At 48.6% G+C, this 144179-nt stretch overlaps 1 protein-coding gene across 1 annotated transcript; it reads right to left on the bottom strand.

The window, feature by feature from the left end:
• Positions 1-33965: 33965 nt before the first annotated feature.
• Positions 33966-103673, bottom strand: CNPY3 (canopy FGF signaling regulator 3). Its single transcript, XM_086925818.1, has 6 exons — positions 103407-103673; positions 71573-71696; positions 68855-68951; positions 59971-60093; positions 37460-37577; positions 33966-35078 (listed from the first exon to the last, which is right to left on the bottom strand). Exons 1-6 carry the CDS (start codon positions 103507-103509, stop codon positions 34831-34833), a joined length of 813 nt encoding a protein of 270 aa, XP_086781944.1. The 5' UTR covers positions 103510-103673; the 3' UTR covers positions 33966-34830.
• Positions 103674-144179: the final 40506 nt, after the last annotated feature.

The following is a 144179-nucleotide window of genomic DNA, read 5'->3' as shown; positions in this document are numbered from 1 at the left end:
CATCACACCACGTGCAAAAGAGGAATAATTCGATGCCAGTCTGATTCCCGCCCAACTGCGACCCACAGTTTTTGCCGCCTTCCCCCACAGATGTGTCTCCTGAAGGAAGGCAACATGTGCACCATGCCTATTAAGGAATGCCAACATTTGCCTAGTCTTTTGTGGGCGGTTCAACCCTCTCACATTCCAAGTAATGCATATTATTTTGCCCCCCCTAGCCATCCATCCAGTTCCAACATATGTCCCAAAGGCAGCAGAACCATCCCAAAAGGCCACATCCAGCACAACGCACACAGCTATGCATTCTTTGATGTCCAGCGAGCAGTGCCACTCCTAGCAGGCAATACAATGCCCAGCATCCCCCCAACCCCTGTAGAAGCCTCACACACCTCACATCATACTGAAGGAAACACTGCAACCATACCCAGGAAAGCCAAAAACTCCCCATCCCCCCTCTTCAGCATCCCCAACCTGCCAAACTGACCCCATCCCCCCTCCCCCAACAACCCCAACAGTGCATACATAAGTGTGTGGGGATCTCCCATATGCGGGGACACAGTGGCGCACAACTCCCGCCAGATAACTGACGGGAGAGCGGACCGCACAAGCGATTAGAACATCCCGCCCCCCCCCCCCCAACCCCCATGGCGTCTAGGATCGCTGCAAGTCATAGCCGCCCAGTGTCAGCAGCAAAGTAAGTGGCTCCTCCAACATCACCCCATGAAATCCATCATTACACCAGTAGCAAAGGGCAGTCAAGCTACTACATATAATGCTCCCATCTCACATGTGCAGGTGCAACTATGCACAACCCAATAGAAACCTGAGCATACTAGCCCCATGTTAGAAGTAACTCATCCACAAGCTGCCCCGTGGATGAACCACAATGCACCATAGTAATGACCACAAAGAAGTCTGAACCAGCATTCCGCAAAATAAGGGTAAGACAAGTTAGCAGGGCACTAAGCCACGCAGTGCCAAGCGGCAACGCTCCTCACAGGGTCAACACTCCAACAATAATCAACCAGCAATGAGACAGCCGCCTAAGCCACATCGTCCAGTAGATCCCCCTCCCCTTCCTGCTGCACATTTGAGTCTCTTTTGTGTTTCTTCTGTTTTTTCGCATAGTCCATAGCAGCCTTAGGGGTAGCAAAGATTTTTTTGTCAGACGGGGGCCCTATCCGTAGACGCGCCGGATACAACATGGCGTATGGAATGTTCTCGTCTCGAAGCAGTTGTTTCACCGAGGCAAACTCCTTGCGCGCTGTCTGTACTGCCACAGTGAAGTCTGGGTAGAACTCAAGTTTACTCCCTTGGTATTCAATGGTGCCTTTCTCCCTGGCGAGTCGAAGTATAACATCCCGGTCCTTGTAATTAAGTATGCGAGCGATGATAGGACATGGTTGAGCCCCAGGCACCGGCCTCTTTGCCAGAGTACGGTGCGCCCGTTCCACGATGAAGACCCGTGATAGCTGATCCGAACCAAAAATTTCCACCAGCATGCGTTCCATGAAGTCTTCCATCCGACCCACATTCGTGGATTCCGGCAGGCCTGTAACGCGAATGTTGTTGCGCCTGGACCTTCTCTCCAACTCCTCGTTCTTCGCCTGAATCACCGCTAGCACCCTCTCCATATTGAATACCTTAGTGGTCACCGTGGCCAACCCATCCTCCGTAGCAGACACCCTCTGTTCCACCTCGCCCATTCTTTCATTCTGCCGGTCGAACTGCGTCGCCATATGGTCGAGCCTGTGATTGACCGCCTCCATGGTGCATTCAATGGACTGCAGCGTTTTCTGCATCGCCACCAACGTGGACTCTAGGTTCGGAGCACCACCAACTGCTCCCGCAGTCTCAGTGTCCGGTGGCGGCTGTGAGGAGGACAACGCAGACTTCTTTGCCTCAAAGTTGATTTTGGGCTGATTGCGCTCCGGCCTGCCCATGGCGCCCTTTCAATATGTGTCTCAGCCCAGTGATAACAGACCGTGGGGCTGCTCGATGATCCGCGCAGTGCCGGCCAAGGCGAACCCCCAGTAGATGCAGGGGGCGAACGCTATATCTCTTAAGGCAGAGGTCTTCAAACTTTTGTAGGTTGAGCCCCCCCTCCCCCCCCAGCTGATTTTTTCTAGATGTTGGGCCCCCCCACCACCTGACAAAAATGTTTGGACTTGACCGCCACACGCACATTCCGGGCATATTCAGCACATCACTCAGGGACACCACCACATCACTCAGGCGCACCACCACATCACTCGGGGACACCACCACATCACTCGGGGACACCACCGCATCACTCGGGGACACAACCACATCATTCGGGGACACCACCACATCACTCGGGGACACCACCACATCACTCGGGGACGCCACCACATCACTCGGGGACGCCACCACATCACTCGGGGACGCCACCACATCACTCGGGGACGCCACCACATCACTCAGGAACACAACCACATCACTCAGGAACACAACCACATCACTCAGCCCAACCACATCATCACTCAGCACCACAACAGCATTGTCCTTGCTTACTACCAACAAGCATTGCCAGAGCCAATAGGACTCACATTAGGAAAGTGTAAGCTATTGGCTTTGTGAATAACGATGCTATTAATTTATATATTTTCAAAGCCAACACATAATAAAAAGTGTGTCATTTACAATACCAATAGCTCATATGTTCCTAATGCGAGGCCTATTGCATTGCAAATGCTTGTTTTATTTTTTATTTTTTTATTTTACTGAGTTTTATATAGCGCAATCTTGACCTGAATCAGGTATCAGAGCGCTTTACATAGCACCAGTTGCATTACATGAGGACATATTCATTTTTTATGTTAGGCATGGGGAGATTAAGTGATTTGCCCAGAATCACAAGATGTTCAGCTTCATTGCTGAGACTCGTACTCTAGAAACTTTGTCTGTTATGGGAAGAGCTAACTCTCCCAGGAGGGGGTTATTTCATAGAGCTGAAATGTTTCAGCTGCAGTTGGAGGTGAGGGGTCTCCTCTGCTAAAACCGAAAGCGAGTCTGTTTGTTTGCTTTCGGTTTTAGCAGAGGAGACTCCTTGCCTCCCACTGCAGCTGAAGCTGTCAGCTCTCTGAATTAACCCCCTCCAGGGAGAGTTAGCATGACAAAAGAACGGGCACCTCCTGCCCCATCGATCTCCCCTCCCACCCCCTTCCACATACCAGAATCCTCCAAGAAGACTTGCAGGGACAGAGGGACGCAGGGAACAAAGGTTAGATTAAAGTGGAGTGCGGGCCCCCCCCGGGAAGGTGTCGCGCCCCCCCAGGGGGGCGCGCCCCACAGATTGAATAACACTGTCTTAAGGCACCCGGCCGTCCCCCGCTCCAGCAGCCACAGCACAGGGAGCAACAGCGTGTCCAGGGCGGTAGGCCAGGGGCTCCGGACCAAACAGCTACCTGGTCCCCCCACGTGGTCCTGCAGCAGCAAAGGTCTCTCCACGCACGTGGGGTGGCAGCTCTCCCCCAGCACCCCTCCGCTGCGCCACAACTTCGTCCCGCACCCCAGCCAGCTGCAGCTCGCGCAGTGCGGCCCAGCGCCGCCTCCGCAGCCCCGGCCCCGCGTAGGCCCTCGCCCCACTCACCACCACCAGCGGGGCCGGACTCCAGTGCGCGCGAGCTCCGGGCACTCTCTCGGCGTCCACAAGGCTCCGCCGCCGTCCGCAACGCAGCTTTCAGTTCTCCCGGCTGAGCACCAGTCAGGGAGAGCAGCCTCCGAGCTCCGGTCCGTTGGGCGGCGCACGCTGCTGATCCGCGCGCCTCGGCCGTTACACAGGCAAAGCACGGCACCTCGGGCAACACTGGTCAAACGTCCCCCTCAACGACGGGAGAGCACCACACTCGAGTCCCAGGCACTTCAGATAAGTGTCGCCATAGAGTCGGGGGGTAAAAGCAGCAGGATGTGCAGGATTTTAAGGCAAATTACGAACGGTCCCGGCAGAGCCTCACATACGTGCGGCCATCTTGCTCGGCGCTCTCTAGCGCCCCCAACAAATCGTTTTTCTTGAAAAAAAAACTGTTTTTTGACACATAACCTTTTCAGGTAGCTAGCTCTTGTTGATTAATATATATCCCCTGGGGAAACGAACTAGCTACTCTAGTTCCTCACTCTCTTGTTGATTACAAGCATTATTCTTGACGTCACAAGCACTGTGCAAAGGCATCCATGGTTGTGGCTTTCCAGCAGGTAAACAGCCATTTCAATGAGTGTTTTACTTCGCGATACCATTTCAATGCATGCATTACCACGCATGCATTGTACATCGCGAAGTAATTACAACACATTTTTTTAGAACGTATGCTCATTTACCACGCATGCCTTTACAACGAATTTCGTTGTAAAGGTATGTATAGTAAATGACCATGCATTCTAAAAAAATTTAGACGATCCATGTTGTTGTAAGGAAACGGAGGCACCGCCCCTCAGAGACGACATGAAGCAGAAACCATGAGGAGAGAGGAACCATGAGGAGTGAGAGGTAAGGGGGATTGGGCATCGGTGAGGGTTACTTTTTTAGGGTTTAGGGGGTAGGATGGTCGTGCTGGGGTAGTGTTTTAGGGTTCAGGGTAGTGTAGGTAGGTCCTGCTGATGGTAGTGTTTTAGGGTAGTGCAGTGGTGTTTGTGTAGTGTAGGGGGTTGTGCTGGGGTAGTGTTTTAGGGTTTAGGGTAGTGTTGTGGTGTTTGTGTAGTGTAGGGTAGTGTTTTAGGGTAGTGTAGGCGGGTCGTGCTGGGTAGTGTAAATGTAGTGAGAGGACTGTCACTTACCTTAGAAACTTTTACCACGACTATACCTTTCCACACATGTTTTTGCATTGTAATGGCATGCATGGTAAAGGCATAGTTGTTGTAAAAGTTTGTGTTGTAATGATATCTCGTTGTAATTGACAATGTGTACTAATGCCCGCATTGTAATGGTACGCGTTGTATTAGTACACGTTCTAACGAGTGCTATTCTTTCCAGCAACCTGAACGGTAACAAACAAGACAGGATTGCACAGCTTCCTTTTTAGCAATAGTTTAGCCATAATCTTGTGGAACATTGCTGGAGCGGACTCAAAAAAACTATCCTGTCTTCTGAGAAACCATCCCGCAATAGTAGGCCTCCAAGAGACATGGACATTGAGAAAATTTGACGCAAAAAACTATTTAGTCTTCAATATCTCGGCCACAAGAGTGAGACAACACCAGGCAAAGGGAGGCTTGCCTGTTCTACTACTGGAGGAGTGGAGGCGGGATTAAGAAATAATCCATCTGTCCAGTACCAATGTGTAATGCCTCAAGTTAAAATACCTGGACGAAAGAGCCCGTGCAGTCAAATCACTATTTCTGTTTAATATTTATGTTCCACCCGGCCTTGAGCACAATTTATTGCTCATAAATATATTTGAACAAACAGAAACTATACTAGGAACTAGCAGTAATGTGCAAGTGCTTTGATGGGAGATTTTAATACGAAAATCTCCAATGCCCTGTTGAAAGTATTACGGAACTTAGAGCTTGAAGAATCTTGCTCCATACCAACTTCTTTTCTGCCAGTTTCTATCAAGTCCGACAAGCGAGGGAAGATGCTGCTGGAACCAACCAATGGAATAATCTTGAATGGGAGAATGGAAGGAGATGTGCCAAGTCTTACACAAGGAAAGGGCTTACTGGGTTTTCCATACTTGACCATGTTATCAGCAGCTATGACTTCTACAATACGTTTCGTCACTTTTCTACACAATTTGTACAAAGCAGTGATCATGCAATGCTTCTTCTTGAGCTAGAACTCAGTTTACAAGTTATATCCTCAGGGTCTTTATCAAAAGGAAAAGGGGACGTATTAATACAACAAAAACAAGGTTGAATTATCTGGAATATTGAGCATCAGAACTTAATCAATAAAGAAATCCACAGAACCATAGAGTCTCAACTGTCTCAACAAGTTAATAAAGGAGGCAACCCAGTTCTCCATTGTGAAAGTACCCGTACCTCTGTACTTCATACCTTGCAGAGGAAGGCAGCCATCTAAAAAATAGTCCTTTAAGGAAGAAGGAAACGTCAGCGAACCCGCTCTCAAGTAACCTGAACAAGCTGATTAGACTCCAGTACATTGAATTCTCACAGACCAGGAGGTTAGAAATCTCTGTCCTGAAGAAGAAACGGGAAAAGACTCCTCTTGAAAGATAAAGCTGTAATGGACAGGAATTGGGTGGACCTATAAGAGGAAGTTTTGCAAAAAAACAGTAAGGCCTTCTGGGGTAGAATTGCAAAAGCAAGTGGAAGCAAATTACCACCAATTGTGTCACCCGTCCCAGAAAAGGAACGGGTAGATTACTTAACGGAATGGTACAGAACTAACTCGGTGATTGCTGGTAATATAAAATCCTATATTTCCTGGGCCAGCCACAAGTTCGACCAGCAGGTAACTTCTGCTACAGAAAAGCAAATTGACTGTTATATAAGGAAGGTGAGAACTACTGCAGCAATGGGCCCAGACAGGACTCCCGTAAAGGTCTTGAGGAGGAATGTAGAAGGACGGAGTACGTTTTTGGCCCCCCTATTTGCCTATTGCTATAAACTGGCCATATTCCAAGTTCTTGGTTAGGATGCATTGTTGTCCTTCTGAAAAAGTCTGCTGCCTCTCTCCATGTCACTATCGTCAAATTGTCCTCATGGACGCTACAGGGAAGATTTTTGTGGACAGTCTTAGGCCATCTAAATGATTGGGCCGCGTCCAGCAGAGCGATCCCCACGGTCCAAGCAGGTTTTCGACAAAACCATTCTGTGACTAGCAACATTGCAATTCTGCAAACTATAATCGATAAATATGTGATCAGAAATTCTCAGGTAGTCTATTTGTTGACTTCTCTACAGCTTTTGATGAGGTGGATAGGCCCACCCTGTGGAAAGAATTAGCCAATATAGGAGTCCCAGCCTTGCTGAAAGCGAATAGTAGCCCTCCACACATCAACATGGTGTAGAGTCCAGATGGGAGGGGACAAGGGACTCTCACAGGAAAGGTCTTAAGCAGGGATGCCTTCTTGATCCCCCTTCTGTTCTCACTATTCCTTAGTGACTTACCCGATTACTTTCTTGAGGAGAATAATTTCCCACCAAAATTAGCATCACAAAAAATCCATTTATTAATGTATGCTGATGATGTGGCCATTTTTAACTTCACACCAATTGGCCTTAAGCGCAGCATGTAAGCTCTTTTTAGATATTTAGAAGCCAACTTTTTAAAAGTAAACATTTCAAAAACGAAAATATTATTGTTTAGGGGAAGGAGAAATGCCAGCTACTTCGCTTGGAAGTTTGGCGGAAAACCAGTTGAGGAAGCACTAACATACACCTACCTGGGGGGGGGGGAGTATTTTCTCAATCACTCGGAACTGCGCCTCACTTCCAAGGTATCGAATTAAAAGCTGTAGCTCACCTTAGTGCAATAAAGAGATTCACAATATCACCTCGGAAGTTAGCACTACACTGACCTCCTTAAACTTTATCGCACTAATATTACCCCTACCTTAATCTATGCGTTAGAGCACATTCCTATAAACAGGTGGTGTATTTTAAATCTTAGTGAAGGGAAATTACTACGCAAGATCACTTCCACAGGACAAGCTATACCTGTTCACGCATTACGACTAGAATTAGCAATAGTCAGTGCATATTCAAGAGCCTTGCCAAATGTTATGTTACTTTAGTTTGTATAGCGCCAACTCACCCACAGGTCTCAAGACGCTTTAGACCAAGGAAAACACAACAATTCTACCAACCAGAAAGGGAATAGAATAACATGTAATTAGATGGGGCCAAGGGCTTCCCTAAACAAAATTGTTTTCAGCTGCTTTCTGAAGCGTAGAAGATTGGCCTCTTTACGAAGAATGTCTGGCAACTTGTTCCACAGGTGTGGAATCTGTATAGAAAAGGATCTTCCGTCCTTTGTTGTCATTTTAAAGCGAGAGCAGGCCAGCAGCTGAACATCAGAGGATCTGAGCGATCGTTTAGGGTTATAGGGCATCAAACGATCCTTTATATAGACAGGTGCTTGTCCATATATTGCTTTATGTGCTATACACAAGCTCTTGCACTCCACCCTCTGTTTCACGGGAAGGCATGAGTTCTTCTGGGGAGCTTGAAAATTAAACGTGCCGCGTCGTTCAGGACAACCTGCAATCTATTGATCAGATTATTTGGCAGGCCTAAGTAGAGGACGTTACCATAATCCAGTCGTGATATAATTGTGGCTGAAACCACAGTGCGGAGCATAGACTGGGAGAGAAGAGGAACTAACCTACGCAGCTGCCGAATTAGGCCAATGCAGGTTCCAACTACCGTAGAAATCTGGGCAGACATTGACAGTTTGCAGTCAATTTTTATGCCAAGGCTTTTAACATTTGCTGCTGGTGCTGGAGTAGGACCAAGCTCTTGTGGCCAGTACAGATCACCCCAAGGTGATGTACCAGTAGACACCACCAAAACGTCCGTCTTTTCGGGGTTAATTTTCAGTAAGTTGGCAGTCATCCAGCTGACTGTGTACCTGAGGACCTCTTACACATGGGCCTGGGCCACAGTAGAGTTCTCGATACTAAATAACAACTGAGTGTCGTCTGCGTAGTTAAACACTCGACAACCCATGTGCACTAAGGACTCAAAGTTTGTAGGTAAAGATTAAAAAGTAGTGGGGATAGTGCCGAGCCCTGCGGGACCCCGCACTCCACCATACCTACATCGGTGATACCATCTCCCTGCTGAATCCTCTGTCGCCTCCCTGTGAGGAAGGATTCTAACCACTTATATGCCGCGCCCTCTATTCCAAATCTGGCCAATCTGTCCAAGAGCAGGTCATGGCTGACAGTATCAAATGCCGCTGATAGATCTAAAAGTATCAGGGCACTTGGTTTCCTACTGTCAGCCATGCCTCTAAGCTCATCCAGCACCGAGAGCATCACTAACTCGGTGCTGTGGTGTGCCCGAAAACCTGTCTGACGCCCATGGAGGAGGTTGTGATACTCCAGAAAAGAAGAGAGGTCTTGCAGCACATGTTGTTCCAAGATTTTGGAAACAAATGGTAATTGGGAGATCGGACGGTAGTTTTTTTAGATTTGCTGAATCCGCTCCCGTTTTTTTTTATCAGAGGTCTAACCCGAGCCTCCTTAAGACTAGCTGGAAGATAGCCCTTCGACAATGACATATTGAGAAAGGAGACAATGTGATTTTCCAGAATGGGGCGCGCTATCCGGAAGACCCTGGGGGGACAGGGGTCAGCTGGTGACCCTGATTTGATGCTATTCATCAGTCGCTCAAGCTTTGTGGAATCGATCTCAGGAAAGCTTGAGATGATACAGTCTTCAGGAATTTCAACATTCTGCGACTGGATAAACCCACTTACTGTGTTGTTTTTGATTTCAGAGAGAATAATTTCCACTCTCTTTCAGAAGTACTGTTGGAAAGTGTTACAATCTATCTTTGTATCAGTATTGACCTTTTTTTTGTCAATTCTGTCAAGATGTTAAAAGTTTCTTTCTGAACATTATGCGCCTGCTTTATACGGGTGTCAAAGTGTAGTGTAGTTCCTATTTTCCCAATAGGCCCTGCGCATTGGAATAACAAACAGCAGTGTAGACGTAGGACTGCGGTCTTCTAGGTCTATACTGACTATGTTAAACTTAATTTAGGTTTGCGCCAGCTAGCTCAAAGGTCACTGGAAACTTTGACTGAATAGGAAGTGATCAGCTTCCCTGGCTCAGACAAGAAGGGATTCAGCTTCCGACAACCGCATAAACATGACAACTTTGCTCCTCAGAATAAGAGTCAATCTCTAGAGTCGTGTGAAACAATAGACAGCTATTTCACTCAGTCAGTTGTGCAGATTTACTTTCACCAGAATGCAGAGAATAGAGAGACAGGCATTTTCAATAAAAGATATTATTTATTGAGCAGTCTTCCTTCTCATGCAAGAGAAATTAATTGCCACAATTGCAAGACTTGTTATAACGTAAAGTACGTACAGTAAAAGTAGTATTACGAAATAATACTTTAAAAGCATTGATATGGTTTCTTAGCCATAAGATTGTTAAAAGGAATAAAATATATACATTCATATATACATTGGCTAACGACCTCAACTGGTGCTTCTAGCTACGTCTACCCCAGTGTACCTGACCTAAGCCTAATACATGGGAGGGAGTAAGTAGCAATTTAAGTTAAGTTGGTTTTGCCAAGAGTTTGTGTTAAGAATTCTCTCTAAGGGTTTAGTCAGCACCGTACCTCTGGAATAGAATGTAGGAGGTCTGGTATCTCCTCTCAGGACCCGATATCCCAGTCACCCGCAAGGGTAGGCTGGAAACGCAGGAGCTGGATTTTCTCGGCAGGAGAAAAGACAGCCTCTTTCTCAGCGCGTCAAGGAGGAGGGGCAGCGTCCGTGGGCTTCTCGCATCTGCCTGGCTCTCTGCAAGGGGACAGCTGTTCTGCTCCAGTATTCACCACCACCATGTGCTTGCTTAAGGCAACGCTGGTATATTTATACCTGAAAGGTGCAGAGTTTGACGTATGTTTTTGGACATAAGACGTCAATAAAGATGTCACTAAGAACTGGTCGTTCTTACAGTGCTCGCAGGAGTTCTATTACTAATCAAAACAAAGCAAGCGGGGCTTTCCCAGGTTGCTGGGGGTTTGGTATGTCGAAAGAACTCGGTGTGCTATCTAGGAATCTAAGGAAGTAGCTTCTGCTGTGTCATGGACTGTCATGAGCTGCAGAGACGAGTTACTGAAATATGGCTCTGATTTTTATGCCGTTATAGGGATATGTATTGATTATAGCCGTATAGGGGCATGAGGTCACAATATTGATCGGGGTCCTAGATAAAACACATCAAAAGTATTCTGCTTTAGCTGCCAGAATAAGTTTCTTGTAAGCGTTTAATGTGGTTTTATACTGTTCACGATCAGTTTCCTCCTTTGTCTTCCTCCAACTCCTTTCCATACGACGAAGCTCTCTTTTATGTTCTCTCAAAGGAGTGGTAAACCACGGCGCACCTTTCCCCAGCCCTTTTACTTTTAGTAACTTCTCCGTAGCTATCTGATCGATCGCTTGAGTTAGGTACTGAGTTAAATTCATATAGTCCTGATCTAGATTGCCGCTGACAGGGTGAATGCAATGTGGAAGAGTGTCTGTCAAGGTTTGTAAATCAACCTTCCATTGGCGAACTTTCTTCATTTCCGGGGCTTGGGTTAAAGGTTTCCCATTGATAGGGATAACGTAATTGATCAGATAATGGTCCGGCCAAACGCAGGGTAGGACATCTTGAATGATCACTTCAGGGTCCGAGGTCCACACGAGGTCAAGCGTGTGTCCCCTGTTATGCGTGGGACCTTCTATCAACTGCTTCAAGCCAATTGAGGACATAAAGAACTCCCAATTATTAGATGAGCTTATAATATGCTTAATGCACCTGAAGGCTCACGGAGATGCTTTTAAGGCAGCAAACTTTTAAGGCTGGTTCAGGGAAAATCACTTTTAAAGAAAATCTTGAGACTGCTATGGAGTTTTTTCAATGCTCCATTACACTCCTACCGTTGGGTCACCAGCACTTTTGAAGTTTTTCCCGAAAAATCTACCCAGAGATTGAGTTTGGACTCTGATAAGACACATTGCTCGCAGCTATCCCATTACAGGCCGTATATGGCTAGTATGGACAATAAAGCGAGTCCAAAATATTTTAGATTTATATTAGATCATAAAGTCAGGCGTTGCATTTTAATGCTGCGATTAAGGACTCTATTAAAAGCCTTAACCAAAACCGGGAGCGGCACAGTCGATAAATCAGGCTCTTGTGATCTGTGTAGCGGAGGCGTTCAAGATATGGCGCAGGTCTTGTACGTCTGTTCAAATAAAATCCCGGTCAAAGCTCGTAGCAGTTTTATAAAACCTATATGTATTACATCTAATATTTCTAAAACTAAAGATCTGATTGAGCTAATAAGAATCCCACCAGATGAATTTGTAGTTACAATTTGTTTACATTGTTAAAAACTTTAGCACTGTTTTAAAGATGTCAAATTTATGAATGATTGTATCATCTGTATACACTGTAATTTTATATTGTGGATCTCAGAGGTCTAAAACAATCAAATTTGATTGGAGCAAAGGCTGTATTACTGATACCTGCCGCGGACATCTGGCTGTACAATGAACGGTAGATTTATCCCCAACCAGCTGGGCTAGTCAGTTGCATTGGTGGTGCATTGGTGCTGCATTGCTCGTGTTTCGTTTCAGTGAGGACCTGGCCTAGTGGTTTGGGCTGGACTGTTCCTATTGGAGCAGGGTCAAGACTGATTTGAATATGGCTGGGTCCAAATGAGGTGGCATGATGGGTAAAAGAACGATGGGTTGGAGTGCTACCCTGCGGGTCTGCTAGAGATTAGACTTACTGCAAGCGTTCCTCCGGTCAGCCTTCATGTGTTTTACGCTCTGCGATTCCACACCTTCCACCTTTGCTGCGTATAATACTCTGTCCGCTCTCCTGCACATGAGAACTGATCATTTGCCCCAATCGGATCTGAAGTCAAAATTAGCTGAAAAAAAATTGACAAATGGACAAAAAACACTAAAAAGAACAATTCCGCATGTGGACTAGATCTTGGGTGTACAACGAGAAGGGGTCGAGAGGGGGAAAGTATATCTTAATATCTGGGTTGGCTTGATAGCAAAGAGAAATAGATTATCTTTATCCTATCTACCCTAGATGTACCTACTCATGACCAGGACACGGGGCAAGCTGAACTAAATTTTAAATACCAGGGGAGGAAGCCCAAGGTCTTTAGGGCCTTCCAAGCACTATGTAATACACATGGGCTCTCCGACTGTTGGCAATCTAAATACCACCATAAATCAGTGTTTATGCTTGTTTTCCACTCCCTTCTTACCAAATGCCACATCGAGAAATTACCTAGGGTCCTGTCAGACCACAATCCATTAATCTTAAGCATTGACATCGACAAAATTCAAACAAATCAAAACAATTAGACATTTGAAAGGACTCTATTAATGAATGAGAAATTCTGGCAACATATTGAGAAATGGATACCTGAATTTCTGGAAGATAACTTGGGTAGCGCACCTCTAGACGTAGTGTGGGACACATTAAAAGTTGGAATCAGGGGTGAAACGTTGCGTTTTTCAATACGGAATAACAAAGCGGCAAAACAAAAGATAACCGAATTGCAGGGGACATTGACAGATGCTGAGGAAGATCTTGCAAGAGCATTTGAAGGGTGTATAAATATAGAAACAGCATCACGAAAGGTGGCCATTGCAAAAAAATAGATCAACTGAAATATGTGCGGAAAAAGCAATATGTAAAGCCACAATCCAAAAAGAGAAAGTATATGAACTAAGCGAGCAAACAGGGCATCACCCTGCCATCCGCACGAGACAAGAAAACACTGCAAATACAATCAAAGAGATTAAAGACCCTAACAATGTTCTCAAGCAAGATCCAGAAGAGATTAGGTCAGAATTTCAAAAATATGACCAAGAGCTATATAAAGAAACCAATAAGGACCAAGAACTTATCAAAGCTTATTTAGAGCAGTTCACTACACCTCAACTGTCACAAACTGACCAAGATAATTTAGCAACCACACCACAGTGGATCAAAACTGTCCATCAACAGCTTAACCCCAGGGAAGGCAGCCGGACTGGATGGAATACCCGCCGAATTCTATGTCAGATTTCATAAGTCACTAAAAAATGTTTTAACCCATTCCAAGGGGGGAAATCACCAAAATCATGGGCACGGGCCAAAATCGTGGTCTTTCCAAAAAAAGAAACAAAGATCCAACAGAACTGGGATCCTATTGCCCGATAACGTTAATCAATTGCGATTCTAAAATCTACGCAAAATTATTAGCCAGTCGACTTGCTCCAATTATCCACAAAATCATATCGGTCCGACAACACGGATTTGTCCCGGGGAGATCCATGACTAATCATGTACAAAGGGTCATAACACTCTTTGACATAGCGGAAGTTGCAGGAGACCCTATGGCGCTTATACATTTGGACGCAGAAAAGGCTTTCGATAGGGTCTCCTGGCAATATTTATTTATTTATTTATTCATTTATTTAAACTTGTAAAGCGCGCAGCTACCCACAGTGGGTTTCCCGGTGGTCAGGGACAGACTAAAGAAGAAGAACTTGCATGCTAACATTACTAAAGGGAACCACAAATCACTGCTGAAAAAGCCAAGTTTTAAGTCCCTTGCGGAAATGAAAAAGATTGGTTTCTGTCTTCAGGGTCACAGGAAGGGCATTCCAAAATTTAGGACCCAAATGGGTCAAGTCAAGTCAAGTCAGCAAATTTGTATAGCGCACTACATACCCAGAGGGTTTCAAGGCGCTTTAGGAAGGGGAGGAGGATTATTTGTCAAATATCCACGTTTTAAGCTGCTTTCTGAACGCTAGGTGGTTCTGGGTGAGGCGAAGGTAAGCGGGGAGTGAGTTCCATGTTTTAGCAGCCAGGTATGAAAAGGATCTGCCTCCCATGGTGGTCTTGTTGATGCGGGGTACAGTGGCGAGGGCTTGGCTGGAAGAACGAAGTTGGCGGGAGGGGGTGTAGAAGGACAGTCGAGAGTTGAGGCAATCTGGTCCGATATCGTAGAGTGATTTGTGTGCGTGGGTAAGCAGTCGGAAAGTGATTCTCTTATTGACGGGTAGCCAGTGGAGGTCTTTAAGGTGACCAGAGATGTGTTCGTTGCGTGGGATGTCTAATATGAGCCTGGCTGAGGCGTTTTGGATTCGTTGGAGTTTCTTCTGGAGTTTAGCGGTGGTACCTGCGTAGAGGGTGTTTCCGTAGTCCAGTCGGCTCGTGACCAGAGCGTGGGTGACTGTTTTCCTTGTTTCGGAGGGGATCCAGCGAAATGTTTTTCTGAGCATGCGAAGAATGTTGAAGCAGGAAGAGGATACGGCGCTGACTTGTCTGTTCATTGAGAGTGAAGAATCCAGGATGACTCCAAGGTTCCGTGCGTGGTCTGTCGGGATGGGTGCTTTTCCAAGGGCTTCCGGCCACCAGGAGTCGTCCCAAGCGGAGGGGGATGTACCTAAGATGAGGACTTCTGTTTTGTCTGAGTTCAGTTTCAGACGGCTTTGTTTCATCCATTCGGCAACTTCTTTCATTCCTTCGTGTAGGTTAGTTTTGGCGGTGCTGGGATCATTGGTGAGGGAAAGGATCAGTTGAGTGTCGTCCGCGTAAGAGATGATGTTGAGGTTGTGTTGGCGTGCGATGGCCGCGAGGGGGCTCATGTATACGTTGAAGAGGGTGGGACTGAGTGAGGATCCTTGAGGTACGCCGCAGATGACTTCAGAGGCCTCGGACTTGAATGGAGGAAGGCGGACTCTCTGGGTTCTTCCGGTGAGGAACGAGGTGATCCATTCAAGTGCTTTTCCTTGAATTCCGATGTTATTGAGGCGTTGTAAAAGGGTGCTGTGGCAGACTGTATCGAATGCTGCAGAGAGGTCGAGGAGGATGAGGGCGACTGTGTCTCCATTGTCCAGTAGAGTTCGAATGTCGTCTGTTGCTGCGATGAGGGCGGTCTCAGTGCTGTGTTTTGCTCGGAAGCCAGATTGTGAGGGGTCGAGGGATTTGTTGGCTTCGAGGAAGGCGGCGAGCTGGTTGTTGACGGCTTTCTCGATGACTTTGGCCGGGAATGGAAGAAGTGAGATGGGGCGGTAATTTTTGAGTTCGGTGGGGTCCGCTGTTGGTTTTTTCAGAAGGGCGGTGAGTTCAGCGTGTTTCCAGTCTTCTGGGAAGGTAGCGGAGTTGAAGGAGAAGTTGATGACGTCTCGGAGGTGCGGTGCTATGACGGAGTCTGCTTTGTTGAAGATGTGGTGAGGACATGGGTCTGTGGGGGATCCTGAGTGGATGGAATTCATCAGGCGGGTGGTGTCTTCAGTGGAGATTGGGTTCCAGGCGTTAAGGGTGTTCACAGGGGGAAGATGATCAGCAGATGGTGGGGTGGGTTGGATTCCGGGTTGGTTGTCAAAGCTGTTGTGGATGTCTGCAATCTTGTTGTGGAAAAAAGAGGCTAGGGAGTCGCAGAGGGTTTGAGAGGGGGTGATGTCGTTGGAGTTGGCCGAGGGATTGGAAAATTCCTTGACGATGTTGAAAAGTTCCTTGCTGTTGTGGGCGTTGTTGTCAAGTCGATCCTTGAATGCTGTTTTCTTGGCTTTTCGGATCAGTTGGTGGTGTATGCGGGTGGCGCTTTTGAAGGCGTCCTTGGTGCTGGTGGTTGGGTCTTTTTTCCAGGCCTTTTCAAGGGAGCGGCAGATTTTCTTGGACTTCTTGAGATCATCGTTGAACCATGAGGCTTTCTTGCTGCCAGGTTTGCTTTGACGTTTTTTCAGTGGAGCTAAGGTGTCGGCGGTGTTGGATAACCATAGGGTGAGGTTGGCGGCGGCTTCGTTGACGTTAGAAGGGAGGGCTGGGGAGTTTCGAAGGAGCGATGCGGAGATTTGGTCCGTGGTGATTTTGTTCCAGTTTCTTTGCAGGGTAGTTTGGGAGTGGTTGATGGGTTTCGGCTTGTTGTAGGTGAAGTGAACGCAGCTGTGGTCGGTCAATAGGAGCTCCGTAGTGTGGCTGAAGGAGACGTGATTGCTGGATGTGAAGATGGGGTCGAGTGTGTGACCTGCGATGTGGGTGGGGGAAGTGACTAGTTGTTTAAGTCCGAGGTTGGCGAGGTTGTCCACGAGGGTGGCGGTGTTGCGGTCGTTGATCTTTTCAAGGTGAAAGTTGAGGTCTCCTAGAAGAATATAGTCTTTGGAGGGGAGCGCGTGTGGGGAGATGAAGTCTGTGATGTCTTCACTGAATTTTGCGCGGGGTCCTGGTGGTCTGTAGAGGAGAGTGCCCCTGAGTGTTGTTTTGGGGTCGATGTGGATCTGGAAGTGAAGGTGTTCGGAGTTGGCGAGGTTGGCGTCAGAGCTGGTTGAGATGCGGATGGATTTCTTATGGACGATAGCGATTCCTCCTCCTGTGTGGCTGGTACGGTCTTTGCGAGTGATCTTATAGTCTTCAGGGATGGCAATGGTGATGTCTGGTGCGGAGGAAGCATTCATCCATGTTTCCGTGAGGAAGGCGACGTCTGGAGAGATGGTGTCTAGTAGGTTCCATAGGTCAATGGCGTGCTTGTGCACCGATCGGGTGTTGAGAAGGATGCATTGTAGGTGGTTGGGGTCGGGAATCTGTGGTGTGGTTGTAGCGGAGATGTTGTCGGTGCCGCTGTATTTGCAGGAGTAGCAGGAGAAAGGTCCATGGGTGTGTCCAGGAGCGGCTTGGACGCAGTTGGGGGCGCGACCGGGGTTAAGGGCTAGGAGGGAGGCGGCGTCGTAGGTGAGGCGGGAGGGCTGGGCAGCGCGAGGGGCAGGGGGTCTGGCGCTGGGCGCGGTCCAGGCACGGACGGGCGTAGACGGGCTTACCTTTGGCGCACCTTCGGCGCGAATTGGGCGCGGTCGCTGCGCGTGAACGCTGCGCGCGGGAACAACTGTCATATATGGATGGTGGGGGGGGGGAGGGGCGAGGGCGTCTCAGCTGGGAGGCGGGGCGGGTGCACGAGGACGACGAGGACAACAAACAAAATGGAGGCGGAGGGGGGAGGCACAGCGGAGCGCTACAGGTAAACGCGCTGAAAACGTTGGGGAAGCAGTTATAGTAACACAGAGCGCAAATGAAGCACAAAGCAAGCGAAATGAAATTAAAGCGGCACAATTCGAGCAAAAACACAGAGCGCCAATGCAGTTCACAATTCTGGCAAATAAACAGCGCAGATGAAGCAAAGCGCTACTTTACTATACAGCAGGCGAAATGAAACAAGTGGATATTTCAGGCAAACGAGGCAATGCAGCGCGGAGATACCAGCTGTCTGCAGGGACAGTGGGAGCGACCCCTCAGCCCGTGAGAGAGGAGCGAGTCACGGCGCTTGCAGGGGAGAGATCTATTTGTGGACAGTGGGAGGGCGTCTCAGCTGGGAGGCGGGGCGGGTGCACGAGGACGACGAGGACAACAAACAAAATGGAGGCGGAGGGGGGAGGCACAGCGGAGCGCTACAGGTAAACGCGCTGAAAACGTTGGGGAAGCAGTTATAGTAACACAGAGCGCAAATGAAGCACAAAGCAAGCGAAATGAAATTAAAGCGGCACAATTCGAGCAAAAACACAGAGCGCCAATGCAGTTCACAATTCTGGCAAATAAACAGCGCAGATGAAGCAAAGCGCTACTTTACTATACAGCAGGCGAAATGAAACAAGTGGATATTTCAGGCAAACGAGGCAATGCAGCGCGGAGATACCAGCTGTCTGCAGGGACAGTGGGAGCGACCCCTCAGCCCGTGAGAGAGGAGCGAGTCACGGCGCTTGCAGGGGGAGAGATCTATTTGTGGACAGTGGGAGGGCGTCTCAGCTGGGAGGCGGGGCGGGTGCACGAGGACGACGAGGACAACAAACAAAATGGAGGCGGAGGGGGGAGGCACAGCGGAGCGCTACAGGTAAACGCGCTGAAAACGTTGGGGAAGCAGTTATAGTAACACAGAGCGCAAATGAAGCACAAAGCAAGCGAAATGAAATTAAAGCGGCACAATTCGAGCAAAAACACAGAGCGCCAATGCAGTTCACAATTCTGGCAAATAAACAGCGCAGATGAAGCAAAGCGCTACTTTACTATACAGCAGGCGAAATGAAACAAGTGGATATTTCAGGCAAACGAGGCAATGCAGCGCGGAGATACCAGCTGTCTGCAGGGACAGAGGGAGCGACCCCTCAGCCCGTGAGAGAGGAGCGAGTCACGGCGCTTGCAGGGGGAGAGATCTATTTGTGGACAGTGGGAGGGCGTCTCAGCTGGGAGGTGGGGCGGGTGCACGAGGACGACGAGGACAACAAACAAAATGGAGGCGGAGGGGGGAGGCACAGCGGAGCGCTACAGGTAAACGCGCTGAAAACGTTGGGGAAGCAGTTATAGTAACACAGAGCGCAAATGAAGCACAAAGCAAGCGAAATGAAATTAAAGCGGCACAATTCGAGCAAAAACACAGAGCGCCAATGCAGTTCACAATTCTGGCAAATAAACAGCGCAGATGAAGCAAAGCGCTACTTTACTATACAGCAGGCGAAATGAAACAAGTGGATATTTCAGGCAAACGAGGCAATGCAGCGCGGAGATACCAGCTGTCTGCAGGGACAGTGGGAGCGACCCCTCAGCCCGTGAGGCAAAAGAGCGGCCTCCCATCTTTGCTAGCCTAAATCTGGGAACGGAAAAAATCGCCATTCCCTGATGATCGAAGAGTTCGGCTTGGCTTATAGGCCTGGATGAGGCCCTGAAGATATTTGGGGGCTATGCCTTGTTTAATTTTGAAGACGTGACAGAGGGCTTTGAATTTAATTCGGCTCGGGATTTTGAGCCAGTGAAGGTCACAAAGTGCGGGAGAGGCAGATGTTCTCCTGGGAACATTGCAGAGAAGCCGGGCAGCCGCATTCTGGACTACCTGGAGTTTTTTATGGTTGTCAGGTCGGCTCCTGTTGGACAGGCCACAGGAAGGGCCCGCTCCCCCTCTGCCCGACCAGGCCCGAGCCCGGTCCCTCAAGTGTCACACACCACCACTTCACGTTTTCCGTCCCCTCCGGGACCCCTGCCTCTGAACATATCCACCTCGTGGGCCTGATCCACTACTGGCCCGCGCGCCCAACCTGGGCGCCATCTTGGACACTACGCCACGAGGCCGCGTGGCCTCCGATCGACCCTAACCCTGGGCCTGGCCAGGCCTCAGACATCCCGGCACCACCATCCACCCAGGAGGTGAGCGGACTACTTGGCAGGTCAATGGGAGAAAGAGGTGTCGATGGCTCTCCCCCGCCAGGTACCGCTCGCCCCCGACCTCCCCGGGCGCTGGCTCCACCCCCCTGCTGGGTGTCTGGACTCTCCCATCCCTGACCTCCCGACCTCCAAGTGCGAGGGTCCGGACATCAAGGGGCAGCAGCCCTATAACTGGGGCAGCTCCAGAGCAGGAAGGCAGTTGTATCTTGGAGTCGAGAGACGCAGAGAAGAACTCATCCTTGACGGGCTACTGGCGCTGCCGTAGCTCTGCCTTGCGAACTATCGTCCTACCTGCTGGCGCTGCCGCAACCTTCGTAACCTTCATCGTCGTCGGGACCTGCTGGCGTGGCCGCGGACCGTTTGTAACTACCATCTTCATCGGGACCTGCAGGCTCCGCCGCGGACCGTCGCTTCCTTCTTCCATCTCGGGACCTGCTGGCTCCGCCGCGGCCCGTCCATCTAGAACGCCGAGCTCGAGGATTGAGAGCTATTCCACCTATTGGTAACAAGACTGTCCCGCTACCCTTTTCCCAATCCAGAGACCAGAATCGAGGGGACCCCGGAGTCCAGACCTCCTTGTATTATCTGACCGTACTTGAAGAATTGCCTATAAAGTATCGTTGAACCTTAACCTTGTGTGGTGTACGTCTGTGGGGGGGAAGTTACTTGTCTGTACGATTCGCTGGAGGCGGCTCTCCCCGGAGACCTCTCCCCTTATCCTCGGCCGACCCTCCCGGTCCGTCTAACATTGGTGGCCAGCGGCGCGATCCGAATCACCGCATAATCGTACAGAGAGTAGCTCACCCCACGACGAAATCACAATGACAACCAAAGAAAGCGGATCCACCGAGAAATTTCAGATGGAGAAATTGGAAGAATACAGCCATCGTGAATTAAAACAGTTCTGCATCGAACTAGGTATCGCTACCACCGGTCTAAGTACCAAAGATGATTTCAAACATGCCCTGGAGTCCTGGGCAGAAACCGGGACCGTCAGACCCCCGGACCAAAATATCGCAGCCGTAGAAAAAGACACCACGGCCCCCGAGGAGCGAGGAACGGGTCTCTCGCAAAACGAGATCCAGGAACGAGAAAGAACACGACTACATGAACTAGAAATGGCCCGGCTCAAAATGGATGGTGAACTCAAGTTGGCCGAACAGAAACTGAGCTTAGAGCATCTGCGTCTCCGAGAAGAAAGAGAGGAAAAACAGAGACAAAGGGAGCTGGAAGAAAAAAGACTGGCGTATGAACACGAGCGCAAATTGGCTGAGATAGACTTACGCAAACAGAACAAAGAATTAGGGGTGCCCGAGCAACCCCGCACCCCAGGGACAACAGATAAGAAGGTACACATCCCCAAGGATGTCGTTCGAGAATACTTCTGAGAGGACGACATCCAGCAATGGTTCAAGGCCTACGAAATCGCTATGACCGCTCACCGGATCGATCGAAGCGACTGGGGAGCCGGTCTATGGGGGAGATTCCTCAATGAGGGCCGCGATGCCCTGCTACAGCTCCCGGACCATCTGATGACCTCCTATGACCACATGAAAGCTGCCCTCCTCACCCGCTATGGGCTCACACCCGAGATGTACCGTCAGAGGTTCCGAGACTGCACCCGCATCCCGGGTACAACTTGGGTGGATTACGTGAACTATTTTAGCCGAGCCTTCGAAGGCTGGATCAAAGGAAGCAATGTCACAACTTACGAACAACTCTTCAATCTCATGGTGTGGGAGCATCTATCAAACAATTGCTTCATTGAGCTCCGGCAGCACCTCCTCGACAGCAAAATGACTGATCCGCGGCAGCTCGCAGCCGAGGCTGACCGATGGGAAATCACCAGAGTGGGTCGAAATGGATCCTATGAACAGAACCGGAACAACCACGGTCAGCACCGTCCCCGAGGAGGAGGAGGGGGCCAAGGGCGAGGAAGAGACAACGCCCCGGCCGCCCCCGCTACCAGCACCACCCCCCCGGCCAACCGGGGCAGCACCCCGGCACGACCGGGATACAGAGCCAATGTCACGTGTCACCGATGCCAACGAGTCGGCCACTATGCAAACGACCCAAATTGCCCACAGTACCAAAGCCCAAGACCCCGCCAGGTGGCTGCTGCTGCCCTGGGGGAGGAACAGATCTCCGAGGAGCAGGAAGAATATGAGCAAGAGCATCAAGAATGGGAGCCAGCCGCCATGGCTCTAGCATGCTTAGGGGGGAAAGACATGGTCCCGCGGGTCCCCCTACCCGCTAACACCCGGAAGTACAGCCAATGGGTGAGCATCAATGGACGCCAGGCCGAAGCCCTCCGTGACACCGGGGCCAGTGTAACAGCCGCCCGCTGTCACCTGGTGACCCCAGAACAGTTCCTACCAAACATTCTCTGCCCTGTCCGTTCAGCCGATAACTCGGAGAGTCGGTGTCGGATGGCCTGCGTCCCTTTTGAATGGGGAGGGGTCTCCGGCATGTTGAAGGTGACGGTCCGAGATGATGCCCCCGTAGACTGCCTCCTGGGAAATGACCTTGAAAGCTCTCCGTGGGCAGCCGTAGAACGAAGAGAACACCTGGGGATGTTAGGCATCCCGGACTGGGCGTGCGTCACCACCCGGTCCATGGCCGCCCGTGCCAATCCCCGACCCGAGGAACCCGAATGGCCGGCACCCCCTCCCCCGGTCGCTCCAGTCGAAGAGACCGACCGTGCCGTCCCCCCAGAACCAGCTCAACCTCCGGACCTCGCTGGCCTCGACCAGTGGCATCAAGAGGGGGGGCCCACACAGGAACAGTTTCGCCAAGAGCAGAAGACCTGTCCCTCCCTCGAGGGACTCCGCCAACAAGCCCTCGCCCAGAGCGCAGGGGATACCTCCGGAACACATTGGATCTATTGGGACAATGATCTGCTATACAGTGAACAAAGAATCGCGGAGCTGGGGGCCAGCCGAGTGCTAGTGGTGCCCCTCCGTTTTAGAGACTTCTTGCTAAATCTGGCCCACGATGTCCCCCTGGCTGGACACCTGGGTCAGGATAAAACGTACAGCCGCCTAGTGACCCACTTCTTCTGGCCGAAAATGAGGAATGATGTACTCCAGCATTGCCGATCTTGCCCCACGTGCCAAGCCAGTGGAAAGAGCGGCCGCAAACTAAAACCCCCCCTGCAACCATTTCCAGTGGTCACCACCCCGTTCGAGAGGGTCGGGATAGACATTGTGGGGCCCCTGGACCCCCGTACAGCCCAAGGACATCGGTTCATCCTGGTACTGGTGGACCACGCCACCCGCTACCCCGAGGCTGTGCCCCTGCGAACTGTGACAGCCCCGGTAGTCGGCCGGGCCCTGATGGGGATCTTCTCCCGGGTGGGCTTCCCCCGAGAAGTCGTCAGCGACAGAGGCACGAACTTTATTTCCAAATATATGAAGTCCCTCTGGCAACAGTGTGGGGTCACCTACCGATTCACAACCCCCTATCACCCTCAAGGAAACGGACTCGTTGAGCGGTTCAACCGCACGCTCAAAGGGATGATTGGGGGGTTGGAAGAGCCCCTCCGTCGCCAGTGGGATGTGCTGCTGCCGTGCCTCCTCTTCGCGTATCGAGAGGTCCCCCAGAAGTCCCTCGGCTTCAGCCCGTTTGAACTATTGTATGGACACCCCGTACGGGGGCCGCTCAGTCTAGTCAAAGAAGGCTGGGAAATGCCCCCTCTAAAGAACCCTCCAGATGTCTTCAAATACCTCCTAACCCTCCGCAACCAGACCCGACGGTTCAGAGAGCTGGCAAAAGCAAACTTGGAGGCCAGTCAGGAGGACATGAAAAAGTGGTATGACCAAAATGCCTCCTCCATCGAATTTGAACCCGGCTAACAAGTATGGGTGATGTCTCCCACCGAACCCTGCGCCCTGCAAGACAAGTGGACGGGGCCCTTCAAAGTAGTCGAGCGCAAGAGCCCTGTCACCTATCTCATCGACATGGAGTCCTCACGGAACCCCCTCCGGGTCCTCCACGCTAATAGACTGAAACCCCACTTTGTGCGTTCAGAACTCAGCCTCCTGATGGCAACAGACAATGGAGCCGAGGAGGACTCCGAACCCCTCCCTGACCTCCTACGGACTCGGGAGAAGGACGGCTCCGTGGACGGGGTCCGACTCTCGGAGGCCCTCACCCTGGAACAACGCCAAGAATGTCGTGACCTTCTGTTGCAGTTCGCCAGCCTGTTTTCACTCACCCCAGGTGTCACCTCCTGGTGTGTGCACGACGTGGACACGGGGGACAGCCCCCCTATCCGCCACCGGCCCTACCGCGTACCAGATCGGGTACGGGCCTGCATCCAGGAAGAAGTAACCAAAATGCTCACGCTCGGGGTCATTGAACACTCAGACAGCCCCTGGGCCAGCCCAGTAGTCCTGGTCCCCAAAGCAGCCACTCCCGGCACCACACCGGAACTCCGGTTCTGCGTCGACTGCCGGGGCTTGAATGCGGTCACCAGGACAGACGCGCACCCCATCCCCCGGGCAGACGAGCTAATCGACCGCATGGGAGCTGCCCGCTACCTCAGCATTTTCGACCTGACGGCGGGCTACTGGCAGATCGGCCTCACATCCCGGGCCCAAGAACGGTCTGCATTTTCCACTCCTGACGGCCACTATCATTTCAAGGTCATGCCCTTCGGCATGAAGAATGCCCCAGCAACGTTTCAGCGACTCGTTAATCAGGTCTTGGCCGGGCTCGAAGGATTCAGCGCCGCCTACCTAGACGACATCGCTGTATACAGCCACCACTGGTCCGACCACCTCCATCACCTCCGAGCGGTGCTACAAGCCCTTCAGCGAGCTGGCCTCACGATCAAGGCCAGCAAATGCCAGATTGGGCAGGGGTCCGTAACCTACCTCGGACACCAGGTGGGAAGCGGCCTGGTGGCCCCTCTGCAGCTCAAGATCGCCGCCATCCAGTCCTGGCAGCCCCCCATCACCCAGACCGAGGTAAGCGCCTTTCTGGGACTCACGGGCTATTACCGACGGTTCGTGAAGGACTATGGTACCATAGTGGGGCCCCTCACAGAACTCACGTCCAAAAATCAACCAAAGAAGGTCAACTGGACCCCAGAGTGTCAAACAGCCTTCGAACAACTGAAGGCCGCCATGTGCTCCGCTCCTGTGCTCCAGGCCCCCGACTACAGCCGGGAATTCGTCGTCCAGACGGATGCCTCCGACCACGGCATTGGAGCGGTCTTGTCCCAATTGAACCCCGAAGGCCTTGATCAGCCAGTGGCCTTCATCAGCAGACGGCTCCTACCTCGAGAACAACGCTGGAGCACCATCGAGAGGGAGGCCTTCGCCGTGGTATGGGCCCTAAAAAAACTCCGGCCCTACCTCTTTGGCACACACTTCCGGGTACAGACCGATCATCGACCCCTGCAGTGGCTGATGCAGATGCGGGGGGAGAACCCAAAACTACTACGTTGGTCCATCTCCCTACAAGGGATGGACTTCACTGTGGAACATCGGCCTGGACCAGACCACGCCAACGCGGATGGCCTGTCTCGCTTTTTCCGCCTCGACGAGGAGAGTCCCCAAGAGGATGGGTGACTCTCCCCGCCTTCAGCTGGGGGGGGACGCATGTTGGACAGGCCACAGGAAGGGCCCGCTCCCCCTCTGCCCGACCAGGCCCGAGCCCGGTCCCTCAAGTGTCACACACCACCACTTCACGTTTTCCGTCCCCTCCGGGACCCCTGCCTCTGAACATATCCACCTCGTGGGCCTGATCCACTACTGGCCCGCGCGCCCAACCTGGGCGCCATCTTGGACACTACGCCACGAGGCCGCGTGGCCTCCGATCGACCCTAACCCTGGGCCTGGCCAGGCCTCAGACATCCCGGCACCACCATCCACCCAGGAGGTGAGCGGACTACTTGGCAGGTCAATGGGAGAAAGAGGTGTCGATGGCTCTCCCCCGCCAGGTACCGCTCGCCCCCGACCTCCCCGGGCGCTGGCTCCACCCCCCTGCTGGGTGTCTGGACTCTCCCATCCCGGACCTCCCGACCTCCAAGTGCGAGGGTCCGGACATCAAGGGGCAGCAGCCCTATAACTGGGGCAGCTCCAGAGCAGGAAGGCAGTTGTATCTTGGAGTCGAGAGACGCAGAGAAGAACTCATCCTTGACGGGCTACTGGCGCTGCCGTAGCTCTGCCTTGCGAACTATCGTCCTACCTGCTGGCGCTGCCGCAACCTTCGTAACCTTCATCGTCGTCAGGACCTGCTGGCGTGGCCGCGGACCGTTTGTAACTACCATCTTCATCGGGACCTGCAGGCTCCGCCGCGGACCGTCGCTTCCTTCTTCCATCTCGGGACCTGCTGGCTCCGCCGCGGCCCGTCCATCTAGAACGCCGAGCTCGAGGATTGAGAGCTATTCCACCTATTGGTAACAAGACTGTCCCGCTACCCTTTTCCCAATCCAGAGACCAGAATCGAGGGGACCCCGGAGTCCAGACCTCCTTGTATTATCTGACCGTACTTGAAGAATTGCCTATAAAGTATCGTTGAACCTTAACCTTGTGTGGTGTACGTCTGTGGGGGGGAAGTTACTTGTCTGTACGATTCGCTGGAGGCGGCTCTCCCCGGAGACCTCTCCCCTTATCCTCGGCCGACCCTCCCGGTCCGTCTAACAGCTCCTAGATAGAGGACGTTGCCGTAATCCAGGCGGGACACAACCAACGCCTGGACTACAGTTCTTTGAGTGGAGGAGGACAACATCCAAAGGATTTTTTGAAGCCATCTTAAGGTGGCAAAACAAATGGAGGCCACCTTCACGGCCTGCGGTCTCATTGTGAGTTTCTCATCGATGAGAAACCCGAGATTGCGTACTACGGTAGTGGGCTGAGGGGTGGGTCCCATATCCTCGGGCCAATGGTGGGGGCCCCAAAGATCCTTACCCTTGCCCAATATCACAACCTCTATCTTTTCACCGTTTAATTTCAGAAAGTTGCACTTCATCTAATCGGATACTCAAGTCAAACCTTCTTTTAAAGCGGAGACATCATTGCACTCTTTATTAGAGAGAGAAAAGATCATTTGTGCGTCATCGGCGTAAGAGTATAAAACAAGACCGGCTTTCTCCACAATGGTGGCCAGGGGTCTCACATAGATATTAAATAATAAAGGACTAAGTATGGACCCCTGTGGAACGCCGTACGCCAATGAACAAATTGTAGAGGAGGCAGAGGCAGAGAAAACCTGGAAAGTGCGACCTCTTAAAAAAGAAGCTATCCAGGCTAGTGCAGCACCCTCCACTCCCAGGGACCGAAGAGTCGCAAGAAGGGTGAAATGAGACACAGTGTCGAACACCGCGCTCAGATCGAGAAGAATGAGAGCGGATGTCTCTCTGCGATCGACACTGTGTCGCAAACTCTCTGTAACTCCTAGGAGTGTGGTTTCAGTCGAATGATGTGCTCTAAAGCCTGACTGGGACGGATGTAAAAATCCTGAGTGTTAGACCTGTCAGCCCTAGGGTGGTCTTTCCCTATTTTTTCGCCCTTGCCTCATTTTTCCCACCTACTTTTTGTTGGCCTTAGGACTCTGGGCACCCTCCCATTGCTAATCAATGCTAGGGTGCAGGTGCTCTCTTCCCCTAACATGGCTGCCACTGACCCCTGCTATTGCAGCGTAGTCTCTTTAGGCGCACTCTAGTAGCCAGGAGATGGCTGGAACCCTTAAACAATGTTGCAATACCAGCCTGCCAGCCTGCCCATAGCTAGAATGAGGGAAGCTCCTGGAACCTTCCAGAACAGGGGAGGTGACACCAACTGCCACCTGACGCTATATAAGGAAAGGGAGGGAAACTTTCTAGTCAGTTGGGGCATCACAGAACTGGGGAACCCACGCAGGAGTTTTAGGCGGGAGGGCCTAGTTAGGAACCTATGCTACTGGAAGTGACAGGATTTAGGTGCTGCCTCTTAAGCTGGGTGAGGTGTCCTAGACTAGCCCCCTGATCTGGCTCAGTGGTAGGGAACCCCAGGGTCCATCTGCAGTGACTGAGGAAAACTCACCAAACCTTCAACTCAACCCCCCCCCCCCCTTTTTCAAGAAACAAACCTCTAAGGGCGCAGAACTATCCGAGCGCCAAGAAGACTGCTTCCTTTTGACCAGAGACTGCTGGGGGATCGACCAGGTATTGGACTGTGCTGCCCTGCGCACCCCCCTGCCTGCCGTGGGCCCTCCTGGCTCCACTGGTCTACCCTTGACTGAACTACTCTGCTCCCTATTCTGTCAGCAGTCCCTGCGGAACTGAGTATCTAGCGCTACGAACTGCTCCTTCCGTACCCCAGCGCTGTTCTGACTGAGCAAGTGGCATTCCTGACTGGAATTCGGTACCTTTACTAAAGGACAAGGGAACCCACTAGGTAAGCAAGGACCTGGGGTATTAGTTAAGCTAGAGACAACGGTCCTTGACAGGGAAGATCAACGTATCAGTAATTATAGGCCACAATAAGCGCTATAATGAAAAAAAGTCCAGCCGGACTTTGAATTTTATTCAATGTTTGAATATATTAAATTAGACGAACCAACAATGAAACAGTGGGACACAATCCTGCATCCACAATGCTACACATACAAACAAACAATACAAATATTTGGGGTATTTCAGGCATATAAGAGTTGGGAGCAAAGAGAAAATTTAAAGTGCATTTGCTTCACATATGGACCACTGTGGAACGGCGAAGCCTGTAACAGGAGTCCTATTACAGGCTTCGCCGTTTCGCAGTAGGAGCCATTATTGTTAATCAGCAGGTAGTTTTGTGTACTACCCTACGCCGAACCCTCTCCGGAAGCGCGCCTTATTGCAACAACCTTGCTCCGTAACCGGAGCCTGTATTATCAATCCGCAGGTACCCTCCAGTACGTCTTCCGGACACCAACCTCTTCGACTCCTAATTGAGACCCCTTGAGGTTAATGTCACACATTGGACCAACCTTAACTTGATGCAAGTGGACACCGTACCGGGTGGCTATACCCTCAGCTTCTCCACCCGCGTTGCAGTATTACCTCATCAATCTATGGCAATCCCTAGCCGTAATCTATGAGGCACTACTTGAATGAATTGCTCCATCCGTTCCACTGGTCCGAGGTTCCAGTACTACACGCTGGTTCATGCCCCAACTGGGCTTCTGGAGCTCATGCTTTTTGCATTCAGGCAAGCAATGAATGTCCTGATGATGATCCTTTAATGCTAGTAGGATCGAAACGCCGTCGACATGATATGTGGTTTAAACAATAGTGTACTATTGTGTGCCTAAATTCTTTTGTTTTCCACATATGTCCTGCCGCGCGGCTGCCAGCCGTCGCGTGGTGACCTGCGCCAGCTTCGATCTCCCCCTCAGCGTCCCCCATATGTGAGGAGAGGGCCGCCGCATCCCGTAAATCAGGCCGCGGTAGGATGGAAGCCAGAGCGGGCCCCACGTGACCAGGGAGCTCCTCCGCCCCGCCCCCCGGGCGCCGCGCTGCCATTGGCTAGGGCAGGCGCGCCTTCGAGGCGGGCGACGCGATTGGCTGGAGCAGCCCCGGTCCTGATAGGCCTCAGCCCGGAGTTTTGCCGGAGGGCCCGGATCCATCGCGGAGGGGGCCGTGGAGCCCAGAAGCCCCCTCCATTCAGCCTCACCTGTTGGTCTCGCCCCGGCGCTGGTGCCAAGAAGCCGCACCTGCACTGCGCCGGGCCGAGTGAGGCCCCGGGAGGGTCAGAAACCCCTCCCCTCTGCCAGCGTCTGCGCAAGGGCCCTGGAGGGCCAAAAACTCAAGGTAACCCCCGGGGAGGAGGGCGGTAGGCCGGGTAAGGCCCCGAGGTAGCCCCTCCCCTGGGGAGAACTGAGACTGGGCCCCGTTGGCCCCCCCTTTAATGTGCCTCGAGTGTTGGGAGGCTGGGGACAGACACTTTCCTTACTGCATTGTTCTACCTGCCAGTTTTAGGCCTGAAGCCTGTCAAAGGAACTGTGGGTTTACACTTGGCTATCGTATAATCCACTTCATTGACTGTTGGGGGTTTGATGGCCGTCTTAGGTGGCCTGCATTGTTCATGCCTGCATCGTACATGCCTGCTAATAGCATGGTGATCTTTTTCACTGTGATGAATTTCTTGCAGGGGCGGGTTTCTACAGTTCCTGATGGGGCCGAACTGTGATACTTATTGATTCATTCCAGTATTATTTTGATGGTCTGATCTTGGTTGCAAGACTGTTGATATTTGCTAGAGGAAATGCTTACGATTGCTTCCTACAGGTTAATCCATGGTTCATGAAACTACCTTTTAGCCTGCTGAAGAGTATAACGCGAGAGGCTGTGTTCTTTTGAGTTTTCGGCTGTACCGAAAGTACTTAATGAAATGTTTTACCATTTTACCAGAATTGCATTTTAAAAGGTGTTCCTGAAATGTTTTAATGAGGTGCTGAACTGAAATGCTAATGATTTGCTAATGCATGATTTGCTCTGATCTAAAGCCTATATAAAAGATCTTGATTTACCAACACAACTACTGGTGTGGTCTCCATTATTGCGCCCACTTCGTGTCTCAGTGGATGCGTGTGTTGAGTAGCTGCTTTATACGTAAGCCCCTGGCTGCCTTCCTGCTCGAGCCATGCTACCCCCCGGAGAACTGGTGGTCCCAGTTCTTGCACCGAGCTCTCGACAAGTTGACTTAATTGTATATTGATATGCCTTTCCAGGATCTTTGAGAGAACCGGAAGCAATGAGATTGGTCTGAAGTTGGATAAGTTAGTAACATCAGCTCCAGCCTTTTTCAGTAATGGGACAATCATAGCATGCTTCCACTCCTGTGGGACATGTGACTCAGACAATGAGGAGTTGAGAAGTTGCATTAGTACACGACGTGGACCAAGATCAAGCAGTTTTAAAAATGTGGCCGTTATCGGATCACGTGGAGAGCCATATTTGATGCTGTTTAGGCAGGAAGAAAAGGAGGCATCATCAAAGAGTGACCAATTAGTGAATTTAGCAGTTGGAAAGGGCAAATAGTCGAGGGTCAATGCTGGCTCTGGCAACAGCGCATCATCAAAGATAGGAGAACTCAATGAGTCGTAGATACGTTCTACTTTTGTTATAAAAAAATTGGCAATTGAATTACATTGAGTCTCATCTAGGGCAGGGGGAGCCGGTACCAAGTCTGCTCCTGCTAATTTTTTCACAATAGAAAAAAAGGTACGAGGACAATTTTGAGCATTGGTAACCGTATTGGTAACATAGGCAGCTCTGGGCATTTTACACTGGTTATGGTAATCTCTAAGGGCCTCCTTGTAGGCCACTTTACGAGAGGCGGAGTAAGAACGTCTCCATTTCCTTTCAAAGGCCTTACAGTTGGATCTCATACGCTTTAAATCGTCCGAGAACCAAGGTGCAGGAGGTCGGTGAGATGTGGAGTGCTTAGAAGTTAAAGGGAGGAGTTCGTCGACGGCAGAGCTCAACCATTTGGATACTTCAGTATTCAACACAGAAAAAGACATGTCCGTGTTTGGAAGCGTATCCATCAGATGCGTATTAAAATCGGTTACATCGAACTTACTCCACCGGCATATAAGCACATCTTTACTGCTATTGTCATTAGTCAGGATTTTAGCCCGGGGTAGGGCAAAATATACGGCATAATGGTCCGACCATTCCAGGGGACGGGCGGAAGGATAGCATTCAAATAGGAGATTAGAAGGAACGGGGTCCAATAAATGCCCTGCAGAGTGTGTAGGCCCTGAATTGCGTAGCAGAATATTAAGAGCTTCTAGTTCGGATAAAAACAGTTTACTGACATTACATAGGACATCATCCAAATGAAGGTTAAGATCGCCAAGGATGGTAAAATTGGCAGCCTTCAAGGATAGAGGAGCAATGGTGTCTACAAAAGACGTCGTCCAACAGCTATGTCAGAGTGGGATCGGCGAAAGATTCATTAATGCTACACGCAGCCTGTATCATAACCCAGAAGCAGTCGTTATGATAAATGGGGGACTGTCAAACAGGATAGATGTGACCAGAGGTACAAGGCAGGAATGCCTGTGCTCAGAGTTATTGTTTGCGATGTTTATCGATCCATTTATCCGTAAACTAGAGACTAATCAGGCTATATTGCCCATGAAGACACCAAATGGATCAACCAAGACTCTAGCATACGCGGATATCACATCACGACAGTCACCACTGATCCGCGTGTGGCTGTCAAAATGATGGAAAAAGAGGCTTGCCTCTTAGGGGAAATCTCCGGGTATAAACTAAATCAGGGCAAGACGCAAATTAGAGACAAAAGGATTGTTGGGAACGCTGTATATCTAGGCGTTAAAATGACGTTGAATCTAGATCAATTAGTCAAAATCAATATAGACCCACTCCTGAAAGAAACTACAAGGAATCTTAGCAAACTAGACAATTTACACCAAACCTTTATAGGCAGATGCAATGTCATCAAAATGATTTATTTCCCAAAATCTTTGTATTTTTATCTCACTATTTGCCTAAATTTTGACCAACATATATTCAAAACAATAGACAATATATTTTCTCGGTATATATGGGGTTATACAAAATCACGCAGAGCTTACAGATATATATCGCTCCCGAGGAAAAGAGGGGGTCTTGCTGTCCCTACCCTCAAGGTTTACTGGTGGGCCACACTCCTGAAATATAGTAAGATCCTATTAACCCCAAATCGGAATACTATACAAGCAGGGGAGGTTCTGACTCCACAAGAACTCATCCTTGGAACTGAAGCGGGCGAACATCTGTGGCGACTTACCTTTGACTTCCACTACAAAAAGGTCCGCTTCAAAACATTAGCCGGCATATATAACGCATGGAGAGGTATACTCAAGCTTCTCTGAATCGGCAGATATTCCTATTATACGAGCCTCTCTCAGAACTATAATCTACCAAATATTTTTTCTGATAATTATATGAAAAGATGGGCGAATATTGAGAATACTCGATGTGGGTGTTTTTTTCTATCAGTCAGCTTTAAATCATTCGAAGCATTAAAGAACGAGTTTGGCTTAGAACACAGAGATTTCTTTAAATAAGAGACTTTTTAATTAAAAAAAAGGTGGTGGAAGCGCGGAGTTCCACAAAATTCAGACAATAGAAATTCTCAAAAGAAACACCACAACAAAAATAGGAGAAATATAGAATAACTTCGTTTCCCTACTGCCAGACGATATGGATAAACATACTATGAAATGGCAAAGTAAGCAAGATATGGATGAGGACTCAGTACAGCGGGCATTCCTACTCTATCATTCACTTCTAATGTCATCTAAATTGCAAGTACAATAATATAAAACATTTTTCCAATTATATCATACACCATACAAAATAGCCAAATGGAGCACAGGCAAAGGCACCAGTGCCCCAGATGCTCGACACCAGCGGCTGATATAGCCCATATATTTGCCACTTGTGACACATTAGGACTCCTTAGACGCGAAATATCAACATTCTTATCCGAAATCTGGAACTCAAACATAGAAATATCAGCAGCTGAAATTATGCTAGGAATGGACGGGGATATCAGGCCAAAAAGAATACAGGGGCTCATATTCGTCTCCATGGCTGTTTACAGAATCTGCTTAGCATCCAGTTGGCTGGATACAAATCCACCGACCTTTTCACAGTGGCGGGCAAGACTTCTAGCCTCACACAGTCTAGAGATAGCGATATATCGGAGGAAAGGTGTAAAAAGGAAAAAAAAGGACTAGAAATCTGGGATCCCCTTACACAGTGGATACAACACCAAGAATTATGAAATAGAATATTATACTTAAGAAATTAGGCTAATGTCACCATACCTAATGTTTAATGTTGATGCCAATGACTTATGTAGGTGTTTGTTTGAAATGTTTTCCTGTTTTCTCGAATTGATTTCATCTTCGTTTTTCTCTCTCTTTCTTCTTCTTATTTTTTCTCTTTCTTAATTTTCTTTTAGTCTGTGACATGTAAACAGATGACGGGTTCGGAGGGCGGGGCTCCGGGGTGGGGGGTTCAAGTCGTAAAAATATCAAAGAAATGTTTAAAAAAAAAAAAAAATTAGCTGAAAAAATCAAAACAAACAGCCACACCGCAGCTTTCCTGACGATAGGTTTATTATAAATTTTTGCAATATGCAATCATCTTAAAAATCCAAACTACAGATTTCACATTTTCAAAAAGTACAAATAGCGCACACAGCGACAACAAGGGCGCTACAAATTAATAAGCAAGTTTAAGTTAAGCTCTGAAGATTGGGAGGCCAGGGGAATTAAAGGAGCAGAAACAGGTCAATGAACACTGCTTAGCATGAGAAAATAAAAGGACAAAACTGCAGAGTCAAAGGAGTATTGATAGGAAAACATGTCCATACTCAGATTGCCCACGCGTGTGCTTCACCAAAGCCTCCTTCCATGGAACAGGGTGTGGAGACAATAGAAAACATTGAAAGGCTGTTCAGTAACTTCAAGCCAAAAATCGTTTGTCTACATGTAGAGCTGGGATGCCAAGGAGTGAGGAAATGTTCGGGGAGCCCCCTTCAGTGTAGGCTGCAGCACCTCACTTCAGACATACCTGCAAGCTTCATCAGGAAAGAGCTCAGAATCACCTGGCGGGCTCAGAGGAGGCCACTGTGGTCCCGAGAAACCTTCCTGAACCCGGGCAAACCCTGGGGTCACATGGCAAAGATACCTCATATCAAGAACAGAGGAACTGCTCGGCTCTTATCGTCTGCTTCCTGGTCAAATACAGATACGTGAAGAGTTTGTGGTGCAGGCATGAACATGGCGCTGCAGGAACCAGACCGAAGGGCCAGGCTCGCCTCGCTTAGCACTCAGGCGTTTCAGCTTTACCAACAAAGAAGCGCGCAGCGGAGACCTCTGCCAGCTCCGCCGGAGCCACCGAGGTGGCGAAAGAGACCTTGCAGAGTGGGCTTGGCTGAGGATTCAGTGAGCCCTGGTGCTCTCAGAGCTCATCGCCTGGAATGTGGGGCAGGGCCACCTTCTGTTGAACCCCTTCCTTCCCCTCATCATCGGAGGTCGCAGACACATCTTCTTGGTCTAGGCTGCTGACGGCTTTTCCGCGCTTACTCTTCTTGTCCTTTTGCTCCACTTCTTTCTCCTCCTTCTCTCTTTTCTTTTTCTTTTTCTTCTTCTTTTCTCCCACTGCAGCTGTGTCTCCTTTCTTACTGCTCCATTTCTCATCCAGACACTCTGGCAAAGAGGGAAAAATCAAAGATAAGGTGTATAAACAAGGAAATGCAAGCGTTTAAGATATAAGAAAACAAGATGTACATATTTATACTAAAAAAATGGAGAAAGGAAAATCAAGTAGCAGTTTAAAATAGTGTTGAGTGCACAGTGATCACACAGCGAGTAGAAAGTGACAAATCTTTGCGTTTATCCATTAATCAAATACTTTATTCTGCTCAATAGAGCCATAAAAGTTCATAGTAAAAGGACATATAATTAATTATATACATACATATGTACATATACATACATGCATATATACATACATATACACATATACATATATACATACATGCATATATACATACATATGTGGTCTTGTAAAGCGCACTGCTGCCCTGAGACGTCGTGGCGCTGTAGACCGCTGGGGAACCCGTCCTGGCTATCCCTGTGAGATGGTCCCTCCTGGGTATCTCCAAGGTGAAACCAGGCATCCCCGGCGTATGTGGGGGGCCGTTGTGGAGATGAGGCTAGCTAATGCCCAGAGTTGCCGAGTGTGATCCCTGGTTAGAGTAGGCACCGAGGTGAGAATTATCGAGTCCGCTGACCCTGGTCCACGACCCTGCCGCGTCGGGAATCGAACCCTGGTCCCGGGCCGTTCTCTGCTTCCGGGTCTGCCGCCTCTAACCAGTGAGCCACACCACTCCAATATACATACATACATATACATGTATACATACATACATATATATATATATATATATATACATACATATATATATATATATATATATATATACACACAGAGAATAAAATATACATCAGAATAGTAAGTTTGACCAAATATAAAATACTAACGACCAGTTCAGTATTACAAACATTAAAAGAAAACTTGGAGCAATGTCTCAATATTTGCACTTATGAAATTTAGCTCAGCATGACAAATCTCTAATCTTTCCAAACACATTCATGAGACCGAACCTCGGATTTTCTCAGTGCTCAAAATAGAGTAAAGTGCATTGTGCTGCGACACCATCACACGGCAATGTGGAAGTGAGTGAAACCACGTACTTAAGTAGGAAAAGTCATCAAAAAATTAAGAGAATCGAGTCTAATCTAGTTAGCAGAAATGTGCGGTGTTCTTTAAAAATACTTGAAGATACAGCGCAGGTGACAGACTCACATTAAAATTTAATTGGAGAGGTCGTTCGACCCTTGCATTCAGATTCGCCCTACATAAAGATTGATTGTGTCTGATAAATAGCTCTTTCACTTTTTGAGGTGACCAGTTGAAGAAAACAGTAGACAAACTTCAGGGGGGAGCAACTGCCGAAAATCAGCAATTCCATTTATTAAATGGACACAAAACAGTTGTTTTTAAGGTTGTTTCCAATGCCATTTGCCCATTACTGACTACTACTCTGCTTTCACATTGTGTTTACTCACCCTCTGGGGTGCTATAATCTTACCCGATTAGACATTGTACTGCTTCCATATTATTGTTTTTTGATTGTTATTAGTCTGCATACTCTTGTGTGTTTGCTACCCTATTTTGCAACTCACTGACTACTGAATTTTATATTGTTTCAAGAGTTTTGTTTACCCTACCTACTGTTTCTGTAAAGCGCTCTGATATCTGCAAAGATCTTGTTTGCGCTATATAAAACCTTAAATAAATAAATAAATAAATTGTTGACGTTTCGATCCCACCAAAAGTCAGGATCATCATCAGGACCCGTGGGAATAGCAGGCCTGGAGGCACCCAGAGAAAATGGGCTGTGGTCAGTCCAGGGTGAGTACAGAGGAACCAGGGGACCCAGGGTGCAATGTGCTGAGTTGTTCTCTCATCCCCCTTTGCTGTTTAATCTGTGTAAGCTTCTAATGCACTGTCTTCTTGTGTACTTGCTTTCTTTTGCACAACCTGTTCTCGAACCTCACACCCCATTAGTCTCACAGAAACTCTCGCAGGGACTTCTGTGCATTTTTCTCAAGCACCCTCTTCTCCCTTAATTTCACAAACACACTCTTCCTGTGTAAGACTTGTTAATCTACAGCTTAAATCCAAAGAAACACAGACTGGTCACATGTAGGTGAGTGAGGAGTAAGAAAGAGAGGAATGGAGGTACAATGACCCTAAAGTGGGAGGCTTATGTAAGGGAAGATAGGAAGAGATAGAAAGAATGTGCAAAGAGGGTTTCATGTGCCCTCCCCATGTGAAAAAAGATAAGTGAAAGCAAGATCACCTGGGCTGTCAGACTAAAAGGAACATTTACAATTCTGCATGTCCTCGCTTTGATTTAATTCCACCTTGCATTGTGAATGACCTAATGCTCACCAGTCCAACTGGTGCCCTAGTGCATTCACTTCTCCTGCCCTTTACATGCAGAATTCTCAGTTCTTACCTCTATCTTTCTCTTTCAGCACATGATTTGCGCATAGAAACTGGGTGAGATCCTTCTCCTGGTGGTTTCTATACCAGTCTTCAATCACGTCTTCATACTCCTCCACCAGGACGTCACACTGTATGGGGAAAACAGATAGCAGTTCAGGGAATATCCTTCAACGTGACGAAACATAACCGACAGTCGCGTGCATTATCTACTGCGCATCCCTACCAATCCTTCGGTTTAGGAAGCGTCAACAAGACCCTCACTATCTATGTCCTGCTGAAGATCAGGGAATGTCCTTCAACGTGGCGAAACGTAACAGACAGTCACGTGCATCATCTACCGCATCCCTACCAATCCTTCGGTTTAGGAAGTATCGACTAGACACTCCGTATCTATGTTCTGCGGAAGATAGCCCAAAGCGAGGAAGGGACATTTTAGGGGTATGTCACATGTTACTGCTTTCTGTCTGGCCCACCGAAGCATTCAATACCCAAAAGACCACCACGATCCTAGACAGGCTATTCACATTTACAATTTTGATTTGGGAAAGTAGGGTCGTGGCACCGATCAGACTCCAACTTTGAAAATAGATGCTTAACATGGATCTTTCAAGACGACAATCCTCAAGCATCGCACTGCCACCGAAAAGCAGTCGTTAACCAACTAAGTGTCTGCGCAATCTTTGTAGGGCTTCTACGGTTGGCTGCTGAAGTTTCACAGATCATACAGAGGGACCCCGAAAAAGAACGCAGTCAATTTAAATACATTGTCTTGATAATATTCAATGCAGTCCTAAAATGCTATAGTTTTCACCTATAGGTAACTAAACATTCATGCAGCAAACTTAAAGAAACCCTCTACAGCAGCTGAATGTCAGTTGAATACTATAAAGAAAACCCTCTTTTTGTATGGTCACCCCCACTTTTTATCGACTAATGCTGCTGGTTTTACGACAGAGTGCATGGAGGCCTCTAACCAGACCTCAGTGCCCAGACCCTACAGATTATGTTGCATTGGCAATACCCAACTGGAAATGGTTAACTTACCTGCAAGTCCCTAGTAAATGTTACCCTGGCATCCAGAGCAAGTAAGTTAGGAGGGTGTTCAGCCATGATTGTGCCACCCTGGTGGTCCTCCAAGTAAAACAAGGCCTCCAGTCCACCACTGTGGACTGGTAAAGCAGTTGTGCACTGATAGCATGACTGCCATTGAAGGCAATGGCAAAACCAACATGTGTGCAAGTCACCACTACGGCAGATCTACAGAGCCCTAAAAAGCAGGGTGCAACATACGACAGACAGGACATGTACTTTCAGTGTCCTGACAGTAAATCACCTGAAATGGCCATTTTTACTGTGGAAAGTCTTGGTTGCCCAGTTGGCGAGAAGAGGGTTAGACGCTGACCCCTCAGCTGCTTTAACTCCTGAAAAGTGCAATCAAAGGTATCAAATGATACTCAAGTCAAAATTAATTTACCATGTAGCAGTGTACAGCTTTTGCAAAGCTGCCACTTTGTTGCCTTTAAAACTCCTGTGCGTTATTAGTGGTGTGGATTGGAAGGTTACAAATATAAACATTATGTAGGGGTGTTAGGATGTAATGGTCCTATGACCCCGGATCACAAAAATGTTTCACCCCTATACTCGCATCCTAAAAAGGTCCTGGGCTTTCATCAGGGTGGGTTAGTAAATATGTCACTCTCCCAATGACGGGTCTAACGTGACTTATTTGTGTTGATGGAACGAGTGAATATGATGTCAATGATTACCATGAGATGTGCAGTTCCAAAAACTGAAATACCAATAAATTCAATATCAATGTATGCCATAACCTGTGTTCACATGACCACGCCAATACCGGTCAATGTATGCCATAACCTGTGCTCACATGACCACGCCAATACCGGTCAATATATGCCATAACCTGTGCTCACATGACCACGCCAATACCGGTCAATGTATGCCATAACCTGTGCTCACATGACCACGCCAATACCAGTCAATGTATGCCATAACCTGTGCTATCATGACCACGCCAATACCGGTCAATGTATGCCATAACCTGTGCTCACATGACCACGCCAATACCAGTCAATGTATGCCATAACCTGTGCTCTCATGACCACGATAATACCAGTCAATGTATGCCATAACCTGTGCTTACATGACCACGCCAATACCAGTCAATGTATGCCATAACCTGTGCTCACATGACCACGCCAATACCAGTCAATGTATGCCATAACCTGTGCTCACATGACCACGCCAATATCAGTCAATGTATGCCATAACCTGTGCTCACATGACCACGCCAATACCAGTCAATGTATGCCATAACCTGTGCTCACATGACCACGCCAATACCGGTCAATGTATGCATTAACCTGTGCTCACATGACCATGCCAATACCGGTCAATGTATGCATTAACCTGTGCTCACATGACCACGCCAATACCGGTCAATGTATGCCTTAACCTGTGCTCACATGACCACGCCAATACCGGTCAATGCATGCCATAACCTGTGCTCACATGACCACGCCAATATCTGTCAATGTATGCCATAACCTGTGCTCACATGACCACGCCAATACCGGTCAATGTATGCCATAACCTGTGCTCACATGACCACGCCAATACCGGTCAATGTATGCCATAAACTGTGCTCTCATGACCACGCCAATACCAGTCAATGTATGCCATAACCTGTGCTCACATGACCACGCCAATACCGGTCAATATATGCCATAACCTGTGCTCACATGACCACGCCAATACCGGTCAATGTATGCATTAACCTGTGCTCACATGACCACACCAATACCGGTCAATGTATGCATTAACCTGTGCTCTCATGACCACGCCAATACCAGTCAATGTATGCCATAACCTGTGCTTACATGACCACGCCAATACCAGTCAATGTATGCCATAACCTGTGCTCACATGACCACGCCAATACCAGTCAATGTATGCCATAACCTGTGCTCACATGACCACGCCAATATCAGTCAATGTATGCCATAACCTGTGCTCACATGACCACGCCAATACCAGTCAATGTATGCCATAACCTGTGCTCACATGACCACGCCAATACCGGTCAATGTATGCATTAACCTGTGCTCACATGACCATGCCAATACCGGTCAATGTATGCATTAACCTGTGCTCACATGACCACGCCAATACCGGTCAATGTATGCCTTAACCTGTGCTCACATGACCACGCTAATACCGGTCAATGCATGCCATAACCTGTGCTCACATGACCACGCCAATATCTGTCAATGTATGCCATAACCTGTGCTCACATGACCACGCCAATACCGGGCAATGTATGCCATAACCTGTGCTCACATGACCACGCCAATACCGGTCAATGTATGTCATAACCTGTGCTCACATGACCATGCCAATACCGGTCAATGTATGCATTAACCTGTGCTCACATGACCACGCCAATATCTGTCAATGTATGCCATAACCTGTGCTCACATGACCACGCCAATACCAGTCAATGTATGCCATAACCTGTGCTCACATGACCACGCCAATACCGGTCAATGCATGCCATAACCTGTGCTCACATGACCACGCCAATATCTGTCAATGTATGCCATAACCTGTGCTCACATGACCACGCCAATACCGGTCAATGTATGCCATAACCTGTGCTCACATGACCACGCCAATACCAGTCAATGTATGCCATAACCTGTGCTCTCATGACCACGCCAATACCGGTCAATGTATGCCATAAACTGTGCTCTCATGACCACGCCAATACCGGTCAATGTATGCCATAACCTGTGCTCACATGACCACGCCAATACCGGTCATGTATGTCCTAACCTGTACCTGCACAGTAGCGCCAACATCAGCAATGACGATATCAAGGTATGTCATAATCCATGCGGACGATACTGTTACTCGTTTGCTTAGGTCATAACGTACATGGACATTGTTCAAACTTAACTGGGTCAATACCAGTAAGAACAATGTCAATGTATGCGATGGCAACTGTACGCACAATGTTAAGGATGTCGATAAAAATGATACCAGTGACTACCATATTAACTTCAGGAGTTCTAATTAATGAATTCACATCAATGCTGTTGGATTCACCCAAGGTGACCTCGACATCAACCCTGAGTCTGAGATACGTGCTTAGATAGGTCCTACAGCCCACACACATGCCTATCAAATATGAGGTCACAGGTGGGGTCACTCTTAACTTAAAGACAAACGCGTGCCCACGGAAAACACTGATCGAACCCCCAGATAGATAGCTGTACCACAAACTGGTCCGAGGAAACTGTCCCAATAAAACCTATTTGGCCAAAGGCTTCCTTCCATTCCCCAAAAATATCACCAAGCTAGATGCCAGCTGTAGATAGAAACACTCAACCAATCAGAACACAACCTGCACACCACATGTAGTGATCTTGCCCTCCTCATGCCGGACATCTGGACACATGCACACTGGCCCACACTAGCTCTATCAGAGATTGAGAGCCATATGAGTCCTTACCAGATGCCCACACATTTTGATTCAGAACTGAGATGCTTTAGTGGAATGTAGAAAGTGCTTTATTGTACCTCAGGAACTGTACAGAACAGCAGCCAAAACTTTGTACACCGAGGGACTTTGAGCAGACGCAATTTGTCTAGACTCTCCCATACGTGGCACTTGATTAAACCACCTTGTTCCCGTTTTGCCTCTTCTCCTTTCACTTATTTAAGGCAAATTCATATCCGAGCAACATTTGGCGAGCCAGATAGGCGAGATTGGTTCATCGAGCCCGACTGCTGTCAAAGGAAGGACGCCAGCCCAAACGGATTCACATCTACACAAAAAGATGGGCGAGCAGACGCCATAATTGACGAGAAGTTCTCCAGAATCCATGGGGCGGAGATTCATCGGGAGACAGCCGTCCTAGGTTAAGAGACTACATCTGATCTTTAGAGCCAGCATTTGGCGTATAGCAAACTAGGACAAGCGTGTAGATGACTTGTGGTTTTCCCTTAGTCGGCACGCTTGAAGGCAAAGGTAGCTACGCTTTTGTACAGGACCCTGGGCGTGAGGCATAGGGTACACCTCATCCCTGGGTGTTGATAAGGAATCGCTTGTACCACTGGGTATGGAATAGAGTGAGCGTCGTCCCTTGGTGTTAGTAAGGGATCGCTAGAAGGCAAAGGTAGCTACGCTTTTGTACAGGACCCTGGGCGTGAGGCATAGGGTACACCTCATCCCTGGGTGTTGATAAGGAATCGCTTGTACCACTGGGTATGGAATAGAGTGAGCGTCGTCCCTTGGTGTTAGTAAGGGATCGCTTGTACACTGGACCTGGAACAAACAACTCTCCTCCTCCCTGGGTGACTGTAAGAGATAGCTTGTACCGCTGGACGTGGAGGCAAGTCAGTATGCATAGGCTCTGGCTGTGATATAGAGCTAACATCTCAAACTTATTTCTTTATTGACAAAAGTTTTCATAGTGCTGTTGATTCCGCACTGGTAGCATCTAAAAAGAGGGCGCAGTGTTCCCCTCTTTCTCTTGTATGTATGTATGTATGTATGTATAAACCATTTTATAGCGCGCTCCGTTACTGGAGAGTATCCTGGCGCGGGTAAAGGAGAGGCAGACAGTGAAACATACAAGAAAAAACTTAACTTACACTCTTAAACAGATGTGTTTTCAGGTGCTTTTTTTTTCTCTTAGCTCAGCTTTGATTGCTGGGCGTTAGGCAGCGATACGCACAACCCCTGGGTGTCATATAGGGTGTAATTTGGAAAATAGGGAAATTTGGACCTTGGTAAATCAGGTGTAGCATGTGTCACTCCACAGGGGGCAATAGCTATCAAGTTTAGTCTGCTGAAAGTGACTGACTATCGTACTCAAATAGCTCCACGTACTATCAAGAATCCCCTCTCCACAGAGGAAGGCACAAGGAGAGAATCCAGGGGTTTGGAGAAAATAACTTATTTCTGTCAACCTTTTTAGTCTCTCTTAGATTTTTTCGATTTTATGCATTTATTGATGTGATGCTGTTGAAATTTTGCAAATCCAGCTGCATGTTTAAATGTCACGACAAGTTAGTAAGTCTATGCTTTAGCGAATAATAACCCCTTTTTCAAATCAGACATTCATGATTGCTAGTTTACTACTACACTTTAACTCTTACTGCTCTGAACTAACAACTGCACCTTTGTTATAGGCTGTAGTTATTTAATTGCATTTTTGTCTCCATTTAAAATTAATCGATCCTTTTGATGCATCAATATTTTTTGAGGCGAACTTATGGCCAGGTGGATTGGTTTTTCGGTACCACCCTGTGTACATGGATCCCGAAATTAACCTCATAGATGCTCGTAAACATCCCTCCCCAGTGCTGCGCTGTCCATTGGAACTAGTGCTGAATGGACGTCCAATGGTCGTGCGCAGCACTGGGAAGGTAGTGCTGCCATCGGCCAACGCCCCGACGCAGCACTTAAGGGGTTAAGAGTAGAATTTGTTATTTAAAAATCTCAAGACAATCAACATTATGCAAACAAACAAGCTTCCCAAATCCATCATGGAGACTCCACTCAAGGTTCCCCAATCCATCATGGACACTCCACTCGACCACATGCAAGGGAGGTTCCCCAATCCATCATGGAGACTCCACTCGACCACATGCAAGGGAGGTTCCACAATCCATCATGGAGACTCCACTCGACCACATGCAAGGGAGGTTCCACAATCCATCATGGAGACTCCACTCGACCACATGCAAGCGAGGTTCCTTAATCCATCATGGAGACTTCACTCTACCACATGCAAGCGAGGTTCCTTAATACATCATGGAGACTCCACTCGACCACATGCAAGCAAGGTTACTTAATCCATCATGCAGACTTCACTCTACCACATGCAAGCAAGGTTACTTAATCCATCATGGAGACTCCCCTCGACCACATGCAAGCAAGGTTCCTTAATCCATCATGGAGACTCCACTCAACCACATGCAAGCAAGGTTACTTAATCCATCATGGAGACTCCACTCGACCACATGCAAGCGAGGTTCCTTAATCCATCATGGAGACTCCACTCGACCACATGCAAGCAAGGTTACTTAATCCATCATGGAGACTCCATTCGACTACATGCAAGCAAGGTTACTTAATCCATCATGGAGACTTCACTCTACCACATGCAAGCGAGGTTCCTTAATCCATCATGGAGACTCTACCCGCCCACATGCAAGCAAGGTTACTTAATCCATCATGGAGACTTCACTCTACCACATGCAAGCGAGGTTCCTTAATCCATCATGGAGACTTCACTCTACCACATGCAAGCGAGGTTCCTTAATCCATCATGAAGACTCCACTCGACCACATGCAAGCAAGATTACTTAATCCATCATTGAGACTCCACTCGACCACATGCAAGCGAGGTTCCTTAATCCATCATGGAGACTTCACTCGACCACATGCAAGCAAGGTTCCTTAATCCATCATGGAGACTTCACTCTACCACTCTACCACATGCAAGCGAGGTTCCTTAATCCATCATGGAGACTTCACTCTACCACATGCAAGCGAGGTTCCTTAATCCATCATGGAGACTTCACTCTACCACATGAAAGCGAGGTTCCTTAATCCATCATGGAGACTCCACTCGACCACATGCAAGCGAGGTTCCTTAATCCGTCATGGAGACTTCACTCGACCACATGCAAGCGAGGTTCCTTAATCTATCATGGAGACTTCACTCGACCACATGCAAGCGAGGTTCCATAATCCATCATGGAGACTCCACTCGACCACATGCAAGGGAGGTTCCACAATCCATCATAGAGACTCCACTCGACCACATGCAAGCGAGGTTCCTTAATCCATCATGGAGACTTCACTCTACCACATGCAAGCGAGGTTCCTTAATACATCATGGAGACTCCACTCGACCACATGCAAGCAAGGTTACTTAATCCATCATGGAGACTCCACTCTACCACATGCAAGCGAGGTTCCTAAATCCATCATGGAGACTCCACTCGACCACATGCAAGCAAGGTTACTTAATCCATCATGGAGACTTCAGCCCAGCCATGGCCACGACTGCAGCAGTATCCCATAGAGCAAATCCGTTGAATTCTATAGCACCACCTCCATCAGGCCGAACACAAGCCCCAACGATACCCCCGACCTTTGCCGAGAAAACACTGCAGAGCAACATAGTTCAAGTCTTTTTCCCCTGCAGGTTCAAACGGGGGGTCCACACGCAACCGCCAGTCTCCCTTGTTGAGGTAAGCAACAATCAAAACCATAGGGACCCCCACAAAAGCCTGATAACAGCCCAAATATTATTGACCCGTCTAGAAGGAGGGCGTAACCCAGTAACTCTGTTGTAGATGATTCTAGGACTCTAGTAAATATTCCCAATTTCATGCCCTTATGTGGTTATATCAAATACAATCAACCTCTGGTGGAAAATTCCACTAGTTTACCAAGCGCACTCCTATATGTTTAAAGTATAACCAATGTGAACAATTGATAACCTATAATATTTCAATGTTATCACTTGAAGAGAAAATTCAAAGAAAGAAATTCTTTTTCAAAACGTAGCTTTATATAATCTTTTGCTTGTAAATCTTGTTCATTTCAACATATTCATTTTGAAATCAATACACAATCTGAAAATTAACAAGTAAATGTCATCACATTATAAATTTGTTGTAATAACTGATGTTGAAAAACTTTTTGATGAAGGTGAAGACATAGTTGAGAAATAGGCCCAATGCATTTCGGGGGTTCCCTTCTTCAGGGGCACTGTAAGAATGAGACAACGTATCCATAATCCGTGTTAACTTTTCATTTGTTTACAAAGAACTTCAACTAACATCTCATTAAATAATTTGCGAAGGCAGTTCATGAAAAACGCTGAAACTAGATATATGTGTTCTGGCATCTAATTTGAACAGTTGATTACATGAGTGATATAAACATCGGACAATTGATCCAGGTCAAAAAATAGAAAGAGAAAAGAGGTAAAAACTAAACTGGAGAAAACTTCTCTACCGCTATCAATGTGTCTTGCGTTGCAGTGTTAATTTACAAAATTCAGGGCGCAACAAGGGATAAACTCGATATTGATGGTAAGTGTGCCACCATACTGCGTATGTTGTAGGGGCAAAAATAGTAACGAAGGTACTCACATCTCAACTCCTCAATGTCATTTATCAGAATTCAAGTGCTCCAACATGTAAAGTTGATAAATCTCAATCTCTCAGCTGAGAACGAAAACGACAAGATATATATGTATCACAACCTAGACATCAATTTGTTCAGAAGCCTGATGGGGAATCTATTCCTCTAAGTGTTCACTTACTTGATACTAAGTAGCTGTGACTGAAAGAAATAAGTCTAAGTGGAAAGACAATCACTCGTGTGTGAGCACCGAAGCCATCTGTGCTCGAGCACGTACCGGCACCTGCGGGGAATGCTTCTTGATATTTCACTATCTAAGATGCAAAAAAGCAAGGGTATATTAGAAAATTCCTGTCTTGCCAGCAAAATTGATATTCTCAAAAAATTCATGACTCAGTAAAGGACTAGAAAATTACTACACCACACGTATCAACAACAGCGTTCTTGAATACTGTTTGAACTTAACCAATACAATAACACATCTTAATTGCATGCATTAACACTAGCCACTGCCCAAAATAAACTGAGCCACCTTCTTATGCTACTAAGAGAATCTGATCTCCACATATCTCGGTGACCAATGGAACTGCTCTTCCCTCTTTGCACACTAAATCTGTCAAACTTAAACACTGGCACTGTATCGAGTGCTGTAACCCCCTTTCTGTATGTAAGCTCACCAAAGTTGCGTTATCCTCTCCATTAAGAATCTGGGCTTCTTAGTTACTATCTGCAAAGAAAGCAAGTCTACTAGTAAAATTCTAAGATTACACGCGCTCTATGCCTATACTAGCTCAACCAGACATAGACTCACCTCTAACTGTTCAAAATGACGCCGTTGTGCTTCCAAACTCTACCACGAACTAAACTTCTGACAGCATGTTGCGGTGTTATATACCCACATTTGTTTGGTCGACAGTGAAACAGGACTGCTAGAGTTGTATACTCGTGACCTCCCACCTTGGAGCCATGGACAGAGTAATAGGACTAGAAAACATCATCCATCCCACCTAAGAGCCATAGACAGAAGAATAGGACTGGAAAACATCATCCATCTTGGAATGGTAAAACGTCGGCTAACTTGTGCCCATAGTGGTTAAATATACATTGCAACTAAACTATGTGCTATGATACGTTGGTTCGCGGAAACAGTATGAGGAACAAAAATTTCTCATATCAAAGTGGTGAGCGTTTAAATCTCATTACGTTAACCCTAAACTGCAGCTCAGATCGTTTTTTGTTAGTTCCATAAGCTGAGAAGCAAGATCCAACAAGAAAGTTATGGTGAGAAATGAACAAAAAAAAAGAGAAAATGAGAGAAAATTCGCTAATTACAAGAATTGTAATTGCAAAGAAAAGCTTGGTAACTATTGTTTGACCTGTGTAAGAGTCCGTTGCAAAAAACTAAGTAAACAACATGCTAGGTATTGTACACACAGAACGAATGGCATTGCAAATATCATGTCAGTCATTGCCAGGGCGCCAGGATGCCCGTAGGGTTGCAGAAGCGCTCTACAAATGCTATAAATAAAATATAAATAAATTGGCATAATTCAAGTATATTGCAGTTATAAAAAACACTGTAGTTCAATCCCAAGCAATTCAACATATCATTAAATCAAGATGGGAATTGCTGAAACAAGAGCCGGATTTCAAGGGGTTGTATGATGAAGAGCCCTTATTTGCGTACACAAGGAGCAAGAATCTAAAAGAAATTTTGACCACCACAGTTTCTGCAGATCAACCATTATTTAACGGAATGCGAAAGTGTTACAATTGTGTTCATTGTAACAATGTCATAACAGGGAATGTCATTCACCACCCACAATCTGGGAAAAGCATTTCATTAAGATATAATGGAGACTGTAACAGTATGAACGTCATTTATACTATCAGATGCCCATGTGGTCTTCTTTATGTAGGCAAAACTTCAAGAAAAATCAAGGTACGCATTTCTGAGCACAAAAGCACATTCAGAACGAAATCTACTAAATCTTTCTTTGCCACACATTGGTTAGAACACCAACACACCAATGCACAGCTCAGGTTTACAATCTTAGAAATAGTCACAGTGAAACCAGACAAAAACCACCCAATACAATTAGCTCAAAGGGAAGCTTGGTGGACAAAACTTTTACAGACCATGGTGCCGAGTGGTCTTAATGACAGGATTGAACTACAGTGTTTTTTATAACTGCAATATACTTGAATTATGCCAATGACTGACATGATATTTGCAATGCCATTCGTTCTGTGTGTACAATACCTAGCATGTTGTTTACTTAGTTTTTTGCAACGGACTCTTACACAGGTCAAACAATAGTTACCAAGCTTTTCTTTGCAATTACAATTCTTGTAATTAGCGAATTTTCTCTCATTTTCTCTTTTTTTGTTCATTTCTCACCATAACTTTCTTGTTGGATCTTGCTTCTCAGCTTATGGAACTAACAAAAAACGATCTGAGCTGCAGTTTAGGGTTAACGTAATGAGATTTAAACGCTCACCACTTTGATATGAGAAATTTCTGTTCCTCATACTGTTTCCGCGAACCAACGTATCATAGCACATAGTTTAGTTGCAATGTATATTTAACCACTATGGGCACAAGTTAGCCGACGTTTTACCATTCCAAGATGGATTATGTTTTCCAGTCCTATTACTCTGTCTATGGCTCTTAGGTGGGATGGATGATGTTTTCTAGTCCTATTACTCTGTCCATGGCTCCAAGGTGGGAGGTCACGAGTATACAACTCTAGCAGTCCTGTTTCACTGTCGACCAAACAAATGTGGGTATATAACAACGCAACATGCTGTCAGAAGTTTAGTTCGTGGTAGAGTTTGGAAGCACAACGGCGTCATTTTGAACAGTTAGAGGCGAGTCTATGTCTGGTTGAGCTAGTATAGGCATAGAGCGCGTGTAATCTTAGAATTTTACTAGTAGACTTGCTTTCTTTGCAGATAGTAACTAAGAAGCCCAGATTCTTAATGGAGTGGATAACGCAACTTTGGTGAGCTTATATATATAAAGGGGGTTACAGCACTCGATACAGTGCCAGTGTTTAAGTTTGACAGATTTAGTGTGCAAAGAGGGATGAGCAGTTCCATTGGTCACCGAGATATGTGGAGATCAGATTCTCTTAGTAGCATAAGAAGGTGGCTCAGTTTATTTTGGGCAGTGGCTAGTGTTAATGCATGCAATTAAGATGTGTTATTGTATTGGTTAAGTTCAAACAGTATTCAAGAACGCTGTTGTTGATACGTGTGGTGTAGTAATTTTCTAGTCCTTTACTGAGTCATGAATTTTTTGAGAATATCAATTTTGCTGGCAAGACAGGAATTTTCTAATATACCCTTGCTTTTTTGCATCTTAGATAGTGAAATATCAAGAAGCATTCCCCGCAGGTGCCGGTACGTGCTCGAGCACAGATGGCTTCGGTGCTCACGCACGAGTGATTATTGTCTTTCCACTTAGACTTATTTCTTTCAGTCACAGCTACTCAGTATCAAGTAAGTGAACACTTAGAGGAATAGATTCCCCATCAGGCTTCTGAACAAATTGATGTCTAGGTTGTGATACATATATATCTTGTCGTTTTCGTTCTCAGCTGAGAGATTGAGATTTATCAACTTTACATGTTGGAGCACTTAAATTCTGATAAAAGACATTGAGGAGTTGAGATGTGAGTACCTTCGTTACTATTTTTGCCCCTACAACATACGCAGTATGGTGGCACACTTACCATCAATATCGAGTTTATCCCTTGTTGCGCCCTGAATTTTGTAAATTAACACTGCAACGCAAGACACATTGATAGCGGTAGAGAAGTTTTCTCCAGTTTAGTTTTTACCTCTTTTCTCTTTCTATTTTTTGACCTGGATCAATTGTCCGATGTTTATATCACTCATGTAATCAACTGTTCAAATTAGATGCCAGAACACATATCTAGTTTCAGCGTTTTTCATGAACTGCCTTCGCAAATTATTTAATGAGATGTTAGTTGAAGGTCTTTGTAAACAAATGAAAAGTTAACATGGATTATTGATACGTTGTCTCATTCTTACAGTGCCCCTGAAGAAGGGAACCCCCCGAAATGCATTGGGCCTATTTCTCAACTATGTCTTCACCTTCATCAAAAAGTTTTTCAACATCAGAGTTATTACAACAAATTTATAATGTGATGACATTTACTTGTTAATTTTCAGATTGTGTATTGATTTCAAAATGAATATGTTGAAATGAACAAGATTTACAAGCAAAAGATTATATAAAGCTACGTTTTGAAAAAGAATTTCTTTCTTTGAATTTTCTCTTCAAGTGATAACATTGAAATATTATAGGTTATCAATTGTTCACATTGGTTATACTTTAAACATATAGGAGTGCGCTTGGTAAACTAGTGGAATTTTCCACCAGAGGTTGATTGTTACTTTGGGCTGGCTGCCTTACAACCAAGCAGCACACAAACAGTGTACAAATATTACATGAACAGTATATTAGTATTACATTAGGGAGTGCGCAGATAAGAAAAACAGTTATATCAGATACCCCTATATAGGCATAAGAATCATACCCATATTAAGACATAGCCAATGCAGTCCAAATATGGCAAGGCTACTCCCATAGACTCCTAGAAAGCACAAGGCGTTCTTAAACAAACCAAGCCTCCAGCAACCCGAGAATTCCCCCTGCTTCTGTATTGATTTGTCCTAGAACTCCTGGAGTCCTGAAAGAACTGAGAGTTCTTAGTGACGTCTTATGTCCAACCTTACGTCAAACTCGGCACCTTCCAGGTATAAATAAACCAGCATCTGCCTTAAGCAACACACGGTGGTTTGGAGCAGATCGGCTATCTACTTGCCCGACGCCCTGCTGATGAGAGTACCGAAGGAAGCCGACCCTCCCTGCTGACGCACTGAGAGAGACGCTGTCTTTTCTACTACCAAGAAATCCAGCTCCAGTGTTTCCCTGTTACCCTTGCGCGTTGCTGGGAAATAGAGTCCTGAGAAAGAGATACAAGACCTCCTTCATTCTATAACCAAAGTACGGAGCGGATTAGACCCTTGGAAAATTCTTGATTCAGATTCTTGGCAAAACTGTAACTCATCTACTCTTTCCCTGTACTAGGCTTAGGTTAGGTACACCGGGGTAGGCGTATCTTAGAAACACCAGTTGAGTACATTTAGTAATTATTTTATCATTGTATGTATTTTATCCATTTTAAATATCTTATGGCTTAGAAACCATATAAATGCTTTTACAGTATTATTTCAGAATACTCATTTTACTGTACGCACTTTACGACAAGTATTGCAATTGTGGCAATTCACTTCTCTTGCATGAGAAAGTAAGAAAGTAGACTGCTCAATAAATAACCACTTTTATTGAAAACGCCCGTCTCTCTATTTCTCTGCACTCCTGGTGAAACTAAGCATGCACGATTAACTGAGTGAAATAGCCATCTATTGTTTCCGCGACTCTGGAGATAAACGAATCCCTTCTTGTCTATTCAGGAAAGTTAACACCTTGTTTACTCGAGAAAGTTTCTAGCGACCTCTGAGCTAGCCGGCATTTCATAATTAAGTCTAGCATATTCAATAGAGACCTAGTCGACCTCAGTCCTACGTCTACACTGTTGTTTGTTATTCCAATGCGCAGAGCCTATTGGGAATATAGGAACTACACTACAACTCATTCCAATTAGAAAGAATCCTTGTTCCCCGCCACGTGCAGAGACCCAAGGGACACACACGTGCCAACTGAAACCTTAACCTAAAATTAAACATCCGCCTCTCCTTTCCTTCGATCAAAACTTTTCACAAGGCCAATCGTTCAAACAACGCAAATTCTGAACTGACTTTTGTAGACTCGTCTTAAGACATTTTTCTGCACCTCACCAGGACAGGACACCTCTGGGCGCCCAGATAACAGACCGCAAACAACAGACAACAAACTACAGATGACCGGCCCAGGCGAATAACATCTCTCTTGAAGATGACCCTACAGCCTACGAAATGCTTCCTAGGTTATGTGCTTTTGTATTTTTGTACACCCTCTCTAGCTGGGGTGCTCTCGAGCCCCTCCGGAGCCAAAAGTATGCATAATGTCATGAGCTCTACTTCTATATTCTTGAGACGCATGTGCAGAGACCCATCTCCCCTCATGTACACCTACATTGAACCAACCACTAGTATTCCCCACAAAGCAAACTCCTACACAACACCTAGCAGCAACACAAGACTGATGCAGGCACACAAACAGGTCACGTTGTATATGTTCACTGATACCTCACACTGTAGGTACAGATAGGCTTTACTTAGCATAGGAGATAGCCTCCAAGAAAGCACTTGGGGTAAAGATCCAGCCGTACAATACAAACCCAGTAGGACACTAGTAAACATCACCTGGTATGAAACGAACCCCACTGTATTTCTTCACCGAGCCGAGTGACATCTAATCTGAGGTAGACAGGATGCGCAGAAGAGCCAACATAGGGGATGACACTGTTTGGCCCGCAAGACTTTGTAGAAAAGAGGTTCCTGGAGGTAGCCAGACCATCGCACCAGTGCACAAACATGTCAACTTCAGCCTCCGCCTGCGGTCCCAGGGCGGCCCTTAACATCTTTGGGGCCATCTTCTTCAACAATAAATGCAAGGTTGGTGGCAGCAATCCTAGCTCTCTGGGAACCTCGTGATTTGTTATTTCTAGACGCGCAGTCAATGGTAGAGATTGTCGCTGCTCTGGCGTGAATGAGACGCCAGCGCCCCAGAATAATGTTATGCTCGTTTTAATAATTGAAATTCACTGATTAATCTTACCTACTCACTGTGTTGCTTGTTCCTTGTCTCCCGCCCTGTTCCATCGTGGCCGGTGCCGTTTGTGTGGAGGGTGAGGCGAGCCGCCATCTTGGGTGGGGCTGGACCGGATCTAGCGGTCTAGTTCTCCCGGGAGGCAGGCTACAAAACCAATGTGTATACAGGAGCGCAGCGGGCGCGACAAATGCGCGCCGAAGTCACGCATAAGTCAAGCCCGTCTGCGCCCGTCCGCGGCAGACCGGGGCTCGGGGCCAGAACCCCTGGCCATTTGTACTCATACTCCTCCCAATACCTGATACAACTTAAACCTGCATATGACTTGGGCATACCAGCGTATGTACTAAAGCGCACCGCTAGCCTTGGCATTCTTAAACCCAACTATCTGGCTGATAAAGCCACGCATTTTAATCCTTGCACCTTCTCTGCTCCTTCACAGGATTTTGAGACCACTCTTAAGTGTTATTACTTAAACACTAGGTCTATGGTTAAACACCACATGGATATTTTCTTTCTGCTTCAGGCTGAGCAACCTGATCTTTTACTCCTCACAGAGACTTGGCTCAATGCACTCTTTACCCCACATTTTAGCGGCTGTCCCTTCCAATTACTACATTTTGAATGTCAACAGACCTGCTGACAAAAGGGGCGGTGGAGTAGCAGCTATTATTCGTAACACCTATAAATTCACACTCTTGCCATCTCTTGACCTCACAGGATCAGATAATATGACCTTTAAAATGGACATTGACAGTGGATCTCTACTGATGATCCTCATTTACCGTCCCCCTCAAAACATGCCTACATTTGCGGCTTCTTTGGCAGAACAACTAGCCCCCTTAATAATCAATCATAAAAAAATCGTGTTGTTGGGCGATCTTAATTTTTGGTTCAACTCTACCGAGCTGGACACTCAGGCGGCCACACTGAAAGAGACCTTATTAGACCTGAATTTAATTCAACAAATTCCCTTACCCCACCCACGAAAAAGGGCATAGCCTTGATCAAATTTGGTCACAGAATATCCCCTTGGTCATTAGGTCCATTACCCCCTGCATTTGGTCGGACCATTTTTTGATTCATTTCACTATCATGGTTTCGAAAAGTAAAAAGCAACCTTTTCAGAAAGGCGGGAAAGTCAGATCATGGAAGAACTCCGACATCCCAGCCTTCATTGACACTTTGACCTCATCTCTTCCCCCATTACATCAGGATGTTGATGGGTCTGAAGTAGCCTTCACTGACTGGTTACGTCTGGCTGCTGACTTGCAAGCCCCCTGCTCTGATATTCCCCGCTCCCGCCCTAACGACGCTCACAGGTGGTTTACTCCTCACCTGAAGGCTCTAAAACTTGAAGTTCGGCAAAAGGAGCGGAAGTGGCGAACAGCGTACTCAGCAGTAGATAAAGTTAACTACTGCAGGGCTCGCAAGGACTATCAGAAGCTTGTCCAAAAACATAAAACCGATTACTTTTCGGAAAAGATCCTGAATTCCTGTAACAAGTCTAAAGAATTATTTAATATTGTCGAAAGTCTTAGTGGCAGTGATAGAACCTCCCAACCTGTGGCCCCCACTCAGGATCTCTGTAATTCTCCGAATTCCTTTTTTTGGGACAAAATTTGCACTATAAAACAAAGCATCTCCGCTACCCCGTCCTCCCCCCTTTTTCCTGACACGTACTATAACTCCTCAACCCTGGAATCATTCCCCCTCATTGATGGCGTTATTCTATCCAAGCTTTTTGCTAGGGTCAAATCAGGCTCACCTGATGACATCTGCCCTCCGTACATTCTGAGAGAAGTAGGAACTGCCATCCCTGAGGGTATACTCCCTATGTTGAATGGTTCTCTTTCACAGGGTAAAGTTCCCAATAATCTCAAAAAAACCCTACTCATTCCCTTGATAAAAAAGCTCGGAGCCAACCCACTAGACCCGCTCAACTACAGGCCTATATCATTGCTGCCCTACTGTGCCAAACTTTTAGAGGCTCATGTCTGTGACAATTTGTCCCGATTTGTTGAAGACACGGAATATCTCTCACCAAATCAAGCTGGTTTCAGTCCATGTCACTCAACTGAGGCAGTCATTTTGGCGGTACAAAATACCCTGAGGCGGAATGCGGATAACGGGATCCACCAGGCCCTGGTGCTACTGGACCTTTCGGCGGCGTTCGACGCGGTTGACTATACCATCTTGGTCAACCGTGTCGAACAGGCAGGACTTAGAGGCCCTGCACTGAGTTGGATCCGCTCATTCATCACCGGCCGCACTCAATCTGTAAGACTGGGCTCCTTTACTGCCCCCACCATATCTACCACCTGTGGAGTACCTCAGGGCTCATCATTGTCACCTTTACTCTTCAATCTATACCTACGCCCCTTATTGTACTCTCTTAGAAAAGCGAAAGTTACCATCTTCAATTATGCAGATGATTTGCAGCTCATCTTCCCTTTGAACACCAAGGACTCAGTGGAGGAATTTCAAAACACCATGTCTCACATCCAGAGTTGGATGAGCTGCAATCATCTGAAACTTAACCCAGGCAAGACTGAACTGGTCTTGCCTGGGCAGAGTGCACTAACTTGGAACCCAAGCTTCTGGCCATCAAGCATGGGGGCTCCACCCTCCAAGTCATCTTCAGTCAAAAGTCTGGGAGTATTCATCAGTGAAGACCTGTCCATGAAAAGACAAGTAGGCGCAGTGGTGTCATCCAGCTTTTTTCAACTAAAGAAAATTAAGCAAATTGCCTGCTTTTTTTCCACTGCTGCCCTCACCCAGATTGTTATTGCCTTGGTCCTGTCGCGACTTGACTTTTCTAATAGCCTCTATCTTGGGCTTCAAATTGGAGAGCTAAAACGCCTACAGCTGGTTCAAAACCAGGCTGCCAGACTTATTCTGAACCTTTCTAAAAGACAGTCTATTACATCAGGACTGAAACAGTTGCATTGGCTGCCTGTTGAGCAGCGAGTTGTTTTCAAAACAGGTTGCATTCTATTCAAGTCCCTACAAGACTCTGGCCCTAAGTTCATCAGAGACCTGTTTAGTAGATACGATCCCTCCCGTAATCTCCGGTCCGCTCATAAATTTCTTTTGAATGTTCCCTCTTACAAGAGGAAGCGTCTAGGAGGTTGCTGCTTTGACCATCTTGCAGCTACCTTCTGGAACTCTCTCCCTCTTCAACTTAAACTGAGCGGTAACATTCTGAATTTTAGACACTCCCTCAAAACATGGTTATTCTCCCAGGCTTACTGCTAGTTGCTCCATCTCTGCTATTACCTGTGTGTTAAGTTCCTTTCTATAGCGCCATGAAGCCCCAGGGCGTACGAGCGCTTAACAAATAAATATTAACATTAACAATAAATTGACCCCAAACATGGAATTCCAGTGCAAAACCGCTCATCTCAATCATGTGGGGGAAATAAGTCCCATGAGTGGGGGGTCGAACGCCAGCATAGACACCCCATGCCAGGAAATCTGGAACAGTGAGATCAATAGGTACATATGGTTGGAGGGGAAGGGACAACCCCTAATTGTACTGAAACTGTCACTCTACACCTTATGTTTCAGAGGCAAAGAACCATACTGTTGGGCAACAATAATTGCGGCATGGTAATGCACATTTCAGACCTGCAATGGGGCACCTCCATGTTGATGGATTACTATTGGCGGTGTGAGGACCTTCCCTACACCTAGCTCGACCCCTGATGGCGGGACTGCTGCACCCACATGACCATACACACCACGACCCTGGTCATCCTTGGAGACGATCTGTCTGGTTTGGCATCCATTACAGAAGAAAACAACTCTGTTGCATTAGGCTAGAAGGAGAAGAACTGCTGATTATTTTGGGTGGGCTCCGTACAAGAACATTCCAGAAGATTTCAGACTGTTCACAGAGACTCAAGTAAAAACCAAAGGGCCATTACCGTTTTTCACCATGCAAACAAAAGCAAACGTCCGCTGGTTACAAATACCCAGATAGGAGATGATGAAAATGATAAATAGTATTGAACTCTGCCTAAACGCTATCAAAGAGGAATCGAGAGCAATGCGCCTCAGGGTGCTGCAACATCGGTACATGCTGGACTTGATGACTGAAAAGGAGGGTGGGGTGTGTGCCAAGATTGGTGCTTCCTGATGCACTTTTATTCCCAGAAATGAAATGGACAACAGGACATTAGCCCATGCTACCCAAGAATTGCATTGTCTGCAATAAGATATGGAGGGAGATGCCCCAGAGCAGGACTGGTTGCATAGTATCTTTTCGTGGATTTCCTTACGAGTATCCAAAGAATTCACGTCACTAATTCCGATTCTCATTGTTGTACTTCTGTTATATGGCTTCCTGCAAGTGGGGGTTTCCTGCTGTAAAAAAAAGCGGTCCTAAAATTATGTAGTATGCACAAAGCTAGGGAAAGGTAACAGACACTACATATGCACACACTTTCTAATAATATAACTGTTAGATATGAGGAAGATACAGTAGTTGAAGAATCAACTAGACGGGGGCTGTTGGAATGAGTGAATATGAAGTTAATGATTACAATGCAGGAACGGCAATACCAATAAATGTAATATCAACGTATGTCATAAACGGTGCCCGCACGACCATGCCAATACCGGTTAATTTAATGCCAATGTATGTCATAACCTGTACCCGCAGAGTAGTGAAGACACCGACAATGAGGATATCAATGTATGTCATAATCCATGCTCAAATGACGATACGGTTACTAGTAACAACAATGTAGATGTACGTTGAGCCCTAAGCAAACATAACTGTGTCAATACCGTAAGAGCAATGTCAATGTACTCTACGACAACTGTATGCACGATGTTAAGGATGTCGATAAGAATGATACCAGGGGCTGTCAATATTTTCCGGAGTTCTAATGAACTTGCATCATTGGTGTCGGATTCACCCAAGGTGACTTTCCCTTCAACCCAGTCAGAGATACATAGTTAGAGAAGTTCTACGATTGCATTCGCCAAAAATACCACAAAGCTACTTACTACATGTAGCTATAAACACTCAACCAATCAGGACACGACATGCACACCACACGTAGTGATCGCACACTCCTCATGCTGGACACCTGGACACATAACACTTGCCCACACTAGGTCTACCCTAGGTTGAGAGCCATCTGTGTCCTTATCAGATGCCCGCACTTGTTGATTTACAACGGATATGCTTTTTTGGAATGTAGAAATTGCTTTATCGTACCTCATGAACAGTATACAACAGTGGCCAAAACTTTGTATACCGCGAGACTTTGACCAGATGCACACTGCCGAGGCTCTCCTGGCCGCAGCACTTAATTAAAACAACTTTTTCCAGTTTTGCCAAACGTCTCTGGCCTTTAGATTAATTTCAGGTAAATTCCGAAGCCACAGTGCGAGACATGCAAAATAATCAAAGCATGCACAAAACCTGTAATACTTGCCACTCAGGTAAATTCCTTGCAAATAAACATATGTATGACATGAAGATGGGGCCAGTATGTGATTCTTCATCCTGGACATGAACTTCTAGCCTCTTTGCGTGCAACATTTGCATGCTCGAGAATGTGCACACATTTATGTTCCACTCATTGGTGACTTGCTCAGTTTCATTCACACACATATCAAATGGCGTCACTATCAAGACGGTGTGGAATGACATTATGAAAGTGCACCACTGTTGCTTCCTAAAGTCACCAGTATTAAGAAGGCCTTGTGTTTCACTCAGCAACATGATGCTTTTACAGTCCAACATTGATTACCCTGGAATTATCATATAGTGTATCCAAACTGAAGACCGTGAACACCTTTACAATTGATTTGGAGCAGCGAATGCCTCTGCTGCTGCTGAGCAAGTCAACAAGATCCGTGACTTGGGCTGCTCTTGCCTTGTGCATCAAAGGAGATCCGCCTGCTTCTGGAAAACAGACTTCATTGCATCCTACTCAGTGCTGCCCTTTGATGAGGTCAGCAAAAAACATAAAAAGTCTTGCAACTTTCAGGCCCAAAGTTCATTTAAGAAAAGAAACACACACACACCTATTCGAGCAGTTTGTTCATAGTACAATGAATCTCTACATGGAGGGCTCCCCTCTAAGAAACAAAAATATATCCAGAGAACACAAAATGTCAGATAAATGACCCCTAAGCCAGAAGGTTGGAGGCTGCATGTCTGCTGACTGACCAGCGATAATCAGGGAAGAAGACTCCCATGTGTCTGCTCTCCACCTTGGATCATACATGACTACAAGGTACAACTCCACTTTGCAAATAGAAACAAACTGCTGTTAGACATTCCAGCATGGCTCTGATGAGAGGGGGCACCAGAAGTGGCTTCACGGGGAGAGGAGGCTACGAGCTTTCGGCAGTGCCTGTGCTTTATAAATGCCACATACACAGTAACCAACTGTGACTCGGCTATCACCACCTCCCCACCTCCCATGTTCTTCCACAGTAGGCTCAATGTAGTGCAGGGATACTCAGAGCAGGCAGAGTCTTACAAGTAAAGAGGGGGTTGTACCTGCTTCTTGAGATCAGCAACCTCAGCAGACGTCTCGTTCCACAGCTCGTACGGGATGTCCATCACCACCTTCACCCCTTTGTGCACCAGGTGATGGAGGGTTTCGAAGGTTTCTGACATTCCCTGTGGGGAGAAAAGTAGCGTCCTCAAAGATGAGCACTCATAGATGGAAGTGTGCTGTGGAGTACTCATGAAGGTATAGGATTGAGTGCATTGGGCTCTATAGAAGGAAGGCAGTGTGCCGTAGAGTACTCACAGAAGTATAGGATCGAGCACAGCGGGCTCTATAGGAGGAAGGACGTGTGAAGTAGAGTACTCACCGAAGTATAGGATCGAGCAGAGCGGGCTCTATAGGAGGAAGGACGTGTGAAGTAGAGTACTCACCGAAGTATAGGATCGAGCAGAGCGGGCTCTATAGAAGGAAGGCAGTGTGCCGTAGAGTACTCACCGAAGTATAGGATCGAGCAGAGCGGGCTCTATAGCAGGAAGGAAGTGTGAAGTAGAGTACTCACAGAAGTATAGGATCGAGCAGAGCGGGCTCTATAGGAGGAAGGAAGTGTGAAGTAGAGTACTCACAGAAGTATAGGATCGAGCACAGCAGGCTCTATAGGAGGAAGGAAGTGTGAAGTAGAGTACTCACAGAAGTATAGGATCGAGCAGAGCGGGCTCTATAGGAGGAAGGAAGTGTGAAGTAGAGTACTCAGAAGTATAGGATCGAGCACAGCGGGCTCTATAGGAGGAAGGAAGTGTGAAGTAGAGTACTCACAGAAGTATAGGATCGAGCAGAGCGGGCTCTATAGCAGGAAGGAAGTGTGAAGTAGAGTACTCACCGAAGTATAGGATCGAGCAGAGTGGGCTCTATAGCAGGAAGGAAGTGTGAAGTAGAGTACTCACCGAAGTATAGGACCGAGCAGAGTGGGCTCTATAGCAGGAAGGAAGTGTGAAGTAGAGTACTCACCGAAGTATAGGGTCGAGCAGAGTGGGCTCTATAGCAGGAAGGAAGTGTGAAGTAGAGTACTCACCGAAGTATAGGATCGAGCAGAGTGGGCTCTATAGCAGGAAGGAAGTGTGAAGTAGAGTACTCACCGAAGTATAGGATCGAGCATAGCGGGCTCTATAGCAGGAAGAATACACGTGCGAGCCTGTGCAGCCTCAGATTCAAAGCAAAGGTGTGGACGCTGTGTGTACCCAGGATGAAGGGGAGTGTGTACTACACTACGTTTGTTCTATAGATAAGTACGAGACATTGTCGAGACTACACACTAGGACAAATAATGTGTGTGTTGGACTTGGCCCTTTTTGCAGGTTCACCCCTAAACTTTTTGCATTTCTCCCAGCCTTTTTCTCTGTGTAGTGTTAGTAGTTTTAGGCCACTGGGCACTTTAGCCCTGTGGTCCAGAGTAAAGTGCGTGCGCTCTCCGTTACATTTAGTGGGAGGGAGAGTGGCCTGCCCTCCCATAGGAATGCATGGGGGATTCCCTGCTCAGTGTGTGTCCTGTTATGAGAGGAGAAGTTCCGAATGAATGGAAGCACGCAATGGTGGTACCACTATTAAAGAAGGCCAATGCTGATCCGAACAATCTTTCCAACTTTCGTCCTATTTCTTTGCTTTCCTGTTTCTCCAAGATCTTGGAGAAACATGTCAATTCCTTACTTAGCTCTTTTGTTGAATCCTCCAATTTTCTCCATGGATCTCAGTCCGGTTTCAGGGCTGGTTTCTCCACGGAAACTACTCTCCTTGGCGTGTCAGAAACCATCAGGCGCCAAGTGGATAATGGTGAGACGGTGGCACTCATCTTGCTTGATTTGAGTGCCGCTTTTGACACCGTCTCCCATTCCATCCTATTATCCACCCTGGAGGCAGTTGGTGTTGGTGGTACCGCCCTGACCTGGATTGCTAACTTTTTGTCTGATCGCACGTTTCAGGTTTTTTCTTCTACCTCTATATCATCTACCCTTCCTTCTTCTCACGGTGTTCCCCAGGGCTCTATCCTCAGCCCCCTTTTCTTTACCCTGTACGTAAGGCCTCTTGCGTTCCTGGCCGAACAGGCTGGTCTCACAATTTATGCCTACGCTGATGACACTCAAGTCATCTATTCACTCTCCACTAACAAAAACCTCCCCTCCTCCTCTCTCCAAATTGGATTAAAGCATATATCGGACTGGATGCTGAAGCACAAACTGAAGCTCAACGGGGATAAAACAGAGCTGCTCCTGTTTGGACCCGACACCTCTCTCTGGGGCCCTCACCATTGGCCTCCGGAGATGGGTCCCCTACCCATTCCTTCAGTGTCTGCCCGCAACCTCGGTGTGATCTTCGATAACCAACTTACTTTCAAACATCATGTTGTGAAAGTTGCGGCCACCTGTACTACCATCATCAGGTGGCTGAGAAAGATCACTTGGATGCTGCCTACAGACACTTTGAGGACCGTTGTCCAGGCCCTTGTCATCTCACGCCTGGACTATGGGAACATCCTGCTCTTAGGTGCTGCCAAAGAGGTAACCAGAAAATACCAAGTGGTTCAAAATATGGCAGTTCGTCTGATTTGCCACCTTCCCGCAAGATCATCGGTCACTCATCACAGGCGTAACCTGCACTGGTTGCGCATTGAAAGCAGAGTGCACTTTAAAGCACTCTGCTACATACATAAAATCATGACTGATAGAGCCCCGTGCTATCTTGCTGCTCTAGTCCAGCAATATGTTCCCCCCCGCACACTCAGGTCCTCGTCACAAAACAAATTTAAAATTCCACGCATCAACAGAGCCAAAATGGGTGGCCGCTCGTTTGCCCTGCTGGCTCCATCCTTATGGAATTCTCTTCCTCAACCCTTGCGCACGGAATCGTGCTTTCTGAAATTCCGTAAAGGAATAAAAACATGGCTTTTTAACAACTAATGTCCCTCCTTCTTTTCTCCGTTCAGTTTGCTCTAGCGCCGGGAAACCTCCGGGTAGCTGTGCGCTTAATAAATGTAATAATAAATAAATAAAAAATAAGTCTGGTATGTGTGAAATTGTGAGAATAAATGTTGCGCAATGGTGTGCGCAGATTTATTATGACTATGTGACAAAGTCCACTTTTAGAAGTTGGCATTTGTGTGTGCTATGGGTCTGTCTGCCTGATGTGAATTTCATGTCTGGATTTGGAGGGACAGGACAGGCTGAGCCAGACGTGGGTTGAATAGAGAGATCTGCAGTGGAGTATGGGGAGGGGTGACCCTTTGATCTTAGCAGGGCTGTGCCTGGCAAAGTGAATGATGGCTCCACCTCCCACTGTGCGGCTGATGGCTGACCCCTCTTCCTCAAAGGCAGGATGCAGCCTTGTAAACAAAGTGCTCCAGGACCACACCAAACTGGTTCTGGCTGGGTTCAGTGACTTGTGACTTCAGAACAAAGTCTTTTGGTGGTATAAGTAAAGGGTTAAACCCCGAAACCGGTACTAGGATGCTTGTTTCCGGTCCGGGGAGAACCTGGCTTGGCAGTTAGGGCTGGACTGTTCCCATGAGGCACAGGGTCAAGACTGATTTGCATACGGCCAGGTCTAAACTGGGGTGGTATGGTGAGCAAAAGAATGATGGATTTAACCCAGATCTCTTGACTGGGGGTGAATGTTTTGATTTGTTCTGCATTCCGTCCATCAACTGTGCATCTTTTGCAAGGGGCTGGGACCCATGAAATTGTTCAGTTCCACGGTGCTCTTCTAGGATGATGTGCTGTTCCTGATTCTGCTGGGGCCCGGGAGGAACTGCCATAAGGGCTTGCCTCCCTGGGCCCTCTTGATTGCTGAGGACTTTTGTTTTTGGCGCTATGGCTCCCTGCGCCCTGTGAGCGCTATATTTTCATTCTTTCCTGGAGGAAGAACGTGTTACTTCTGGATGCCAAGACCAACCTCTGTCCATGTAACTAGAAGGAAAGGACTTTGAAACTTTCATCCATCTTCCTGAAGCAACTACTCATGGGCCTGATTTGAGCTTGCCTCCTGCTGAAGTCTCAAGGACATTAGACTTCACCCATCAGCCGTCCGGATTCCTATTGGAGGGGAATTCTCCTCGCAGGTGCGGCCTCTGTTGAGAATTCCAGAGCCTCGTTCTACTCAAGAGACAGCAGACTGGAGGGGGGAGAAGGTCTCAAGAGACAGCGGACTGGAGGGGGAGATGGTCTCAAGAGACAGCGGACTGGAGGCGTAGAAGATCTCAAGAGACAGCGGACTGGAGGCGTAGAAGGTGTCAAGAGACAGCGGACTGGAAGGGGGAGATGTCTTAAGAGACAGCGGACTGGAGGGGGAGAGGGTCGCAAGAGACAGCGGACTGGAGGGGGAGAGGGTCGCAAGAGACAGCGGACTGGAGGGGGAGAGGGTCGCAAGAGACAGCGGACTGGAGGGGGGAGAAGGTCGCAAGAGACAGCGGACTGGAGGGGGGAGAAGGTCGCAAGAGACAGCGGACTGGATGGGGAGATGGTCTCAAGAGACAGCAGACTGGAGGAAGCGATGGTCTCAAGAGACAGCAGACTGGAGTGGGAGAGGGTCTCAAGAGACAGCGGACTGGAGGGGGAGAGGGTCTCAAGAGACAGAAGACTGGAGTGGGAGAGGGTCTCAAGAGACAGCGGACAGGAGGCGTAGAAGGTCTCAAGAGACAGCAGACTGGAGGGGGAGATGGTCTCAAGAGACAGCGGACTGGAGGGGGGAGAAGGTCTCAAGAGACAGCGGACTGGAGGGGGGAGAAGGTCTCAAGAGACAGCGGACTGGAGGGGGAGATGGTCTCAAGAGAGAGCGGACTGGAGGGGGAGATGGTCTCAAGAGACAGCAGACTGGAGGGGGAGAGGGTCGCAAGAGACAGCAGACTGGAGGAAGAGATGGTCTCAAGAGACAGCAGACTGGAGGAAGAGATGGTCTCAAGAGACCGTGGACTGGAGGAAGAGATGGTCTCAAGAGACAGCAGACTGGAGGGGGGAGAAGGTCGCAAGAGACAGCGGACTGGAGGGGGAGAGGGTCGCAAGAGACAGCGGCCTGGAGGCGTAGAAGGTGTCAAGAGACAGCAGACTGGAGGGGGGAGGTCTCAAGAGACAGCGGACTGGAGGGGGGAGAAGGTCTCAAGAGACTGCGGACTGGAGGGGGAGATGGTCTCAAGAGACAGCGGACTGGAGGGGGAGATGGTCTCAAGAGACAGCGGACTGGAGGGGGAGAGGGTCGCAAGAGACAGCAGACTGGAGGAAGAGATGGTCTCAAGAGACAGCAGACTGGAGGGGGGAGAAGGTCTCAAGAGACAGCAGACTGGAGGGGGGAGAAGGTCTCAAGAGACCGTGGACTGGAGGAAGAGATGGTCTCAAGAGACAGCAGACTGGAGGGGGGAGAAGGTCGCAAGAGACAGCGGACTGGAGGGGGGAGAAGGTCGCAAGAGACAGCGGACTGGAGGGGGAGAGGGTCGCAAGAGACAGCGGCCTGGAGGGGGAGAGGGTCGCAAGAGACAGCAGACTGGAGGGGGGAGGTCTCAAGAGACAGCGGACTGGAGGGGGGAGAAGGTCTCAAGAGACTGCGGACTGGAGGGGGAGATGGTCTCAAGAGACAGCGGACTGGAGGGGGAGATGGTCTCAAGAGACAGCGGACTGGAGGGGGAGATGGTCTCAAGAGACAGCGGACTGGAGGGGGAAGAAGGTCTCAGGAGACAGCGGACTGGAGGGGGAGAAGGTCTCAAGAGACAGCGGACTGGAGGGGGAGAAGGTCTCAAGAGACAGCGGACTGGAGGGGGAGAAGGTCTCAAGAGACAGCGGACTGGAGGGGGAGAAGGTCTCAAGAGACAGCGGACTGGAGGGGGAGAAGGTCTCAAGAGACAGCGGACTGGAGGGGGAGAAGGTCTCAAGAGACAGCGGACTGGAGGGGGAGAAGGTCTCAAGAGACAGCGGACTGGAGGGGGAGAAGGTCTCAAGAGACAGCGGACTGGAGGGGGAGAAGGTCTCAAGAGACAGCGGACTGGAGGGGGAGAAGGTCTCAAGAGACAGCGGACTGGAGGGGGAGAAGGTCTCAAGAGATAGCGGACTGGAGGGGGAGAAGGTCTCAAGAGACAGCGGACTGGAGGGGGAGATGGTCTCAAGAGACAGCGGACTGGAGGGGGAGAGGGTCGCAAGAGACAGCGGACTGGAGGGGGAGAGGGTCGCAAGAGACAGCGGACTGGAGGGGGGAGAAGGTCGCAAGAGACAGCGGACTGGAGGGGGGAGAAGGTCGCAAGAGACAGCGGACTGGAGGGGGAGATGGTCTCAAGAGACAGCAGACTGGAGGAAGAAATGGTCTCAAGAGACAGCAGACTGGAGGAAGAGATGGTCTCAAGAGACAGCAGACTGGAGTGGGAGAGGGTCTCAAGAGACAGCGGACAAGAGGCGTAGAAGGTCTCAAGAGACAGCAGACTGGAGGGGGAGATGGTCTCAAGAGACAGCAGACTGGAGGGGGAGAGGGTCGCAAGAGACAGCAGACTGGAGGAAGAGATGGTCTCAAGAGACAGCAGACTGGAGGGGGGAGAAGGTCTCAAGAGACAGCAGACTGGAGGGGGAGAAGGTCTCAAGAGACTGCGGACTGGAGGGGGGAGAAGGTCTCAAGAGACAGCAGACTGGAGGGGGGAGAAGGTCTCAAGAGACCGTGGACTGGAGGAAGAGATGGTCTCAAGAGACAGCAGACTGGAGGGGGGAGAAGGTCGCAAGAGACAGCGGACTGGAGGGGGGAGAAGGTCGCAAGAGACAGCGGACTGGAGGGGGAGAGGGTCGCAAGAGACAGCGGCCTGGAGGGGGAGAGGGTCGCAAGAGACAGCAGACTGGAGGGGGGAGGTCTCAAGAGACTGCGGACTGGAGGGGGGAGAAGGTCTCAAGAGACTGCGGACTGGAGGGGGAGATGGTCTCAAGAGACAGCGGACTGGAGGGGGAGATGGTCTCAAGAGACAGCGGACTGGAGGGGGAAGAAGGTCTCAGGAGACAGCGGACTGGAGGGGGAGAAGGTCTCAAGAGACAGCGGACTGGAGGGGGAGAAGGTCTCAAGAGACAGCGGACTGGAGGGGGAGAAGGTCTCAAGAGACAGCGGACTGGAGGGGGAGAAGGTCTCAAGAGACAGCGGACTGGAGGGGGAGAAGGTCTCAAGAGACAGCGGACTGGAGGGGGAGAAGGTCTCAAGAGACAGCGGACTGGAGGGGGAGAAGGTCTCAAGAGACAGCGGACTGGAGGGGGAGAGGGTCGCAAGAGACAGCGGACTGGAGGGGGAGAGGGTCGCAAGAGACAGCGGACTGGAGGGGGGAGAAGGTCGCAAGAGACAGCGGACTGGAGGGGGGAGAAGGTCGCAAGAGACAGCGGACTGGAGGAAGAGATGGTCTCAAGAGACAGCAGACTGGAGGAAGAGATGGTCTCAAGAGACAGCAGACTGGAGGAAGAGATGGTCTCAAGAGACAGCAGACTGGAGTGGGAGAGGGTCTCAAGAGACAGCGGACAAGAGGCGTAGAAGGTCTCAAGAGACAGCAGACTGGAGGGGGAGATGGTCTCAAGAGACAGCAGACTGGAGGGGGAGAGGGTCGCAAGAGACAGCAGACTGGAGGGGGAGAGGGTCGCAAGAGACAGCAGACTGGAGGAAGAGATGGTCTCAAGAGACAGCAGACTGGAGGGGGGAGAAGGTCTCAAGAGACAGCAGACTGGAGGGGGAGAAGGTCTCAAGAGACTGCGGACTGGAGGGGGGAGAAGGTCTCAAGAGACAGCAGACTGGAGGGGGGAGAAGGTCTCAAGAGACCGTGGACCGGAGGAAGAGATGGTCTCAAGAGACAGCAGACTGGAGGGGGGAGAAGGTCGCAAGAGACAGCGGACTGGAGGGGGGAGAAGGTCGCAAGAGACAGCGGACTGGAGGGGGAGAGGGTCGCAAGAGACAGCGGCCTGGAGGGGGAGAGGGTCGCAAGAGACAGCAGACTGGAGGGGGGAGGTCTCAAGAGACAGCGGACTGGAGGGGGAGAAGGTCTCAAGAGACAGCGGACTGGAGGGGGAGAAGGTCTCAAGAGACAGCGGACTGGAGGGGGAGAAGGTCTCAAGAGACAGCGGACTGGAGGGGGAGAAGGTCTCAAGAGACAGCGGACTGGAGGGGGAGATGGTCTCAAGAGACAGCGGACTGGAGGGGGAGAGGGTCGCAAGAGACAGCGGACTGGAGGGGGAGAGGGTCGCAAGAGACAGCGGACTGGAGGGGGGAGAAGGTCGCAAGAGACAGCGGACTGGAGGGGGGAGAAGGTCGCAAGAGACAGCGGACTGGAGGGGGAGATGGTCTCAAGAGACAGCAGACTGGAGGAAGAGATGGTCTCAAGAGACAGCAGACTGGAGGAAGAGATGGTCTCAAGAGACAGCAGACTGGAGTGGGAGAGGGTCTCAAGAGACAGCGGACAAGAGGCGTAGAAGGTCTCAAGAGACAGCAGACTGGAGGGGGAGATGGTCTCAAGAGACAGCAGACTGGAGGGGGAGAGGGTCGCAAGAGACAGCAGACTGGAGGAAGAGATGGTCTCAAGAGACAGCAGACTGGAGGGGGGAGAAGGTCTCAAGAGACAGCAGACTGGAGGGGGAGAAGGTCTCAAGAGACCGTGGACTGGAGGAAGAGAGCAAGAGACAGCGGCCTGGAGGCGTAGAAGGTGTCAAGAGACAGCAGAATTGAGGGGGGAGAAAGTCTCAAGAGACAGCGGACTGGAGGGGGGAGAAGGTCTCAAGAGACAGCGGACTGGAGGGGGGAGAAGGTCTCAAGAGACAGCGGACTGGAGGGGGGAGAAGGTCTCAAGAGACAGCGGACTGGAGGGGGGAGAAGGTCTCAAGTGACAGCGACAGGTGACACAGGGGTGCACAGAAGTGACCGTCCGAGGGATAGAGACTGGTGGCTGCTTCATACCTTTGCAAATCTGTTGCTCCCGGTTCGCTCCTTGTGCAGGTTGTACTCCAGCAGGCGTTTGCAGATATTCTCAGTCACCTCAATCAGGCGGATGTCTCTGCAGGGAGAGATGGGGCCGACATTAGACCGGAGAATGGGGAAGGTCGCTATTCACAAATCAGGGGGCCAACCCATCTGCTAAATGCACAACACCAATCACATGCATGGAGGCAGTAAAATAGAGTGCAGGACCACTCAGCAGTGTAGTGAGCCAGCAAAGAGCTGTTAGTCATTCAACCAATCATAAAGAGCAGGAAGGGTTCCAGGAGAGCTGGCAATTAAACAGGATCTAGAGATCATCCAATGGTAGGAAGTGGGCAGGCAGACTGGAAGGATCTGGGGTTCGTTCTCCTGTAACTTTGTACACATCTCGGGAATCCAGAGCAGCCTCTGTGGGGTCCTTTCTTCGCACAGGCTGAGTGAGAGACTGGACAAGCTCTCTCCTCAGTCACACAGCCACAAAACTGGACCTCTCCTGGGAGTTTCCTGTGTCACACCACCTCAGCATTTCTAGCGCCTACAGTGTCACACTAGATACAGAGCCAGTGTCTCTCGTGCCAGAGCCAGTCAACTCCCTACAACTGGTACTAGAGCCCAATGACTTCTGTGTTTTGCTGATCGCAGAGCCCAACGTCTCCATGCCGTAGTGGTTGGTGTACCCGTCTCCATGTCGTAGGAGTTGGTGTACCCGTCTCCATGTCGTAGGAGTTGGTGCACCAGACGTTTCCATGCCGTAGTGGTTGGTGCACCAGACGTCTCCATGTCATAGTGGTTGCAGAGCCCATCTCCCGGGTCATAGTGGTTGCAGAGCCCATCTGCCGGGTCGTAGTGGTTGCAGAGCCCATCTGCCGGGTCGTAGTGGTTGCAGAGCCCATCTGCCGGGTCGTAGTGGTTGCAGAGCCCATCTGCCGGGTCGTAGTGGTTGCAGAGCCCATCTGCCGGGTCGTAGTGGTTGCAGAGCCCATCTGCCGGGTCGTAGTGGTTGCAGAGCCCATCTGCCGGGTCGTAGTGGTTGCAGAGCCCGTCTGCCGGTTCGTAGTGGTTGCAGAGCCCGTCTGCCGGGTCGTAGTGGTTGCAGAGCCCATCTCCCATGTCGTAGTGGTTGCAGAGCCCATCTGCTGGGTCGTAGTGGTTGCAGAGCCCATCTCCCATGTCGTAGTGGTTGCAGAGCCCATCTCCCATGTCGTAGTGGTTGCAGAGCCCATCTCCCATGTCGTAGTGGTTGCAGAGCCCATCTCCCATGTCGTAGTGGTTGCAGAGCCCATCTCCTGGGTCATAGTGGTTGAAGAGCCCATCACCCGTGTTGTAGTGGTTGCAGAGCCCCTCTCCCATGTCGTAGTGGTTGCAGAGCCCATTTCCCATGTCGTAGTGGTTGCAGAGCCCATCTCCCATGTCGTAGTGGTTGCAGAGCCCATCTCCCATGTCGTAGTGGTTGCAGAGCCCATCTCCCATGTCGTAGTGGTTGCAGAGCCCATCTCCCATGTCGTAGTGGTTGCAGAGCCCATCTCCCATGTCGTAGTGGTTGCAGAGCCCATCTCCAATGCCGTAGTGGTTGCAGAGCCCATCTCCAATGCCGTAGTGGTTGCAGAGCCCATCTCCAATGTCGTAGTGGTTGCAGAGCCCATCTCCCGGGTCATAGTGGTTGCAGAGCCCACCTGCCGGGTCATAGTGGTTGCAGAGCCCATCTCCCATGTCGTAGTGGTTGCAGAGCCCATCTCCCATGTCGTAGTGGTTGCAGAGCTCATCTCCCGGGTCGTAGTGGTTGCAGAGCCCATCTCCCGTGTCGTAGTGGTTGCGGAGCCAATCTCCTGTGTCGTAGTGGTTGCGGAGCCCATCTCCCGTGTCGTAGTGGTTGAAGAGCACATCTCCCGTGTCGTAGTGGTTGCCCAGCCCAACATTTCTCCGTAGGAGTGGCCGGACAGCCCAGCATTTCTCCAAGGATAATTCCCAGCAGGTCATGAGTTGCAGTGACCACAGAGCCTAGCCCCAGTGTTGCAGTGGTCACAAAACACGCCCTCTCCTAGGTCACACTGGCCACCGATCCCAGTGGCTCCAATGAGGCACTGTCTGCAAAGGATCTTTAATGTCTTCTTTGCCATACAAGCTACTGGGCTCAGTCTCCAGTGCCATCCAGGTGACAGTGCCCTTAACACGATGTTCAGTTCGGGCTTACACTCGCGCTTCACAGATAAAGTCGCTGAAACAGCAAAGACTCCAAGTCTCACCATTTGCAGCCACTGTACAGGGCGCCATCTTGGCTGCTGTCCAGGTTTAACTAGGGGACTTCGGTCGCCACTTCTTGTCAGTGAGATCTACGCTATGGGATCGGTCACACCAGGTCATTCCCTACAAGGGATGAGGGTGGGAAAGAGTGAGGGAGGACTAAGAGGAGCCACTACAGCACCTTAGGCCGGGATTTTCCTACATGGAGATCAGGAGGCGCTGCCGAGTGACCAATGGCTCAGAGAAGAGCAATTAACTCAATTTACATCCATTCCAATCAGACACCAGCTCCACCCTCCCGTCCCGGGGAGTAACCGGAGTAGGAAAGCTGTTTAAGGTACACACTCCATACTGGTGACTTTGTGCTCATTTTATCCATTCACCTTACATAAAAGGAGGTGGATACAGAAGGTGGAAGTAACTGGGATCAGGGACGCCTCTGGCCGAACCACTTACGATTTGGTGTACTTGATGCCACTGCTCTTGCCATCCATGAAGCCATATTTCGTGTCGATGACCTCTTTTGTCTTCCCAGTCTCATCAAAGGCAGATTTCAGCTCGACAGCCACAAACTTGCAGACTAGAAGAAAAAACAAAGAGTCAGAGTCATGCTCATGGGTCACCAAGACTTCACGGTCAATCTTAGTTACGGCAGAGTAACGATACAACCAGGACCGACATCACGAACCAAGAGCCAACGACAGGACAACCAATGGAACCAGACCCTGGACTAGCGGGGAGACCAGCACCTTGTGACCCATCCTGGGCAGTTTGATCATGCATCCCGTTCATTCCATTTATAAATTGCATTTTGTGCCCAGTTGATACATTAAATAATTCTAGAAACATACTTGCTGTCTGCGTTTGAGTCTATAAACGCAGCCTGCAGTTGGGCATTCACATGACAAGTGGTTGCTGGAGCACCAAGTGGAATCAGCAGTTTGGAGATTGGTTGGGCCGTCAGCATCACAATTTAGGATAAGAGTTTAGCTCCGGCATCATATTATTCATACCAAAGTTTCTGTATTCACTCATGGGGCACTAGTTTCAGCAGTGCACTCCAGTGGCCATGCACACGTGTGCTTCGAAGCAAGCTCCTCGCGCTAGTGCGCGGTTATAAAGTTATTTTGTGGAATGAACTCTTTGAAGTAAGCTCCTTGCGCTTGTGCCCTCCGATAAAGTATTATTACATAGAAGGAACTCTTCGAAGAAAGCTCCTCGCGCTTGTGCACAGATATTACGTTATTTCATAGAAGGTACTCTTCAAAGCAAGCTCCTCCCGCTTGTGCATGGCTATGAAGTTATTTCGTAGAAGAAACTCTTTGAAGCAAGCTCCTCGCGCTTGTGCACAGATATTAAGTTATTTCATAGCTTGTGCCCTCCGATAAAGTATTATTTCGTGGAAGAAACTCTTCGAAGCAAGCTCCTCGCGCTTGTGCATGGTTATAAAGTTATTTTGTGGAAGGAACTCTTCGAAGCAAGCTCCTCCCGCTTGTGAATGGTTATAAAGTTATTTCGTGGAAGGAAGTCTTCAAAGCAAGAGTGAAGCACAGCCAGTGGAACGGTCAAATTCATCAACGCACTCCACAAAGAAGCATCTGACCCAACTTCAATGCCTTCATCCTTGGATTTAAAATGAGAACTTTATCTTAAAATTCCATCTATGGCTATGGATAATAGGCCACCTCTGCAAAGGGGACTTTTTCCAAATGCCATTATTTTTTATTAAAGTCACACTGAAAACCACAACTAACATCTTCCAGATGATAAATGTAAAGGTACAAATTGTCTGCATTCACTAAGTGTATTTGTTAGGCCTATATCCCAAAGCATCTACCAAGACCGTGTTGATGGCTTTTATCAAACACAGAGGCCGGCCAGCCATCCAGTGGTCTGGGAAAATGAGATGCCTTCAAACGTTCATGGAGATTGGCTGAACATTAAGGGAACAGGGGCCAGGACACACCCTTATCCCTAAATTGCAGGATTGGTAAATTTGTTCCCAAACCTACATGTTACTAGCTAGCACTTTCCTGCAACTCAGCAGAGAACGACCAATGCCGCGCTGGCACAGCCGACACCTACACCAGCCAAGAGCCATGGAGGACCTTGTAAATGTAGGAGGTAAGACTGACATCCTGCACCGTCCCCTGTAGAAGGTCCGGGAGGTACGAATGATATCCTGCACCGTCACCTGTAGAAGAATGATATCCTGCACCGTCACCTGTAGAAGAATGATATCCTGCACCGTCACCTGTAGAAGAATGATATCCTGCACCGTCACCTGTAGAAGAATGATATCCTGCGCCGTCACCTGTAGAAGGTCCAGAGGTACGAATGATATCCTGCGCCGTCACCTGTAGAAGGTCCAGAGGTACGAATGATATCCTGCGCCGTCACCTGTAGAAGGTCCAGAGGTACGAATGATATCCTGCACCGTCACCTGTAGAAGAATGATATCCTGCACCGTCACCTGTAGAAGAATGATATCCTGCGCCGTCACCTGTAGAAGGTCCGGGAGGTACGAATGATATCCTGCACCGTCACCTGTAGAAGAATGATATCCTGCACCGTCACCTGTAGAAGAATGATATCCTGCACCGTCACCTGTAGAAGAATGATATCCTGCACCGTCACCTGTAGAAGAATGATATCCTGCGCCGTCACCTGTAGAAGGTCCAGAGGTACGAATGATATCCTGCACCGTCACCTGTAGAAGAATGATATCCTGCACCGTCACCTGTAGAAGAATGATATCCTGCACCGTCACCTGTAGAAGAATGATATCCTGCACCGTCACCTGTAGAAGAATGATATCCTGCGCCGTCACCTGTAGAAGGTCCAGAGGTACGAATGATATCCTGCGCCGTCACCTGTAGAAGGTCCAGAGGTACGAATGATATCCTGCGCCGTCACCTGTAGAAGGTCCAGAGGTACGAATGATATCCTGCACCGTCACCTGTAGAAGAATGATATCCTGCACCGTCACCTGTAGAAGAATGATATCCTGCGCCGTCACCTGTAGAAGGTCCAGAGGTACGAATGATATCCTGCACCGTCACCTGTAGAAGAATGATATCCTGCACCGTCACCTGTAGAAGAATGATATCCTGCACCGTCACCTGTAGAAGAATGATATCCTGCACCGTCACCTGTAGAAGAATGATATCCTGCACCGTCACCTGTAGAAGAATGATATCCTGCGCCGTCACCTGTAGAAGGTCCAGAGGTACGAATGATATCCTGCGCCGTCACCTGTAGAAGGTCCAGAGGTACGAATGATATCCTGCACCGTCACCTGTAGAAGAATGATATCCTGCGCCGTCACCTGTAGAAGGTCCAGAGGTACGAATGATATCCTGCGCCGTCACCTGTAGAAGGTCCAGAGGTACGAATGATATCCTGCGCCGTCACCTGTAGAAGGTCCAGAGGTACGAATGATATCCTGCACCGTCACCTGTAGAAGAAAGATATCCTGCGCCGTCACCTGTAGAAGGTCCAGAGGTACGAATGATATCCTGCGCCGTCACCTGTAGAAGGTCCAGAGGTACGAATGATATCCTGCACCGTCACCTGTAGAAGAATGATATCCTGCACCGTCACCTGTAGAAGAATGATATCCTGCACCGTCACCTGTAGAAGAATGATATCCTGCGCCGTCACCTGTAGAAGGTCCAGAGGTACGAATGATATCCTGCACCGTCACCTGTAGAAGAATGATATCCTGCACCGTCACCTGTAGAAGAATGATATCCTGCACCGTCACCTGTAGAAGAATGATATCCTGCGCCGTCACCTGTAGAAGGTCCAGAGGTACGAATGATATCCTGCACCGTCACCTGTAGAAGAATGATATCCTGCACCGTCACCTGTAGAAGAATGATATCCTGCACCGTCACCTGTAGAAGAATGATATCCTGCGCCGTCACCTGTAGAAGGTCCAGAGGTACGAATGATATCCTGCACCGTCACCTGTAGAAGAATGATATCCTGCACCGTCACCTGTAGAAGAATGATATCCTGCACCGTCACCTGTAGAAGAATGATATCCTGCACCGTCACCTGTAGAAGAATGATATCCTGCGCCGTCACCTGTAGAAGGTCCAGAGGTACGAATGATATCCTGCACCGTCACCTGTAGAAGAATGATATCCTGCACCGTCACCTGTAGAAGAATGATATCCTGCACCGTCACCTGTAGAAGAATGATATCCTGCACCGTCACCTGTAGAAGAATGATATCCTGCGCCGTCACCTGTAGAAGGTCCAGAGGTACGAATGATATCCTGCGCCGTCACCTGTAGAAGGTCCAGAGGTACGAATGATATCCTGCACCGTCACCTGTAGAAGAATGATATCCTGCACCGTCACCTGTAGAAGAATGATATCTTGCGCCGTCACCTGTAGAAGGTCCAGAGGTACGAATGATATCCTGCGCCGTCACCTGTAGAAGAATGATATCCTGCACAGTCACCTGTAGAAGAATGATATCTTGCACCGTCACCTGTAGAAGAATGATATCTTGCACCGTCACCTGTAGAAGAATGATATCCTGCACCGTCACCTGTAGAAGAATGATATCCTGCGCCGTCACCTGTAGAAGGTCCAGAGGTACGAATGATATCCTGCACCGTCACCTGTAGAAGAATGATATCCTGCACCGTCACCTGTAGAAGAATGATATCCTGCACCGTCACCTGTAGAAGAATGATATCCTGCACCGTCACCTGTAGAAGAATGATATCCTGCACCGTCACCTGTAGAAGAATGATATCCTGCGCCGTCACCTGTAGAAGGTCCAGAGGTACGAATGATATCCTGCGCCGTCACCTGTAGAAGGTCCAGAGGTACGAATGATATCCTGCACCGTCACCTGTAGAAGAATGATATCCTGCGCCGTCACCTGTAGAAGGTCCAGAGGTACGAATGATATCCTGCGCCGTCACCTGTAGAAGGTCCAGAGGTACGAATGATATCCTGCGCCGTCACCTGTAGAAGGTCCAGAGGTACGAATGATATCCTGCACCGTCACCTGTAGAAGAAAGATATCCTGCGCCGTCACCTGTAGAAGGTCCAGAGGTACGAATGATGTCCTGCGCCGTCACCTGTAGAAGGTCCAGAGGTACGAATGATATCCTGCACCGTCACCTGTAGAAGAATGATATCCTGCACCGTCACCTGTAGAAGAATGATATCCTGCACCGTCACCTGTAGAAGAATGATATCCTGCGCCGTCACCTGTAGAAGGTCCAGAGGTACGAATGATATCCTGCACCGTCACCTGTAGAAGAATGATATCCTGCACCGTCACCTGTAGAAGAATGATATCCTGCACCGTCACCTGTAGAAGAATGATATCCTGCGCCGTCACCTGTAGAAGGTCCAGAGGTACGAATGATATCCTGCACCGTCACCTGTAGAAGAATGATATCCTGCACCGTCACCTGTAGAAGAATGATATCCTGCACCGTCACCTGTAGAAGAATGATATCCTGCGCCGTCACCTGTAGAAGGTCCAGAGGTACGAATGATATCCTGCACCGTCACCTGTAGAAGAATGATATCCTGCACCGTCACCTGTAGAAGAATGATATCCTGCACCGTCACCTGTAGAAGAATGATATCCTGCACCGTCACCTGTAGAAGAATGATATCCTGCACCGTCACCTGTAGAAGAATGATATCCTGCGCCGTCACCTGTAGAAGAATGATATCCTGCGCCGTCACCTGTAGAAGGTCCAGAGGTACGAATGATATCCTGCGCCGTCACCTGTAGAAGGTCCAGAGGTACGAATGATATCCTGCGCCGTCACCTGTAGAAGGTCCAGAGGTACGAATGATATCCTGCACCGTCACCTGTAGAAGAATGATATCCTGCGCCGTCACCTGTAGAAGAATGATATTCTGCGCCGTCACCTGTAGAAGGTCCAGAGGTACGAATGATATCCTGCACCGTCACCTGCAGAAGAATGATATCCTGCACCGTCACCTGTAGAAGAATGATATCCTGCACCGTCACCTGTAGAAGAATGATATCCTGCGCCGTCACCTGTAGAAGAATGATATCTTGCGCCGTCACCTGTAGAAGGTCCAGAGGTACGAATGATATCCTGCGCCGTCACCTGTAGAAGAATGATATCCTGCACCGTCACCTGTAGAAGAATGATATCCTGCACCGTCACCTGTAGAAGAATGATATCCTGCACCGTCACCTGTAGAAGAATGATATCCTGCGCCGTCACCTGTAGAAGGTCCAGAGGTACGAATGATATCCTGCACCGTCACCTGTAGAAGAATGATATCCTGCACCGTCACCTGTAGAAGAATGATATCCTGCACCGTCACCTGTAGAAGAATGATATCCTGCGCCGTCACCTGTAGAAGGTCCAGAGGTACGAATGATATCCTGCACCGTCACCTGTAGAAGAATGATATCCTGCGCCGTCACCTGTAGAAGGTCCAGAGGTACGAATGATATCCTGCACCGTCACCTGTAGAAGAATGATATCCTGCACCGTCACCTGTAGAAGAATGATATCCTGCACCGTCACCTGTAGAAGAATGATATCCTGCACCGTCACCTGTAGAAGAATGATATCCTGCGCCGTCACCTGTAGAAGGTCCAGCGGTACGAATGATATCCTGCGCCGTCACCTGTAGAAGGTCCAGAGGTACGAATGATATCCTGCACCGTCACCTGTAGAAGAATGATATCCTGCGCCGTCACCTGTAGAAGGTCCAGAGGTACGAATGATATCCTGCACCGTCACCTGTAGAAGAATGATATCCTGCACCGTCACCTGTAGAAGGTCCAGAGGTACGAATGATATCCTGCACCGTCACCTGTAGAAGAATGATATCCTGCACCGTCACCTGTAGAAGAATGATATCCTGCACCGTCACCTGTAGAAGAATGATATCCTGCACCGTCACCTGTAGAAGAATGATATCCTACACCGTCACCTGTAGAAGAATGATATCCTGCGCCGTCACCTGTAGAAGGTCCAGAGGTACGAATGATATCCTGCACCGTCACCTGTAGAAGAATGATATCCTGCACCGTCACCTGTAGAAGAATGATATCCTGCACCGTCACCTGTAGAAGAATGATATCCTGCGCCGTCACCTGTAGAAGGTCCAGAGGTACGAATGATATCCTGCACCGTCACCTGTAGAAGAATGATATCCTGCACCGTCACCTGTAGAAGAATGATATCCTGCACCGTCACCTGTAGAAGAATGATATCCTGCACCGTCACCTGTAGAAGAATGATATCCTACACCGTCACCTGTAGAAGAAGGATATCCTGCGCCGTCACCTGTAGAAGGTCCAGAGGTACGAATGATATCCTGCGCCGTCACCTGTAGAAGAATGATATCCTGCGCCGTCACCTGTAGAAGGTCCAGAGGTACGAATGATATCCTGCACCGTCACCTGTAGAAGAATGATATCCTGCGCCGTCACCTGTAGAAGAATGATATCCTGCGCCGTCACCTGTAGAAGGTCCAGAGGTACGAATGATATCCTGCACCGTCACCTGTAGAAGAATGATATCCTGCACCGTCACCTGTAGAAGAATGATATCCTGCACCGTCACCTGTAGAAGAATGATATCCTGCGCCGTCACCTGTAGAAGGTCCAGAGGTACGAATGATATCCTGCACCGTCACCTGTAGAAGAATGATATCCTGCACCGTCACCTGTAGAAGAATGATATCCTGCACCGTCACCTGTAGAAGAATGATATCCTGCACCGTCACCTGTAGAAGAATGATATCCTGCACCGTCACCTGTAGAAGAATGATATCCTGCACCGTCACCTGTAGAAGAATTATATCCTGCGCCGTCACCTGTAGAAGGTCCAGAGGTACGAATGATATCCTGCGCCGTCACCTGTAGAAGGTCCAGAGGTACGAATGATATCCTGCACCGTCACCTGTAGAAGAATGATATCCTGCACCGTCACCTGTAGAAGAATGATATCCTGCACCGTCACCTGTAGAAGAATGATATCCTGCGCCGTCACCTGTAGAAGGTCCAGAGGTACGAATGATATCCTGCACCGTCACCTGTAGAAGAATGATATCCTGCACCGTCACCTGTAGAAGAATGATATCCTGCACCGTCACCTGTAGAAGAATGATATCCTGCGCCGTCACCTGTAGAAGGTCCAGAGGTACGAATGATATCCTGCGCCGTCACCTGTAGAAGGTCCAGAGGTACGAATGATATCCTGCACCGTCACCTGTAGAAGAATGATATCCTGTGCCGTCACCTGTAGAAGAAGGATATCCTGCGCCGTCACCTGTAGAAGGTCCAGAGGTACGAATGATATCCTGCACCGTCACCTGTAGAAGAATGATATCCTGCACCGTCACCTGTAGAAGAATGATATCCTGCACCGTCACCTGTAGAAGAATGATATCCTGCACCGTCACCTGTAGAAGAATGATATCCTGCGCCGTCACCTGTAGAAGGTCCAGAGGTACGAATGATATCCTGCGCCGTCACCTGTAGAAGGTCCAGAGGTACGAATGATATCCTGCACCGTCACCTGTAGAAGAATGATATCCTGCACCGTCACCCCGTCACCTGTAGAAGAATGATATCCTGCACCGTCACCTGTAGAAGAATGATATCCTGTGCCGTCACCTGTAGAAGGTCCAGAGGTACGAATGATATCCTGCACCGTCACCTGTAGAAGAATGATATCCTGCACTGTCACCTGTAGAAGAATGATATCCTGCACCGTCACCTGTAGAAGAATGATATCCTGCACCGTCACCTGTAGAAGAATGATATCCTGCACCTTCACCTGTAGAAGAATGATATCCTGCACCGTCACCTGTAGAAGAATGATATCCTGCGCCGTCACCTGTAGAAGGTCCAGAGGTACGAATTATATCCTGCGCCGTCACCTGTAGAAGGTCCAGAGGTACGAATGATATCCTGCACCGTCACCTGTAGAAGAATGATATCCTGCACCGTCACCTGTAGAAGAATGATATCCTGCACCGTCACCTGTAGAAGAATGATATCCTGCGCCGTCACCTGTAGAAGGTCCAGAGGTACGAATGATATCCTGCGCCGTCACCTGTAGAAGAATGATATCCTGCACCGTCACCTGTAGAAGAATGATATCCTGCACCGTCACCTGTAGAAGAATGATATCCTGCACCGTCACCTGTAGAAGAATGATATCCTGCACCGTCACCTGTAGAAGGTCCAGAGGTACGAATGATATCCTGCGCCGTCACCTGTAGAAGGTCCAGAGGTACGAATGATATCCTGCGCCGTCACCTGTAGAAGAATGATATCCTGCACCGTCACCTGTAGAAGAATGATATCCTGCACCGTCACCTGTAGAAGAATGATATCCTGCACCGTCACCTGTAGAAGAATGATATCCTGCGCCGTCACCTGTAGAAGGTCCAGAGGTATGAATGATATCCTGCGCCGTCACCTGTAGAAGGTCCAGAGGTACGAATTATATCCTGCACCGTCACCTGTAGAAGAATGATATCCTGCGCCGTCACCTGTAGAAGAATGATATCCTGCACCGTCACCTGTAGAAGAATGATATCCTGCACCGTCACCTGTAGAAGAATGATATCCTGCACCGTCACCTGTAGAAGAATGATATCCTGCGCCGTCACCTGTAGAAGGTCCAGAGGTACGAATGATATCCTGCGCCGTCACCTGTAGAAGGTCCAGAGGTACGAATGATATCCTGCACCGTCACCTGTAGAAGAATGATATCCTGCACCGTCACCTGTAGAAGAATGATATCCTGCACCGTCACCTGCGGAGGGCCCGGGTGATTTGCAAAACATTAGTAGACGAAGTGCTTCCACTTGGCAGCATTGCAAGCACTTGTGGTAGGTCTACGTGCTCCACGTATCATAGCCATGCACTCCTCTGGAAAATGTAAGTAGCTGCATTCTAATACCTCAAGTGCCAAAATGGAAAGATTGATCTTTTTGGGGATCGGGATGCCCAATTAGCCGCATTGATTGAGAAGCTTCTCTCGAGGAGAGATGAACCGGGCTGAGTACTATGGTTGTCTGGCTCATGAGGGGCTGCTAGAAGAGCATCTTAGTGGATTAACGCATCTTTCAGACTACATGTGAAGAGTGGGAGAGGTGGACCAGTGTATGCAAATATCCCTGACCAGCTCACCCACAATGCACTGCCTGTGGACTGCGGGTGTGGAGGCGAAGAGGTCGACTGTTCAAATTCTCTATTTCTGCCCGACTTTAGGGTGGAGTTAGCACTCGTGCACTTGTTGATGAGCCATGCTTAGGATGTTTGCAGTTGTTGTCCGCTCCTGGTAGGTGGTCTGCTAGAAGGTGTATGTTCTGATGAACTTTACTGTGTAAGTTGGTCAGCAGAGGAGAGTGTGTGCCTCGTGGGTCTGACAAGTCGCACATTGCAGTCATAGCATGTTTTTTCCTCTTGGACCTACTTTGCTTCAGTACCAGGCAATAGAAGGCTCTGAGCACCAGCTAAAGGACAGGAGTTCAAGGAAGCTGATGAGCCCAATCTGTTCCATGCCCCTGGCACAGTAACGACCCAAGATGTGCTCTCCACCCTAGGAGCGATGCATGGGTGAGAGTTCCATGCTCCTGGCAGAGTAATCAAAACAAACAAGATGATGCAAGGAATGTTGCACAATGGCAAAACATTCACCCTCAGTCACAGATCTGGGTTTAATCCATCGTTATTTTGCTCACCATGCCACCCCAGTTCAGACCTGGCCATATGCAAATCAGTCTTGACCCTGTGCCTCATGGGAACAGTCCAGCTCGAACTGCCAATGTCTTCCCTGGACCGGAATCAATCATTCTAGGACCGGTTTCAGCTTGACTCCAGTGGGGCAGTGAGCACGGAACTGATTTGCATATGGCTGGGTTCAAACTGGAATGTCATGGTGAGCAAAAAAACGAAGGATTTAGGCCCAGATCTCTGTACTGGAATGAATGTATGACATTGTTCTGCATTCTGTCCAACTGTTGTTTTTGCACCTGGCAGGCCCAGATCTCTGTACTGGAATGAATGTATGACATTGTTCTGCATTCTGTCCAACTGTTGTTTTTGCACCTGGCACAGTAAAGACCCAAGCGTTTAGGGCTGACCCCAAGAAAGGTTGGATCTGAAAGGTTGTAGGGGAGACTTTTTTACATTGATTGAGAACCCTAGACGGTAGAGGAGACTGAGCGCTGTCTGAGTGGGCGACGGAGGAGGAGACGGAGCGCTGTCTCTGTGGGCGACGGAGGAGGAGGAGACTGAGCGCTGTCTGAGTGGGCGACGGAGGAGGAGGAGACGAAGCGCTGTCTCTGTGGGCGACGGAGGAGGAGGAGACGAAGCGCTGTCTCTGTGGGCGACGGAGGAGGAGGAGACGAAGCGCTGTCTCTGTGGGCGACGGAGGAGGAGGAGACGAAGCGCTGTCTCTGTGGGCGACGGAGGAGGAGGAGACGAAGCGCTGTCTCTGTGGGCGACGGAGGAGGAGGAGACGAAGCGCTGTCTCTGTGGGCGACGGAGGAGGAGGAGACGAAGCGCTGTCTCTGTGGGCGACGGAGGAGGAGGAGACGAAGCGCTGTCTCTGTGGGCGACGGAGGAGGAGGAGACGAAGCGCTGTCTCTGTGGGCGACGGAGGAGGAGGAGACGAAGCGCTGTCTCTGTGGGCGACGGAGGAGGAGGAGACGAAGCGCTGTCTCTGTGGGCGACGGAGGAGGAGGAGACGAAGCGCTGTCTCTGTGGGCGACGGAGGAGGAGGAGACGAAGCGCTGTCTCTGTGGGCGACGGAGGAGGAGGAGACGAAGCGCTGTCTCTGTGGGCGACGGAGGAGGAGGAGACGAAGCGCTGTCTCTGTGGGCGACGGAGGAGGAGGAGACGAAGCGCTGTCTCTGTGGGCGACGGAGGAGGAGGAGACGAAGCGCTGTCTCTGTGGGCGACGGAGGAGGAGGAGACGAAGCGCTGTCTCTGTGGGCGACGGAGGAGGAGGAGACGAAGCGCTGTCTCTGTGGGCGACGGAGGAGGAGGAGACGAAGCGCTGTCTCTGTGGGCGACGGAGGAGGAGGAGACGAAGCGCTGTCTCTGTGGGCGACGGAGGAGGAGGAGACGAAGCGCTGTCTCTGTGGGCGACGGAGGAGGAGGAGACGAAGCGCTGTCTCTGTGGGCGACGGAGGAGGAGGAGACGAAGCGCTGTCTCTGTGGGCGACGGAGGAGGAGGAGACGAAGCGCTGTCTCTGTGGGCGACGGAGGAGGAGGAGACGAAGCGCTGTCTCTGTGGGCGACGGAGGAGGAGGAGACGAAGCGCTGTCTCTGTGGGCGACGGAGGAGGAGGAGACGAAGCGCTGTCTCTGTGGGCGACGGAGGAGGAGGAGACGAAGCGCTGTCTCTGTGGGCGACGGAGGAGGAGGAGACGAAGCGCTGTCTCGAAGTCTCTGTGGGCGACGGAGGAGGAAGAGGAGGAGACGAAGTCTCTGTGGGCGACGGAGGAGGAGGAGGAGGAGGAGACGAAGTCTCTGTGGGCGACGGAGGAGGAGGAGGAGGAGGAGACGAAGTCTCTGTGGGCGACGGAGGAGGAGGAGGAGGAGGAGACGAAGTCTCTGTGGGCGACGGAGGAGGAGGAGGAGGAGGAGACGAAGTCTCTGTGGGCGACGGAGGAGGAGACCGAGCGCAGTCTCTGTGGGCGACGGAGGAGGAGACCGAGCGCAGTCTCTGTGGGCGACGGAGGAGGAGACCGAGCGCAGTCTCTGTGGGCGACGGAGGAGGAGACCGAGCGCAGTCTCTGTGGGCGACGGAGGAGGAGACCGAGCGCAGTCTCTGTGGGCGACGGAGGAGGAGACCGAGCGCAGTCTCTGTGGGCGACGGAGGAGGAGACCGAGCGCAGTCTCAGTGGGTGAGGGCGGAGGAGACCGAGCGCAGTCTCAGTGGGCGAGGGAGGAGGAGACCGAGCGCAGTCTCTGTGGGTGAGGGCGGAGGAGACCGAGCGCAGTCTCTGTGGGTGAGGGCGGAGGAGACCGAGCGCAGTCTCTGTGGGTGAGGGCGGAGGAGACCGAGCGCAGTCTCTGTGGGTGAGGGCGGAGGAGAGCGAGCGCAGTCTCAGTGGGTGAGGGCAGAGGAGACCGAGCGCAGTCTCTGTGGGTGACGGCGGAGGAGACCGAGCGCAGTCTCTGTGGGTGACGGCGGAGGAGACCGAGCGCAGTCTCTGTGGGTGACGGCGGAGGAGACCGAGCGCAGTCTCTGTGGGTGACGGCGGAGGAGACCGAGCGCGGTCTCAGTGGGTGACGGCGGAGGAGACAGAGTGCGGTCTCAGTGGGTGACGGCGGAGGAGACAGAGTGCGGTCTCAGTAGGTGACGGCGGAGGAGACAGAGTGCGGTCTCAGTAGGTGACGGCGGAGGAGACAGAGTGCGTGTATAGATGAATCCAGGCAAACAAGTAGAAATAAAAGATTTATTGAAGAGTTGTACAGGAACCTCCAGCTTCACCCACAACCTGCTTCTCAGTTCAGTCCTTTCTAATCATAACACTCTGAGCTGCTAGGCAACACATTAACATTCCAAATGAAACATCTCTACACCCCTCCCCCCACACATGCTACCATAAAAGAAAACAAAATTGGAAGAAATCATTTACACAATGAATGATAATAAATAGAATGACAATAAATGAAATTTAGTCACCATCCATTTGGGGAGAGAAACATTTAGCAACATTTCCAAAACTCCAAGTTGACCCATCACACAAAATTACAACACTCCTTTTTACTTCCTTCACTTGAATAGGTTTAGAAAATGTGCTGTCTCCTTTAGCAACAGTACCACCACGTTTTACCACCACCCAATCACCCGATTTGATATTAGGGAACTTGACCCCTTTTGAATGACCATAATGTTTGGCAACAACAATTTGTTTATTAGCAACTTGCTTTCCAATCACATCACGATCCACCCACACACAATCTCTGTCCTTCAACCACCCTGGTATTTCCTTCAACCCCGGTTCCCTCCCTTTAAGAGAAATGAAAGGTGAAACACCAGTCATGGAGTGCGGTGTTACTCTATAAGACCACATCAACTTTTTCAATTCCTCAGACCAAGATAAACCATTGCATAAGGAAAGTTGTATATTGTCCATGATCAAACGATTGATCCTCTCAACTAAGCCATTCGCCTGCGGTCTAAACAGAGCGACTTTTTCATGCTTAACACCCTTACTACAAAGAAATTCCTCTATTCTTTTGGAAACTAGCTGAGGACCATTATCTGACACCAAAACTTTAGGAATTCCCTCATTTAGGAAAACTTTTTCTAGAAATTTAATTACTTTTTCCGTTGTGATAGTCTCAGATGTTTAAACCACAAACCACTTAAAATGGTAATCAACTAAAACCATTAGAAATCTACAACTTGACCCTAATCTGGAAATAGTACCAATAAAGTCTATTGCCAACCTTTCCCAAGGACGTTTAGGAAATTAGATTTAAGACTCTCAGGTGGTACCAACTTGTCTCTCCTCCACAACTTTCCATCTCTCACACTTCACTCTTCAACAACATTGAAGAAACCTTTGAAGCGCACATCATTGTTTGGTTCACAATCCCAACCGTTAGAAACATTCAAAAGAAATGTACGTCAATCTCTCATTAACATTTCAAGAGTTTCTTAAGTCCATTAACTCTCATTTTGTTAGTGAAATCATTTTTCTTGAAAGATTATTGCTCATTTAAGATCAGTCAACTTGAAATCAGGGAGGGTTTAAGTCAGAATTTAATCAATTTACTTATAAAAATTGGGTGAAAAATTCTTAAGTCCAAGGGTGGGGGCACCAAGATCAGCCCCTTGCGCAGAAAATGCGTAGGTTTCCCTCGTTGCCAGTGTAAAGATGAATCCAGGCAAGCGAGTAGAAATAAAAGGTTTATTGAAGAGTTGTACAGGAACCTCCAGCTTCACAGCCCAGTTCAGTCCTTTCTAATCATAACACTCTGAGCTGCTAGGCAACACATTAACATTCCAAATGAAACATCTCTACAGTGCTGTCTCAGTGAGTGAGGGCGGAGGAGAATATATATATATATATATATATATATATATATATATATATATATATATATATATATATTCTCCTCCGCCCTCACTCACTATATATATATATATATATATATATATATATATATATATATATGTATCTATCCAGGGATATATATATATGGGGTATTTCACACAGCATCGAAAGGTGTAAAGCTTCACCAATATCCAGGCTTCTGAAGTGAGGCAATCCCACACAGTACCCATGGAAGCCAAGCTTCTTTTATATCCAAGGGGTGCTTCAGAGGTGGAGGCAAATTCCACAGAGCAGTCATGGGAGTCAAGCTTCATCAATATCCAGAGATGCTTCCGATGCGGGGGTACTTCACACAGCATCGAAGGTACCCGAGCTTCACCAATATCCAGGGATGCTTCTGATGCGGGGGTACTTCACACAGCATCGAAGGGACCCAAGCTTTCCCAATATCCAGGGATGCTTCTGATGCGGGGGTACTTCACACAGCATCGAAGGGACCCAAGCTTCACCAATATCCAGAGATGCTACTGATTCGGGGGTACTTCACACAGCATCGAAGGGACCCGAGCTTCACCAATATCCAGGGATGCTTCTGATGCGGGGGTACTTCACACAGCATCGAAGGGACCCGAGCTTCACCAATATCCAGGGATGCTTCCGATGCGGGGTACTTCACACAGCATCGAAGGGACCCAAGCTTCACCAATATACAGGGATGCTTCCAATGCGGGAGTACTTCACACAGCATCGAAGGGACCAAAGCTTCACCAATATACAGGGATGCTTCCGATGCGGGTGTACTTCACACAGCATCGAAGGGACCCGAGCTTCACCAACATCCAGGGATGCTTCTGATGCGGGGGTACTTCACACAGCATCGAAGGGACCCGAGCTTCACCAATATCCAGAGATGCTTCTGATGCGGGGGTACTTCACACAGCATCGAAGGGACCCAAGCTTCACCAATATACAGGGATGCTTCCGATGCGGGTGTACTTCACACAGCATCGAAGGGACCCAAGCTTCACCAATATCCAGGGATGCTACTGATGCGGGAGTACTTCACACAGCATCGAAGGGACCCAAGCTTCACCAATATCCAGGGATGCTGCTGATGCGGGGGTACTTCACACAGCATCGAAGGGACCCAAGCTTCTCCAATATCCAGGAATGCTTCTGATGCGGGGGTACTTCACACAGCATCGAAGGGACTTGAGCTTCACCAATATTCAGGAATGCTTCCGAGGCGGGAGTAAAGCTTCACTAATATCCAGGTTTCTGCAGTGGGGCAACCCCACCCTACACCCGAGGAAGCCAAACTTCTCCCATATTCGAGGTGGGGGAATGTCCCACAGCACACAAGGGAGTCAAGCTTCACTCATCATGCTTCAGAGTTTGGGGGTGGGGAGGGGCACCACGCAGCAGCCAAAGGAGCCAAGCTTCTCTAATATCCCGGATAGCTTCTGAGGTGGGTGTGTGCTGCACTAGCAACCCAGAGAGCCAAGTTTCAACCATCTCCTGGGGTGCCTCAGAGACCGGAGTTCAGCACACAATGCCCAAGGGATTCTAACTTCAACCATGTACTAGGGTGCTTCAGAGATGGGTGCTCTACACACAACATCCCGGAGAACCTACCTTCAGCAGGCCCAGTCCTCTCTCTCCTGTGCTGCTGCACTGCTCTGCTTCCTCCCCGTTTTTCTGAGTGCTTTCTCCTGCTTTTGTCATGTTTTCCTGTTTTCTCTGCCCTCCACCCGTTTTTCTAAGCGTTTTCCTGCTTTTGCCTTTATATTATTTTTTTGCTTCTTTTGCCTTTCTCATCCCCTTTTTTCTGAGTGCCTTCTCCTCCTTTTGCCTAATTTTCCCCTGCTTTCTCAGCGCAGCAGCTAGCAACTCAAGAGCCTTGAGACCGTCACTGTTGATTTGCCATGCTTTATAAATCCTGATTGACTGATCTATTGGTGTGCTTCAGAGATTGGGTTCTGCAAACCACACCCAAGGGAGCCTAGCTTTAATCATCTACTGAGGACAGAGAGCCTAGCTTCAATCGTCTACTGAGGACAGAGAGCCTAGCTTCAATCGTCTACTGAGGACAGAGAGCCTAGCTTCAATCGTCTACTGAGGACAGAGAGCCTAGCTTCAATCGTCTACTGAGGACAGAGAGCCTAGCTTCAATCGTCTACTGAGGACAGAGAGCCTAGCTTCAATCGTCTACTGAGGACAGAGAGCCTAGCTTTAATCGCCTGCTGGGGACAGAGAGCCTAGCTTCAATCGTCTACTGAGGACAGAGAGCCTAGCTTCAATCGTCTACTGAGGACAGAGAGCCTAGCTTCAATCGTCTACTGAGGACAGAGAGCCTAGCTTCAATTGTCTACTGAGGACAGAGAGCCTAGCTTCAATCGCCTGCTGGGGACAGAGAGCCTAGCTTTAATCGTCTACTGAGGACAGAGAGCCTAGCTTCAATCGCCTGCTAGGGTGTCTCAGAGACAGGGGTTCTGTGCACAGAAGCTTCACTGTTGAGTGGCACTGTCGCCAGTCACTGGTTCAAGATACTGGAGAGCCCAGCAGGCAGGCGAGGTATTGGAACGGGGCTGGGAGACCCCCTCGGAGGTCAAGCTCTCATCTGTGCTACACTACCAGGGAGCCCCTTCTGCCCCTCTAACTACTAGCGTCCTACTACAGCTGGGAGGGTCAGTAGAGTAGGCAGGGTATTATAGGCATACTACAAGGAGGGAAGCACCCCCACCTCCCCCGGGTGTTGTTTTAGTTTTGGGAACCAGAGATAATGTTAATGTTATAGTGATTTGTATAGCACGCGGCTGCCCCAGCCAAGGGGCGTCCCGGCGCTGCGAGCAGACAGATTGCAGAGAGTTAGAGGCGCAGAGAGGTGAAAGAATTATTGGAAGAGATGAGTTTTGACGGCCTTTCTGAAGGCTAAAAGGTCCTGTATACCACGGATAGCTTCGGGAAGACTATTCCATAGCTTGGCAGCTAGGAAGCTAAAGGATCGGCCGCCTACTCTGGCCAGTCTGGTGCGGGGGATGATCGCAAGATGTCCCTCTGAGCGGAGCGACCTCCTAGGAATGTACTCTGACAGGAGGGGGCACAGCATTGGGGGGGAAGCGGTTTTAAGGATTTTAAATGCTAAACACAGTGCCTTAAACTGGATCCTTTTACCCACCGGAAGCCAGTGCAATTTTTTCAAGGCTCCGGATACCGAGGAATGGCGAGGGAGACCTACCAGAGCCCTGGCTGCCGCATTCTGGACTCTCTGCAGTCTGGTGGTTTCGGCAAGGTTTGCCCCCAGTAAGAGAGAGCTGGCATAGTCCAGTCTAGAAAGGATGGTCGCCTGAACAATTAGCTGGCGAGTGCGACAGTCGAAGAACTTCAAAATAGGTCTTATGTTACGTAGAATGCCGAAGCAAGTGGCAGCCACTTTTTTTGTATGGTGAGTGAACTTTAGTGCAGAGTCCACCCAGACTCCCAGATTTTTGACGCATTCCTTTGGCTTGGGAGGTTGGCCTAAGACATCAGGCCACCAGTTGTCTCCCCAGGACGAGGTGTTTTTCCCCAGGAGCAGTATCTCTGTTTAACCGGCGTTCAGTTGGAGGAAATTCGCCGTCATCCAGTTGGTGATGTCAGTAAGTGTCTGTTTGAAGTGATGAGCCTCCAGGGTTTAGTGGGCTCCTCTGGGCCATGATGCCACTACATCTCTGCACAAACAGAAGTTAAGCCCCTCTGGAAGAGGGGTAACACAGCAGGCATACAGGCACAGCTAGGGGTTGCAAAAGCACAGCTGGGAGGTGACAGTACAGCTGGGGGTACAGCTGGGCAAGGACAAAGTAACCAGTGGTGGTGGAGGGTTGCAGTACACCTGGGAGGGGGCACAACAAAGCTAAGCTGGGGAGCAGACAGTGCTGGGAGCAAAGCACATGTACGGGAGGATAAAGACAGCGGGAACGGGTAGACAGCTGGGGGGTGCTACAGACAGCTAGGAAGGGGTAGAGACAGCTAAAGGACGCAGACGCAGCGAGTGGGGGTAGAGTTAGCTGGAAGGGGTACAGGCAGCTGGTAGGGGGTAAAGGCAGTTGTAGGGGGTAGAGGCAGATAGTAGGGCGGTACAGACAGCTAGGAGTCGCAGACCCACCTGACTCTCCTCCCCACTCCCTTCGCAGCTGTAAGGAGTACAAACAAAGCCTGCAGCAGCGCTGCAACGATGAAGACATTCACAGCTACAGATAATGCATGCAGTGTGGTGGCAGCCAGGCTATTATTGGCGCAGATTAAGTGCTTGTGTTTGGGGGGGGGGGGGGGTGTACATAGCTAGAGAGCAAGCGTCGCTGGGTGATGGGGGCACCGAGACTGGCCTTCAGCACTGTAGAGCTTCAGTGTGCCAGGTATGAAGAATGGGGATGAGGGGGCTGGGTGAGGGGGCTTCAAGTGATCAGGGGGGGCAGGTGCCAGGCTCTGCCTGAAAGCAGCACTATGCTGATAACAGTGCTTTGTTTTTAGGGTAAAAAACATGAGCGGCAATAAACCATTCTGTATTGGGCCATCACGAACATCTTTTGTCATTTATATCCGGGCTGGGAGAAGGTGTAAAAAGGGAAGGGACTCCAAATATTCTTTAAAAGCCCCAGCCCCATTTCTAATAACCACATTGTGGATACCTCTACACAATAGTAAGGCTGCCTGACCAGAATAGTGTTTGGCATGTATTTTACTTGCTTTTTCAAAACGGTAATACAACCTACCTGCAATATTTTAAAAAGTCTAGACACATTTCAACATTGCCACTTTTAAGGACTTACCCCAAAAAATTGAGGGGGGCCTGATTTTTTTCCACTTGGGGGAGGAGGGGGTGCAATATAAAAAAAGTTTAAGATCACTAAGGTCATGTGTACTGTGTACTATAAAGAAAAGCGCATTGCTACGTATCATGGCAAAGCAATTCTTCATCACCCAATTGCTCGGGTGTCTGCCTCTCTAACGACAACCTCTACTTCTCCCAAATTGTCAAAATAGATCATAGCATTTTAGGTCGAGCCTGGGCAGCGTATTCGCTGCTCTTCTAGGCAAGCAGTAGTCAGTATATGGGCTATCAAGGACTTTGGACACACCCACCACTTTTGGTTGGTTAGTTGAGCTGCTTTTTAAAATTCCTTTTCTCTGGTTGGTTAATATTATGTATTTGTCCTCCACTTGGCGCTTGGTTCCTGCCCAGCAGACATCACCAATTAATGCCTTTCGTTGGCCAGCTCTGGCAATCTCTTGGATCTTCACACACCCTCCACCCCTCATGCGCAAATGCAGCATCCCTCCATGTCATTATCTGGAGGGGGAACATTTAGGCCCTTTTCCACAGGCCACTGGCCTGCCGCAGAACGTCATGAGATCCTGGAGGTAAGATCAAGTTTGACCAAGCATTTGAAATGCAATTGGTCTCTCATAACTGAAAGTTAAATCTATTGGTGTTGCAAATAATAATGCAATGCCAAAAACTCAAACTTTCAGTAATGCGAGACTAATTGCACTGCAAATGCTCGTTAAAGGTTGCTGTAAGAGCCTTTTAATGAAAAATACAAAATTACGATGTAAGAAGGATGTATTCATCATTTTACACACACTAACTTAGCAAAATTAATTTGGTGCAGCCTTTTAGTCTGGAATTAATAAGTAGCAGGAGCACCATGAGCGTCGAGGAGTCCATACACCCGTAGGATCATTCGACCCCCAGAGTCAGGTGTGTTAGTGAAGGACCTCTAGGAGTTGTATACCCGTAGTATCATGTCGACCCCCAGAGTCGGTGGGTTAATGTAGCGTCTATAGGAGTCCGTACAGCCGTAGTATCATGTCGACCCCCAGAGTCTGTTTCTTAGTGAGGCACGTCTAGGAGTCTGAACACCGTAGTATCATGTCGACCCCCAGAGTCTGTTTCTTAGTGAGGCACCTCTAGGAGTCCGTACAGCCGTAGTATCATGTCGACCCCCAGAGTCGGTGTGTTAGTGAGGCACCTCTAGGAGTCTGTACACCGTAGTATGTCGACCCCCAGAGTCAGGTGCGTATGTGAAGCACCTCTAGGAGTCCGTACACCGTAGTATCATGTCGACCCCCAGAGTTGGGTATGTTAGAGAAGGACCTCTTGGAGTCCATACACCCGTAGTATTAGGTCACCATCCAGAGTCAGGTGGGTTAGTGAGGTGGCTCTAGGAATCTGTAAACACATAGTATCACATCGCCCCCCCCAGAGTTGGGTGTTTTAGTGAAAGACCTCTAGAAGTCCGTTTACCGTAGTATCATTCGACACCCAGAGTCAGGTGGGTTAATGTAGCGCCTCTAGGAGCCCATACACCCGTAGTATTAGGTCACCACCCAGAGTCGGTGGGGTAGTGAGGCAGCTCTAGGAGTCCATACACCGTAGTATCATGTCGACCCCAGAGTCGGGTGTGTTAGTGAAGGACCTCTTGAAGTCACCACCCAGAGTCGGTGGGGTAGTGAGGCAGCTCTAGGAGTCCATACACCGTAGTATCATGTCGACCCCCAGAGTCGGGTGTGTTAGTGAGGCGCCTCTAGGAGTCTCCATACCCGTCGTATCATTCGACCCCCAGAGTCAGGTGTGTTAGTGAGGTGCCTCTAGGAGTCGTATACCCGTAGTATCAAGTCGACCCCCCAGAGTCGGTGGGTTAATGTAGCGCCTCTAGGAGTCCATACATCCGTAGTATCATTCAACCCCCAGAGTCGAGTGGGTTAATGTAGCGCCTCTAGGAGCCCATACACCCGTAGTATCATGTTGACCCCCAGAGTCAGGGGTGTTAGTGAAGGACCTCTTGGAGTCCATACACCCGTAGTATTATGTCACCAACCAGAATCAGGTTTATTAGTGAGGTGGATCTAGGAATCTGTAAATACGTAGTATCACATCGCCCCCCAGAGTTGGGTGTTTTAGTGAGGCGGCTCTAGGAGTTCGTAGACCGTAGTATCATGTCGGCCCCCAGTCAGGTGTGTTAGTGAAGCACCTCTGGGAGTCGTATACCTGTAATATCATGTTGACCCCCAGAGTCGGTGGGTTAATGTAGCGCCTCTAGGAGTCCATACACCCGTAGTATTATTCGACCCCCAGAGTCGGTGGGTTAATGTAGCGCTTCTAGGAGCCCATACACCCGTAGTATCATGTCCCCATACACCTGTAGTATCATGTCGACCCCCAGAGTCAAGTGCGTAAGTGAAACACCTCTAGGAGTCCGTACACTGCAGTATCATGTCGACCCTCAGAGTCAGGTGCGTAAGTGAAACACCTCTAGGAGTCCGTACACCGCAGTATCATGTCGACCCTCAGAGTCAGGTGCGTAAGTGAAACACCTCTAGGAGTCCGTACACCGCAGTATCATGTCGACCCTCAGAGTCGGGTGTGTTAGTGAAGTGCCTCTAGGAGTCTGTACACCCATAGTATCATTCGAACCCCAGAGTCGGTGGGTTAATGTAGCACCTCTAGGAGCCCATACACCCGTAGTATCATGTCACCCGCAGAGTCAGGTGCGTAAGTGAAACACCTCTAGGAGTCTGTACACCCATAGTATCATTCGAACCCCAGAGTCGGTGGGTTAATGTAGCACCTCTAGGAGTCCATACAACCGTAGTATCATGTCACCCGCAGAGTCAGGTGTGTTAGTAAGGAACCTCTAGGAGTCCGTACACCGCAGTATCATGTCGACCCCCAGAGTCGGGTGTGTTAGTGAAGTGCCTCTAGGAGTCTGTACACCCGTAGTACCATTCGAACCCCAGAGTCGGGTGGGTTAATGTAGCACCTCTAGGAGCCCATACACCCGTAGTATCATGTCGACCCCCAGAGTCGGGTGTGTTAGTAAGGAACCTCTAGGAGTCCGTACACCTCAGTATCATGTCACCCGCAGAGTCAGGTGTGTTAGTGACGCACCTCATGTTGTCCATTCCTTCACTCACTAAATGTCATAATTATCCTTCCACCATTTTCCTTGGCATGCGCTCTGTGGCCCGGCCTGTCTCACCTTGCTGTACAGAACTGGCCCAGATTTTTCTTATCGAAAAGGTTAGACCAAGCAGGTGCCACCGAACCCTACTGCACAACTTATAATGATGTTACATAGATGTACCATCCATCTTCAGATGTAAAGAACAGCAGTGAATGACCATTAATACAACAGGTCTTCCAATGGACCCTCTCAGAGGATTCAAGACGACTGCCCAAGCAAAGTTTTATGAATGTGAGCCTTGTTAAGAACGGAGTCACTCCTCTGTAAATGCCTTTTGTGTAGAAATTGAGGAGTAGAGATTCTGATAACAAAGGTAGGGTGTAGACCTCTACAGAACACAAAACAACCTCGCCTGCTGTCCGAGTGTGCCGAGATGAGTGTTGAGGAGTCCACAAGATCACAGGGACTGACCTCTACAAACAGCATGTACTCACCCAAGCACATATTTATTCTGCCGACAGCTCACTGCGTGCTCTCGAACCTACTTGGAACATATGGATACATCCAGTACACAACTCAACAGTAAAGAACGCCCTGTGCTCAGGTCACTGACGCAGGCTGCTGTGCTCGCCTGTTAAGACCGGCAAGTGTCCAGCAGCACCACAGCACCTCACCCTGGACCGCTTCTGCCTGACCTGAATCTGGCCAGAGGTGAAATGCAGATATCAAATTCGCAGTTACTAATAGCTGCAAATAGATTATAAAACAAGACATTCAGCGTTTCAAAGGAAAGAACTGATCTATTCGGTTTTACTACTTTATGAAGAAGTGAATAAAACACATGGCCTACACGTGCTCCAGTGTACAGCACACAGGCCGGTGCCAAGCTGACCACTCTAGGCTGATGCACCATCAGCTGGTTCCAAGAACGCGACTGTGCTCCATATGAAGTGGGCCCAATATGACAGACTGTTGTACAGGTCTACGACCTCTGTACGTCAACAGTACTGTCTTCCAGGCAGTCACCAAGCAAGGCCACGCTCTTCACTACCAAAGGACAACTGTGCCTTTGTCGACACCCAACGTGATCTGCTCTAGTCTCAACATGTGCTACGCAGAGCACTCCATGTGATCACAGACGGGTGCAGAGACCAAACGCGTCCAACTGGAAGGTGTCGCTACTCCGGAAGAACCTACGTGTGAGCATAGGACCCGTTAATCATCATTTCAGAACAGACTACCTAAAAAATGATATAGACGCAAAAAGGCAGTGGGTGGCACTGGGAGGCTTGGGGAGCGAGAGGCAAGAGAGGAGGGTGGAAGGTGTCCACCTGGAGACAGAATCGGTTCACTCAATCCCCAAAGGGGCTGCCACTGATCTCAGAATGGGACGGTCTACGTAGTGGGACACATCTCATGCACCCTAAAAGTAGACGTTCAGCAGAATAATGGGGGCATTATGTAGGGAAAGATCCCTGCTGGTGGGTCGATCTATTCTACACGAGATGGCCTCGGCTCGCAAGGGACAGGTGTCCAAACAAGGCGTTTGTTTTAAATTATTTACGTAAACCTCTGCAAAGGCTTCTTAAGTCTTAGTACTATTTACTAGAACATAGAACTCACTTTTCCCACCTATACCCCAACATTAAGTATTTCCATTATGACCAGGAATGGGAGCATGCCAGCAGCAAGTGTTAGCCGAAGACGATTTGTGCACACGAGCACAGAGAGAACATGGTGACAGAAAAGGAGTCTCCCTAGTGTAGTCTGCATGATTCGCCTCTTCAAAGGATCCTCCTGTGTGGCGACTGAACAGCCGGTGGCCTGCACTGCCAAGTCTGGGCAGCTTCCGCCCGCCATTGAAAGAGGATGTGTTCCACCTGCCCTGCACCCTCTTCTGCGTGGTCGGCCACACACTGCTGCTGCCTTCAACCACAGGGCGCAGGGTGTGAGAAGATAAGGCCTCCACTTCCCCTTTCTGAAAAGAGGAAGCCTACACTGGCGTGAGAAGAGGAGGCCTGCCGCACAAGCAGCCGGCTGGTGTACTGGCTTCCTACACGAGTTTCACTCTGTCTTCTTAAAAAGGGTTACTTCTACAAGTCCCTGGCCAGAACACCACATACACCTGACAGTGAGTGGTAGAGTGCAGTTTTAGAACAGAGCCGAGATGTGAAAATAGATTAGGATCATCTTTTATTCCTAGAAACTATTACACGTAAATGTTAGTTAAGCCGATTGAAACAGTGCTTTATACAAACTTAATTTGACCGAAGAGTATTATGGGAGCGAGCTGTAGCATTAACAGGAGTGCACAGCAGCTTTACTACCAGTGTGCCAGCGTTAACCACAACACACGTGTGGCAGTGTTAACACCACAAATGGCTTCCTGAGAACATCTGGAAAATGGTCACACAGGCCCTGATCACCAGCAAACTCGATTACAGCAACACACTACACACGCAGCAAGACTTATTCTTAACCAACCGTATCACGCCACAGCAGGCCACATCTCAGAACTGCACTGGCTTCCAATCCACAAACATACTCAGTGAAAACTTCCTTGCACACACATGCAAGACCTGGCTGTTTGAATGAACAAGATCATCATGAAGCAGCTTCAGCTCCAGAACCTTGAGACCCTCCCGGAGATTTGCCGTGTTTTTAAATCCTTGATTGATAGACAAAGCACTACACAACACCGGCCCTGAATACCGTTAACAGTTGCATACACTTCTTCACACTTCTGTGCCACCTCTGCTCAACGAGACTCATTGGCACACATACCCCACATCTGCAAACCCTGGAGCCTGCGCCTTCTCACACCTGCCGGCAAAGCCTGGAACGACCTCCCTGACCACATCAGAGCTTCCGATGCTCGAGCTCCGCAAGAAGCTGACGACCTGGCTCTTTGAGCAACCTCACCAGGAGACAGCTGCAAGACACCTGCAAAGCGCCTGGAAACCTTCACGAGGGATTAACGTGCTATACAAATACACATGAGTCCGTCAGAGATAAAACACCAGCAGCTGGGCAGCCATGGCACAGGCAGGGCAGCCATGGCACAGGCAGGGCAGCCTGGCGGTGCTGGGTCCTGCGTCCTGCAGTGTTTGCTACAAGAGTCTGAGCTGGTCAGGAAAGTCTGGGCCATGGCCTGTTGGTGGACATCTGACATGCATTGAACCAAGGCACCGATGCAAGATCCGTGAAGGGCTGAGTTAATGTATTGAAATGCTAAAACAGTTTTAAGTTAAGCATTTACATCCCGGCATGATCTCGCATGTTACTTATTTTTTAAAACAGAAAAAAAGTGGATTAAAAGCGTACGTTGTGAAGAAGTGGGTTTCTGTTGCAGTAATACCACCCCCCCCCTTTTTGCTAGATTTCTGATGTACTTTGACTGAGTGTGCCCTGGGCTCATGCCAATCAGGTGCCCAGGGCCGGTGTTCTTTCCCTAAAACTGTACTAAAGCCTAAAACCAATTGGCATCTCTGGCCACAGGTCAGCCCCTGGTAAATGGTACCCAGGGCACTGTGACCAGAGAAGACCCCTAAGGGCTGCAGCACTTATTGTGCCACCCTTAGAGGCCATGTGCCCTGACACAAACACACTACCTTTGCAGGCTGCGTGTCTTGGTGCAGAACTAAACAAAGAGGCCACATGACCCACATCCCTGTGTGCCATGCCCACAAACACACTGCCCTGGCATCCATCAGTCACCCCTCGAGCTGGGTGTCCTATGCCAGTGGTGTAGGCACATGTGTATGAGCCCTGTGCTCCTACAGTACCCACGGCCATTCCTGGGCACTGTAATTGCAGTGATGCCATTAAGAGTATATGGTGCTGGGAGGTTGTCATTACGAACTCAACAGCACCATGATGGCTTCAGTGAAAACTGAGAAGTAGGGTATCAAACTTCTCAGCACATTAAACCCACACTGATGCCAGAGTGGGATTTAATGCCAAATGCACGACAGAGGGCAACTTGGAGTTGCACCATGAACCTAACCTACAATCCACGTCTTATCTGAGAGGCTGCCTAGGCTGCCACACAGCAGACATGTTACTGGACCCCTGGGTAGAGAACGATCCGCTCTCCCCGGCCTGCAACAATGCCCTGTCCTGGGCGAGGTGCTATGTCTCCTCCCCCAGGATGGGTTGGGGAAGCTTCAAAGGCATGCTGCCTTTGTGAGCTTCTTCAGGCCACTTGCTGTACTCAGCAACTGGCCCCCACCAGTTCTGACCCCCAATCTGTCAGGAAGACTGGCGGGAAACCCTGAGTAAGGAAAGGAGGGTTGCTAGCCTGAGCCAATTCCACCCCTCAGGTGGGAGAGGCGAGGTGAAGCAAACGGACTCCGGTCATCTTGAGGATGGGAAGCCCTGCCCAATCAGAGATAGGCTCCTGCCCCCATCCCACAGGAGAGGACCAGGATAGGGGGTGTACTCACCCCAGGACAGGGACCTCTTCTCCAAGATCCCAACTTACCTCTCGAAGTGGTGGTCGCACCTGAAGAATCTCTGTCCCCGAGTAAGCAGCCTTTGTTCACTTTTTAACTCTTCCATTGAGCGCCCGACGGCTCAAAAGCCCCCTGCACCCAGCTGCCCGAGTGCCACTGGAAGTGCAGCAACTACTCGATTTTGCTTCCCCACTTGCCCTCTGTAAGTGACCAGGAGCTCAGCTCCCACAGCCGCTTGGCCTGCTTGCTTGCAGCCACCAACTGAAGGCCCCCTATCCTCCTTAGGATTACATTGGGCCTACTCTCTCTGCACCTGGCTGCCCCTGTGCCTCTTAGGGTGTAACAACTGTACCTTTCCGACCCTGGGAGACCCCAGAGTCTATGCCCAGAACCTTAACTCTACCAGTCGATTACTTACCTAAAAGCTGATAACTCATTTTCCTTCCATAGGTTAACATTGGCTGGTTTCACTTGGAAATTCTTCTAAGTGTGGAGTTTTGAAACTTTAAAATATTCAACTAAAATCAGCTGAATAACGAATTCCGATTTACTCACCTGTTATCAGGAGAGACGCCAGTGCTGTATCTTTCAGCCCAGCACTGAACCAAAAAAGTAATTATAACTGTACTTACCAGTAACTTGAAATTCCTCCCATAGGATAACATTGCTTGGTTTTCACTGAAAAGTTTGTCAACTTTGAAAATACAGTAGTGATTTTTAAAGAATATTATGGTAACAAAAACGCTTTTACCCTATTGTTTATAGGAAATGTCCTGGGACTGAATCTAGGATCCAGTCCTGTGGTTAGAAAAGTAAAATCGATAAAGTAATCAATTGCATTTAACTAGCAAAATCCATTGAGCTCAATTTTATATTGGGTTTGAAATTGTGTTGCCTATTGCAACCACTGTAGCTATTGTACTTAAACAGTCTATTGCCTATTTGAAAGTAATTACCTAAAGTTTCTCATATTGAGAAAAGTATATTTTGATACCTTGTTGGTTCTATAATAAAATAATTATATCTTTTGATACAAAACAATTGGCCTAGAGTTCAGTTCTTGAGGGTGTGAGACCTTTTGCTGATTGAGTGTGTACAACAAATGCTTTACACTGTCCTCTGATACTGTCTTACTGCTCGACCAAGCTACCACTTTGGAGAGTAAGGTTATATCTAACTTTAGCCTCTGCCATACCTCTGGGGACTGGGGACTGTGGACTCTGTGCAAACTGTACCTTACTTTGGTAAGTATACAGAACCACTTTCTTACATACGTGTTCTTCCTTAGTGTGCAGGGTGTGAAGCAGGGCTTTAAATGGACAGGTACTGTCCGGTACTGAGCACCGGCACTTCTCATAACTGCTGCAATACCTTCAATGAGAGATCACCTGCACTTCCATCTCTGCCGCAATACATTCAATGTGAGAGCACCAGCACCTCTCAGCACTGTCGCAATACATTCAATGTAAGAGTACCGGCATTCCTCAGCACTGCTGCAATACATTCAATGTAAGAGTACCGGCATTCCTCAGCAATGCTGCAATACATTCAATGTAAGAGTACCGGCATTCCTCAGCAATGCTGCAATACATTCAATGTGAGAGTACCAGCACTTCTCATCACTGCTTCAATACAGTCAATGTGAGAGTACTGGCACTCCTCAGCACTGCTGCAATAAATTCAATGTGAGAGTACTGGCACTTCTCAGCACTGCCACAATACATTCAATTTGAGAGTACTGGCAATTCTCAGTACTGCTGCAATACATTCAATGTGAGAGTACCGGCACTCCTCAGCACTGCCACAATACATTCAATTTGAGAATACCGGCACTCCTCAGCACTGCTGCAATACATTCAATGTGAGAGTACCAGCACTCCTCAGCACTGCCGCAATACATTCAATGTGAGAGTACTTGCACTTCTCAGCACTGCCGCAATACATTCAATGTGAGAGTACTTGCACTTCTCAGCACTGCTGCAATACATTCAATGTGAGAGTACTTGCACTCCTCAGCACTGCCGCAATACATTCAATGTGAGAGTACTTGCACTTCTCAGCACTGCCGCAATACATTCAATGTGAGAGTACTTGCACTCCTCAGCACTGCTGCAATACATTAAATTTGAGAATACCGGCACTCCTCAGCACTGCCGCAATACATTCAATGGGAGAGTACCGGCACTCCTCAGCACTGCTGCAATACATTCAATTAGAGAATACCGGCACTCCTCAGCACTGCCGCAATACATTCAATGTGAGAGTACCGGCACTCCTCAGCACTGCCACAATACATTCAATTTGAGAATACCGGCACTCCTCAGCACTGCCGCAATACATTCAATGTGAGAGTACCGGCACTCCTCAGCACTGCCACAATACATTAAATTTGAGAATACCGGCACTCCTCAGCACTGCTGCAATACATTCAATGGGAGAGTACCGGCACTCCTCAGCACTGCTGCAATACATTCAATTAGAGAATACCGGCACTCCTCAGCACTGCCGCAATACATTCAATGTGAGAGTACCGGCACTCCTCAGCACTGCCACAATACATTCAATTTGAGAATACCGGCACTCCTCAGCACTGCTGCAATACATTCAATGGGAGAGTACCGGCACTTCTCAGCACTGCCGCAATACATTCAATGTGAGAGTACCGGCACTCCTCAGCACTGCCACAATACATTCAATTTGAGAATACCGGCACTCCTCAGCACTGCTGCAATACATTCAATGGGAGAGTACCGGCACTCCTCAGCACTGCTGCAATACATTCAATGTGAGAGTACCGGCACTCCTCAGCACTGCTGCAATACATTCAATGTGAGAGTACTTGCACTTCTCAGCACTGCCGCAATACATTCAATGTGAGGGTACTTGCACTTCTCAGCACTGCTGCAATACATTCAAGGTGAGAGTACTGGCACTTCTCAGCACTACCGCAATACATTCAATGCGAGAGTACTGGCACTTCTCAGCACTGCCGCAATACATTTAATGTGAGAGTACCGGCACTTCTCAGCACTGCCGCAAAACATTTAATGTGAGAGTACCGGCACTTCTCAGCACTGCTGCAATACATTCAATGGGAGAGCACCGGCACTTCTTAGGAGCAGAAAGATACTTTAAGCAGTAAGAGTACATGTACTTTTATATTTCCATTGAAAGCAATGATGCGAGGAGTGTGCTTCACTAGGGTGCGGGGGTTCCTCCTCCATATGTCATTGTTAGAGATGGAATTGTTTGGGGGGGCAGATTTCTGGGGTCCATGTATCTTTGGGGGCTGACACTTTTCTGGGCAGTCTTGCTGTTTGAGTCTTGCCTATAAAGTTCCGTGCTTCGATGGAGGGGTGGGGGGGCACTAACGCTAATGTTCCCAGAGTTCAGCAGATTATTTCTTGGAGGGGTGGGTCATATTTCGGGAGGGGGAGTCTACGGGCTCTCTTGCCGCTGCAGGAGCCCGCGGTCCCTGGTGGTGTAAACCTTCATGCAATGCTGAAAACTTACTGCTCGAGCCCCCTACTTTCAAAAGGGAGAGATGGATGGAAAGGAAATGGATTTGTAGAGCGCCTGGCTACCCGGGGGCGTCCCAGTGCTGTGGGTTTAGACATAGAAAAAGTGAGTTTACGGGAAGAGCCAGGTTTTCAGGAGCTCGCGGAATTTTAATGTTTGTTTCTCTCCGGATGGTAAGTGGGAGGGAGTTCCAGAACTTGGGGGCGTTGTAGTAGAAAAGGCGCCCCCCCCCCATCACGCCTTCTTAATTCTTGGGGTGTCGGCTAAGTGGAGAGAGTCGGAACTGAGTTTTCTGTTGGATTTGTAGGGTTTAATCAGAGCTCAAAGAATGGGGGGACCCTTGCCCTGAAGGATTTTGTGTGTGATACAGAGGGATTTGAAGTTAACTCTCTCCTGGATTGTGAGCCAGTGGAGGGTACTTAAGGCTGCTCAATCCTTCTGGGGCACTGGGGCTCGAATCTGGAACTCGCTTCCTCCATCCCTCCGAACCACCACCTCTCCCCAGACCTTCAAAGCGGACCTCAAATCTCTTCTCTTCCAAAGACACTTCCAGCACGAATGCACCCCTTTCATGCCCCCCATGGCCGCTCGGCTCTTCTGGTGCTCAATGTTGTAAATATGGATTCTATACTTGTACTAACCTAATTTTTGCCACCTCTTATTTTATTTTTCCTTTTTTAACTATCCTGATTGTATTAGTAAGGTGAGCCTGTAAATCTCCTCGTGCCTGGTTCTATTGTGAAGCCTCGGACAACTTTGGCTAAAGAATGCACTGTATACAACTGCATTAAAGAAAGAAACACCGGGGGGGGGGGGGTCTGAGTTTCCCTCTAGTGTTGGGGGGCCCGGGGAGGAAGTGGGGGCTCTCGGTGGGGAGGAGGGGGGGTTGAGGGGCTGTCTGGGGGAGGGGGTGTGGAACTGGGGGGGGGGGGCTCTGGGGGTCTCTCCAGGGGGAGGAGGGGGGTTGAGGGACTCTCTGGGGGGGGTTGAGGGGCTGTCTGGGGGGGCGGAACTGGGGGGGGTTGAGGGACTCTCTGGGGGGGGGGGTTGAGGGGCTGTCTGGGGGGGCGGAACTGGGGGGGGGGGGCTCTGGGGGTCTCTCCAGGGGGAGGAGGGGGGTTGAGGGGCTCTCTGGGGGGTTTTGAGGGGCCGTCTGGGGGGGGTGAGGGGCTGTCTGGGGGGGTGAGGGGCTGTCTGGGGTGGTAGGGGGCTCTGGGGGGGCTGAGGGTCTCTCCAGGGGGAGGAGGGGGGTTGAGGGGCTCTATGGGGGGGGGGGGTTTGCTGCCCCGCCCGCTCTCACCTTCGCACTTGTTGGGCAGCTTCACCCAGTCGCCGTCCTCGCCCCTCGCGGCCCCGGCGGCCCCCAGCGCGGCCAGGAGCAGCGGCAGCAGCAGGGCGGCCATGGCCGGGGTCTGGTACCGGGGACAGGCCTCCTCCCTCCGCCCCCGCAGCACTTCCGCAAAGCCCTCACGTGACCTCCAGTAACCACAACAACCCCCGCGCTGCTCCAATCACAGCGCGGCGAGTGGATTACCCCAGCCAATCGCTAAACTGCTCCAGTGACGCCAGCGAGATCAGCCGTCGCCATGATAGACTCAGGCAAAAAAGGGGGTCAAGAGGCGGGGCTGACCCGCGGGTGCCCGGGAGCGGAAGAGCTTCCGCCTGACCCTATGATTTTTTTATTTTTATTTATTTATGCGTTTTTCTTGTTCAGAATAATTTTATTAAGTTTTCAAAAAAAAAAGTGACAGAAATGGACAATACAGAAAAATATAATAAAGAGCAATAAAGGACTGTTGAATGAATAAAAATGTTTTTACAATCAATATATCATAAATCCTTGAAATACAATAAGAGAATAATCAATGAAAGGAAAAATAAAAGTAGCGCAGACTTTACCCGAAGGTGTCAGAGCGCTTCACAATAGGAACAGAACTGAAACATGAGAACATTACAAGTGCACAAAATACAAAATCAAACGTTACATTAAATGAAGCAAAAATGACAATCGTGTGCAAACAAAATACAAGAGGTAGCAAACGGTGCATTACAGGAGGAAAAAGTGACGTTTGCAGGTTACGAAAGTACAAGTAGAGGTATAATACTGCAATAAATGGCAGACACTCCAGCACAAGAACAAACGTTACGTAGGGCACTGGTGGCACTTGTGCAGGTATCGAAAACAAACAAATGTAAGAGGTAGAAAACTGTGTTACAAGAGAAAGTGAAGGGTGCATGTTACACACGAGTACCAAACACAGGTAGAAGGATAATGCTGCAAAAATGGCAGGCTCACAAACCACAAGAACACACTGGGAAGGCACTTCCATAGTCAAGTTAGTAGATTTTCCGCATTTTGTGATGGTCTAGAGCCTCCAGAGAGCTTCAGTTTATTCGCCAGGTTGCGAGGAGAAGAGGAGTGCAGGGCTTTGTGGGCGATGCAGGCAGTCTTGTAGATAGCTCTAGCCTCGATGGGAAGCCAGCGGAGGGTGGATAGCATGGGAGTGATGTGGTCGCTTCTTTTTGCCCCAAAAAATGAAACGGGCTGCTGAATGGAGAACACACTTAAGGGGGAACAGGTGGGATTTGGGGAGGCCAGTCAGAAGAGAATTGCAGTAGTCCAGTCTGGAGAGGACCAGCGATTGGACCAGGGTTTTAAGGTCATGCTCTGGAAAGAAGATGCCGCTGTGCGCCATTGACGCGCACTGTGCAGCTTCTTGCAGAGCTCCCAGAGGTGGCAGTGCACGTGCCCACTCAGCCTTTCATCCTTCCGAGGTCTATAAAATGAGTACCATTGAGTTGGGTAACAATTAACATCTGTTATTCAGCGCCAGGGCACCTTTTGGTAATTGTGCGCTTTAATGCACCTGTAAAGTTATGTTACATGTTACGTACATGTGTTAACTACAGTGTGCCCCCTCATAGCTGCCAAAGGGTTAGATTGCTGTGTGTGACATTTTCATAAAATCACTGTAATTATGAGTGACATTTCAGCCACTATGAGTGACACTTTTTCACGAGCAAAATCAAGCAGTAAAGACAAGGGAAGCATATATAAATATCAGAATGACACCCATTTAAGCAACAAGAAACTCTAAGAAAATCTAAAACCTGCTGCTAATCACCAGAAATCTAACGGAATTAACCTAGTGCCTTGCAAACGGATCGTAGTTTAGGGAATATGCAATGAAACATTCAAATGCTTTCCACAGTAGTAGACTTAATTTAATAATACCTTGTGTCAGCTGCTGTACAATGGCCAAGTCAGTCTGTCCCCAGTCGAAACGCAGGTTTTGAGGAGATCTCTATGCAGAACTGGTCATAGTGGCACTGTTCGGCTAATGTGAGAGGCAGGCCTGCCCTAAACACCTGCTCAGCCTCTCCCTGACTCAGGAAGTCCTAGTGAAGGAGAGTTCTAGTGTTGTCAGGCGACAACAATTCTTGGGGGCCCGGGCTGGGGCACAGGCTGAGGTTGGCGGATATCCTGTGCTATACATAAGCTACAATGCACGTTCGTTAAGGTCCAGAGTGCCTTTCCAGTTCAACAACATATTACGTCTTTTTAGCAGTGTATCCAACTAAAGTTTATATTATATTCATAAATTTTTTCAAAGATACATATTTATTTTTTTTTTCTTAAATTTTTGGAAAACCTTTATTGCACAGTATCATAAAACAAGTACGGGCCTACAACCATCCGGTCGGCCTCGACATCTTTTGAAGCACATTAGCAAGCAATATGGCAACATGGTAGCATCTCAAATTACAATACAAGCAGCCTGGGTTACACTGGAAATACGTGCACTACAGAGAAGCAGGAGAAGTTAAGGTTTAATTTTGCAATTTTTGTAAAGCGTATTTAAATATTAAACGCTAGAAAGGATCAGAGTTCACACAATCCGTCCAAAACAGAAGTGTGCGACGTCCATCAAAAACAACCAGCAAGCAGTAAAATAGAATCAAAATGGCGGCACAATGATACCACAAAAGGATTGATAATCGCATAGCATGTTGTGTGCCGGTCACCACCCACCCCACTTCGACCCATTCCATTGACCCAAGGAAAAAGGAAAAAAGAAAGGAATTGGAGAAGAAAGAAAGAAAAAATAAGGCCCATAGAAACTGAAACGGACAAAATAAAATCCCCCCCCCCCTACCCCCCACCCTATACGCATGCAGAGGCTACGGCCTACCCCCCCCCCAGCAGTGTGCCTGTCGCCCAAAAAAGAGTACCCGAAATAAAGAAAGAAGAGAAAGGAAGAAAAAGGTATACCTGTAAAACCGGAGGAGGGCCAAACTTATGTGGCCGAAGCAACCAATCTGTATATTCTCGGCCGCCCACCCCCGACCCCGAATTGAAACATAACCAACGTCCAGCTCCCCCGTCTACCCATCACAATCCCAGCAAAGCAACCAACAGGAAGTAAAAAGGAAAAACATCTTCAACCTTGTCCCTTTCGATCCAATGTGCCGACGAGGTGCAATAGTGAAACAGCCTTCCAGAATGGGGTAAACAGTCGCAAGGACCACATCCGGACAAGGCACTGTCCACCAGTATCTGACCAACTCAAAGCCATGTGGTCCATAAATGTACAAAGAAGGGCAGCGCACCGCAGCAATCCTCCAAAGTTAAACAGCCGAAGCATCAGCAGCATGCCCAGGACACAATAGCAAGAATCGCCAGCAGATCCCGGAGAAGTTGCAAAACATGGCGCCCAGAGGCGATTCCCCAGCCACTGTAACAGTCCAGGAACCCCACACCTCTCCACAGCTGTAGTAGACCGGGTCGCGGCAGTAACCAGCTCTCGCACTTCAAGCGCCTCCATGCACCTCTGGATAGGCAGCTCACCATGATCGAGCCCAGGGTGTGGTGAAGCACTCTGCAGACGAACGCCAACTCGGCCAGTAGAGGATAGCGTGGGCACAATGACATCTAGTCGGCTCCCCAGGTCCCGGGCGTTGTCACACAAATCAGCTCGCAAGGTAGCCAGGGCGCCCAGAATATCTCCGATCTTTAAGGGCATCTCAGGAGAGGAGGATGCTGTAGATCCCGGCACACGGGGCTCTGAGACGTGTGGTAGTCCTCGAGCCCGTCCACCGTCATCCCCTTCCAGCAGTTCGTCATCCCATCGGTGCCCCGACAAGCACAGCCAGGTCCTGGGGACTGGGGCAGCACACTCCATACCGACGCTGCACACAGTTGTAGTGCAGCGTCGGCCGTTGTAAGCACCCTCAGCCGCAGGTCGGGCCATCAGTTGCAAGTGTAGAGCGCTCGGCTCAAAATGGCCCCCTTCACAACGCCGGATAATGAAAGGCTTGCAGAGTCATCCAGGGGGAAGGATACAAATGTATCACTGGTAGCCGCGATGTCAAAGCAAGCGCGGAGATTAAAAGGAGTGAATAGCACGCTGCTGCGGAAAACTCGGTGCAGCAGCCGCTCTCCGCCGGCCGACTCCGCCCTGCTTTCAGTGGCCGCCTTTATCGTGGTCGGGGCCGGCCGCCCCTGAGAACAAAGAACCGGTCGCCGCCATTAAGCACCAGAAAGGAGACAAGGACGAGTCACTCCTGCCGCAGGAAGCACGTCGGTAGAGCACACCGTCGGATGCAGCATCACTTCCCCGTTCCGATACCACGACGAGAATACAGGATAGTTTGCAGGAGAAGTGGCGGTACGGAATGAGAACAAGCGGGTCGGCGGAGCCGAGGGTTTAGGCGGCCATCATGGTTGCAGGCTAGGCTCCTCCTCCAAAGATACATATTTTAACGTTGTTACCACTTATTTGTCGTAATGTAATTTGTACAACACTGTTTAGCTCGATGAGCAGTGTGGCTTGGAAACAAAGCTTTTTTCACAAAGACATGCTCGCAAAACAGCAACATCTTATGCAGGAAATCGGCAAAAAAATTATATTGCAAAAACAAGCTATCATTGCGGAGAAGTGAACAGCTGCTGTATAGTAGCTGCAAAGCACACCACAATTTACACTGACCGTTGCAAACACGGCTACGTCGCCAATTAAGCCGTCATGATTTACAAACCAGAAGGAAGACAGCATTCCGTTTTTCAGTAAAGCACACTCACAGACACAATTTCCATTGCTGCACAGAGTGTCGATAAGCCTCTCTCTAACGACTTCAGAATACAAGGTTTCCATAACGCACGCCTGCTGCCTGATGAGATTGCGCGCTGCACTGGCATCATCACCGTCTATTAGAAACACACACAGGCTCAGGTTACTTCCAGATTAGTTGTTGCCACACTTTTTATCTTGCTATAATTTAGCATGCATGCACGTGCTAAATACTTGACCGTATAATGTGTCACCGACTAAATCCCTTACTTAAAGTTCAGAGACTGCAGCGGTCCGTGACTGCACTGCTGCCCATGGATGGTGCACTCTCTGCAGCCTACCTGTTCTAAGGCTGCTGGCTGGCCACTCGTCCCGGGACCCCTGCGATGCTCCCTGGCCAATCTCACTTTGAGCCTGCTCAGTACTAGTGTTTTGCGCCGCCGGCTGCCTGCCGCGATGCGATTGTCATGCCTCTGGCGCAGCAGGCGGCCATGAGCGAGAGACTCTGGACGTGATGGCACTCTACCGGCCATCCGTATACTGCCCGGCGCAAACCGTATCATCACCTCATCAGGGGTAGAAAGCACTTTATAAATGCAATTATAATTACACCTGATCAAGCTCCTCGTCTGATCTAGGGAATCCCCTATGTCTGGGAATGCCCAGGGCCTGAAGCCTAGCATGAAGATTCACAGCTCTCAATTAATCCCGGCCCCCGTGGTGTTCCATGACTGACAGCACTCTGTGCAAACGGCCGCGCGCCACAGCCAGATATTGCGCATTGTTGCCAGACAACACAGCAGGGAGCTGGGGCAGAGTGAGTTGATACAATGTAGCGCTCTCAGAGCTGAGCGCAGAGGAACTAGCCCGGCAACCGCAGCACGTCTCTCGGGAGAACTGAAGCACAGAGAGCCGGTGAGGGGCCGCTGGTGGCGCAGGTTGGCAGGTGGTGGCAAATGCGTGACAATGCATTTCAGTGCGGTGACGCGGAACACCGCACTGAAATGCGTGAGCGTCACACCTGATGCGTGATACTTGACAGGACTGCCCCCTCGTGCTTCTGGAGGCCGCTTATCCTATTTATGTATACAAGTCAAGTCAAGTCAAAAAGGCTTTATTTCGATAAAAATTATCATAAAAGCTTCACATAAAATACATGGATTCATTTAAAAAGAAAAAGAAAAGGGTACAGAAAAAATTTGGATACAGGCAATGTTAAAAAGTTTCGGTACTCGTTATAAAAGAAACATTTCATAAATTATTTAAAAAAGAATTAAACAATTGATTTAAGCCTTTTGGCTCTGATAGACCAAGCCCATGCTAAAAACTTAGCAAGAGTACAAGCATACATGGTGCGACTGTCGGACGTTAGTATGCGTAATGCCTCCGCATGACGTCTAGTGCCCAACCGACGGCATAGATGTTTAAGCCATTTTTTCCTCGGTAGGGCATACTCTCCACATTCGAACATGAAGTGTGCCACTGTCTCTGGTCTGTCTGTGCATACTGGGCAGAACTCTATAGTTTGTGCAGGCGGTTTCCATCGTGATGAAAAGGCATGCAAAGGAAGAGTTCCTGCTCTAAATTTAAAGTAGAGGGCCCTATCAAAAGGTTTCTCAATAATGTCTAGATGAGTTCCCGAATTGGTAGGTCCTTGAATTTCAGAAAATCTTCAGTGAGTCTGCCCAGTGAACCATTGGTATTCCGTTGTGTCACAATCCAGTTCCAATAAAGATTCTTAAGGGTTGCCTTTGGGGGAGAGGATCTATTTATGTATACAGTTTATATACCGCGGACATCACCCAAAGGCATACATGCCAACATTTTAGGACTGGGACGTGGGAGATTTAAAGTAAAAAATCGGGCGAATGAAAATTCCCCATTGGCTTCTATTGTAGAAAATGCCATTTCAGATGGGAGACCGCTCAAATAAAGCCATGTTTGGCTTGAAAAATCGGTAGTCTCCCTCCTGAATCAGGTCTGTTGGCATGTATCCCCAAATGTGTCCCCTTAACTTCATGAAAAAACCGCCTTCTTACGCAGTTTTATCTAGCCCCAACTCGACCCGAAGTTATTGGAGCGCTTTACATGAGCACCAGCCCTACTACACAAGGGCACGTCCATAAGTGTTTTTTAGGCACGGGGAGATAAAGTGATTTGCCCATAATCACAGGGTGCTGAGCGGACGCCGAGAGTCCCCAGCTCTAAAGTCAGCAGCTCTGGCAGTTACACCACATCCTCTCCCTGCTGAGAAGGCAGTGTGGCCTGGGGTGGGGGCCTGGTGGAGACACCTGCCCGAGAGTCCCTGCTCCTGTACTGCCCCCAGAGCAGTGGGCGCGGCGGGCACCTGAAGGGCCAAGTTACAATTCTAACTCCAGTCCTAGAATATTTGGGTAACGAGCAACTTCCCCAAATGTTCCAGGAGCATACATGCCAACCCTCCGGGAGCAAACATACCAACCCTTCCGAGTCAGGTGGGAGACCACTGATTTCAAGGCTAGCCTCCCGCCCCCGCATGCAGAATCCCAATTCGGATTCATTGTGAATCATGATCTGCCGGAAACCACGCAAAAGTTAAATGTTGACGCCTGTCGCTCTCATTTCCCCCTCTAAGAATCACCTCTAACACCCATGGTTAACGTTTTGTTCTTAATTCTTGGAGGGGGAGATTAGAGCATGTGACGGGCCTCAACATTTTATTTTTGGTAGTTTTACATAGCACAAACTAAAGCAGAGTTTAGAACTTTGTTTTTGTTTTCGTTATGTTATTAAACTGCCAAACATAATATGCTGATTGTCTCGTCGCCATACATGCCATTAGACTCAATTCATGCAGATTGCCACTGCTTCAATATAAGTCAATGGGGAAACTACGTTCTCACAATTATTATTCTTTTAATTTCCCACTTGGCTGCCCTAAAATGTTAGATATCAAAAGCGTGTACAGAGTTCCCCACACAAAGTAGAGTAAATTAAATAAGGGAGTGACTCTCTCTCTGAAAAATGTTTAATCGTGCAACAGGGAATAAGAATATCCCTTGACGGAATTAAGGATGCCTCACACAATTAACAGGCTGGACAACTGTTGCCATCCTACCTGATGATTGTATCGTGTCATCGCAACGGCAGGCTGGCGGTGCAATGCCTGCTGGGTAGCACTGGGTGCTACACTTTGGCGGAGTTCTTTTATTCCTGGCCAATAGATGCGTGTGTGTGAGGGGCCTAAAGAGTGCAGTAGTGAGCGTGAGTGAAAAGTTAAAAGAGGTCAGTGGAGTCCATTGAGAAAACTTTAATGATGTGGCTCACTGCCTTGTTAAAATTGGTGAAGGGAGGGGTAGCGAAGCACAAAGAGTAAGGTAATTTGGCCTCGTTCAACCCTCGCCTATGGTGCGGTCAACATGTTTCATGCCTCTAGGGCAATTCTTCAGGACCAAAGTAAGCTCATCAACTAGCAGGAAATCTCCAACCATTAGAGAGAAATTTCGTATACAACCTGCATGGTATGACAGGAAGGAATCCTACGTAAGTTCCCGCCCTAGGTATGGGAAGAGAAGAGAAGAAGGACACAATCATTACTGGGCCCATCTAGTAGAAAATTTGCACGTGGAAACATAATGCACAGTGAAGGTGCAAGAGAGAGAGAGAGAAATAAACGGGGGAGGGGTTTACACTGTGTGTGCCATATGTCATAAATGTTACGAATACATTAGTTCGATATACATCAGACTTTACACTCCATGCTTTGTCACTCATCTGTGTTTTACAGCCAAGGGGTAGTGTAATTGTTGAATTGAAAAAGTGGAAGCAGAACCATGAGCACTTCAATGGGGGAAGGTATAATGGGATCACCAGGGTGGAACACTCTCAAAAAGTCCTTACCCTTAGTCCCTGGTAGACGGTCCCCACAGACTGTCCTTGTGGGGCCTGAGCTGTAAGGTAATTACCTAAATAGGAGGGGGGAAAAAAACATTCTGTTTATGATCGTGGTCAATGTAACAGGACGGTCTTAAGTGGTCCCTGAGGTGGTTACACCTACAGGATCGCCAATTGATGCCACAGAAGACCCCTCCGCCGAGTTCGTAGACCACCTCTTACCTTGTTCGCTCGAGGCACTAGGCATGTAAGCACCTACCCCTTTCACAGCGGCGAGATCGCAGGACAGCCGGTGAATAGGTGTGTAGCTGAGTTGCTTAAGAAGCAGAATGCCGCGGGCGCCGTGAGTGGGCGTGTGAGCGTTGCTAGGTAACGCGGCCCAGCGCGGTGTGGAAAGAGAGGGCAGTCAGTAGCCAGAGCTGGTAAGCGTGCAAAGCGGAGCGCCATCTTGGAATAGAGCAACCGCAATCGTATGTGAATGTGACGGGTGCCTTGATGGATGTGGCAGAACCCAAAGGGGTTGTGGATCCCGTGTTCAACTATGGATAGTGTTGAGGGTGCTTAGACTGAAATGGGAACAATCTAAGCATGGTTTATCTGGCTAGCATATAAAATGTTGACACATATGCAGGAGGCGTGTTTACTATTCTTACGCAAAAAGAACAATTGATGGACAGAATGCAGAACAATGTCATACATTCACCCCAGTACAGAGATTTGGGCCTAAATCCATCGTTTTTTTGCTCACCATGCCATTCCAGTTTCAACCCAGCCATATGCAAATCAGCCTTGACCCTGTGCCCAATGGGAACAGTCCAGCCCGAACTGCCAAGCCAGGTCCTCCCTGGACTGGAATCAAGCATCCAAGGACCGGGTTTGGAGTTTCGCCACTCATCAGCCAGGATAGCTTGAATCCAGTGGCACAGTGAGCCCGAGACCCACTTCTGGGCCTACCCGTCCCGCTTAGGGTAACAAGTCGGGGTGTTGAATAGTAGTCATTTCAAATGGTAGAAAGTGCTGCCCTGAGGGCGCTTCTCAGGGGGAAAAAACTTGGAACATCAAGGTGTCAAATAAAGGCAGGTAGAGAGTAAAGTTTCAAGGCACAGATCAGTGCCAACACTTGGGCAGCAAGGTGTTGTATGGAGAAGAGAATTTAACTAAAGCATTTTTCAAAAAGCAGGGCTTTTATTTTAAATTGAAAAGCAGCCTGCATCGCAGTGGTTATGAGCGTAAGTTTGAAGGTAAGAAGTTCCAGACAGCTGTGCTTCCTGAAAAGGATTGCGCTATAGTTTGTTTCTAAAGGGTTCCAACAGCAGAGCTTCAGCATTCCATGATCGTCTAGGCTCGGTGTCTCCAACAAGTAGCTCAGGAGATCATCGAAGCTCACCAGCACCCTCAAAGAAGCTCTCAGAGGTGAAGAAGGGAGAGAGTGTGGCATAAAGGCTTGAGCTGCCAACTTCGGAGCCGGTGGGAACCAGATTCAAGTCTCGGTGTCAACACAACATCCTGTGATTTGGGGCAAATCACTTAATCTCCCTGTGCCTATAATTCAGCGCCTTGAGACCCTCATAGGTGATTTGCTGCGCTTTAGAAATCCTGGATTGATTGACTGAAACCACAACCAGTATCTCATCCAGAGTCTGTGTATATTAAGGAAGGTAGCACGGCTTATCTCAAGACTCTTAGTGTGAGAACCTGCCAATCCAATGGCAGGACCTCATGAAAACACTGAAACACACAAAGTGTCAGCGGAGGGGGTCTGCCACATGACCATCCGCTCCCCCTCTCAATCTAGCTAGGTTGCTAGGATATTGGTCATGTTGTAGGCCCTTCCCTATCAGTCCCACCATGTGTGTGAACATACAATGCCAACATTTAAGAAGAGGAAAGTGGGAGAATTAAAAGAAAACAATCAGGAGAATGTATTTCTCCCATTGACTTCCAGTGCAGGAATGTAATTGAATTGAAATGGCATTTGTAGAATGCACAGCTACCCCAGAGAGTGTCCCGGTGCGACAGGGCGTCTCCACACTTATCAGCGGCGAAAACGTTAGTTGCAGAATGACCAGGTTTTTAGTTGGTTCCTGAAAGAGGACAATTTCACAGTGGCCCTAAGTGCCATTGGGAGTTCATTCCAGGTTTGGGCACCCAAATAAGCGAAAGATCTGCCTCCGGTTCGAGCCCGGCAGACCTTGGGAATGGTGGCAAGATGGCCAGAGGCTGACTGTAGTGTCCTAGAAGGGGCATGAAATGACGTCCTCCTCCTGATGTAGATGGCACCGGTACTATGGAGGGCTTTATGTGCCAAAGCCAGTGCCTTCCATTGAATCCTCTATGTCACTGGAAGCCAATGCAGGGTGCCATTGTTTTGGGGCACATGGGTTCGAGGAGGAAGATTAAAAACTAATCTAGCCACTGCATTTTTAACCACTTGCAGGCGGTTCAGGAGATAGTGAGGCAGACCCAAGTAAAGGACATTTCCATAGTCGAGTCTGGCAGTAATTTGGGCCTGGATCACTGTTTTCCTTGTATCAGTTGACAGGAGGGGTAGTAAAGTCATTTTTGGCTTACAAAATAGAGAATCTCCGTAATAGAGCCAGTAGCAGCATAATGGACATCATTGTCTATTCTGGGCATCCTTGTTCTAGTTGTGGCATACTGGCAGCCATCATTGGCATAATAAAAACACGAATGGGCTACTATTAGCCATTCCTGACATAATAATGGCTGTGACTGATAGACGGTGGGCATCCTGGCCATTGTGGTGTCCAGCTTTAGCACAATGGTGACCTGGTAAATACTTCATGAAAATGGCAAGCTGATGTTTGGGGACTGAACATTTCCTAAAAATAAAAACTCATTTTTTAAAGGCAAAAAATGATGTTTATTTAGAAAAAAAAAATTCTTCTGGAAAATGTATTTTGCTTTCCCCAAATGGAAAGTGGTATGTGATAGAAACATATATGTATTCTCAAAAACAGATATGCTGATGAAGACAAAAGTTCGCAATTCCAAAACTCATTTAATGTTGAAACTTGGTTGATAGTTTAAGCTGAGTTGGGGAGATTAATGCTGTGGTTATGTCCTTTGTGCCAGAGGACACACAATGATTTATTTTTTCATTAGTAAGGTGGAGGCATCTAAGAATGATAACCTTTTTCCTGGCATTTCTACTCTTAACCTCTCCTGAAATGCTCAAGTCGTCACTACTGATAATCCTTCTTAGGGGGATGTATGACGTTACAACGCATGCTTTTACCACGCATGCTGTTACAACGCAAGTATTACAACGAAAACCTTTACAACGCATTACACTTGGGGGTGCTGGATAGTGAATAGTTTAATTTACTATTCCAACTCCAGTCCCCGTGGACACTAGGGAAGATGTTGGATAGTAAATTAAAACTATTCCTTATCCTAGAGCGCCCCCCAGCGCAATGCGTTGTAATGGTTTTCGTTGTAATACATGCGTTGTAACAGCACTGCGTGGTAAAAGTTGCGTTGTAAAGGTTGCATACCTTCTTAGGGTGATCACACTGCAATTTTAACCTATGCAAATCAAACCAAGACTTGTTGAGTTCGGCTAATCCCCCATGAGGGTATCCAGGCACTGAGAGTCCTGCTGCAGAGGTAGGTTTCGAGTCCTTTCCTGAATTCCAACAGGGGATGAGGTCCAAAGATGAAGGGGTAGGTCGTTCCAGGACTTGGCTGAGAGCTGGGAGAAGGAACGCCCTCCGTTGTTACTTCGATGGATGCGTGAGATGTGACCGAGGGAAAGGGAGGCAGAGCGCAGGTGTCTGGCAGGTTGTTGGATGTTCAGGCGGTGGTTGATGTATGCTGGCCCTTGGTTGTGCAGGGATTTAAAGGCTTGGATCAGCATCTTGAAGTGACATCTCTGGGAGCCATTGACGCTTTCTGAGCTGGGGCTGAGGTGGGTCCGGTTGAGGAGGTAGACGACGAGTCTCACTGCTGAATTCTGTATCATCTGTAGTCTCTTCAGAAGGTGTGAGCTGATTCCTTCATAGAGTGGGCTGCCTAGTCCAGCCGGCTGGTGACTAGGGCTTGAGTAATGGAACGTCTGGTGCTGACTGGGAGGCATTTGAAGATCCTGTGGAGCACGTGAAGAGTGAGGAAGCAGGCAGAGAAGCCTGAGTTGATCTGGTTTTTCATGGTGAGCTTCGTGTCTTGGAGTCGTTCCACAAGGACATGTTGTTCCCGAAGATCAGAACCCTTCCTTTTGTCTGTGTTGAGTTTCAGGCAGTTGTCTTTCATCCAGCCGGTGACGCTCGTCATACACCTGCGGAAGTTGACCCTTATGATGGAGGGGTCTTGTAATAGCGAGAGGATCGTCGGTGTTGGATATGATGTTTAGACCGTGGGATCGGATGATGTTGGCCATGGGGGTCATGTAGATGTTGAACAGGGTGGGGCTGAGGGATGATCCTTGAGGCTCGTCTGCTTGGAGGTGAGGGGGTGAATGCAGGTTCTCTGGGTTCGTCCAGTGAGGAAGGAGGCAATCCTTTTGAGGGCGTTTCCTAGAATTCCAATGTGGTGAAGCCTCTTGATAAGCGTGTGGTGGGATACAGTGACAAACGCTACTGAGGGGTCGGGGAGGATCAGGGATGTCATTTCTCCTCGGTCAAGGAGGACTCTGATATCATCGGTGGCAGCGAACTTTGTGGTTTTGGTGATGTGGTTGGTGTGGGATCCTGACTGTGAGAAGTTCAGAAGATTGTTGCTCTCCAGCTGTTTCGTGAGTTGGCGGTGGATGGTTTTTTCTAGGACTTTGGCAGGAAAAGAGAGCAGCTTTATGAGATGGAAATTCTTGAGTTTGGTAGAGGGATTCTTGAGAAGGATTTTAACTTCTGAGTGTTTCTGTTCTTCTGGGAAGGTGGTCGTAGGGATGAATGTTGAAGATGGTGGTGAGATGAAATGTAATTTCTGTGTTGAGCTGAATCTTTTCATAAACCTTCATGGTTATTCGTTGTAAATGCTTTTCCTGTTTTATTGTAAAGCCTTGTGTGCTTAACAGCTTGATTTGTAATTTAGTCGAGCAGATCCAGTTTAGAAGCATCAAAATCCTTGGAGGATTAGCACAGCTCCCATTCCATCAGGATGGCATTAAATTGACATATTAGAAAAAGTGCCTTCACTGCTGAAGGTAGAATTGCTTTTAGTGGCGTGAGATGAATCTTGGGAAGACCAGTCAGAAGAGAATTACAGTAGTCATTTCTAGAAAGCACCAGCGATTGAACTGGAGTTCTGAAATCTTGCTCTGGGATGAAGTAGCAAATTCCCCAAGAAAACACAATTTAAATGCACATTTCTGGCAATGGTGTTGACTGTGGATTGTAAATTGAATGTTTTGTCTAGGATGGTTCCTAGAGAGCTGGCATGTTCAACGACAGGAAGTTTGCTTTTGAGGACGTTGAATGCATCCATCAGAGATTATACGGGTGCTAGTCATTTCGATGAGGAGAAATCCAGTTTGAGATAGGTTCTTTTTCAAATGATGGAGGCCTGTCTTGAACAGTGTTTAAAGTATTGACAGGTGTGAGATGTCGTCTGGAGAGGAGACCCTTAAGTACAGTTGGGTATCATCAGTATATTTATGCTAAAGGTTCCCTGAGATTCTTAGTAGGACTCCAAGGGGCTCGATGTTGAGGTTGAATAAGGTCGGGGCTACGATAGTTGCCTGCTGGTACACTTCATCTAAGGTTACTGGTTCATGCACAAAACTTTTACAACGCGGTACCATTACCACGCAGGTTTTACAACGAAAGTCGTTACGACTTTCGCTGGAGGGCGCTCTAGGATAGGGAATAGTTTAATTTACTCTCCATCACCTTCCCTACTATCCTCGGGGACTGGAGTTGGACTAGTAAATTAAACTATTTACTATCCAGCGCCCCCCAACGCAAGTCGTTGTAACGACTTGCGTCGTAAAACCTGCGTCGTATCGGTACGCGTTGTAAAAGCACGCGTTGTACCGTCATACAGCCGGCAAATAGGTTGTAGGAAGATGGCTCTTTATATAGTGCACTAAAATGAAGTGCACTGTGCAGAGTCTATTGGATCCCTCAGTGGTACACAGAGGTTAAAGGAGATAACACTAACACTCTGTTTGTGGTAATGTGGGCGAGCAGTTGGGCTTATCAGAGGGTACTGCTAAGCACTTGTTGTACACATAGAGGCAATAAATGAGACACACACTCAAGAATACATCAGAGACCAATTTATACATATAAAGTTGATTTTTATGTATTGTTTTAAGACCAAGAGCACAGTTCTAAGGTAAGTACTTTCGGAGTTATGATTTTTCAAAGTTCGGAAAATATGTCACTTTTGTGCTCAATTACGCACTCTCCTTCTTGGTTTATGCTTTTGGGGGTCCGGTACCCCAGATGTAGGTACAACATGGCTCCTGTAGGGCTTGGTGCCCCCATAATTGGTGGAGAGGCAGATCTGATTCTCTGGAACTGTTGTACCATTATTGCTTTGGTACTGCGTCGAGGTCATCAGGAAGCAGCAAGTCGACAAACCGGACTTCACAAGATCGGTGCCTGCGATATGCAGGAGAGTGACACCTTCACTCCAAAGGAGCTTCTTGGTGATTTCTCAAAGGCTGGAGGTGCTTCGGTGCTCTTGGAGTCCTTGCAGGTTCAGGACGACTCAGCAGGCAGTGATTGTCAAGTTCTTGGAGCAGCCGGCAGGGACTGGTGCCTTTTTCGTCTGCAGCAGGGCTTCAGTACTCGCGTAGCAGGTCTTCATTGTCCTGGTCTTCTTTTGTCCAATGAGTCTGAGTTTCAGGGCTCAGGTAGCCCGCTAAATACTGAATATAGGGGCATTAGAAGGGGAGACTGGTAGTAGCCAATGGACTACCTACCTTTCGGGTGTCTATACTCTGGTGGAAAGAGGCGCTAACCTAGCCCTGATTGGAGGTTTTCTCGCCATCTCAAAATGGTGGAATTTCAGGAGAGCGGTTCACCTCGCCAGCCTCACCCTAGGGGTGGTGCAGACTAAGGGGGGGAACCGCCTTCTCCTCTAGCTAATTTTCTGCCTTTCTTCCTGCCAAAAGTGGAGTAGGGAAGAAGGCTTGTCTTACCCCATTATCTGGAGGTTCCTGAGTTGGATTTCAAAGGCAGCATCGCCTTTGAAGCTTCCGGCCCAAGAAGGCCATCCTGTCCTGGAGTAGGTGTGAAGCACCCCCGCCCAGATCAGGTATTGTCTCTGACCTCTGAGAGCGCCGGCTCTCACCCCATGAGATTAGAACCATGTCTGGTGGTGGAAGGCTGGTGAAGACTGGCCCGAGACCCCACTAGTGTTTGGTTAATGTTCAGGGGATCCTCTAAAGGGTCTCCTGTTTGCATGTATTAATAAATCCAACACTGGCATCAGTGAGGATTTATTAAGGCAAGATGTTTGGTATCAAACACCTTAGGGATCAGTGAAGCCATCGTGGAGCTGGGAAACTCGTGTTGACCAGTGTCCAGCCTGTGAACTCTTCATGACTTTCCTGTTCACTTACAACACCTCAGAATAGACTGGACATTGTAAGATCTTACCTGCTCAAGCAGAAATGACCTCACATATATAGATACAGTGCACCCTACATTAGGGCTAAAGGCCTGCAGTAAAGGGGAATTACCTCTATCTTATGCAGTGCACGGGAGGCATAGCACGCATTGCTGTGTGCCATGTTAACCTTCAGATTTTACTGCAACAAGACACACGGCTTGCAATGGCAAAGGGTGTAGCCTTGGTGAGAGGGCCCTGGGGTTCCTGGTATAGTATTTTTGGAAAGAATCTGGCACTGGAAACCTGGGGGCATATTATCAAGGTGGGCAATATGAGATTATCGCCGCTTTAGCGGACGTTTTCGGCCGCAAAGCGACAATAATTTTATCTTTAATTAAACAGTAGTTAGCGACAGCTTGTCGGCGATAGCGAGCGGTTTGGGGCCCGCTTTGCATGTCAGCGATATTTATCGCTAATGACATGCAAAGTGGGCGTACCCAACCTGCTAGCGACTGAAAGCAGTTTCTAACATCACTATCGCCTATTATCAACAAAGGCGTAGCAATTAAAATATTTCCACTAAGCGCGAATATCGCCAAAACCTAACGCCTGCTCAGACCACTTCTTAGCCTGTATATCCAATGGGAGGTGGATATTCAGGCTAAGTCCATATTAGCGATAATGCCTGAATATCGCTGGATTTCCAGCGATATTCATGCATTTCGCCGCTATCTCTGGTTATTTTATTGCTTTGGAGCTAAACGTTGCTAATAGCACGTTATCTCTGCGATAAAATCCGGCGATGCACGGCGATAAAAAAAATATCGCTAAGCACATTTAGCGATAAATATCGCTAGTTGTTGATAATAGGCCCCCTGGTTAGCAGGGACCTGGTGCACTTACAGGTCGAAATCACATCAGGCATCAGGGAAAAGTGGGGATAACCATGTGAGAAGAGGCACCTTCGTACAGAGGTGAAGACGCATCACTAGGCAGGAGCTGCCTGAATCTAGGATGCGAAGAGCATCGTCCACTACCTGGGACCCTGCTGTCTCAGTGCGGTAACCGGGCTGAAACCCAATCGGTATTCATCTGGGCGGCTGCAGTCTCGAATGTGTTGGGGAGGAGGCTAGCTACACAATTTGGGACAATCTTTGCAAGGAAAGGGAGTTTGGAAATGGGACAAAAATTGTTACGATTATTGATTATTCTCATCCGTGTAAGCTGATTCAGGAAGCGGGGTTATTTCTCCACTTTTGAGGCAGTCAGGAATCACTCCCAGGCAGAGCGAGATTCACCGGTTCAGCCCAGTGGGGAAGCGTGCGTTTGGCAAGTTCATCGGCAAAGTTGCCAGAAATCAGGTCCCCGGCATAATTTCAGAGTTTGGTCTTCGTGATTGTTTTTAGTAATTCCTTCTCCCCAATATTGTCAAACAGTTGCCACGTGTTCTTGGGTTTGCATGGAATGTTCAGGTTGTGTTGGAGTTTCGGACATACTCTTAGTGAATGTTCAAATGATTTTACTTTCGACTCAAAGAAATGTGCAGATTCTTCGTATTTCATGGCTGGGTCATGAAATCTAATGGATATAGAAGGGCGGATATAAGTTTTGACCAGTTCAAAACGTTTCATCCACTTCTTGGCAGAGGGCCTTATTTCGATCTCGTCAGATGTGTTACTCCGTCACATTATATCCTTTCAATCAATCAATAAGGATTTGTAGGATGCGGCTGCTTCCCCGTGAGGGTCTCGACGCGCTGTGGGGTCCTGCTGCTGGATCGTGCTGCCTGTACCTATTGGTTGAACATCAAGGTCTTGAAGTCCTTCCTGAAGAATAAATCCTATAGTATTTATATTTCGGCGGGCGGGTTATCCTTTACCGCTGTGATGGAGAAACCTGTCCGTCAATATCTAAATCAGGCCCTGAGTCATTCAGAGACCTAAAATGTGTTGCTTTTGCAAGATGCACTTTCAGGTGTTCTGTTTGTAGAGTGATCTTGGGTTTCTGAGGCATGCAGGGCTGGTGGCGGCTCTCCCTTGGTTTCGGTCTTTTCTTTCTGCTCGAGTGGTGATAGCTCATTGAGCGATCCGAGAGACAGTCAACAAATCGGGCAGTGGAGTGACTGATGTCTGTGTCAGGGCTGATGGGTGAGAGTAAATTCGTGGCAGTGATGTTGAAGTTGTTGAGGTCCATATTCTTGATGCAACAAAACTAAGTTGTCTCTTTTTTCAACTAGCCCAAGATCATGAAATGCAGAAGCAGCAGAGAGAAGGTGATAAGATAATGGCCAGACCACGCTACCGGTGTGGATTCTTCCATGGATAGCAGGTCTTCTTTCGATATTCTTAGGTCTAGTGTGGGTGCTCTTGTGAGGGATGGCCTCAGGCTGTGTTGCTTCAGGTATTTTGCAGAAAGGAATGAGTCAAAGAAATTGACCTGTGAGTTATCTGTGTGGCCCCAATGAAGATTGTGGTCTCCAAGAAAAACAACTTTATCACATCACATTGAATTGATTGATTGATCACGAGCTCCATCTGTTCCTCGTTAGAAGCTGCGCTGTCACTGAGGGGTGATCGATGGCGTTTAATCTGAAAGAATTGTGATGAACATATAGATCCAGGGACAATCATTGAAAAGAGGAAACAAGCTACTGGGTATTTCTCTGCAGTATAAGGAGTCCACGGAGATGACTGCAACACCTCCCGCCACCTTTGACAGACACATCGAAAACTCGAGTTAATCGGAGGGAGAAGAAGATCCATTATGTTATAGAACTTATCGTTAAACGAGGTCTCTGTAAGGTCTAAGTTGTAGTTGTAGTGTGAAATAGGGTCTGCGGTGCGGAAGTGAGATTTTTATCAATTATCAGATCGCTCCGACTCCTATCTCACTTAAATCATTTGGATCGATTGTTGCCTGTCATTGAGTAAAAGGCAACCCTTCATCAGGTCAAACCAGCCCCAAAACTGACACAACTCTAAAGAACCACTTACTACGGATAAGTTTAAAGATTTATTATAAAGCCAAAATTAGTTGCAGGTACAGACATCTCAATATCAGATTCAAAAGGTACACAGGTAATAAGATGAACATGAACTCTCTAAGAGATCTTAATCGACAGAAGAAAACCACCAAGACTAATTCAAAAAATCAGTAAGTTAAGTATCATCGACACCAGATGAAGCTTGAGCGTCATTTACAGAAAAGAAAACAAATCAGGTTAGACTGTCCCTACACTGAACTAAGTGACATCCCTACTTAGCAGAGTCTTATCCTAAAAAGGTGTCAGCCGTGGTGACTTCTAAAGAAGGTCACACACTTCTCTTAGTCTTAGATGAAACCCTATGCATAGCAGTCATGTCCTCTCTGCCTACCCATCCGCTCTCTTAGGGTCCTCAGGCCGTCTGCTCTGTCTCCTCCCCAGGGTGCTGTCCCTAATACAAAATCACAGTATGGGTGGAACGCCCCTCTGAGACGCCCACCACGTACACAATTCACGTGGTCTCGATTCTGGGTTTTTCCATAGTTTCACTTCTTCGGGCCGCTTGTTAAAGTTGACCTTGCCGGCCAGGCTCCGTCTCCAGCATGCTGGTACCCCCATGACATTCCAGTAGACTCCTCCGGACCCAAGCCTATCTCCCTGAACAGAGCTCTATTCATCAAGCTCTTGATTGGTACCCTCCTCTCGCACCTGCAAACAGACACTCCGAAGCAGGGCCCCAAATTCCAGGCTCCCCTTATCAGGCTAGGCCATAAAACTTCGACCAGCATTGGCAATTTATTTTAACGAGGCTCGACTTTAACTAACACGTGCAGATCAAAGAGGACACCTTATCTCTCCAGTCCTACTAAATTACGTGCAGTAGCCTGCATCCTGTGAACCCTTATTTCTTAACTTAAAATAATATGCTAACACACCACACTTTGGTTATATGAAACACTTCTATAAAACATAGCCTTTAACATATAAGCAGAAATCATTGAATAATAGTGAATCCATGTTACATGAAAGATGCAATTATACATTTCGTTCTTATACCGTGCCATGTGGTCTGCACGTTTCTTCATTTTGCACATCACATCCTTCTTCATTTAGCAGCTACATAACATGGGACCTGATTAACACATCTAACATTCCTAAACATTTCCACACATTTCTATATTAGCCCACACTCTATATGTGCTCTCTATATTTAACAAAGCAATCGTGAGTAAATGCGGATACATATTTTCATATCTCTAGTCACCTTAGCTAACTTACGCAACTGGTTTGTAAATATGGCGTATTCATACATTTCATTCAAATTGCGCTCTCTCAGTTCCCCCCTTTGATGACCTCCAGGGGTCATCACTAGTACCAATTTGAATGGGTCAAACAGAACTTGTTGCAAGGCTCCCCCTTTTTATCGTTTCTAGAGCCCTCAGACTCCTGTATTGATGATCTTGCATAGCAGCTAACCTCTGCTCCTGCTCTCACATAGACCTTTGCAATCTGTTCGACCTATACCATTGGTACAGTCTCACTAAACCCCACAATATGATTATGCAAATCACAATTATGATGATAGGTTTCAGAATATACCAGACAAAACTCTTCCCGAGATTGGCAAACCAACCTCCAACTTTACCCATCCCATGACCTACTTTTTCCCAGACATTTACCCTTGTTAGGTCCTCAATCTCTTGGTGTATCTTGGTTATATTCTGTATGCCCTTCTCAAGAGGTTTTGAGTTGTCTGGAATGTAAGTGCAACATTCCTGGACCTTCAAAGCCTTACAGACTCCGCCCTCTTTTGCTAGCAGAACGTCTAAAGCAAGACGGTTCTGAAGAACCATTGCCCGTATCGATTGCATCTCCCCTTCTACCAACATGAGTGATCTAGCCGTGCTGGTGGACAACCTATCTACAACCGTTGCCAGTCTCCTGATTTTGACATCATTCAGTATGATCCCTAAAAGAGGCATCACAGCACCAAATACATCTCCAACTACCTCGGCATCTCCTACATCTTGTCTCTTTCTGTCAGGTGTTTTCCCCTCTATGATTTCTAAGTCCTTTGCATGATATATTTTGGGAAAGACAATAGCCAAATAACATGAACCGTACCAGTTGTCAGGTAGTTTCACGTAGGCATTTCTTCCACATACAAAATATACATTAGGAATCACTTGCATTCCTTTTAGGAAATCCTTTGTATAGTACTCCAATCGAAAAGCATGTTCACAGTTAACTTCTCCTACAAACACATTTTCATAATAAGTTTTACCTCGGTGTATACATAACTTCCCTTTCTGTGTGCGATCTAAAGCTATTGGACCGTTGCTACCCTTCTTTTTATGTGCCTTCTCCTCCTCGCTCCAATCTGTTTTCCATTGTCCTGACATTTTCAGAATCTTTTGTCTTCTGTACCTGTCATCCACTTGCCCTATAAACTTCTTCTCAATCTCTGACACTTTGCAAGTCAGATTATTTCTACGTGCATGTGAAGTATCTAGGGTATTCCAAGGGAGGAAGAATTTCGCCAATCTATCTTCCTTCTTGTAGTAGTCCCATTTGTTAATTTGCTTATAGTTCGGGACTTCTGGTAATACGGAATCATAATTCGAGAAATAATACTCAAAGCTATCTCGACCATAAAATATGCTAAGTATTAAACTACATGAAATTCCATAGGTCAATGGAAGGTGATGATATCTGATACCTTCGTCTACAGAAGCCGGCAATTGCATGCAGACATAGCAATCCTTGGCCTCCATGACGTCAATGTATTCATATAACAGTTTGGCATAAGCGTTGGTTTTAAAATTTCCCTGTGACTCATCTACATGTAACCTACGGGCCTCTGCTGCCAGCAACGCTTTCCCCTGAATTGCATTGTCCTCCTCCTTTTTACCAGCAACAGCAGGTCTCGATGTCGCTACAGGCTTTGCATCTGTTGCCTTTGTTACACTTGCATGTCCCACTATGTATGATACAGTAACCACTATGACTATAAGGAAAATCACTACTGCTAAAAGTGTGCCTACTATGCATTTTGCCTTGCGGTTCGGACCACCGGCCTCCATGTTATCAAACAGTGTAGTTTCTTTCTGAAAAGTCTCTTTTGATTTCTTCACTCTGCTTTCATTCTGCTTTCTCAGTCTGTTAACCACACTTGGAAGCTGGTACGGTCTCTTTGCAATTTAGTCTCTTTAATTTCAACGACAGACACCCTAGCCCTTCTCCGTCCTCTAAATGGAATGTCCCTAATTTTCTTCTTCTTCCACTAGGCGCTAGGTTATCTTCTCTCTCTGGCTTGTTTACAAAGTCTTTTAGGAATCTACGATGATTCTTGTTCCAGCGGCTCTAATAGCATATTCCAGCAATTCTAAACGAAGGATGGTTTCTTCGTGCTCTGGTACTGGGTGACCCAAGGTTGGGAATTCTAATCTGTTCAGTACCAGGTCTTTGATCCTGCTTAAATACAGAGGGATGGGGAGAGTGAACGTTAACAACCCTTCGGTCTCAATTCCAGGTGTCAACAGTCTTACTTCCACTGTTACGATTGGATCAAGGTTGGTCACCTGCACTTCCCTCACCCTCCCGGATCTCTGTCCCCAAGACATCTGCCGCCAAGTAGGTCCACTCAGGAGTGGCGTATCTTCTGCAGGGCACACGTACCCTCCTTGATCTTCTTGGACCCTCAGATTCTGAGCCCACTGCACCTTCGTCTAGGTCTGAGTCTTCAGAAATTGGAACACGAGTTCTCTCTGGATTTGCTCTCAGGCTTGGCCTTCTCCTCCTTTCCGGCCAACTAGCCTCTCCACTCCTTGTTCTCCTGTTCCTTGTTCTTGCACTCGACTCTTGACCACTTGCAGCTTGATCAGTGTCTGATTCGTACTCCCAGCTACTTTCTCCTTCTGTGGCAACTTCAGTTTCGCTGGTGTATTGACCGTCCTCGGCCTGGTCAGACACGCTCCCGGTCTCTTCTGGCACCTCTACAGCTTGGCTGGTCCCCTCTGTGGATTCTCCGTTTTCAGCTGGATTTTCATCCGAGAGAGGAGCTGTTTCTTCCGGAGGTGCTGGAACTCTTCGGGTGTGTGAGGCGTGGATCCAGTTGGGCAAGCCTCCACACTTCACTGCAGTGTTCGTCACCAGTTTGATCTGGTAAGGCCCACGCCAGCGCACGTCTAAGCAATTCTTCCTGACGTGCTTCTTCACCACGACCCAATCGCCGGGGCACAGATCGTGGCACAAGTCTTGGGACGATGGAACTTCAGCAGCCTGCACCTGAAGAGACACAGAATGAATGGCGTCAGAGAGTCCCTTACAATAGTCCAGGATCAAATCATCTGTGATGTTCAACAGTGCTGCAGTTGGGACTGATGGCAGTCTCATAGCCCTCCCCATTAACACCTCGTGTGGAGAGAGACCTGTCCTTCTGTCTGGTGTACTACGTATGCTCATAAGGACCAGTGGCAGTGCATCAGGCCAGCTCAAGGATGTCGATGAACAAACTTTGGCAATTCAGGACTTAATCGTGCTGTTGATCTGCTCCACAATTCCTGAAGCTTCCGGTCGATAACTACAGTGCAATTTCTGGTCTATATTTAGGGCTGAGCAAAGCATCTTCACAATTTCGCTGTTGAAATGTGTTCCCCTATCTGATTCCAAAGAGGCCGGCACCCCGAAGCGCGGTATCAGTTCCCTAAGCAACAATTTTGCTACTGTGAGTGTGTCACACCTACGAGTGGGGTAAGCCTCAACCCATCTGGAAAAAATGCAGACAACCACCAGGACGTATCTGAGGCGGTTACACCTTGGCATTTCAATGAAGTCTAGTTGCATCCTATTGAAGGGCCCCCCAGACCTCCCTATGTGACTCAAAGTGACTGGTGTCCTCTTTCCTACATTCAGTTGTTGACAGATCACGCAACGTTGACATACTGCTTCTGCCGCTACTCTAAACTTGGGGTTGTACCATGTTTGCCTGAATACCCTCACCATAGCATCTCTACCTATGTGTGCTGGCCCATGTATTCTCCTTGCCATTGGACTAACTAGTTCGTTTGGTAGTACTGCCCTCCCATCTGCGGAGACCCAAAAGTCCATTTCACTCTTTGTACAACCTGCAGTTTCCCATGTCTTTTTCTCGAAGTCAGGTGCATTCTCTTGTATACATTTTAACTCATCCCAAGTGTCTACAGTTTCCAACAACATGGTTAATTCAGTCCTTTCCTGAATCCCACTCACTTCCACCTCTGTAAAGGAATATCCTTGTTCTGCACAGTAGCGGGCAACCTCGTCGGCATACCTATTGCCTTGTGACACAAAATCGGTATTTCTAGTGTGAGCTGTGCATTTTACAACAGCAATGGCTGCCGGACCTTGTAGTGCTTCCAACAACAGTCGAACAAATTCCCCATTTCGAATAGGTGAACCTGAAGAGGTCATGTAACCTCTTTGAGACCATAATTGCCCATAGTCATGAACTACCCCGAAACCATACTGGCTATCGGTGTAAATGGTGACTCGAATTTTGTTACCTGCTAAACAGGCGCGTGTCAATGCAATGATTTCAGCTACCTGAGCGGAGTGTACTCCTTCCAGGCAAGCGGCTTCCACAACTCCGGTAATGGTGCAAACGGCATAAGCTGCTCTCAGCTGACCAATATCGTCTCTTACGCATGAGCCATCAACAAAGAATACTTCATCAGGGTCAGTCAATGGCTCATCTACGATATCTGGTCTTGGTTTGGTGCATAGTTCAGTCACATCAAGGCAATCATGATCTGTACATACATCATCATCAATGTCATTTGGAAGTGGCATCAAAGTGGCAGGATTCAAAACAGAGCATCTCTTGAGGGTGACGTTCTCGGCAGCCAAAATGACTTGCTCATAGCGCGTGAGTCTGCTATTTGTCAGATGCTGTGTCTTGGTCCTGTCATTAACAGTTCTACAGAATGAGGCACATACACCACTAACTGGTGTCCCATTACAATGTTCTCGCAACGCTCAATGCTGACACCCGTTGCAGCAACGGATTTGAGACATCCGGGCAACGCTGCGGCTACTGGATCTAGGGTAGCCGAAAAGTAAGCAACTGGTCTACGGGCATTTCCGTGGATTTGGACCAAAACTGACAAAGCACAACCTTCTCTCTCACAACAGTAAAGTAAGAATGGCTTCTCGTAATCCGGCATTCCTAGAGCAGGGGCACGACACAAGTCCTCCCTCAACTGCAGGAATGCCATCAAACAATCCTTGTCCCATGGTACCGGATCACTCACCTCCTTGTGCGTCAGCTTTTGTAAAGGTTTTGCCTTCAGTGAAAAGTTAGCTATCCACTGCCGGCAATAACCAACCATTCCGAGAAACATACTGACTTCTCTCTGTGTTGTGGGCGAATTCATTTTCATGATCGCCTCTATTCTGTCTGGTGACACCTTTCGTTTTCCCTTTTCAATTCTGTGACCCAAGTACTGCACTTCTGTCAAACAGTACTGTAATTTGCTCGGAGACACCTTGTGTCCGTTCTCAGCCAAGTGATTCAGTAAGGTGATGGTGTCTATTTTGCAAGCTTCCTCAGTTTCTGACGCCACAAGCAGGTCGTCTATGTACTGGACCAGAACCGAGTTCCGTGGCAGTACTAGACTTTCAAGATTTTTCTTCAACAGCTGGTTAAAAATTGATGGGCTCTCTGTATACCCCTGTGGGATACGACACCATGTTAAAACGCGATTTTCCAGCTTAAAAGCGAAAAGATATTGGCTCTCCTCATCTAAGGGGATTGAAAAGAAGGCCTGGCAAAGGTCTATCACTGTGAACCACTCAGCTTGGAATGGTATCTGAAACAATATCACTGATGGATTCGGTACCACTGGACAACACGAAACAACTATGTTATTAATCTTTCGAAGGTCCTGCACTATTCTGTACTTCCCACTAGGCTTCTGCAAACCCATAATCGGGGAGTTACATGGGCTTCCCACGATTTCCTTCAGTATTCCCTGCTTAATCATGGATTCGATCACAGGCTTTATTCCTGCAATCGTCTCTGGGGTCAATTTGTATTGTGGCGTTCTTGGATACTCAGCATTTGGTTTTACCATGATCTTCACTGGTTCTACCCCTTTGATCAGTCCTATCTCCTCCCCAGTGAAATCCCACACTTCAGATGACACCGCACCTCTCAAGTCCCATGGAAGCTCCTCCACCGTCAAGGTGGGATACAGCTCCATACACACCCTTGAATTTGCAACTTTGAAATCAGCGTCATCATCGTTAGTCAGTACTTCCACTCCTTGGGGTGTGCAATATATAGTACAATTTAGTTTGCATAACAAGTCTCTTCCTAACAGACACACAGGGCTGGAGTCACAGACCACAAACTGATGCTCATCGCTGTACTTCCCTATTTTCACTGATACTGGCTCCGTCAAAGAACTGGTTATTCTTCTGTTTGAATGGTTTCCCCTGACATGGGCAGGTCCGGGACCACTGCTGATCTTATAGTGGATCGAGTGGCTCCTGTGTCTACCAAGAAGGTTGTAGGGCACCCTGCTACTTCAGCCTCTACATACGGACCCCTTTGGTCCACCTCCAGAACTGCCCCCAGGGTACAGTCCTCCATGTTACTCACACGCTGTCCAGTCAGTGGATCAACGTAATAGCATTCCTCTCCTCCTACGAAAAGTGGCATTTGTCTATAGGTCTTTCCCCCTGTCGAAATTCTGGGTGGTTGAGGGAACTGGGCTCGAGGGGTCGGGGTCCCCCCTTTGACCATCTTTCCCTTGTGTATCGTTGTCCCCTTTGTCAGACTGCTCTGGACTTCTTCCTCCTCTGGTTCTAGTTCTCCAGTTTCAATATTATAGGGGCACTCGCGTTTCCAATGCCCCACCTCGTTACATTGGTGACTGTAGGAAGGTGGATATCTGACTATGGTTACCCCCAAACTTTTTGCCTGGTGTTTAGCTGGTTTTTGACTTAGTTGGCCTGGGATCCTGCTATTCAGGGCCCCAGGCTGATTGCTCTCTCCTTAAAATGGACTCCATGTACCTTAGGTGCATAACACAATTGGAACGGGTTCACCTTATGAGCCCCTGTAGTAGTGTACCCTAGGTACCCAGGGCATAGGTGTATCCAAGGACTACCAGGGGCTGCAGCATGTATTATGCCACCCCTGGCCTGGCCTCCATATTTGACACAACTGGCTGATCACTCAGCTGGGGTAAGTTGGTGTAATCACCTCTTACTTAGGTACAGTATGCCTGTGCCTAACCCTAAACTGGACACATATATTCCTATCAGCCACTCCTATGGAAGGCCTCATCAATCCTGGAGGCAGAGTGCTTGGAAATATGTGAGATGGTGCTCTAGCATGAGCTGAGCCTGTCTGCAGCTGTCGGGAACCACTCCCTAAGCTGTTCCGGGATATTGCCATACCATATACTCTTAAGTGCATTATAATCCTCGCGGTTAAATGCTATCTTTGGTTTGGCTTTATCAAAACATGTCGAGTAAGGTGTCATACGAATTGGAATACTATCCCCTCGCCAGTTCTGGCGACGGGGATAGCATTCCACCCTTCTAGAGGGACACGACATGTGTGTAGCCTTAACCCCGGTTAAAGTTAAACAGAGCCTCAGCATCACAAAATGGATGCTGCCACCACAGACACATGTCTGACCTCCTGCTGCTGGGAGTCCTTCCAGCGAGGAGGGCCTGGACAAAGGGTTTCCTGCCTGGGGAGGTGCGAGCACCACCCCAGACAGGGTTTTGTGTATTGGGTAGGACAGGGCTGAATAGATTGAGACATGCCTGGGGCACACAAGGTGTCCCTGTGCATAAGCCAGCCCAAACCGGTTCTGGGGCTTTCCAGCCCCAGTCCTGGCGAGGAGCTGGACAAAGGAGAGGGGGTGTAACCACCCCCCTTCCTGGTCCCACCCATAGGGGAGGGACCTAGCAGGAGATCCACCCCTCAGATTGGAATAAGAGTGGGAGCAGTGCGATTGCACAGCAGATCATCCTGAAATCAACTTTAAACAAGAAGAAGACTGGACTTCGACATTCTGCTGCACAGAAGACTGAAGAGAATCTCCCTTGTGGCCTAGGAGGGGCCTCCCTGTGAACACAGGCATCACCCAGCACCTCGACGTCTGCTTTGCCGCCACCTCCCGCCGGAGCCCGAGTGCAGAGCCTAACAATACCCAGCTTCCTAGACTTCTCACAGCCCGATCCACAGTCCCTGCAAAGAAGGGATCCGTGGAGGCACCGAGAGACGTGGGAGCGGACATCTTGAAAGACCCCCGAGACGCTGACTGCGCAGCACCCGAGGCACCCTCGACTCTGTGCTTTGGGGTTTAAGAAGCCCCACAACCGAGCAGCATTTGCACCAAAGATCAGCCCTCCAGCATCTCCACGATTTGCGTGGGGCCCTTTTGTTTTGTGCCACTTGACTCGCCATTCCGGCCGCTTGTCACGTGGTCAGCGGCCATCTTGGCAACGAAACCTACAATTTACACTGTGGGCCTGGTTGCTCCAGACTTGCCCTCGCTCCTGTAGAAAGGAGTACCCGCTCTGACCTTGCTGGTCAGAGTAATAAGCCTTTTTCACTTTCCCCGTGGCTTGCATTAGCCAAGGCTTGTTTGCTTCAATCGAGTTGCCGACACCGCCATCAGCTAGAGCCTTTGAGGGGCAGCTGGTGACCGACTCCTGGACGTCCTTGACCTCTTCGTGTCCACGCAGCTGCAGAGAGAAGCAACCCCTGATCACCTGTTTACACCCTACTTTGCCTGGTTCCAATCTGGTTCCACGGTGGTCACTGGTCAGTGACTTTGAACATTGTCCCCTCTGCTTTCAGGTCTTCACCACTTCAGATCCACCCTTGGATCCACCGGACACTTCTCCTTCACATCGCCTGCAGCATCTTCAGCTTCAAGCGCCAAGAACCTGCGTGTCAAAACCCGACGCCACTTCGACCCTGTGCACCCGCTTCCTGTGGGTGAGGTAACATTGCAACGCCGGTGTCCCTACACTGGTACACACCTCTAGGGTCTGTGTCTTAAGTTTTGTTCCTCTAGGTTCAGCGGAAGTGCCCTTAAACTAACTTTGTGTAACTTTTACGCACCATTGACTTTACATTGGAAAGTGTGTGCACTTTGAACACTGCACCCGAGTCCCGCGGGCCTTTCCCGACTTAATCATTGCTAGTCTCAAATAGCTCCAGCGATTCCCAAGGCCCTAGGCCTGTTCCCTTTCCTATTGGTATCTCTTATACCACTTTCTTAGTATATGGTTTAGGTGGCCCCTAGGGCTCATCCATATTGTGCAACTTTTGTGTATTTTAAACTGTCTTGTGATTTAACGCTTGTGCTTCTGTGCTCATAAAGAGTCCAGGGGATTTTATAGTTAATAAATCAATATATATTTTCAATATATATCTGTGTGGTGTCCCTTTCATTTGGTATTCAAGGGGGTTGTGTATGGTATAACAGCTGGTTTCACATGCCTTTCAGAGTTTAGCCTAAGACTGCTTTGTCCACGTTACCACTAGGATAACTGGTCTACAAGGTTGAATTATAACCATCATCATAAGGGTTGCTTGGCATGGTACAAAGTGATCACTAAGAATTAGTGAGCATTATATACCAGGCCAACTTCTCACATTGGTGAGCAGCGGATTGGGATCTGAGCTTGCTGTTGTTTTACCATTACAATCTTTGAGATTATCATTTGAAAGATCATACAGGTACCTGCTAGGTACATATAAAACAAGACTAGTATACTTAAGTTCTACTGAACTTAGTTGTTGTAGAGCAAAGGGAGTAGCACACCCTAGCTACAACTACTAGATAGGTTTAGTAGGTAAACACCAGTGTAGGTAGATTGCAACACATCCACCCACACTAGAGCAATGTCTGGAGCAGAAGGGTCCAGTGGACTTACTCCTGTTGAGAGTGACCCTCCAAGGGCACCATCCAAATTTGCTATTTTTTCCTTTAAGGAATTAAGACAGCTTTGTGTCTTAAGGGGTCTGAAGACAGGGCCTTCCCCTACTACAGACCACCTAAGAGAGCTCTTAGACCAGTCTGAGACTCTAAAGCCCTCTAAGGCAAACCCCACAGGGAATGCTGAAGGAGGCCATCCTTCAGAGGATGACACTGTAGACACCCCTGCCCCTATCATCCTGGTAGATGAGGAAGCCTCCACCACTGGAGCTCCTCAGGTAGATGAGGAGGAAGAGGAAGAGGAAGAAGAGGAGGAGGTGGAAAGCAGTGAGTCAGATGATGACAGAGATCGTCAGGTGCTGGTCAGTAGACTGAACCAGGCTAACTTAAGCTTACTTGGGAATGAATCAGGTAACAACCCATTCAGACCCCCAGGTGGACTTAATCAGAAGCCTAGGAGGAGAAGGACTCACTCAGGTGACTCTGACAACTCCCATGCTTCTAGAGGTTCTCATGGTCACTCCAGAAAGGTGATGACTAGCCCTCAGAGAAGGGAACATGAGACCAAATTGAGAGAAACTCAAATTAGAGAGGCTGAATTGAGAGTCCAGAGACAAGAGTTAGAAATTGCCCTGGCCCAAGAGAAACTTGCTAGAGCAAGACAGCCTAGAGAGAGTGGATTAGGATCCACTGGTGGCAGCAATATCCAGAAGGATAAAGACAGGTCCTTTGATACAAGAAACCTGAGTAAGATTGTGCCCCCCTACAAAGCTGGGGATGACATCCATAAATGGATAACTGCAATGGAGAGAGCCTGCAGAGTACATCAGATCCCTCAGGAGCAGTGGGCAGCAATCTTGTGGCTCTCCTTTGAAGGTAGAGGCCGAGACAGACTCCTCACAGTTAGTGATGGGGATTCTAGAAACTACCTGGTCCTGAAGAGTGCTCTGATTGATGGGTTAGGCATAACCACTGAACAGTACAGGTTAATGTTCAGAGATACCCAGAAGACACAGACTCAGGACTGGTCTGAATTTGTTGAATGTGCCACTAAGGCTCTGGAGGGCTGGTTGCTGGGAAGTAAGGTTACTGACTATACAGGATTGTATCATTTAATTATGAGAGAGCAAATCTTAAGTAATTGTAAAAATCAGCTTCTACATCAGCACCTGGTTGACTCTGATCTGACCCCCCCACAAGAATTGGGTAGGAGGGCAGACAAATGGGTCAGAACCAGGATCAGGCCTAAGAATCAAGGTGGTGACCAAAAGAAAGAGACTACCAAGCCTCAAGAGAAGGGTGGGGATAAAAGTAAGGAAAGTACTTCCCCAGGGCCCCAAAATTCCAAGAATGGGGGTGGGTCCCAAGACACTTCTACAACCCAGAAAAAGCCTTATTGTCATACCTGTAAACAGGTGGGGCATTACAAAACAGATAACTGTTGTCCCAAGAATGGCAATAAGGAGAATATACCTCCAGGTAAGGCTCCAACACCTCCTGTCACTGTTAGCAGTGGTCCCCCAGGTGGTGGGAGCACCCCCGAGAATTTGGGTGGGTTTACTTTTGGAGGACAGGTGCACTCTGGCCTATCCAGGTCCCCTAACTCAGATACTCTTGTCTATGAGACTGGCATGGGGTTTGCCAATTTCACTGCTTGCCCAAACACTTTGAGCAAGTATAGACAGGAGCCCCTCATCAATGGTTTGAAAGTTGAGGCCTTCAGAGACACAGGGGCTAGCATCACCATGGTGGCTGAATGTCTAGTCCCCTCAAGGCAACTTTTACCTGATGCCAAATATCAGGTGACAAACATTGATGGCATAGAAACCAATCATCCCATGGCAGTAGTCAATCTTAGCTGGGGAGGTGTCACTGGCCCAAAGAGAGTGGCAGTGTCAGCAAACTTGCCTGTAGATTGCCTACTGGGTAATGATTTGGAAATCTCAGCCTGGGCTGAGGTTGAACAGCAAACCCATTCTAGAATGGTAAATCTCCATGGAAAGGTTAGTGGGGCTGTGATGGCCACAGCCCCAATCCAAGATGTCCTTCCTGAAAAGGTTGGGAGGGCTGAGCAAACCTCAGCCCCATCTTTAGATAACTTCCCTCCTGAAAAGAGTAGCAGGGCTGTACTGGTAACAGCCCATACCCAAACTGAGTCTCCTCCTGAAAAGGTTGGAGGGGCTGTGATGGCCACAGCCCAAACTCAAACAGATACATGGGTAGTGAAGCCTGAAATGATGGATCGCTCCACTCAAACTGAGAGCATGGAGGAGGAAGAGAAATCCCCCCCTCACCAGACTTTAGGAAAGGATCAGCCTCCTCAGGGAACTGATCTTACCCCTGATGAAGGAACTGTCCCAGGGGTTGTTAGGCCTGGCCTGACAGAGCCTCTGATGGCAGTGGACCCTTCTCAGGAGGGACCCAGTCTGGAGCAGGTAACCTGCCCCTCTCTACCTTGCCTTACTCAGCCCAGGGCTGCAGAGGACAAGAAGGACAGTGAGACCCAAAGGGCCCCCTGTCAAATAAAGCACCCCTATCAACAGATTAGGGGCACCGAAACTAGTAGCCCTAGTAAGGTGAAAACTTTAAAAACTCCTGAGGGATCCCCCTTAAAAGTAGTTAGGGACCTCCCCCAGATGGATATTCTTGGGCACAGCCAAACCTGGGACCAAAAGGCCCCAAACCTGACCTGTCCCTCCAGTAAGCCAAACAGAGGGACCCAGCCTCCAGCTTTAGGTAGCCAGAGGTTGACCCTGAGAGCACAGTGCAACTCAGTCAGAGAAAGAAAGGCACACATGGTGGAGAGTGATTGGAGGAAGCTGAGCCCTACAGAGGAAACTCACTTCAGTACTCCATCTCAACACCAGCCTTTGACTTTGCAAAGACACACCACAGGTAGAGATTCCCTATGGTGGAGACCCTCAGATACCCTTAGGGTGAGGGATTGCTTAGTGGACCATGAGACAGGGTGTTACCAAGCCAGAGCTGGTACTTCCTTATATGGCCACTTAGGCAATATAGGCTTACCTGGTCAAGGATAGCCTTATCTCCTTTCGTTTGGGGGGGGGGGGGGGTTATGTAGGAAGGTGGATATCTGACTATGGTTACCCCCAAACTTTTTGCCTGGTGTTTAGCTGGTTTTTGACTTAGTTGGCCTGGGATCCTGCTATTCAGGGCCCCAGGCTGATTGCTCTCTCCTTAAAATGGACTCCATGTACCTTAGGTGCATAACACAATTGGAACGGGTTCACCTTATGAGCCCCTGTAGTAGTGTACCCTAGGTACCCAGGGCATAGGTGTATCCAAGGACTACCAGGGGCTGCAGCATGTATTATGCCACCCCTGGCCTGGCCTCCATATTTGACACAACTGGCTGATCACTCAGCTGGGGTAAGTTGGTGTAATCACCTCTTACTTAGGTACAGTATGCCTGTGCCTAACCCTAAACTGGACACATATATTCCTATCAGCCACTCCTATGGAAGGCCTCATCAATCCTGGAGGCAGAGTGCTTGGAAATATGTGAGATGGTGCTCTAGCATGAGCTGAGCCTGTCTGCAGCTGTCAGGAACCACTCCCTAAGCTGTTCCGGGATATTGCTATACCATATACTCTTAAGTGCATTATAATCCTCGCGGTTAAATGCTATCTTTGGTTTGGCTTTATCAAAACATGTCGAGTAAGGTGTCATACGAATTGGAATACTATCCCCTCGCCAGTTCTGGCGACGGGGATAGCATTCCACCCTTCTAGAGGGACACGACATGTGTGTAGCCTTAACCCCGGTTAAAGTTAAACAGAGCCTCAGCATCACAAAATGGATGCTGCCACCACAGACACATGTCTGACCTCCTGCTGCTGGGAGTCCTTCCAGCGAGGAGGGCCTGGACAAAGGGTTTCCTGCCTGGGGAGGTGCGAGCACCACCCCAGACAGGGTTTTGTGTATTGGGTAGGACAGGGCTGAATAGATTGAGACATGCCTGGGGCACACAAGGTGTCCCTGTGCATAAGCCAGCCCAAACCGGTTCTGGGGCTTTCCAGCCCCAGTCCTGGCGAGGAGCTGGACAAAGGAGAGGGGGTGTAACCACCCCCCTTCCTGGTCCCACCCATAGGGGAGGGACCTAGCAGGAGATCCACCCCTCAGATTGGAATAAGAGTGGGAGCAGTGCGATTGCACAGCAGATCATCCTGAAATCAACTTTAAACAAGAAGAAGACTGGACTTCGACATTCTGCTGCACAGAAGACTGAAGAGAATCTCCCTTGTGGCCTAGGAGGGGCCACCCTGTGAACACAGGCATCACCCAGCACCTCGATGTCTGCTTTGCCGCCGCCTCCCGCCGGAGCCCGAGTGCAGAGCCTAACAATACCCAGCTTCCTAGACTTCTCACAGCCCGATCCACAGTCCCTGCAAAGAAGGGATCCGTGGAGGCACCGAGAGACGTGGGAGCGGACATCTTGAAAGACCCCCGAGACGCTGACTGCGCAGCATCCGAGGCACCCTCGACTCTGTGCTTTGGGGTTTGAGAAGCCCCACAACCGAGCAGCATTTGCACTAAAGATCAGCCCTCCAGCATCTCCACGATCTGCGTGGGGCCCTTTTGTTTTGTGCCACTCGACTCGCCATTCCGGCCGCTTGTCACGTGGTCAGCGGCCATCTTGGCGACGAAACCTACAATTTACACTGTGGGCCTGGTTGCTCCAGACTTGCCCTCGCTCCTGTAGAAAGGAGTACCCGCTCTGACCTTGCTGGTCAGAGTAATACGCCTTTTTTACTTTCCCCGTGGCTTGCATTAGCCAAGGCTTGTTTGCTTAAATCGAGTTGCCGACACCGTCATCAGCTAGAGCCTTTGAGGGACAGCTGGTGACCGACTCCTGGACGTCCTTGACCTCTTCGTGTCCACGCAGCTGCAGAGAGAAGCAACCCCTGATCACCTGTTTGCACCCGACTTTGCCTGGTTCCAATCTGGTTCCACGGTGGTCACTGGTCAGTGACTTTAAACATTGTCCCCTCTGCTTTCAGGTCTTCACCACTTCAGATCCACCCTTGGATCCACCGGACACTTCTCCTTCACATCGCCTGCAGCATCTTCAGCTTCAAGCGCCAAGAACCTGCGTGTCAAAACCCGACGCCACTTCGACCCTGTGCACCCGCTTCCTGTGGGTGAGGTAACATTGCAACGCCGGTGTCCCTACACTGGTACACACCTCTAGGGTCTGTGTCTTAAGTTTTGTTCCTCTAGGTTCAGCGGAAGTGCCCTTAAATTAACTTTGTGTACCTTTTACGCACCATTGACTTTACATTGGAAAGTGTGTGCACTTTGAACACTGCACCCGAGACCCGCGGGCCTTTCCCGACTTAATCATTGCTAGTCTCAAATAGCTCCAGCGATTCCCAAGGCCCTAGGCCTGTTCCCTTTCCTATTGGTATCTCTTATACCACTTTCTTAGTATATGGTTTAGGTGGCCCCTAGGGCTCATCCATATTGTGCAACTTTTGTGTATTTTAAACTGTCTTGTGATTTAACGCTTGTGCTTCTGTGCTCATAAAGAGTCCAGGGGATTTTATAGTTAATAAATCAATATATATTTTCAATATATATCTGTGTGGTGTCCCTTTCATTTGGTATTCAAGGGGGTTGTGTATGGTATAACAGCTGGCTTCACATGCCTTTCAGAGTTTAGCCTAAGACTGCTTTGTCCACGTTACCACTAGGATAACTGGTCTACAAGGTTGAATTATAACCATCATCATAAGGGTTGCTTGGCATGGTACAAAGTGATCACTAAGAATTAGTGAGCATTATATACCAGGCCAACTTCTCACAGTGACATCTGGTCGTCTTTTTCAACGTCGCAATATCTACCCTAGGTCTCTGTTTTTCCTCATCGTCTTTATTCTGATTATTTTGCTTCCTTCCTAATGTCCCTGTTCCCTGTTGCCGCTGTCCACCCTTTCCAGCCGACTGCATCTGCACCATCATCAGTTTCTCCTTAAGTTTCTTTGCTTTGGAGTCTATCTCATCGCTGCAGTACCTTGCATACCTCAGAATTTCATCTAATGGTTTGTTTTGCCAACAAATTAAATGCTGCTGAATCATCAAACTAATATCAGGTCTCAATCCCAGAACGAACTTTGACACAAACTGTCCTATGTCTTTAGGATCCATTACATCCAACCCACTGTACTGTTTGAACGCTTTCAGCAATCTCTCATAATACTCATGGACAGTCTCTTTAGGTTCTTGGGTGGTCCGATCTATCTTAACCCAGTCTATGTCCTGCAACGGCACCTTATCCTTCAGCCATGCCATTACCCGTTCGTACTTTTCCATGACTTTTTCTGATGGTCCGTTTGTCTGGGCATCCCTATCCGGTTCAGATGTTGGCCATTCGACGCTAACCTTACATGCTGTCCACAAGTCCCCTGGCACTACAATGTCAAACAGGGTGTTCAGGTCTACCCACAGTACCTTGGATATCTTTACGAACCTCTCTACCTGCTTATACCACTCCACGGGGTTCTCCCTCAGCTTAGGAAAAGAGTTGGTAAATGCCGCTAAGTCCCCTCTACTCCAGGGCACATGCACATAGTTTCCATTCGCAATTTCTCGCAAAGGGTATGCTTCCATTCTCTGTGGCCCTCCCTCTGGGGACATCCCAATTGTGCTCCTCCTGACGGTCCCTCTCTTGGACCATCTTTCCTCCCATTTATCCAAATCTCTCCACGTCCTTATACCCATGATCAGTTCTTTTATGTGTGTTTTCAACCCGATCGTTCTCCTTTCGTCTAAATCCTGATCCGTGCAATGCAGCCTATGGTTACCCTGTAGTGCTTTAGTCCTTGATAGGTCTACCGTGTACCTGTCTGCCAATTCAGATAGTCTTTCATGTACTGCCCTCGCTTTCCGAGTAACATCCTTTGCTATAAACAGTACCTCATCTTGTTCGTACAGGTCGATCCTCTCCATTGGCAATGTGCCGTCCATTATTTCGTCTAAGTCCGATTTTAGACTGGTTACATCGAGTCTCCTTGCCTTTACCTCAGCTCTTAATACCTCATTCTTAGATGGTCCATTTACATTCCTCCCGTCCCAACTCCGAGTCCTACGCCTAGGCTCAGGTGAGTTACGAGGAGTCCTCCCTTGTTCCCATCTTTCTAAATCCCATGCTCTTCCATCTTCTCTCGGTGGGTGGTGAAACAATGCTCTATTCCCCACCATCCCATTCAGTCTCTTTGGTTCTGCCTCTCTAGACACACGATAAGACCCTCCACTATTCTCTAAGCCTTCGCAATTCCCTTGCTGTCTAGTGTCACTCAGTACCTGATAAGGTCCCTCACAGCTCTCCATGTTCCCGCGATCCCGTCCGTGATCACTGGGTGCATGGTGAGACCCTTCGCGACTCTCCATATTCCTGCGACTCCAATGTTGTACATTTTCGCCAGGTGTGTGATGAGTGCACCTGAAGCTGTCCCTGTACTCCTGCGTTCTTCGATCTCCCTCACTGAGAATGGGGCGAGGCACCCCTCCACATCCTGCATTCCTATCCTCCTGCTCCTGTCTACTTCCACTCCCGATGTGGCGAGTGTCTCCTTTACCGTCCTGACTTTTCCCGTCCCACTCTGGACCGCTTTCACCAGCTCCGCAGTGAGACAGGGTTCCGTTCTCTCGGTTTCCCCATTCCGCTTCCGCTCCTAACCTTTTGTTTTGAGTTTCTACGGCCGCATCCCATTCTTTCAAGTACTCCCTTAACTCCCTAAAGGATTTCGGCCGTGGTCCTCTCAGATCCATCCGCCCTCTCTGACCCCCTTGATCCATTATGGGATCCACTACTGAATCCAATGGGGTGCTCTGACCTCTTGGTCCTAGCAACTGCCTTTGTGAATTAATCGTATTGTTCCTGCTTTCCATTTCTGCTCTTTCCCTGTCCAATCGTACCTGTTCTTCCTCTCGTGCTCTTTCTGGGTTGTAGATCGACACTACAGGACCTATGGTAACAGGTACTTGGAGAGCGTCTGGCAACTGGTAGGACTTAGCATGCTCCATTTCTGGCACCTTTTGTACCACGAACCTTCCAACTACTCTCTGCACTGGACTAGGTTGAGGTATTTCCTCGCCCTTGGTGGGTTCCCAATCGGTTATAGGGAGTGGTCTATACTCTCCTTTACTCGCCCCGTCCCCCCTTTGGAGCTGGGCACCTTCCATCTCTCTATTGTATGGAGGTGGTCTGTCCATCAATAACCTATTTATCAGACTGTCCTCTGTCTCGCTCTCATCATCCTCCTCTGGTGGTTTCTTGTCTCCTGTAACTTCTATCACTGGGTACAGTTTATCTGCTTCAATTCTCTGCACTCTCCACTTTTTAGCTTCTTCATCCCATTTGGCATCCTGCACTGCTCTTACCGATCGTTTCACTCTTTCTTGGCGCCTGTTCAAGCTCCGGTCGTACGCCGCCCTGAACCATGCATTAAGGGCTTCAAACTGTGTTGGTCTGGGTAGAGGTCTCGTCGCAAGCATTACTGCTTTCAGCTGGTTCAATGCTTCCAACCTAAACGTTCCGTATTTCGGGAACGTCAGTTCCTCATTTCCCTCTGTTATCTTGCTCCACTCAGAGATCCACAGTATAGTATGTAACCCAACATTCACAGCCATATAATGAGCTGGTGTACCCTCCGGCGGGGCCTCTTCCCCGTCATAAGAATTCCTTCTGTCTCTCTTAAAGATCGCCCTTAGACATTTAAAACACTTCATGTTCAAAATCTACAATTTTCCTTAATTCTCTTCCTTTGTTTACTTCCTGATGACAATTCACCAATCCCAGCGCGGCTCTCGCTAACCGGCCTATCCCAGCGCGGCTCTACACCAACCGGCGTATCACAGCGCGGCTCGCGTCAACCAGCCTATCCCAGCGCAGCTCGCTCTGACGTCATTCGTCCCCTTTGCAGCAGTTCCCCTCCTCTCTCAGCTCGTCTCCCGGTCATGCATGCGTTCCATTCATACACCGAAAAATGATTACTTCCGACCAAGCGATCACTTTTCCTGACTGTACATCCACAGTCTAACTGTAATTGTCACCTCAACCGACGAAACGTCTTCCGTAACGTTCAGACGATCGCCTTAACTGATAGGTTACTTACACACAGTAAACGTCCGACCAGCGTCCGTTACTCATACACTCACTCTTACGTTCCCCCTATCACGGTCCTGCGGGCGATCAATGGTACCTCATGACCCCCTTCACAATGGTAGACAATTACTCTGGATGTCCGATACACCCGAACCACTTAAGTTCCTCCTCTGAACCTAAGATTTTCACCAGGTTGCGCGCGCTCACAACCGTCTCATTCACACTACAGGCATTCAACTCCGCTTGACATTACAACACATGTACAACACAAAACACCGCAATCTGACAACGCATGACCCTTTATACTCACTTTCGACCGTTTCTGCTGCTTTTTCTCTCTCGTACCGTCAGCACCTTCTTCGGCAGGTGGCTCTTCTTCTTCAGGTCATCAATCACTAGGGGCCTTGGGGTAATCTTAACCTAATCTAGGTCGCCTTCCTCAAGAAGACAACCATCCTCTGCTACCAACTGCGGAAGTGAGATTTTTATCAATTATCAGATCGCTCCGACTCCTATCTCACTTAAATCATTTGGATCGATTGTTGCCTGTCATTGAGTAAAAGGCAACCCTTCATCAGGTCAAACCAGCCCCAAAACTGACACAACTCTAAAGAACCACTTACTACGGATAAGTTTAAAGATTTATTATAAATCCAAAATTAGTTGCAGGTACAGACATCTCAATATCAGATTCAAAAGGTACACAGGTAATAAGATGAACATGAACTCTCTAAGAGATCTTAATCGACAGAAGAAAACCACCAAGACTAATTCAAAAATCAGTAAGTTAAGTATCATCGACACCAGATGAAGCTTGAGCGTCATTTACAGAAAAGAAAACAAATCAGGTTAGACTGTCCCTACACTGAACTAAGTGACATCCCTACTTAGCAGAGTCTTATCCTAAAAAGGTGTCAGCCGTGGTGACTTCTAAAGAAGGTCACACACTTCTCTTAGTCTTAGATGAAACCCTATGCATAGCAGTCCTGTCCTCTCTGCCTACCCATCCGCTCTCTTAGGGTCCTCAGGCCGTCTGCTCTGTCTCCTCCCCAGGGTGCTGTCCCTAATACAAAATCACAGTATGGGTGGAACGCCCCTCTGAGACGCCCACCACGTACACAATTCACGTGGTCTTGATTCTGTTTTTTTCCATAGTTTCACTTCTTCGGGCCGCTTGTTAAAGTTGACCTTGCTTCCCAGGCTCCGTCTCCAGCATGCTGGTACCCCCATGACATTCCAGTAGACTCCTCCGGACCCGAGCCTATCTCCCTGAACAGAGCTCTATTCATCAAGCTCTTGATTGGTACCCTCCTCTCGCACCTGCAAACAGACACTCCGAAGCAGGGCCCCAAATTCCAGGCTCCCCTTATCAGGCTAGGCCTGTGGTTCCCAAACTGTGCGCCGCGGTGCCCTGGTGCGCCGTTATCAGGAGCCAGGGGCGCCGCGCACGATGTGGGAATGGAAGTGTGAAAATCGCACTAAGAATGTGTCACTTTCGCCCCCCCCCCCGCCTCCGTGATGAATAGGACCTAAAATGATGTAGACTACTGT

This window comes from Lissotriton vulgaris, chromosome 6 (assembly GCF_964263255.1).
Source record: "Lissotriton vulgaris chromosome 6, aLisVul1.2, whole genome shotgun sequence".
In the NCBI taxonomy this organism is placed as follows: domain Eukaryota; kingdom Metazoa; phylum Chordata; class Amphibia; order Caudata; family Salamandridae; genus Lissotriton; species Lissotriton vulgaris.
This window is presented reverse-complemented; position numbering and strand designations above follow the sequence as displayed.

Coding starts and splice junctions, on each gene's coding strand:
- CNPY3 (XM_086925818.1), bottom strand. CDS start 103,509: ATGGCCGCCCTGCTGCTGCCGCTGCTCCTGGCCGCGCTGGGGGCCGCC. Junction 68,952..71,572: donor GGCATCAAGTACACCAAATC/GTAAGTGGTTCG, acceptor CTCTCCCTGCAG/AGACATCCGCCTGATTGAGG. Junction 37,578..59,970: donor TTGCTGATCTCAAGAAGCAG/GTACAACCCCCT, acceptor TTCCCCATACAG/TGTGACGTCCTGGTGGAGGA.